The sequence below is a fragment of the Oryctolagus cuniculus genome, chromosome 18 (genome assembly GCF_051225735.1).
Source record: "Oryctolagus cuniculus isolate XC-2025 breed Fujian yellow rabbit chromosome 18, ASM5122573v1, whole genome shotgun sequence".
Classification (NCBI taxonomy): domain Eukaryota; kingdom Metazoa; phylum Chordata; class Mammalia; order Lagomorpha; family Leporidae; genus Oryctolagus; species Oryctolagus cuniculus.
This window is the reverse complement of record NC_142884.1, coordinates 18,938,059-19,079,676: the sequence shown is the minus strand read 5'-3', so window position 1 is coordinate 19,079,676 and position 141,618 is coordinate 18,938,059. Positions and strand designations below refer to the sequence as shown.

Here is a 141,618-nt window from a genome sequence, read left to right as displayed (position 1 = left end):
TCTGCCGTGTACGGAGTGGCCGCTACAGGGCTCCTGGAACCACGCCTGCCCTGCATCTGGGATTGTCTTCAGCAGTGACTTCAGATTTTCTACCAGGACAGTGTCCTGTGTGTATGGGGAGGTGTGCCCATGACCTGTGTCTCTAGGGACTGGACAGTTGCCCCTGGGCATCTGAGAGGCAGGCGGTGCCTGGCACAGGAATGGGCACTGCTCAAACCCCAATTCAGCTCTCAGTGTTCCCGAGGGGCCCTCATCGCCACGGTACCTTGTCACTGCCGCGGTATTTACTATGGTTCTTGATCATCTTTATCCACTTCTGGATCCTTCTTACCTCCTGTTTACACTGGAAAACGAGACAGGATGGCGTGAGCCCAGCTTGGGGCTCTGAGAGGGGCCCTCGGATGCAGCTCAGGAGCTCTGTGGGCGCTCAAATGGAAGGAGCCAGAAAAGGCACAGACCGTGAGCCCCAGATCTTCTGTCTGGGGGAGCATCGGTGGCCTGGCCTCTGACCCGAGCTGCCCCTTCGTCAAGGAGAGCCCCTGAGCTCCAGCCAGGTCACTCCCAACCATGCCAATGAGTCAGGGCGGCCGACAGCAGACACCCCTGAGCTGCGGCTCACTTCTGGGACAGGTGAGTGTGGTAAGATGTCAGCAGGTGCCGTATAAGTACCGCATCGTGGGACCTTATGGCGCTCCCACTCACCACTGCCGAGCCCCACGTGCCCCCTCTGCCCAGCTCTGCTTCCAGATGACTGGCCCATGGCCAAGGACTTGTCCTTACCTTTGCCCCCGGGGTGCTGTCTTGGGGCAGCTTCTGCTCACTGGAAAGCAAGGGAGGCGGAGAGGTGAGGACAGGACCACAACAGGCACCGCGACCTCCCTAGTGGGCCAGGGAAGGACCAGCTTCATCCTCTCAGCCCAGGGGACTGAGATGGGGAGGGAGGGGCTGGTGACCATGAGCACAGGGAGCCTAGGGCCAGGCAGGGGCCCTTGCTGCCAGTGGGGGGCTCCAGGCCTGTCAGAGGTCCACCTTCGTGGGTGTGTGGCAGCCCCCCACAGCGGTTGGGGGCTGGCTGTCCTGAGCAGGGCCAGACTGCCCAGGGCTGAGGCAGCTATATCCCCACATCAGCTCTGCCCAGGACGTCACCCTGGAACTGACCGAGTCCGAGTGACCTGCCTGAGAGATGCTCAGTGCTGTGAGTGTGCACCTGGGGCTCGAGGCACCTGGGACCCCTACACCCCTCAGGGTCCCCCACTGCCCACCCTCCCCCCTGTGCCCTGGCCTCCTGAGGTCATGTGCCCCACCTCACCCCTCCTCTGTCAGCCCGGACCCTGGCCATCTCTCCACCACTCTGCTCCTGCTTATTCTCCAGGTTCTGGCACAACATGGAGGCAGAAGCCCTTATCCCCGTGCTAAGGTGGGCTGCTGAGTCATGCCAGAGATGGCCCGAGATGGCTCCATCCCTCCAGGTTACCGGAGCCCACCCTCCAGCAACGGGGCCTCTCTCCCGACATCTGTGGGAACAGCCTCCATGTCCGACTCCTGCCCCCAAATGCTGACCAGTGCCTGCCTGTGACCACAGCTGGGCTCAAGGTCGGGACCCGGGGACAGGTGTGCCGCCTCATGTTGGGGTTTCTGACCCCAGTCCCGCCCTGGGGTGAGCTGGGGTGCGGAGGACTCACTGCAGGAACCCAAGCCTGTCTGGGACGAGGCAGCCGCCCTCATCGTCCTCTTCTTCGGGCACCAACAGTGCCGCTCCTCGGCATCCCTGCAGCCGAGAGGGACCCGGATGAGAAGTCACTGGGGGAGCTGTCCACCTGCCCCCTCCCCCGTGTCCCCAGGGAGGCTGGGTCTGGCTCTCACAGGCACAGTCCTTGAGGCAGGGCCCCACCTCCTCCCCCAGCACCCTGGCCGGTACCTGCTCATATTGTCTGATGAGCGCTGCTCGCTCCTGGGCCCTCCGGGACCTCAGGGCATTCATATCCAATCTGTAAGACACACACGCACATGAGAGCCAGCACCGGGGAGCCCACAGGAATGCTGCCCCGAGGGCTGTCCCCCTGGTCAGAGGGGGGACAGCCACACAGCCAGGCAGGCGGGCACCTGGTGGCCGGGTCCCTGGAGGATGACTTGTGCAGAGCTCAGGGACTAGGGACGGTTGGGGAAGGACAGCCCCCACCTTGCCTCCCCTGCCCTCGGAAAGGGCGCTCCTCCCCCAGCCTGGCATCCATGTGTCCTCCAGGGAGCCCAAGTCTACGGGGCTCCCTGGCCTGCTCCCAGCTCCCGCATCTCTGGGGCTCTCAGAGCCGGCCTCCCTGCCCACCTGATACCAGCTGACCCGACACCTAGTCTTGAACCCATGTCCAGACAGGGACTCACACCCAGGCCCATTCAACACTGGTGACCAGCAGAGCGGGAAGAATGAGAAAACTGTATACACGCTCTGCACACAGGGGCAGCACTCAGAGCTCCACCACATCACTCATGGAATCCGGTGTGGGAGACCAGGGCCACCCCCCTGGCAGGACCTTCCCCACACCACAGCTCATGCAGAGAGCAAGTGCCACTCACCTCCATCGCGAATCCATGTGATTCTCTGAAATGCGCCTGCTGCCTACACTACCAACTGGTCAGTTGGGCAGTAGACGCACTACTGGCCTCTGGTCGCCTCCCAGCCCAGAGTGCGCATCTCAGTGACTGTGACATCACAGAAGCCTGCCAGCCAATCCCTAGTGGCTCTGCTGTGGCAGGGCTCAGGGTCCTCAGGCCTGGCTTCATTAAAGGTCACCACAAGTGGGGCCTGTGTTCTCCCCAGGGCCCAGGTGAAGAGGGCAGGGCTCTGGCAGAACTGCCCCGGAACCAGGGGTGCCAGGGCCCTCTGCCACCTGCCGTAACAGTCTCAAGTCCCAGGCAACCGGCACCTCCCGCCAATCCTTTCTGCCTCTGCTATTGTATTACAGCCCAACTGTGAAGGCCTCTTTCTTTGAACACAAGGTCGCATAGGGAGCCCCACATAGACCTGTCCCCACACTCGGGGCTGCCCCTGCCATGACCTGAACTGAGACTCCCAGGGTGCAGCCTCCTGTCCTACCACAGGCCCCACCCCAGCACTGCCACCCTCTGCTGCCCCTCCTGCTCTGTTCCAGCCCTTCTTCCCTGGAGTTGTAGGAGGTGGACACAGGGGTCCTCTGGGATGGAGGCAGGGGAGCCTCCCGCTGAGCACCTCAAGCCAGCGTGGCCCAGCCTGTCCAGAGCGGGAACCAGGGCCCTGTCCTGGACACGGGCCAGGGCTTCAGGCACAGAGCACTGAGAACTCCTGGGCACCAGCACCTGAGCCGCATGCTGGTAACACCGGGCTGCTGCTGACCATCAGGACAGGGACAGCACGCGTCAGGCTGCAGGCAGGAGTCGCCACAGGCCCACGGCTCCCCGGGGTGCTGATCGCAAGGTTGCTCCCCCTGGGAAAGTGGCTCAGCCCTCCCCCAGCACCTCCTTGGTCCTGGGCCCCACACTGCACCTAAGCTGCCACCTTATGGCAACAGTCGGTTCTTTTCCCTTCAAGGGCACACTGCTCTGCCTCTCTGCCCACTTCCCTTGCCCTGGCATGGAGACCACAGGGTGCAGGGCCCTGGTCACCCACACACCTGCTGGCCTCCTCTGCGGAGTGTGAATGAGTGCACCGCTGTGTCGTGTCCAGAGATGCTGTCCAGCAACACTTGGGTTTTAACTGATTCTTATATTCCCCCCCCAACTCAGCTTCTCAGCTTTAAATTGCATTGTAAACTCTTTGGAAGACTCACAAAGTGCTGTAAAATAACACAGCGAGTGCTGAATGGGGACCACTCAGCTTCAGCAGTCAGATGTTCCTAATTGGGTGGAAGACGCCCATGCGTTTTCCTTTCTCTGCCTGAGTTCAAACTCCAGATGCCTAGGCTTAGTGTTCTCCACATTGCATTTTCCTTCACTCGGGGGGAGGTTTGTTTCCCAGAGTCCGTGTGCAGGGAGCATGGGTGCATGGGCCCCAACCCAGCTCCTGCATGGACGGGCGCTGGCCTCCTGGGGTGGCTTAGGGTGCACAGGGGTGAGTTCCTATCGTTGTTGCTACAAATGTTTCCTTATCATCAAGGTGTTGTTACATATGTTTAATTCGCGGATCTTGGGGTGTGGTTGCTTCCATCCACTGTTCCCCTCAGCATAGGCCTGCAGTGGCCAGTGGCTGAGGCCTTAAAATAAATAAATCTTTAAACAATAAAAATTAAAGTTCAAAATAAAAGCAAGTTCCTCTACTTCTCTCCCTCTTTCTCTCTACATCTTTGACTCTACCCGCCTCTCCCTGCACCCCCATGGGATGTTGGCCACCATGTTGGATGCAGCATGAAGGCCCTCCAGAGACGTGAGCCAATCAGCTCGTGTGGCTTGGACATCGCCCCAGTCTGTGGGATTCTGTCACAGCAGCAGAGAGCGGACCGAGACACCTGGTGTCGCCTGTGTCCTCACTGCACATAGATTTGCATCTGTCAGACGGAGTGTGGTGGGACACAGCCCCAGGGTCCCACAGGTGGGGTAATGAGGGGGTCTCTGCTCCCCAAGCCCTCCCGTCCCCTGGGCTCCCTTTCACTCCTGCAAAGGCAGGGGCCCCCATTGCTCCTCTGTGGAGAGAGCTCAGTGAGCACAAAGAGCAGGTCTCCCCTGGGGTAAGTGCTTTAGACAGAGTTTGTGGCACCAAGAGGGGTGTGGGACCTTTAAGAGGTGGGCAGAGTAGGAGGTTGCTAGGTGAGATGGGGTGGGGCCCTGGGAAGGCATGAGTGCTGGGCTCCCAGAATCAGGGCTGGGCCAGCCAAAGGCAGGAAATGCATCTGGGTCTCCCTCCCTCCTGGGTGATGGAACCCCAGTACTTGGACCACCACCTGCAGGTGCCACCTGAACCCCCGAGTGTGCATTAGCGGGGAGCTGGAATGGCAGCCAAGGAGCTGGGAGTAGAACCAGGCCCTCTGACTGGGGATGTGGGCGCCCCAATCCGGGACTTCACCGCTGCCTGGAGCGCCCACCCCGACCTCTTCTCTCTGTGAAGCCAGCCCAGGTACAAGTGTGGGAGAAACAGGAAAAGAATCAGCCCACCCTGCCCCCCTCCAGCATGCCACCGGTGACAGGAGTGGCCGCTGTCTGGGCCTCCCAGCAGCTCCTTGGTCACCAGGATGACACAGATGTTCCTCCCGAGACAGCCCTGTGCCGAGTGCCCTCAGTGAGTTGTGACAGAGCAGGGGGCAGGTGGCAGATCCAGGCCCAGAGGGCACAGACAGGAATGCGGGGGGCCTGAGACAGGCGGCAGCATCATGACCACAGGGCTGAGCCACCGCAGACACCCAGACCCTGGGCCCACTGTGCGGGAGACCCCACGCGGGGTGTGTTTGCGGGGTCACAGCTGTGTCCACAGTTGGGGGTTGGCACTGGGACCAGCTGAGGCACGAGAGAGGATTTCTGGATCATGGCCAGGGGCGTTCATGCCCCCTGACCTTTAGGTCCTTCTGTCTGGTCAGGGACCCCTTCCCACCCCTTATGTCCCTTGGGCCTGGAGGTGGGAGGTCTCATATCCATCTATAGGTGGGCACCACTGCCACCGTGCACGGCCTCACACTGAGCAGCCGAGCAGGTCTCTCTGCAGAGGGCGGGGCAGCAGAGTGGCAGCTGCTGTGCAGTGTTGGGCACGCGCCCCGGCTCTGAGCCGCAGTGTGCTCACGGTGACGCTGGGACTCTCACTGCCGCTCTGAAGGAGGCTAGCTGGCTATGCCTGGTCAGTGACGCGTGTGTCCTGCGGATCTCGGCCATGGCGATGGAGACCACACACCCCCCCGCCCCGCCCCACACTGCACCCCTGCAGGAACAACACGGACAGCCCTGGATCCAGCCGCCACTGGCAGTCACGGCAGCCGGCCCCGCTGCACCGCCCGCCTCCCACACCCATGCCCGGTGTCCGGTCCAGCACTGAGCAGACTCTGTGCAATGCGGGCTTTTATTGTTGCCTCCTCCTTTGAGAGGCCACCAGTGCATGGGGCTGCACCTGCTGAGAACGTAGGCCCAGGGTGGCCCTGGGTCTTCTGGCCGGGAGGGCTCCCTTAACAAAGAGGATCTGAGAAGATTTTACTCTGCAAAGAGAAGTCGGGACACCTGGTGAGGCTGGGGCCAAGAGACACCTGCAGGGCGCAGGCACAGGGCACTTCCTGGGGAGGAGCTGCAGCCTGGCACTGGATCTGGGCAGCTAAAGGCAGATCCTCTCCTGCACCCCGGGTGCCTGAGAAGCTCTCCTAAAAATCCCTCCCTTGATGAGGAATGAGGGGGAGGTTCTCTGTGGGGGGTGCAGGCGAGGCTGGGACAGGCAGGGGCTACACAGAAGGCCTGGCAAGGTGGCAGTGGCACCGGGGGCCTCCAGGAACACACAGACCCCAGTCCGCTGGCCCCTTCTGTCTCTGGCACACTTGCAGCCTAGCAGTGCCCTTCCCTGCCTGTGCTCCACCTGCAGTCAGGGTTTGGTCTGCTTTTTCCCCAGCTGTCGCCAGGCCCGGGAGGACAGGAAGGGCTGTTGGAGGTCTAATTCCAGGCTCCGGAGCCCCAGATGGCCGTTTGGGGTCCAGGGAGAAGGAAACATGAGGTCTGGGGGTGGAGGAGGGCACCTGAGGGGTCAGGGTGAGTTAGTGAGATTTGAAGGCAGACAGCACCCAGTGGTCACCGCTTGGAGAAGATTCGACTCGGGCGCTGGAGAGGCTGTGTCCAGGGAGGCCAGAGCTGAGATTTTACACAGAGGCAGGGCTGCCGTGGGGACAGCGGCCCTGGAGGGTCTTGGGCCTGCCTGGGGGAGCTGAACAGCCATGGAGCCCAGGGCTCCGGGTCCACACAGTCTCCCTCCCTGTCCTTTCCCGCACCGTGGGGGGGGGCGGCCCCCAACTCTGCATCCTCATCTGGAGGTTCTTCCCACAGAGTCCCAGGCTGGGCTGTGGTGGGCACGAGCAGTGCCCCTCCCCAGGGCCCCGGAAGGAGCCGGTGTTGGGCCAGGCCCAGCTGGACTCACCACAGCACTGATCGCGTGCCCCTTCTCCTCTGCTGTCAGTTTCCCATCTCCCACTGCTTCAGCGCAAGGGCGTTTTGCAGCACTAGCGGGTCACTTTGGTAATTTTGCACATAGGAAATATACTCATCGGAGGGTCCTGACAGAAATTCATAAACAGCTGTCTGCACAGCCGGCAGATGTCACAATCTGAAGAGAAATGGAAGGCATGGGTCATGGCAGGTGCGTCCCTTCACCCGCCCTGGGAGCCAGCACTGCCCTGGAAAGCTGGCCCCTGCCCCCAGAGCACCCCCAGCCCAGGCGTCCGTGGCTGGCACCCACTGGCAAGAGAGAACAGGAGCCAGGCAGCGCCGAGCAGCACCAGGCAAGCAGCAGGCTTCATGGTGCAGGGACAGCCGCTGCCATCGCGGGGCCCTTTATACCTGCTCCGTGTCCCCAGTGGGGCAGGAGGGGCCTGTCCTCCCGGGGGTGGGGCGCTCCATGCCCAACCCAAGCCACAGCTTGCATGACCTGCAGTTGCAGAGGGTACACGTGTGTGTGTGTTGATGTTGGCCGAGTCCGGCCCTGGGTTAACACAGGGCTTGGCTCCTTCTCCCTCTCTCTTTCCGGGGACCTGACCATGGGCCCATGCCTGGGTGCAGGGAAGGAGCAGAACCAGTGGAAACCCTGCCTGGGCAAGGGGAGAAAGCACCACACAGGGCCTCTGGAGCCCTGGGCCAGCTCAGCCTCTCGCACCTTGGCTGGGACCCTGACGACTGGCTGCTGTGACTATGGGAACTGCAGGACACCCAGTGCCAGTGTGGCGGGCAGGCTGGAGCACAGCTCCTCTGCTTCTCTCTTGCACTCACGGCCCTGAAGGCTAGGGGACACGGGGTAGACCCGTTGTCTCTAAAGACCTACTTGGCATTTGACCACATTCTGCTCTTTGGGGCTCGAGGACCCTGGCTGGGCTGGGAGAGACGCCCAGGTCCTTGTCTTCCCGTGGGGAGAACAGAACCGGGACACACAGAGAAGTGCAGCCTTGTCAAAAGGCAGGGGTCGTGCACGACTTCCCCATCTCTTCCCGCGCCTGTGCTCCCCGAAAGACGCCCCAGGGGAGCCCAGCTCCCTTCTGTCCCTGGCTTCCCCGCACACACCCTCTCCCACCCTGCTGCCTCTGCCAGCTCCTGCCCCAGTCTCCCTCCCTCCATGGCCTCCTTCCATTTTTTTTTTTTTAATTTATTTGAAAGCCACAGTTGCAGAGAAGCATTGACAGAGTCAGAGAGCAAGAGGTCTTCCACCCGCTGGTTCACTCCCCAGATGGCCACAACAGCCGGAGCTGCATCGATCCGAAGCCAGGAGCTTCTTCAGGGTCTCCCATGTGGGTGCAGGGGCCCAAGGACCTGGGCCATCTTCTACTGCTCTCCCAGGCCATAGCAGAGAGCTAGATCAGAAGAGGAATGCCTGGGACTGGAACCACCACCCATATGGTGAGGGAAGTCTTGCAGCTGCAAGTTCACCTCCCCCACACAGGGGCTGGCCGGAAGCTGGCCAGGAAGCAGCAGTGGGACAGGACTCTAGGCATTCTGACCTGTGATGCCCACATCCTAAGCAGCAGTGGAACCCGCTGTGCCCCAGCACCTGCCCTGCACGTGAGTTCTTGCTGTGGCAGGACTGGGCTGGTAGAGGGAAGCTTGTGCTAAGGCGAGTTCCGCTTCCTTGGCTTGCTCTGCTCTCGTCCACCTGCACACGCTTGCCTTCTGCTGTCCACTGTGGCCAGGAGCAGCAAGAGGGCCTGGTGGGGAGCGCTGATGTGCTTGGGGCTCCCCAGGGTGCAGCCCAGCAGGAGCTGGGAGCCCAGTAGGAGTGACAGCCAGGCTCAGCCCCAGTGCACACTCACCCCTGCGCGCTCGGGCTCGCCCTCCCCTGTCTTCAGTTCTCCGTGGTTTCCCTCCCTTGTGGAGGGACGGGAGCTCCAGGAACATGAGGGCTGTCAGAGGAGCTGAGGGCGTGGCCTGCTTCTCCGAAGTCTCTAAACAAGGACACGTTCACATGGGTAGGAGAGGACTTCAATAAGTTCATGGATATTAGCATTTAAAGTGCAAGGCCAGGGTGGTGCTAACTTGCAATGATGGCATCCCATAGTGGAGAGCTGGTTCGAGTCCCAGCTGCTCAGCTTCGGCTCCAGCTCTCTGCCAACAGGCCTGGGAAAGCAGTGGAAGACGGCCCCAATATGTGGGCCGCTGCTCCCGCATGGGAGTCACAGTTGGAATTCTGGTTCCTGACCTTCGCTTGGCATAGAACTGGACCTCAAGGACTTCTGGGGAATCAACCAGTAGATGAAGGATTTGTCTCTCTTTCACTGCCACTCTACATTTTGAATACATAATTCATTTTTTACATAATACATTTTTAAAATATTTATTTATTTATTTGAAAGTCAGAGTTACACAGAGAGAGGAGAGGCAAAGACAGAGAGAGAGGTCTTCCATCTGCTCGTTCACTCCCCAGATGGCCACAACCACCAGAGCTGTGCCGATCCAAAGCCAGGAGCCAGGAGTTTCTTCTGTGCCTGCAGGGTCCTGAGCGGGTCTCTGCCTGAGGATGGGGGCTGTGGAACCTCCCATCTCCCCAGGAACACGGGGAAGCTTGCTGCCGCTGGGCACCAGGGTCACAAACTGGAGCAAACTCCTTTCCATGGGACAATTTAATACAGGCTCAGCACCACCTGAGGGTGGCGGTGGGGGAGGGGGGCGGGGAGGAGAGTACAGTGGCTCCTGGCATGGCTGTTGTCTTCCAGTGTCAGGGTGTCCTGGCCCCAGGAAGAGCCTGGGCGGTGGGGGCTCAACCAAGTGCATAGGATGCCGTGAAGACACACGGAAGGCTGCTGCCCAGCCTGGGCAGGACAGATGCTGGACTCGGCCTCTCTTCTAGGAGGCACCCATCATCCAGGTGCCCCAAGGAATAAGAGGTAAGGAGGCCTCTGGCCAGGGAGGGCACGCGGGCCTGGTCTCCCAGCCCAGGGCTGGCTCTGGCCGGCTCCAGCCCGTGACTGTCCCCAGAGTGCGTGGGGCTGCCATGCCAGTAGGGGGAAGTCTTCAGCCGTGGCCCCCAGGCGGGGACAGCCTGCATGGGCCCTGGTTCCGGGGGCTCCGAGGCCCGTGGAGGAGCCCACATCCACAGGCCCTCCTGGCTGCCAGCGTCGGAGAAGTCGTCCTCCCTGTGCTCTGGCCCGCTCAGGTTAGGGAGACTGGCGCACTGGCACAGGCCTCCCCACCTCGAGTACTCTGGAGACTCCGTGGGGCTGGCAGAACCTGGAGACTGTGGTCCCCACAGGGGAGCCCAGGCCGAGGGGCTCTGGGCTGCCTTCCCAGCTCTCCTCCTCCTCCATGCCTTCCCTCTCGGCGATGCAGAGGCCAAAGCTTTCTGGAGGACGGATCATCACTGCACGGGTAGCGGGACCCCTGGTCTGCTCCCACACTGCCACTGTGTCCTGAATGGTGATTTTGGCCTTCGGAGCAGTGGGGGCAGGAACGTGCATCTGGGAGACGCGTGCCTGCCCCAGAGGCCTGCTGCACCGTTTTATAGCCTTGGCTGCAAGAAGAGACACGGTTTGTTTACCACAGCCCCCGTCTGGCCTGCAGGGTGCCTGCCCCGACCTCATCCTGGGGTCCCCATCACCACGTGTGACGCTGAGGACTCTTCCAGGCTGCTGGCCCCAGACGGGAGGGTGTGTGCAGCCTGGGCAAGGGGAGCCCTGGGACACCACCAGCTCCTCCTGCACAGCTCCACAGGGTGGATGGCCCTGAACTCCCCGCCTCACTCTCACCTCTGGGGACCCAGGCACCAACTCAGGACCCCATCACCTACCCCACCTGACCTGCTGCGCCCTAACAGTGCATTGGCTGAATTTCCCACATCTGAGTCCCTCCTACATGGCTGGAAAGGAACTGAGCCTAAGATGATGGGGGTGAGAGCTGGGGCTGTGGGGCAGACATGGAGTCCGGTTCAGGCCCTTGGGGACAGGGAATGCAGTTTCTAAAGAGGTGGCAGGGGTGCCCTGTGTCCTCTGCCCCTGGGCCACTGTCTCTTTCCTGGTGAGACTGGGCTGTCACCGCTACTGTCCCATGAGCACCCAAGGAGGCAGCACCTGGAGGCACAGTGGGGTCTCCCCAGAGCCTGGACAGCCTGCACCTGGGCCCTGACTTAGAGTCTCTAGAGCTGGGACAAGCCCATCTCTGCTCTGCATGGGGACCCAGGCGCTCAGGTCCTTGATGTCAGCAGCAGCAGGGGACAAGCACAGGGACCCCTCCCCACCAGAGCCCAGAGGCCAGCGATGCTCCGGGTCCTGCTGACTTCTGTTGGCCCGAGGCTAGAGCTGCAGAGCCCACACTCAGTTGCCCTTGAGTTCTGCCACGGGGGCCCCCAGCGCCTGCCTCTGTGCCCAGCCCTGCTCACAGGAGTGCACTCGGCCCCCACAACTGGGCTCAGGGCACCTGGGCCTTCCAGGGGTTCTCAGATGGCTGAAGGGGATTCTCTGCCGGACTGTTTCCCCCTCACTGCACAGGGTCTCCCACAGCCCCACCTCCCTCTAGCCCTGCCCACATCCAGGTGGGAACCCACCCACCTGTCCTAGGAGGGTCCTGTGTGCAGACAGTTGTGGTCATTGGGCCAGTATGTCTTGGGTGTAAAGCCAAGCACTGGAGGGACTGCTCAGGGGCCAATTGACAGTGGGATGACCCTAGCCACTTCTCCTTGTGGTCTGTGGGGGCCTGGGATTGGGGATGCAACAGGGGGATTCTCAGTGCCCTCCTGAAGGGAACCCAGGCCTCCCAAACTCCCTCATCCCTCCCTCAAGTCCTGATCACGAGGGACAGGCAGGGGGACCCCCAGCTCCTCCGTCCCAGCACCCGGGCCTCTGTGGGCCCTGAGGACTCACTGTGATGGATCTTGAGGGCCGTGTATGCCATGGCTGGGAGCACGTGCTCGCCCTCCAGGATGTAGATGTCCCGCATCCTCAGAGCCAGGGGGAACGGCACCTGGGGACAGAGGCATTGGAGGACCCGCCGTCAGGGCCTCAGCAGGGCCCACAGGGGTGGGTGTGCAGTGTCACTACAGGGGACAGGGGGAGACTGCAGTAGCAGTGACCCAGGATATTGAGGATCTCTGTCTCTCTGTCTTTCAAAGAAATAGCAAGATCAATAGGGGCCTGTGCTCTGTACAGTAGGCTAAGCCTCCACCTGCCACACCGCATCCTGTATGTGGCCAGTTTGCATCCAGCTGCTCCTCTTCCAAGCCAGCTCTCTGCTTATGGCCTTGGGAAGCAGTGGGAGATAGCCCAGGTGCTTGGGCCCCTGCACCCCTGTGAGAGAGCTGGAAGAAGCTCCTGGCTTCTGACTTCAGATCAGCTCAGCTCCTGCCACTGCAGCCATTTGGGGAGTGAACCAGCAGAGGAAGACCTTTCTCTATGTCTTTCTTTGTCTATAACTCTACCTCTCAAATAAATAAAATATTTTTATTGAAGGACAGGGTGGAGCCAAGATGGTGGAATAGTGAGGGCACGCACCGATAGTCCAGGAAAATTTAGTTTAATAAAAGTGGAGTTATGGTAGCCTCAGAAAAAGGATCAGCAAAAAACTGCAGAGGAAACTCTTCCGGATCTAGTGGCTGTGACTCGGAGGACCTACTGGGAGAACAAGGTCGCCCACCACGCAGAAGCCGAGCTGCGGGAGCTGCATGGTCTGCGCGCCAGTGCAGGAAGGGGAGTGGATGTCACACAGACACCAGCAGGGAGAGCAGGGACGCCCAGGGCTCCGAGTCCACACATCGGTGCTGGAAGGGGAGGTGAGCTCAGTAACCTGAGACACTGGCGGGGAAATGGTGGTCAGAATCTAGAGGGGAGCGGGAAAGTTCACCAGACTGACTACAGGAGAGAAGGAAAAAAGGTGGGGGGGTACTGGTACAGAGGAGTTTCTCTCTCTGCCAACCTTGCAAAGGCAAGCAAGAGACAAAGAGCAGGCCTTCACTCTGGATTTAGATAACAACTAGGGAGAGCTAAGGAACTGAGTCACTACAATTCAGTAGCCTAGGCAACCCAGTGGGAGTCCAGAGGAGAAACAGAGCCTGCACAGACTCTTTGGGTAGAAGCCAGAGATCGGAAGCTAAATACCATCAATTCTGCATAGCAGTGCGGTGCGGTATTACTTACCTCCTAAATAAATAAATAAATAAAAAGGAGAGATTTACCACGCATAACCTGAGGGTGTCACCTTTGCACACCCGTAACCCGGAATTACCAAGCAGAGCTCTCAGGCCACACCCATCTCAAGCCTCCAAGGCTCCTCCAACAGCAGGCAGTCCACTTAACACAGACATAGTATAAAAAAAAAAAAAAGCACAGTGACGAAAGAAGAATTAACTATGCCAAGCAACAAACACAGAAATCGAGGGAACAAGATCAATGATGACACTATGATGCCTCCAAATAAACAAAACACCCCAAGCCAAGATTATGAAGATGATGAGATAGAAGAAATGCAAGATATGGATTTCAAAAAATTTATGATAAGAACATTTAGAAGTTTTCACAACATATCAAAACTTATGGGATACAGCAAAAGCAGTATTGAGAGGCAAGTTAATAGCAATAGGTGCCTATATCAAGAAATTGGAAAGGTACCAAATAAATGAGCTTTCAGCGCGTCTCAAGGACCTAGAAAAACTGCAGCCAAACCAAACCCAAATCTAGTAGGAGAAGAGAAATAATTAAAAGCAGAGAAGAAATTAACAGGATTGAATCCAAAAAAAACATTACAAAAAATCAGCCAAGCGAAAAGCTGGTTTTTTGAAAAAAATAAACAAAATGGACACCCCATTGGCCCAACTAACTGAAAAAAGAAGAGAAAAGACCCAAATCAATAAAATCAGAGATGAAAAAGGAAACATAACAACAGACACCACAGAAATAAAAAGAATCATCAGAAATTACTACAAGGACTTGTATGCCAGCAAACAGGATAGATTCCTGGACACATTCAATCTACCAAAAGTGAACCATGAAGACACAGAAAACCTAAATAGACCCATAACTGAAACAGAAATCGAAACAGTAATAAAGGCCCTCCCAACAAAGAAAAGCCCAGGACCAGATGGATTCACTGCTGAATTCTACCAGACATTTAAAGAAGAACTAATCCCATTTCTTCTCAAACTATTCAAACAATTGAAAAAGATGGAATCCTCCCAAATTCTTTCTATGAAGCCAGCATCACCTTAATCCCTAAGCCAGAGAAAGATGCAGCACTGAAAGAAAATTACAGACCAATATCCCTGATGAACATAGACGCAAAAATCCTCAATAAATTTCACGCCAATAGAATACAACAACACATCAGAAAAATCATCCACCCAGACCAAGTGGGATTTATCCCTGGTATGCAGGGATGGTTCAACATTCGCAAATCAACCAATGTGATTCACCACATTAACAGACTGCAAAAGAAAAACCATATGATTATCTCAATTGATGCAGAGAAAGCATTCGATAAAATTCAACACCCTTTCATGATGAAAACTCTAAGCAAATTGGGTATAGAAGGAACATTCCTCAATATAATCAAAGCAATTCATGAAAAACCCATGGCCAGCATCCTATTGAATGGGGACAAGTTGGAAGCATTTCCACTGAGATCTGGCACCAGGCAGGGATGACCACTCTCACCACTGCTATTTAACATAGTTCTGGAAGTTTTAGCCAGAGCCATCAGACAAGAAAAAGAAATTAAAGGAATACAAATTGAGAAGGAAGAAGTCAAACTATCCCTCTTTGCAGACAATATGATTCTTTACTTAGGGGATCCAAAGAACTCTACTAAGAGACTATTGGAACTCATAGAGGAGTTTGGCAAAGTGGCAGGATATAAAATCAATGCACAAAAATCAACAGCCTTTGTATACACAAGCAATGCCATGGCTGAGAAAGAACTGCTAAGATCAATCCCATTCACAATAGCTACAAAAACAATCAAATACCTTGGAATAAACTTAACCAAGGACGTTAAAGATCTCTACGATGAGAATTACGAAGTCTTAAAGAAAGAAATAGAAGAGGATACCAAAAAATGGAAAAATCTTCCATGCTCATGGATTGGAAGAATCAACATCATCAAAATGTCCATACTTCCAAAAGCAATTTATAGATTCAATGTAATTCCAATCAGGATACCAAAGACATTCTTCTCAGATCTAGAAAAAATGATGCTGAAATTCATATGGAGGCAAAAGAGACCTTGAATAGCCAAAGCAATCTTGTACAACAAAAACAAAGCTGGAGGCATCACAACACCAGATTTCAGGACATACTACAGGGCAGTTGTAATCAAAACAGCATGGTACTGGTACAGAAACAGATGGATAGACCAGTGGAACAGAATTGAAACACCAGAAATCAACCCAAACATCTACAGCCAACTTATATTTGATCAAGGATCTAAAACCAATTCCTGGAGCAAGGACAGTCTGTTCACTAAATGGTGCTGGGAAAACTGGATTTCCACGTGCAGAAGCATGAAGCAAGACCCCTACCTTACACCTTACACAAAAATCCACTCAACATGGATTAAAGACCTAAATCTACGACCTGACACCATCAAGTTATTAGAGAACATTGGAGAAACCCTTCAAGATATTGGCACAAGCAAAGAGTTTCTGGAAAAGACCCGGGAGGCACAGGCAGTCAAAGCCAAAATCAACTACTGGGATTGCATCAAATTGAGAAGTTTCTGTACTGCAAAAGAAACAGTCAGGAGAGTGAAGAGACAACCGACAGAATGGGAAAAAATATTTGCAAACTATGCAACAGATAAAGGGTTAATAACCAGAATCTACAAAGAGATCAAGAAACTCCACAACAACAAAACCAACAACCCACTTAAGAGATGGGCCAAGGACCTCAATAGACATTTTTCAAAAGAGGAAATCCAAATGGCCAACAGGCACATGAAAAAATGTTCAAGGTCACTAGCAATCAGGGAAATGCAAATCAAAACCACAATGAGGTTTCACCTCACCCCAGTTAGAATGGCCCACATACAGAAATCTACCAACAACAGATGCTGGCGAGGATGTGGGGGAAAAGGGACACTAACCCACTGTTGGTGGGAATGCAAACTGGTCAAGCCACTATGGAAGTCAGTCTGGAGATTCCTCAGAAACCTGAAGATAACCCTACTGTTCGACCCAGCCATCCCACTCCTTGGAATTTACCCAAAGGAATTTAAATTGGCAAACACAAAAGCGGTCTGCACCCTAATGTTTATTGCAGCACAATTCACAATAGCCAAGACCTGGAACCAACCTAAATGCCCATCAACGGTAGACTGGATAAAGAAATTATGGGATATGTACTCTTTAGAATACTATACCGCAGTAAGAAACAATGAAATCCAGTCATTTGCAACAAAATGGAGGAATCTGGAACACATCATGCTGAGTGAAATAAGCCAGTCCCAAAGGGACAAATATCATATGTTCTCCCTGATCGGTGACAACTGACTGAACACCAAAAAGGAAACCTGTTGAAGTGAAATGGACACTATGAGAAATGGTGACTTGATCAGCATAGCCCCGACTGTTAACAACTTAATACATTATCCCCGTTAGTATTTTTTTTGTCTGTTCTACTTAATATGACTGGTTTAATTCTGTAATTAATACAGTTATTCTTAAGTGTTGAAATTTAACTGAAATGTGATCCCTGTTAAACATAAGAGTGGGAATAAGAGAGGGAAGAGATGTACAATTTGGGACATGCTCAAGCTGACTTGCCCCAAATGGTAGAGTTAGAAACATACCAGGGGACTCCAATTCAATCCCATCAAGGTGGCATGTACCAATGCCATCTCACCAGTCCAAGTGATCAATTTCAGTTCACAATTGATCATAATGAAAGGACTAAGAGTCAAAGGAAGCACATAAACAAGTCTAGTACCTGCTAATACGAACCGGTAGAATAAATAAAGGGGAGAGTGATCCAACATGGGAAGCGAGATACACAGCAGACTCATAGAATGGCAGATGTCCTAAACAGCACTCTGGCCTCAGAATCAGCCCTAAAGGCATTCGGATCTGGCTGAAAAGCCCACGAGAGTATTTCAGGCATGGAAAGCCAAGATACTCTGGCAGAAAAAAAAAAAAAAAAAAAACCTAAATGAAAGATTTCTGTGAGATCCCAGTGGAAAGAACAGGTCTGCAAAGAAGGAGGTACTTTTCTCTGAAGGGAGGAGAGAACCTCCACTTTGACTATGACCTTGTCTAAACAAGATAGGAGTTGGAGAACTCAAAAGGCTTCCATGGCCTTGGAAACTCATGACTGGAGCATAGGGAGATTACTGATGCCATAAACAGGAGTGTCAATTTGTAAAGTCAACAACAGGAGTCACTGTGCACTTACTCCTCATGTAGGATCTCTGTCCTTAATGTGCTGTACAGTGAGATTTAATGTTATAACGAGTACTCACACAGTATATTTCACTTTGTGTTTCTATGGGGGTGCAAACTGTTGAAAGCTTTACTTAATGTATACTAAACTGATCTTCTGAAAAAAAAAGAGAAATTATCAATTCCCAACTTGACTCTCACTGGGATGAAACATGACAATAGGTCTGATCTGATTTCATCATCATTTAAAAATCATCTATTATTTTTCACTTTATGTTTCTGTGTGGGAGCAAACTGTTGAAATCTTTACTTAATGTATGCTAAACTGATCTTCTGTACATAAAGAGAATCGAAAATGAATCTTGATGTGAATGGAAGGGGAGAGGGAGTGGGAAAGGGGAGGGTTCTGGGTGGGAGGGACGTTATGGGGGGAAGCCATTGTAATCCATAAGCTGTACTTTGCAAATTTATATTCATTAAAGAAAAGTTAAAAAAAATAAAATATTTTTTATTTATTTTTTTTGACAAGCAGAGTAGGACAGTGAGAGTGAGAGAGTGAGAGAGAGAGTGAGAGAGAGAGAGAGAGAAAGGTCTTCCTTTTTCCGTTGGTTCACCCCCCAAGGGGCTGCCACAGGCGGCGCGTTGAAGCCGGCGCACTGTTCCAATCCGAAGCCAGGAGCCAGGTGCCTCCTCCTGGTCTCCCATGCAGGTGCAGGGGCCAAGCACTCAGGCCATCCTCCACTGCACTCCCAGGCCACAGCAGAGAGCTGGCCTGGAAGAGGAGCAACTGGGACAGAATCCGGCGCCCTGACTGGGACTAGAACCCGGGGTGCCGCCGCTGCAGGCAGAGGATTAGCCTAGTGAGCCACGGGGCTGGCCAAGAAAATCTTTTTCAAAAAAGATAAATAAAGGACCAGTGCTGTGGTTCAACGGGTTAGGGCCTAGGCCTGTGGTGCCAGCATCCTGCATCCCATGTGGGTGCTAGTTCGGATCTTGTCTGCTCCACTTCCAATCCAGCTCTATGCAATGACCTGGGAAGGCACCAGAGGATGGCCTGGGTGCTTGGGCCCCTGTGCCCATGTGGGAGGCCCAGGGAAGGTTCCTGGCTCCTGGCTTCAGGTCAACTCAGCTCTGGCCATTGCAGCTGGTTGGGCAGGGAAGCAGTAGATGAAAGACTTCTCTCTCTCTCTGTCTCTCCTTCTCTCTGACTCTCAAATAGATAAATAAATCTTTTTAAAAAAGATAATTAAAGTTTTAAAACTGTAGAAGGAATGATGGAAAAAGTGAACCTCACCGTAGCAAATTAAGAATGCCTGCTAGGGCCTGGCACTGTGGTGTTGCAGGTAAAACTGCTGCCTGCAGTGCTGGCATGGCATACAGGTGCCAGTTCTAGTCCCAGCTGCCCCACTTCCGATCCAGCTCTCTGCTATGGCCTGGGAAAGCAGAAAATGGCCCAAGTCCCTGGGCTCCTGCACCTGTGTGTGAAACCCAGAGGAAGCTCCTGGCTCCTGCCTTTGGATCGGCGTAGCTCCAGCCATCACAGTCAGTTGGGGGGTGAACCAGTGGATGGCAGACCTCTCTCTCTCTCTGCCAACACACACAACCTCAGTCTGATCATGAGAACATCAGGCCAAGTCAAACTGAACGTTCCTCTGCAGCATAACTGACCAGGACTCTTCAGAAGCGTCCAGGCCGTGAAGGAAGACTGAAGAACTGTCCCAGACTCTGGGAGACTAACCAGACAGGACACTGGAGGCAAGCTGGAGGCCTGGCTCAGACCCTGGACCAGAAAAAGGAAACCAGTGGGAACACTGCAACACTCCAGTGAGGGCCAAGGACACTTTAGTTAGTACACTAACCTTGCTTTGTAAACCACACACAGGGCTCTTTCTGCATGACCAATCAAGCACACGATGCACACAACAGAGCACAGCTCTGGCCCTGCTCTGGGTGGGGATAAAGACCCCAGCTGCTTCCTGTGACACACCTCTCTCCACACTGCTGCTTGCACCAACACAAACTCACATCCCAGGAGCCCCAGTGAGGTGACCTGTGCTCACCACCTGGCACTGCCTGCTGCAACATCAGTTACCTGTGACAAATCAAAACACAAGCTCCCTGGGGCGGCGATTCTGAGATCACTGCATCTCCACAGGCTGGCACAGAGAGGGATCAGTACATGTCGGCTAAGCCAACAGTGTAGGGGCAGCTGTGGGGAAGCGGCTGCTATGGTCCTCACTCTGCCCACTAGAGCACCCATTCGCCACCTCCCATTTGATCTCTATCGACTTAACCTTTCTACATCTCGCCTATGCTTTGGAAAGAAAATCATAGGACAAGGTATAGGCAGTAGAAAATCAGGAGAAACCAGTATTTAGAAGGAATAAAAATAAAATAAAAAGTCAAGATCAGAATAATATATTTTACATTTCTCTTGTTTGGATCTATCACATATGCTACCACCATACTTCAAGAGTTATTTTAGTTTTTTAAATGTTTATTCATTTTTATTTATTTGAAAGGCAGAGCATCAGAGAGGGCAAGAGAGAGAGAGAAATCTTCTATCTACTGGTTCACTCTCCAAATGTCTCCAACAACTGGGCCTGGACCATGCCGAAACCAGGAGCCCGGAACTCCACTCAGGTCTCCCTCACAGGTGGCAGGTACTCAGGATTCGATCCACCATTTGCTGTCTCCTAGGGCATTAGCAGGAAGCTGTCCTGGAAGTGGGCAGCCAGGACTTACATCAGGTGCTCTAGTATGGAACCAAAGGTGCCCCAAGCAGTGGCTTACTCGGCTGTATCACAAGATCCATTCCTTCCAAGAGTTGTTTTAAAGATCAAATGGGGGGGGGGCAGTGCTGTTGTGCAGTGGGTTAAAGCCCAGCCTGCAGTGCTGGCATCCCATATGGGCACTGGTTCGTGTCCTGGCTGCTCCTCTTCTGATCCAGTTCTATGCTATGGCCTGGGAAAGCAGTAGAGGATGGCCCAAGTCCTTGGGTCTCTGCACCTGCGTGGAAGACCTGGAAGAAACTCTTGGCTCCTGGCTTTGTATCAGCTCAGCTCTGGCCACTGCGGATTTTTGGTGAGTGAACCAATGGAAGGAATGGATTCGCTCTCTCGCTGACTCTACTTCTAACTCTTACAAAAAAAAAAAAAAAAAAAAAAAAAAAACAAATGAGGAAGTATATAGAGAACATTTACCCCACAGCCTAGACATAATCAATGTTCAAAAGTAGTAGTTATTTTTATTTTTACTAAGAAAGGTAGTATCTACACTACATCTAGATAATTACAGGGGGCAGGTATTACGGGGTCCCAGGTGGAGCCACCATCTGTGAAGCCACCATCCCATTATGAGCACCGGTTCATTTCCAGGCTGCTCTACTTCCAATCCAGCTCCCTGCTGATGGCCTAGGAAAAGCAGCAGAACGTAGCCCAAGTGCTTGGGCCACTGCTACCAACATGGGAGACCCAGATGGAGCTCCCAGATTCCACCGGGCCCAGAACCAGCCATTGTGGCCATCTGGGGAGTAAGCCAGTAGATAGAAGATATTTCTCTCTCTCTCTCTCTCTCTCTCTCTAACTCTGACTTTCGAATAAAAAAATTACAAGGATAAAGTACAATATAGCAGTTCTAAAACTATTCACATAAAAATACTTAATGAGCTTTTCTTTTTTAACAAATATTAGATTTCTAATAAGATAAAGTCAAATAACTAAAGAGAAATATCAATCTAAAATAACAGGTAAATCAGTCTCTCTCCACACACACACAATAAACACTAAAGAGATACCCAACTTTGCAAGTGAAAAAATGCAAGTTAAAACAAGAGATCATGTTCACCCAGCAAACAAGCAGAAATTAAAAAGCCTATTAACAGGGCCGGTGCTGTGGTGCAGCAGGTAAAGCCACTGCCTGCAGTGCTGGCATCACATATGTGTGTCAGTTCAAGTCCCGGCTGCTACTACTTTTTATAAGTTGCTTTTTTAAGTCAAAAGGCACAGAGCTCAGGCCCGGGAGGGGGTGCCTGAGAATACTACGCACAGCCAGTTTGACCAGCACCAACTCACAGGCTGCCTCCTGCAGAACCCAGACCTTCAAAACCTGCTTACGGGTAACTGATGGCACATAAATAAATAATAAAGATACAATAAATAATGTGCATTCAGATACATACCTGTCCTTCTTCCAACACTGATGGTTTTATTTCTATATCTTTACACATGCTGTTATAGAAGCCATTCATGGCGCTATTTAGTTTTTGATAGTCAACTTCATGATCCAAAAAGGGACTACATCCTTTTATAATAACCCAGAAGCAATCTGGATCTTCAACCTGCAGAATTTTTAGAAGATTATAAAATCATGCATGATTTCTTTTAAAACCAAATAAACCTCAGAACCATGTAACTTTCTAATTTAAGTGATCTATCATTTTTGACAACTACCTTTATCTTAAATGGTCATACCAAAGAGCCAAAGATAAAATTTAAAACATGTAATCAATAATATGTAATTCTCAATTATGTAGTACAACTCAAAAAGCAATCAGTTCTATTTGGTCTCCTGTAGCTTAAAAATATAAATATTAAAAATATTCTTATTATTAAAATACCTATTAAAACATCCATATATATAAAAGGTTCAGAACATTTTTAGTATTCTTTTTGTGTAAGAAAAATAAGTATGAATATATATACAGCCTGCTCATATTTTTTAAATGACAGCAGATGAACCAAAACAAATACAGATTACCTCCTACAGGAGAAAAGAATGGAGTAGAAAGAATAAGGATGAAACTTAGACTGACTTCTCTGAATGGGTCTTATCTACTCTTGTTATTAGAAACCAAGATTTTTATTGTTAGGGAAAAGAATTATAAAATGGAAAATTAAATTTTTTAAAAGATTTTATTTATTTGAGAGGTAGAGTTGCAGAGAGAGGGAGAGACAGAGAAAAAGGTCTTTCATCCGCTAGTTCACTCCCCAAATGCCCACAATGGCCAGAGCTGGGCAGATCCGAGACCAGGAGCCAGGAACTTCTTCTGGGTCTCCCATGCAGGTGCAGGGGCCCAAATACTTGGACCATCTTTTACTGCTTTTCCAGGCCATACAATAGAGCTGGATAGAAGAGGAGTAGCTAAGACATGAACTGGCGCCCATAAGGGATGCCGGCACCACAGGCAAAGGCTTAGCCTACTATGCCACAGCACCAGCCCCCCAAAATTAAGTTTGATTGACAACATCACTAAGAACTCATGATTTGGGGCAGACGCTGTGGTGCAGTGGGTTAAAGCCCTGGCCTGAAGCGCCAGAATTCCATATGGGTGCTGGTTCGAGTCCCAGCTGCTCCACTTCCGATCCAGCTCTCTGCTGTGGCCTGGGAAAGCAGTAGAAGATGGCCCAAGTCCTTGGGCCCCTGCATCCACGTGGGAGACCTGGAGGAAGCTTTTGGGTTCGGATTGGCACAGCTCCGGCCGTTGTAGCCATCTGGGGAATGAACCAGCAGATGGAAGAACACTCTTTCTGTCTTTACCTCTCTCTGTAACTCTTTCAAATAAATAAAATTAAATTTTAAAAAAGAACTCATGATTTTTTTTTTTTTTTTTGGACAGGCAGAGTTAGACAGTGAGAGAGAGAGAGAGAGAAAGGTCTTCCTTCTGTTGGCTCACCCCCCACATGGCCGCTACAGCCAGCATGCTGCGCTGATCTGAAGCCAGGAGCCAGGTGCTTCCTCCTGGTCTCCCATGCAGGTGCAGGGCCCAAGGACATAGGCCATCCTCCACTGCCTTCCCGGGCCACAGCAGAGAGCTAGACTGGAAGAGGAGCAACTGGGACAGAATCCAGCGCCCCAACTGGGACTAGAACCTGGGGTGCCGGTGCCACAGGCGGAGGATTAGCTAAGTGGACCACGGCGCCGGCCAGAACTCACGATTGTTCAGAGGTTTTCCCTAACTCTGTCTACTGAAAAGGTATGGAAGCAGAAACACCCAGAGATATGGAGTCTAAGTTACCAGTGGCAGGAATAGAAGAGTTCACCTTAGTAATCGTATTATTTTTCTGAATGTTTGACTATTCTGATAATAAATAACTGGAAAAATGAACAGCAGTCATTCTGGCAAGGGCAAAATAGTGTATAAGTTACATACACAGCACAATTATGAACCCTGAAAAAACACAAAATAAATGAAGAGCTAGCAAAAGCAACAGACACTAGAGACCTGACCCTCGAATAAGGAACTTCACTGGGCACTATCCCAGAACACCTCCCAGTTGTACAGAGTGGCAACAACTCAACACAAAGTCACACTGTGGCTCGGGGAATCAGAGCTGTCGGTGCCAGTGAGGATTAGGGGGAGAAATTCTGAAACAGCCATAGAGGGAGCCCTGATGTCTGCACATCAACACCCCTCCCATCCTTGCCAAGTCCTGAACGGCAATGGGGGAGACAGCAAGGAGTACTGAGTACGTGAGCGGTGCAGGGCTCAGAGGAGCACGCAGTTACAGCTGCTGCCCCTAGAAACAGCACTCCGGGCATGTGGCTCCATTCAGTCCTTCGCACTCAGAGACAACCAGATTCCAGCTTCCAGCAGCACAAGGCCACAACCCTGGGATGACTGCAATTATTCATTAAAGTGCTCACTTGAGTGTTGAGCATGTGGCCTAACAGTCATGACACTCACTGAATCCCCCCGCCAGAGTGCTAAAGATTCAATATTCAGTTCCAGCTCCTGACTCCAGCTTCCTGCTAATGCAGAGCCTGGGAGGCAGCAGTGATGGCCCAACTGGGTTCCTGCTACCCATGCAGGAGACCTGGAATGGGTTCCCTACTGCCAGCTTTGGCTTCAGTCCAGTCCTGGCCATGGTAGGCGTTTGGGAAGTATATCGGTAGATAAGAGCTATTTCTCTCCCCTGCCCCCTGTCACTCTTAAATAAAATTGATAAATAAATAAGCAAGCCTGCCTGCCTGCCTGAATAAGCTCCACAATGCCAGAAGAACTGACTGTTCAGGCTATCATCTGAGGCAGGCCCCAACCTTCCGTTCTTAGAGACTTCACTCAAAAAAGCTTACAAATCTGGAAGTGTGTCCCTGCTCAGTAGCCACTCCTATGAGGCCAGGGCCGCCATGCCAGTTTCTGCAAGAAGACAGCGTGCTAACTTCCATAACTTCCAGCTAGCACACACAGCTGGGATCACCGCATTTACCCTGAATGACCTCTTCTCACTCTTCCCTTGAGCTGTGCCAACCCCAGCCCTCCCTTTAAAACACCCAGGCACCTCCGCACCACTGGTGATGGAGCTCAGCTCTCTTCAGGAGGTATTGAATAAAATCTGTTTTCACTGCTTTAACTAGTATCTGGCCTCAAAAAAAAAAAAAAAAAAAAAGCCCGGCACTCACCCCAAGGAAAGAGTGGAGCCCGCCAAGCAGAGGGCGGGAAGCAGCTCAGGGTTCAGTGCCGGAGCAGAGCCCTCCCTGCAGAACAAGAGCGTGTGCTCTCACCGCAACAGCCAAGCAGGGTGCAGGAACCGAGCCTCCCCAAGTGTGGCAGAGGCCTTTGTCTTTTACTTAAACTTGTTTCTAGCTGACACCATTGAAGTTGTGCTAGAGGCTTTCCCAAGGTCTAAAGAAGAAAGAGAAATCTGTCCTGGGAATGAAATGTGGCTGTCATCGGCTTACCTATGAAGGCTTCAACTGTAATCCCTATTGGCTTCTATGCAACCATTACAGGTTCTGCAATGATGCTAACCCTTGCCAGACAGCAGGTGACGAAATGAAAAATGGCCATTTAACAGATCTCAGGTTGATAAAACTGATTTCCAGTTTTATAAAAAATAAAATTCCATATAAATGTAGTTCTGACATTAATTCAGACAAAGTATGATACAATGCCAGTATCTTCAGTCATCTGTAAAGGGCTCATCGCCCCTTCCGCATTCCTTCTGCCCTCAGCCCACCCCCTCCCCATTTCCTCCCTTCCTTCTGACAACCAGTGCAACCTCCTCTGGTTGGGGAACCAGGTGCAACCTCCCCCAGACTCCTTGCAAAACAACTAATTAAATAGATGAGCTGCACAGGGCAGCTTTCTAATTAGATTTGAGGAAAGTTCCCAAGGCTTCCCAGAGCCCCCTAGTTCCACTTTCCACCAGCTGCAAAGTCTTCTCCCTCCCCCACAGCGACAGTGGCAAACTCCCTCCTTAACCAGGTAAAACCCCAGCCCCAAGTGCACTCCAGACCAGACTTTTCTAGAACAGGATGCTTTTCCCTCTTTGCCTTAATGAAGTGGCCTGTCTCCGTTGATGTCAGTTCTCTCATCCCGGGGCGGCAGGGGGGAGGGTACAAAAGGCCAGAACCCCAGCTACTCCAACCCTAACAATCTGTGTAGTTGCTAAATGTAAATTGGGTAAAGGTAAATGAGATACATGTGTCTACATGTAAACTTAGGTACTCTTAACACCTTACAGTCTATGAAAAACTCTGGATTTGTTGACAAATAGGTTTTCATAAGCTGTCTATAAATAAAAATAATTCAAGACTGCTCAGAAGTAACTAAGGTTGAAATTCGGGATATGCTTTTAAATTGCTTTTTTCAATGTAAATCAAGAAAATCAACAGATGGAAAAAAGGTTGCCAAGTCAAAACTGTGCTTCTTAGTGAAATAATAAAGAAAGGACATGGATTGTAAGATTGGAATGGAAAAGATAAAACGGTTTAGGTAAGCTGCAAAAGGTGTGTGGAAGTCTTAAATGCTTATAAAATTTTCTTGTTAGCTACAAAAGTTATCAATCTGTTTTTTTTTTTTTGATGTAAGGTTAAAATCTGATCCTCTGTAAAAGCAATGAGGTTGATGAAATACATAAGTGTTAATAGATATTTGGGAAAATAGTCTTTTTGTATCCTACTGAGATAATCTTTGTCTCATTAAATTCTACTTGTTTAAAAACAGCTGAGTTCTAAAAGTTTCAAAGTTTTAAAAGTCTGTTTAAATATGGACTTGTTTTACATGTCAAGCATAGAAAGCTAAGACACTGTGGCAAAAAATGTTCTACATGAAGGATGTCCGTGAGGCCCCAGTGGAAAGCAGCAGCCATCAAAAGAGGATGTACTTTTCTCTAAAGGGAGGAGAGAACTTCCACTTTGCTTCTGGCCTTGTCCAAATACTGAGAGTTGTGGACTCAAAAGGCTTCCTTAACCTATGCAGCTCATGTCAAGAGCCTCGGGTGGTTACTGACGTCATAGATAAAAAAAATTAACACTCTTAAGATTTCTTTATTTGAAAGTCAGAGTTAGAGAGAGAGGTCTTCCATCTGCTGGTTCACTCTCCAATTGGCCGCAATGGCCGGAGCTGTGCCAATCTGAAGCCAGGAGCCGGCGCCCATATGAGATGTCGGCGCTTCAGGCCAGGGCGTTAACCTGTTGCACCAGAGCCAGCCCCATTAATTTTTTTTTTTTGTCTTTTCTTTTCTTTTTTTTTCTTCCAACAGGCAGAGTGGACAGTGAGAGAGAGAGACAGAGAGAAAGGTCTTCCTTTTTGCCGTTGGTTCACCCTCCAATGGCCGCTGCAGCCGGCGCACCGCACTGACCCGATGGCAGGAGCCAGATACTTATGTGCAGATTGTGTGTCTATATAAAAATTATTAAAAACTGCTAAATTAACACAAATTACCTTTCTGGTGCACCTGACTTAAATAAATATGATAAATAGGCTGTTCTCAATTTGTTGGTACAGAAAAACTAAAAAAAAATTTTTTTTTAAGTTATTGACATGTTTGCATTTGGGTCTGCTGGTCAAACAAGTTGCACTTGTGTTAGATATTTGCAACCATAAAGGTATACTATTTATCTAAAAACAATATAGCCGGCGCCGTGGCTCACTAGGCTAATCCTCCGCCTAGCGGCGCCGGCACACCGGGTTCTAGTCCCGGTCGGGGCGCTGGATTCTGTCCCGGTTGCCCCTCTTCCAGGCCAGCTCTCTGCTGTGGCCAGGGAGTGCAGTGGAGGATGGCCCAGGTGCTTGGGCCCTGCACCCCATGGGAGACCAGGAAAAGCACCTGGCTCCTGGCTCCGGCCATCGGATCAGTGCGGTGCGCCGGCCGCGGCGGCCATTGGAGGGTGAACCAACGGCAAAGGAAGACCTTTCTCTCTGTCTCTCTCTCACTGTCCACTCTGCCTGTCAAAAAAAAAAAATATATATATATATATAAAAACAATATAGTTAGAGGTATAATATAGTGCTCATTGCTCCCTCTAAAGTCCAAGTTAAAGTTGTTCTTGGCAAATTAATAACAAAATTTATAGACAAATTAGTGAAACCATCTTCATGTTTTGATCTTACTTAAAGAACATAGCTCTCCTCATGGGCACTGCATTGTTTCAAAAAAAAAAAAAAAACTGTCAAAACATGCCTGTGACTACAGACTTCTAGCTCGGCCACCAAAGATTAAGGACAGAACTCAACAACCCCTTAACTGACATCTTAGAGGATGCCTCTGTGGTCTGCTTTAGCAGGAGGAATGTAAAGATAGGTGTCAAGCCAACTAATAGCTACTTTACACAGTGTTCTGCCATCAAAAAGACCCAGTGAGGCCAGTCCACCCCAAGTGGCATCAGGCTTCAATTTGGAAAGCCAGGAGATGGGGCAAACAGCCATCCTGAAAAAAGCCAGCCTCTACCAAATTCTGTCAAGAGCTGGGTGAATGGAATTGCCTTGGGGCTGAAGGGATCCCAGGTTAGAACCACAGATCCTACTGGCTCCAAGCTCAAAGAGCCCTTTACTCTGCCAGCTTCCAAGATAACTACTGCCATTGAGGGCAAGGCCTCGGGTCAGGACAGGCAGGACTGCAATCTTCCTTTCAGAAGTGCCGCCTGTTCTGTACTACCCTCCTGTTCAAGCCAGCTCTTCTCCCAGGCCGCCTAGGTAATGGAGTCAACAGGGCATCTTCCCTCAAGAGGTTCACACCTTTCTTATGATGTCTCTTCCACTATCCCATGTAAAGACAGAGAGAGGTTGGGCCTCATACGTACCTGGCCAGGCCTACATGCCTCTCTCTGTGAGAAAACCTGCTCCTGGTTTAGAGAACACATTTCCTAGGTACTCTAATAACGATTCAATCTTTTTGTTTTAGATCCTGTTGTATCTAATTTGCTTGTTAGACCTGCAAATTCCAGACTTAGAAAGCCACAAAGTGGGGGAAAGTCCTCTATTGTAAAAAAGCCTTCTCGGGGCTGGCGCTATGGTGCAGCGGGTTAACACCCTGGCCTGAAGTGCTGGCATCCCAGATGGGCGCTGGTTCGAGTCCCAGCTGCTCCACTTCCGATCCAGCTCTCTGCTATGGCCTGGGAAAGCAATAGAAGATGGCCCAAGCCCTTGGGCCCCTGCACCTGCGTGGGAGACCAGGAAGAAGCTCCTGGCTCCTGGCTTCGGATCAGCTTAGCTCTGGCCATTGTGGCAAATTAGGGAGTGAAACAACAGAAGGAATACCTTTCTCTCTGTCTCTCCCGCTCACTGCCTAACTGTACCTCTCAAATAAATAAAATCTTTAAATCAAATAAAAAAGCCTTCAACCAGATAAAACAAACCCTTAGAAATAAACAGACCCTTGTTCCATCCACCCCTACTACAGTCAAAGTCCACAAGATAGCTCCCTGGACCCACCACAACACAGACAGGCAGGTGGGCTGAAACTGGAGTGCAGCTCAAATCCAGCAATACCGTACAAGCTGAGCCTCTGACACAGGAGGGTCAGCCCTAAAGAGACCAGCAGGGCCGGTGGCTGCAGAGAAACTCCGGAAGAGGACTGACTTACCCAGGGCCAGAGCTTGAGGAAACAGCTGCCCAATAAAATAAATGCAGCGATCCTTTAGTTTTTGTCTCTTTAGATTGGTTTTAAAATTTTAAGCAACTTTTGTATACAAATAGGTGATGAGGACAAGATCATAAAAAAATTACTGATCAAATGAAAAAGGTCACCCTTGGGGCAGGGGTTGTCCATCCACCTCAGCGGAGGGCCCGACTGGACCCTCAGCACCATGGACTATGCGCCTTGAGGGGTGGCTGACAGTAATGGAGGCCGTTCATGCGATGCTGCGCAATGCTGGGGGTGGGATGCCCCCTAGCACCTGTGGGGGCCATAATTAAGAAACAGCTGTTTTCCCCTAAAGTGATCTAGAAATACAACACAATTCCAGCAGGTTTAATGATGGATTTTTGCAGGGAAGGGGTGGTTACAAATCAGCATGCTAATAATGAGATCCTCCTTGGAAAGACAAAGGAATTAGGGGCTGGCGCTGTGGCGCACCGGGTTAAAGCCACAGCCTGCAGCGCCGGCAAAAAATATAGGCGTCGGTTCAAGTCCTGGCTGCTCCACTTCCGATCCAGCTCTCTGCTATGGCCTGGGAAAGCAGCAGAAGATGGCCCAAGTCCTTGGGGCCCGGCACCTGCGTGGGAGACCTGGAAGAAGCTCCTGGCTTCAGATCAGATAAGCTCTAGGTGTTGCAGTCATTTGGGGAGTGAACCAGCAGAGGGAAGACCTCTCTCTCTGGTTCTACCTCTCTCTGTAACTCTCACTTTCAAATAAATAAAAATAAATCTTTTATTTAAAAAAAGACAAAGGAATTAGAACAGCCTAAATAATCATGAGAAAGAAGAACACAACTGGAGGACTCACTATCTGACCTCAAGTCCAAGTCTCAGCTGTGAGTCTACAGCCATCAGGTGAGGCTGGCGCTGGAGAAAGGGCGTGGGTTCCAGTCACAGCTGCTCTACTTCCAATCCACCTCCCTGTAATGTAATGTGCCTGGGACAGCAGTGGAGGATGGCCCAAGCGCTTGAGCCCCTGCACCCACAAAGGAGACCCAGATGGAGTCGGGGCTCCTGGCTTTGGCCTGGCCCAGCTCCCACCTTTGTGGCCAATTCAAGAGTGAACCAGCAGATGGAAGATCTCTAACTCTGTCAAAATCATCAATCTTTAAAAAACAAACAAAAAACCTTACAATACTAACTGTATATAGGGATGAAGAGCAAATAGAACTCAGAGTTAGTGAGAGAAACAGAGAGAAAGGTCTTCCTTTCGTTGGTTCACAACCCAGATGGCTGCTATGGCCGGCGCACTGCGCCGATCCGAAGCCAGGAGCCAGGTGCTTCCTCCTGGTCTACCATGCGAGTGCAGGGCCCAAGCACTTGGGCCATCCTCCACTGCCTTCCCGGGCCACAGCAGAGAGCTGGACTGCAAGAGGAGCAACCGGGACTAGAACCCAGAGCCCACATGGGATGCCGGCGCCGCAGGTGGAGGATTAACCAAGTGAGCCACGGTGCCCCCCCCCCTTTTATTAGACAGGCAAAGTCAGACAGTGAGAGAGAGAAAAAGGGAACTCAGACATTTTTGACAGGAATGCAAAAAGGCAGTTATGCTGGCACACAGTCCATCAGTTTCTCATAAAGTTAAAACACAAGCAATTCCATCCTAGTTATTCTCCCAAATGAAATGAACTCGAGTCCATACAACTACCTGTAGGCAAAGATTATAGCAGTGTTGTTCATCATCTCCCTAAACTGAAACAACTCAAGTGGCCTGTGAGTATAAACTGTTGTGTGTGCACACAACGGAATACTACTCTGCCACTGACCCTATGCAGCAACACAAAGCAGTATCCAATGTGTCGTCTTTGAAGAAGCCACAGTGACGGCCACTACTGCTCTGGGATTCTGCAGGCACCCATTTCTGTGACATTCTAGAAAAGAAAAACTAATAGCAGCAGAAAACAATCTTCTTTATAAAGCATTACAGGTAGAGAAAGATACAGCTACAAAGGAGCTTCATCATGGGAATATGGGGCAGTGAGGAAATGCTTCTGCATTTTGACTGTTGGGGTGATTTCACGATGCTATGCATTTTTCAAAATACAGAAGTCTACACAAAAAGGAATGAATTTTTCTGTAAATAAATTATACATCAATTAAAAAATAGGGGTGGGCTTTTGTCATAGCAGTGAATCCTCAGGCCGGGTCTGCAATCCACATGGGAGTGCTTAGGTTTCCGTCCACATTCTGATGCAGATTCCAACTTGCTGCCAATCAGTGCACACTCTAGGAGGCCTCTTGACCATGGCTTGAGTGACTGGGTCCCTGTCCTCAGTGTGGGGGACTCAGGTTGAGTTCCCAGCTCCAAGCTTTGGCCTGGCCCAGCCTTGGCTACTGTGGGCATCTGGGGTGCGAACAAAGGGATGGGAGAGTTCTGTCTCTCCTTGTGTCTCTACCTTTCAAATAAATAAGAGTTTGGTAGGTGTCCCAATATCGATACTATTTTCCAAACTTTTCTGCATCTCCAATGTATTTTCTAATAAAAAGTTAAAATTTTTAAATTAATCTGAATTTTTAAAAAAGATTTACTTATCTATTTCAAACGCAGAGTTAGAGAGGGAGGGAGGCAGTGAGGGAGACAGAGAGAGATCTTCTACCCACCAATTCACTCCCCAAATGGTTGCAATGACCAGGGCTGGACCAGGCTGAAGCCAAGAGCTTCATCTGGGTCTCCCACAAGGGTGGCAGAGGCCCAAGCACTTGTGTCATCTTCTGTTGCTTTCCCAGGCACATTAGCAGGGAGCTAGATCTTAAGTGGAGCAGATGAGATTTGAACAGGTGCCCATATGGGGTCCTGACATCACAGGTGGTAGCTTACCTTGCTATACCACAATGCTGGCCCCAGCATCAGTTTTCTTTAAAACATCTTGTCCTCTGACGTGGCATAACTTATGTAGCATTTTTACTAAAAATGTCTAACCTAAATATATTAATATAGTTATAATTATTGAGGAATACTTTGCAAAGTGACTGCCCTTATTCTTCAGAAATTTCAGTATCATCAAAGATAGACCAATGTACTGCCTGAATGAACTCTACAAGGCCATGACAATTAAATGCAGTGTGTAGTTCTGGGTTCTTTATCAGAAAAAACAAGCTACAGTAGACCTTATCAGGACAAAGGGAGTACAGACTGTGTATCAGGTAACAGTGTTGCACCAACATTAAATATCTCAAGTGTGATGATTACATTATAGTTCTATAAGAGGAAGTCTTTGTTCCTAGAAAAATCAGTTAAGTGCTGTGAGTTCTAGACTCATTCTCAAATGGCTCAACCAAAAAGGAAAAAGTAACTTTTACATACACATATTTCTGAAGTGCAAACACAGCAAAGCGTTACCAACCAGTTAGTGTGGGTATAGTACACACAGGCATTCATGATGCTGTTTTTGTGTTTAAAAATTTTCCAAAGAGTAATTTAGGAAAGACGTTTACAGAGCATTCTTAGGGGTGGGCGTTTGGGGCAGCAGTCAGCTCATGGCTTGGGACACTCAGAGTGCCTGGTTCACATCAAGGCCACACAACCACCAATCCAGCTTCCTGCCAACGTGCCTACTGGTCAGGCAGCAAATGATGGCTCGAGCACTGTGCCGCTGTCACCCACGTGGGAGACCAGGACTGAGCTCTAGGCTCCCAGCTTTGGCCTGGCCCAGCCCTGGCTGCTGTGGGCATTCTGGAGTAAACCAGCAGATGGAAGAACTCTGCTGACCTGTTTTCCCAATGAAAATACATAAATAATTTTTTTAATGTTAAATGCTGAGGCTGCTAGGATGTTTCATTAAAAAAAATCTGCTCCTAAAACCTGTAAAATGCAAGCCAGGCCCAGTTTTTCCAGACAGCAACACACATAGTTCTAGTTGCCAGTTCCTCCAGGAGCTTCCCAGGGAAGGCCGAGGACTACTGCTTTCTGCCACTCTCCAAGGCCACGTGCCCAGCCATCAGGGTGCTACGGCCTCCCAGATTTCAAACACAGAAGTGTGTGGCCCGGGCTGCTTTCCTCATATATGCTGTGTGTACTTACGTATTTGAAAAGCAGAGTGACAGAGAGAGATGGACAGCAAGAGCAAGGTGGGGGATGGGAGAGAGCTCTTCCATCTGCTGGTTCACTCCCCAAATGCCCACAACAGCCAAGTCTGGGAGGAGGGAAAGAACTCCACTCTGACCTCCTACACAGGGGCAGGGGTCAAAGTCCTTGGGCCATCATACGCTGCCTTCCCATGTGAGCACACGGGAAGCTGGACCAGAAGCTGAGCAGTCAGATCTGAACAGGCACCCTGAGGTGCGATGCAGACATCACACGCGGCACCTAACCAGCTGGGGCGTGCGAGCCCTCCTCACATTCCTGGCAGCCAACAGCTCTTCTCTGCCCTCCTTAGCCAGGAGAGGTCTCAGCCCCGCCAGATGTGGCAGAGTCTCCTGCAGGCCGGACTCTTCAGGAACAGCACAGCTGCCCTGCTACAGGGCTCCTGGTGATGCGGCTCTCCAGGTACAGCTCTCGCCTCTGTCTGCGTCACTCAGGGAGGCCGCTGTCTTCTGGGTCGCTGCTTCTCTTCTCTGCCGGGTTCCTGTCTCATGACCACCAAGAACCAGTTCGAGTCCCACCTGTTCCACTTCTGATCCAGCTCCCTGTGAATCTGCCTTGGGGTCCCCTGCCACCCACATGATAGGCCCGGATGGAGCTCCTGGTTCCTGGCTTCAGACTCCCCCAGATCTGGCTGTTGCGGCCATTTGAGGAATGAACCAGTGGATGGAAGACCTCCCTCTCTGTTGGTCTCTGTCATTCTGTTCTTCAAATAAGTAAATCTTTTGAAAAAGTCGTGGCAAACTCCAGATAAAATTCATCCTTTTGGGCAATTTTAAGTGTACAGTTCAGTAGCATTAAGTAGACCGGAACTGTTGTGCGACCGCGAGCACCAGCCATCTCCAGAATTCCTCACCTTGCAAAACTGAATCTCTGCCCTGTACGCACAAACCCAACCTCTGGCAGCTGCCATTCAACTCGCCCACAGAATCATACAGCACGTGGGCCTTTCTGCTTGGCTCACCTCACTTCATATGACATCCTCATGTGTAAGAGGACACCTCCAAACTAACTAATGTGAAAGCTAAATAATTTCCCATCCTACATGCACACCACCCTGAGGGTACCCCATCACCTGTTGATGGGCACAGGGTGGGAGGGGGCACCGTATCCATGGAAATGCCACATCAATCTGGATCAGGACAGCCGGAACCTGGACCTCACTGGGGCACATACTCCTATAAGGGACAGAAGATTTGCTCCAAGGGTAAGCCAGGTCGGAGTCACAAGTGGAGGCCGGGCAGAGCTGAGGGGAGACACAAGCAGGTTCCAGGGCCCAACACACAGACGGGCTCCCAAGCAGGAGGGCACGAGCCCAGCACTTCTTGCCCAAGTCCTGCAGCCACGGGCGTGCACGTGGCAGGATGGTGAGAGCCCTTTCACAGGAAGGAATTGGGACTGACATATTTAGGACTGATGGAGAACATTGACTAGTGCAGAGGAGCCTCCCAGGGAGACCTGAAATCCCTTCAAAGTCTGAGAGCCGAGGCCGACCCCATGGCTCACTTGGTTCATCCTCTGCCTGGGGCGCCAGCGAACCATATGGGCGCCGGGTTCTAGTCCCAGTTGCTCCTCTTCTAGTCCAGCCCTCTGCTGTGGCCCGGGAGGGCAGTGGAGGATGGCCCAAGTGCTTGGGCCCTGCACCCGCAGGGGAGACCAGGAGGAAGCGCCTGTCTCCTGGTTTCAATCAGCACAGCGCGACGACCATGGCGGCCACTTGGGGGTGGGGAGTGAACCAACGGAAGGAAGACCTTTCTGTCTGTCTGTCTGTGTCTCTCACTGTCTCTAACTCTGTCAAATAAATAAAACAAATTGAAAAGTCTGAGAGCCAGGCCTCCTTGCAAGGAGTCAGCGGCTTCGGGGGTGTGTGACGCTCTGGTCAGGTGAATCCACAGAACACAGACACCACCCACCCCCCTCCTTCGCGGCGCCCCTCCCCATCCCACACCCTGGCTCAGGTTTGTAAACTCCCTCCTCCAGCGCCTCCCCTCCGGCTTCCTCGGGAGCCCTCCCGGCACCTCAAGTCTCCAAGGTGGCGGCCCATGCCCGCCCCGGGGACCAGGACACCCGCGTGAGGAGAGGGCGGCGTGGGGGGGGGCGGGGGGGTCCCAGAAGCCGAGCCCTGAGGGCTGCGGGCGGCGGGGGAAGGGCGGGAGCCAGGTCCACGGCTCCCCGCGAGGGCCCTAACCTAGGGCGGACGTGGGCTGGGGTGTGCGGGGCACCGACACACCTGCCAACGTGCCCGAGTCAGGCACGCACACCTAGTGCGAGACAGCTCGCAGCAACCGCCCTCCGGGGTCGTCGGGAACAGCGCACGCGCCCCCTTCTGAAGCGACCCCCACCCGCACTCCAGCCTCCCGCCTGCACCGACCCGGGCCCGACCGTCCGTGCGCGGGCCGCTCGCTCACCTGGAGCACCAGGACCTGGAGCATCTTCGCCGCGCCTCTGGCCCGCTCGCCCTGGACGACGCGCCCGGCGGCGGGCGTGGCGGGCGTGGCGGGCGTGGCGAGCCGCGCGGCCCCTGCCGCCGCCCCGGGGGCGGCCCCTGCCATCGCGCCGGACGCCTCAGGCCTCTGCGGGGGCCGCACCCACCAGCTCCACGGGGACTCCAGCTTCCTGCCCTGGACGCGCCCCCGCCTGCAGGCCGGCCGCCACGCCCCCCAGTGCCGCGCCTCGTCTTCCCACCCGACGCCGCCGCCGCGGGCGCGCTCTGGGCTCCTCGTCGGCTCCACCCCGCGCCCCCGGCCTCTCGTAATGGCGCCCGCCCCCGCGCCGGCCTCGAGGCGTCCAGAAGCCACGTGGGCGCCCAACGGCCCCGGACAACGGCCGGCCTTGCGCAGCGCCGCCGTGCGGCGGGGAGGGGCGTGGGGTCCCGCGGTCCTGGCGCGCGGCTCGCTTCCTGGGCCGCGGGGCGCCCGGGGGCTTGGGGACCTGGGCTGGCCTCCCCGCCGGGAGCGCGCGGGGCCTGCTGGGCTGTCCACCCCCAGCGTCCAGCGGGCCGCGCTCCCCAGGTCTCTGTGCGGGGCTTGCTTGTCTTAGCGGAAGTGTGCACGACCCCGTCCTCTGAGTGGGCCGGGGTCTGCAGCTCCTGTGACTGAAGCAGTCACCAGAGTTCTCACTTGGAAGGCTCTGTCCCTGCACCCAGAAGAAGCTCCTGGCTTCTGATTGGCCCAGCTCTGGCCATCTGGGGAGTGAACCAGCTGATGGAAGACCTTTCTCTCTGTCTTTCCCTCTCTCTCTAACTAGCACTCAAATAAATAAATAATATTTTTTTTAAAAATGAAAGAAACCCCAAATCCTGGGCCAGGAAGCTTTTACAGCTGAATTCCTTAATATTTCAATGGGGGGTGGGGGTGGGCACAAGGTTTCTTAAGCTCTATGTGGAAATGTGTTAATTGATTGGGGCAACCAACAAAATAGTAGAAGACCAGATTAGAGAGAGCATGGGAATTGTTAGGTTCTGTACTGGGAGAGCAAGATGTTCAGGTAAGCCTCTAGTTTTAAAAAATAAGCTCGACTCTCTCGGTAACTGACTTTCAAGTAAACCTTTAAAAAAAATAAAAATTCAAGGAAAAAAAAAAAAAAGCTTGATTCTACAGGCCCCACAGGTGTGTGCTTGACGTCCCCCCAGGAGGACCTTGGGAAAGGACAGGTGTGTGCCTGCGAGTCAGGCAGGAAGCTGCTGATGGGGAGCGTGGTGTTCACCTGGTGCTGGAGGGGGGGGGGTGGCGAGGAAGCAGGCTACATACCTGGCAGGCCAGCACACCTGTCGACAGGTGAGACGTGGAAGGTCCCGAGCCTGAAAGGAGGTGGAGAACACGGGCAGGCGATGTGCCAGCGCGGTGGCTGGAGCCCCTGCGTGCGGTGTCCGTCTGCACTTGCATTCAGTTTCCTGCGATGTGCATGAGAAGCAGCAGGGGAAGGCCCAGGTGCTGGGTTCCTGCCACCCACGTGGGAGATGCAGCTGTATTTCCTGCTTTCAGCCCGACTCGGCCCTGCTACTGAGGGCACTTGGGGAATGAACCAGTGGATGAAAGATCTCTCTCCCTCCCTGCCTCCCTCCCTTCCTCCTTCCTGCTCTCTCTCTCTCTCTCATTTTGCATTTCAAATATATAAAATTTTTTTAATGAAGAGTGCAAGGGACAGCCTTTGTCTTTTTTCTTTGACTAACTCCCATGCTGCAAAAGGTGATCCTGAAACATTGTCACAAACCTGCTTCCAGAAAGTGGAACTATTTGTACATCACAGTGGCCTTACCAAGCCCAGGGTCTTTGGCTCAATTGCAGATAGAAATTGACAAGGGGCCAGTATGCAACCCAGAAGGGTTTATGGGGCGCTCATGCTCCAACACAGGCACAGCACAGCAGGGTGAGCTTCCGTCAACTTGCTGTCCTATGGGAGCCGAACAGGTGCTTTCATGGGAGTGGGAAGGCATGCAGGTTCCCCCAGTGCACACGGCACTTCAATCTGGCTCAAACCCCTGGGCACAGGACACCATGTTGCACCCAGCTAGGTGATCTGCACAGGCACCACTGATTTGGCTTTCACTGTTTTTGCACACGACACACCACAGCAATGGTGCTCAATACCATCACCCCGGAAAGTTCACATGAGGCCATTTTGGGCATGCTTGAACGTTCAGGAGTCCCTACCAGGGCAGCAGGGGTCACTGCCAGTTAGGAGCTGACACTCCTCGCTCCTGATTGGTTTGGAGCTAGAAATGGACACGTGTCCAGTTGTGAGGAGCTTGATATTTTTCTAAATGAGTCCTGTTTCTCTCCTGTTGCACTGGGATGGATACTCAAAATGAGGCTGCAGCCACCCAGTCTCTTAAGACTGCAGAGTTTCAGAATCTGTACCTGTAACCTGCTCCCCCCTCCCCCAACTCTGATGCTAATGGGAAGATTTTTTGTTTGTTTTTTAAAAGAAGTTGCACCATTGTTTTGGACATTTGGTGCAGCAGTTAAGACACAGCTTGGTATGCTGGTAGCCCAGATCAGAGTGCCTGGATTTGAGTCCTGGCTCCACTTTGAATTCCAGCTTCCTGCTCGCCTACATCATGGGAGGAAGTAAGTGACAGCCCAAATATTTGGATCCCTGTGACCCACACAGGAGACCCAAATTGAGTTTGGGGCTCCTGGCTTCAGCCTGGCACAGCCCTGGCTGTTGCAGATATTTGGGGAAAGGATCAGTGGCCAGGAAATCTCTGTCTCTCTGCCTTTCAAATAAATAAATGTCAATAAAAATTCTAAAACTTTACCACATAAAAAGGTAGAAAGAGAACAAGGTTGTGAAAAAAAGGAAGACAGAGTATGGTGCTGCCATATCGTCCCCATTGGGTGTCTGGGCCACTTTGGAGCAGAGTAGCTGGGGTTCAGGCTCTGTGGTCTGTAGGAACCTCCAGAAGAGCCCAGGGAAGAGTTGGCCACATTAAGTGGAAAAAGAAAGCAATGACTGATTACGATGACTTTGCATTTTGGGTCTGGACTTGCCACTCCTTTCCTGATGCGAAGACACCTAAAGCTTAAGAAACACACTGGGGGCAGGCCCTTGGTGCAGTGGTTAAGCCGCTGCAGCCACGTCCTATATTAGAATACCTGAGTCCAGGTTCCAGCTCCTCCTCCAATCCCAGCTTCCTGCTGATGCCCACCTAGGAGACAGCAGATGATGGCTCGAGTGGCTGGGCCCTGGCCGCTACATGGGAAACCTGAATTGAGTTCCCCGCTCCTGGTCCAGCCCCAGCTATTGCAGACTTTAGAGTAGTCAACAAGCAGATGGAAGATCTCTATGTGTCTGTCTCTGTCTCTCTGCCTTTCAAATAAAACATGAAATGTTTAAAAAATTTAATAAAAATTTAAAAAATGAGGATGCTTTCAGTCATCTACTCACTTGGGTCCCTGTGCCCACATGGGAAACTCAGGTGGAGTTCTGGGTTCCTGGTTTTGGCTTGGCTGTTGTGGGAATTTGCAGAAGTAAACCAAAGGATGAAAGATACACTTCTCTTTCTTTCTCTCCTTTTCTCTCACTCTGCCTTTCATACCACAAATCAGAAGGAAGGAGGGAAGGAGGGAGGAAGACAGGAAGGGAGGGAAAGAAGGAACAGAAATACTGCACAGGGGCAGGCATGTGTCCTACCTGCTGGGATGCTGCTTGGGATGCCCTGACCTCGTGTCAGAACACCCGGGCTCCAGTTCTTGTTCCACACCCAATCAGCCTCCTGCTGGTGCAGGCCCTGGGAGGCAGCAGGTGGCTGGGTCTCTGCCACCCACAGGAGAGACCACATTGAGTTTCCAGTTCCTGGCTCCAGCATGGCCTACCCAGGGCTGTTGTAGGTATTTTAGAAGTGAAACAAGAAGGCATGTGCTCTTTCTCGCACACTCTCTCTCTCGTCTCTCTCTGTCTCTCGTCTCTCTGCCTTTTAAATACATAAAAAGTGAAAAATAAAAGGAAACACTGAATAACAATGAATAAGCCTGTGAAATAAATTCCATTTACTACGTGACCAGAATTACCCCAACACTGCTGTCTATGAACAGATGTTTTAATAATTAGTATTTGCCAACTTTGCACAAAACAGCTGATGGACGGCGAGGTGACAAGTAAGGCAAGCAATAGACATGTCAACATATTTCCTCACCATCAAGCAGCTCTCTTCCCTGAAGCCCTACCCTTTGTCTTAGACAGGTTAGAGCTCTACTTAATCATTTGATTTTCTTGCCAAAAATAAACTCAAAACACCAAATACAAAAGGAAAAGCTCCCCAGAGGGCTAAACACAGTAAGTACTTAAAAAAAAAAAGATTTATTTATTTGAAAGAGTTGCACAGAGGGAGAGGGGGGAAGGGAGAGGGGGAGGGAGAGAGGGAGGGAGGGGGGAAGGAGAGGGCGAAGAATTGGTGGAGGGAGAGGGGGAGGGAGAGGGGGAGGAATTGGAGGAGGGAGAGGGGGAGGGAGAAGGAGAGGGGGAGGGAGAGGTCTTCCATCCACAGGTTCACTCTCCAATTGGTCACACTGGCTGGAGCTGTGCGGATCTACAGCCAGGAGCCAGGAACTTCTTCCAGGTCCTCCTGCACACGGGTGCAGGGGCCCAAGGACTCGGCTTTCCCAGGCCATAGCAGAGAGCTGGGTCAGAAGTGAAGCAGCCTGGGCTTTTTAACCGGCACCTATATGGGATGCCGGCACTGCAGTTGGTGACTGTACCGCTATGCCACAGCGCTGACCCCAAGTACTTTTATAACAATTATGGTCACAGAGGTGCAGAATCCCAAGCTGGGGAGGCACCTACTTTTCCCTTGAGTATCTGCAAATCCTCCATGTCTGATGAGCCCTTCTGCCACGAAACTCCTCTACGTGAGAGACACCTCTTACTGCACCGAAGGCTAGCTGGCTCTGCTCTTTTTGCACTGGAATAAGAGTCCTTGTGTTTGCCTATTAAATGGACATCCTCTTACTCTGGGACAAACCATGGGACAATTATCACTAAACACCAACAGTGACTTTTGCTAGCTTTTTCTTAACATTTAATTATTTGAGAGGTAAAGTTATAGACAGAGAGAGGGGAAGACAGAGAGGTTGGTCTTCCATTCTCTGGCTCACTCCCCAAATAGCTACATTGGTCAGAGCTGGGCCAATCGGAAGCCAGGGGCTTCTTTGGGTCTCCCACATGGGTGCAAGGGCCCAAGCACTTGGGTCATCTTCTGCTGTTCTCCAAGGCCATGAGTAGGGAGCTGGATTCAAAGTGGAGCAGCTGGGATCTGAACGGGTGCCCATATAGGATGCTGGCATGGCAGGTAGAGACTTAACCTACTATACCATAGCACCAGCCTCATGTGCTGGCATGTTCCCTCCCCCCTCCCCACCCAGAAACCATTTATTAAAACTTCATGCATTTTATCAATACAACTTTAGGAACACAGTGATGTGCTAATGTTTTCTAGCGAGCTGTGACATGCAGTCCCACAGTCAATGAAGGTTACAGTCAGGACGAGCCTGAACTGTCTCCGCACCCTACGTGATAGCCACACCTTTACTCTGTGACACAGAACAACCAGGAATATGCACTTGAGTATATAATCTGCTCTCTGCAACCTGAGGGTGGCCATCAATTTCCTCCTCTGTGGAGACACGGAGAGTTTCTCTCTACCTCCTGGTGGTGAGGCAAACCGCACTGAAGGACCCACCCCATCTCACGTGCAAACTAAGAGGACAGGCCAGAGAGCAGCTGGCACAGGGCACCCAGGAGACGAGAAGGGAACAGCCTGAACCTGCCCTGCCCCACCCTAGGCAGGCAAGTGGAGAAAGGCCACAGTCACTCTCTCTGTCCTCATTAGGACCATTTGCTCCTCTAGTCATGGATGCAGAATGGAAACCTGCAGTCTTCCTTCATTATTTATCTGAAAGTCAGAGACAGAGAGACAAACACAGATGCCTGTCCACTGGTTGATTCATTTCTCAAATGCGGCAACAGCCAGGCTGACACCAGGAATCCAGAACTCAGTCTCCCGTGTGGGTGGCAGGGGTCAACTTGAGCCCTCATGTGCTGCCTCCCGGGGTGCACTGGCAGAAAACCAGAGTGGAGAGTGGAGCTGAGATTCAAGTGCAGGCACTCTGGTGTGACGCACAGGCATCCGAGTCGTGACTTCATCACCGTGCCAAATGCCTGTCCCAAGTTTTCACTTCTTAAGGCACAAAAACGCTCAATGTCTTCTTTTCACAAAAGGTAATCCCCTTACTTTAAAAACTGACATTCTCCTTTAAAATTCATCATTATCTCCTTAAAGAGAGTAAGGCAAACAGACATAAAACCACACATACGTACTTTTTAGATTTTACTGGAATGTACCTGGCGAAGTCTACAAGGAAACACTCTGCCAGGTAATGGTCTGCTGAAGACATGACTGACTTAATGACGGCCCTGCACCAGCACCGGAGCTCCGGACAATACACCACACAGACCTGCAAAACAGAAGGCAGGCTTTATTACGTTCAGCAGTAAAACCTCTAGTCACGTGATGACAGCCCTAAAGGCTCCTCTCAACATCGTCTCAGCCTGTACCCAACTTACAGGAGATGACACAGGTGTAGGAGGCTGCCCAAACTGAGCACTGTCTCCCAGGAAAAGGCCCCCAAGAAGGCAGAGATCAGCTGAAAGGAAAGTGCTAAACGGGAAGAATTCCAGCTCACCAATACAGAAGGAATGGGAGAAATCACCATATTGAAAACAAATGGGCCTGCGCTGTGGCTCAATAGGCTAATCCTCCACCTTGTGGCACCAGCACACCGGGTTCTAGTCCCAGCAGTGGCGCCGGAGTCTGACCCGGTTGCCCCTCTTCCAGGCCAGCTCTCTGCTGTGGCCAGGGAGTGCAGTGGAGGATGGCCCAAGTGCTTGGGCCCTGCACCCCATGGGAGACCAGGATAAGTACCTGGCTCCTGCCATCAGATCAGTGCGGTGCGCAGGCCGCAGCGCTCCAGCTGTGGCGGCCATTGGAGGGTGAACTAATGGCAAAGGAAGACCTTTCTCTCTCTCTCTCTCTCACTGTCCACTCTGCCTGTCAAATAAAAAGAAAAAAAAAAAAAAGAGTGAACCAGCAGATGGAAGATCTCTAACTCTGCCTGTCAGAATCATCAATCTTTAAAAAACAAACAAACAAAAAACCTGACAATACTAATTATATATACGGATGAAGAGCAAATAGAACTCAGACTTTTTTTTTTTATTAGACAGAGTTAGACAGTGAGAGAGAGAGAGACAGAGAGAAAGGTCTTTCTTCCGTTGCTTCACCCCTAAATGGCTGCTATGGCCGGCACACTGGCGCCGATCCAAAGCCAGGAGCCAGGTGCTTCCTCCTGGTCTCCCATGCAGGTGCAGGGCCTAAGCACTTGGGCCATCCTCCACTGCCTTTCCAGGCCACAGCAGAGAGCTGGACTGGAAGAGGAACAACCGGGACTAGAACCCAGAGCCCACATGGGATGCCGGTCTGCAGGCGGAGGATTAACCAAGTGAGCCGCAGCACTGCCCCCCCCCTTTTATTAGACAGGTAAAGTCAGACAGTGAGAGAGAGAAAAAGGGAACTCAGACATTTTTGACAGGAATGCAAAAAGGCAGTTATGCTGGAACACAGTCCATCAGTTTCTCATAAAGTTAAAACACAAGCAATTCCCTCCTAGTTACTCTCCCAAATGAAATGAACTCGAGTCCATACAACTACCTGTATGCAAAGATTATAGCAATGTTGTTCATCATCTCCCTAAACTGAAACAACTCAAGTGGCCTGTGAGTATAAACTGCTGTGTGTGCACACAACGGAATACTACTCTGCCACTGACCCTATGCAGCAACACAAAGCAGTATCCAATGTGTCGTCTTTGAAGAAGCCACAGTGAAAGGCCACTACTGCTCTGGGATTCTGCAGGCACCCATTTCTGTGACATTCTAGAAAAGGAAAAACTAATAGTGTGGGGAGCAACTCGGACTAGACTAAGTTACTGGAATTAAGACTTATTCTATGCATCTGCTTTCCCACAATATGGCGCTGAGAAGGGAGAAACAGCTTCTGCTCAGCTGCCTCCAGTTCAACCAATAAACAGCAGGACCTGCTCCTGATTGGAGGAGAGCAGCGTACTCGGCGTGTGGGTAGCAGAGTTGGGATTGGTGGAAGAGGACTATAAAGGAGGAGAGAGACAACATGCACCAGGAACATCTATCTGAAGGAACACCTGTGCAGCCCCCGAGAGAGCCGGCCGGCGGTGTGCCGCTCCCCTGCGGAAGTGGGGAAAGTGGCCAGGGGGAACCGCCCTTCCACGGAGGTGGAAGGGACGGTAGCCAACCCGGGAAGAACCAGCAGCAAACCCGGGGAGGGCCGAGCAGACAAAAGAACAGCGCAGGGTCCTGTGCCGTTCCCCCACGAAGACGGGGAGTGACAAATAGCAGCAGAAAACAATCTTTTCTTTATAAAGCATTACAGGTAGAGAAAGATACAGCTACAAAGGAGCTTCATCATGGGAATATGGGGCAGTGAGGAAATGCTTCTGCATTTTGACTGTGGGGGTGATTACACGATGCTATGCATTTTTCAAAATACAGAAGTCTACACAAAAAGGAATGAATTTTTCTGTAAATAAATTATACATCAATTAAAAAATAGGGGTGGGCTTTTGTCATAGCAGTGAATCCTCAGGCAGGGTCTGCATTCCACATGGGAGTGCTTAGGTTTCCGTCCACGTTCTGATGCCGATTCCAGCTTGCTGCTAATCAGTGCACACTCTAGGAGGCCTCTTGACCATGGCTTGAGTGACTGGGTCCCTGTCCTCAGTGTGGGGGACTCAGGTTGAGTTCCCAGCTCCAAGCTTTGGCCTGGCCCCACCTTGGCTACTGTGGGCATCTGGGGTGTGAACAAAGGGATGGGAGAGTTCTGTCTCTTTGTGGGGAGCAACTGGGAGCAACTTGGACTAGACTAAGTTACTGGAATTAAGACTTATTCTATGCATCTGCTTTCCCACAATATGGCGCTGAGAAGGGAAACAGCTTCTACACAGCTGCCTCCAGTTCAACCAATAAACTGTGGGACCTGCTCCTGATTGGAGGAGAGCAGCGTACTCGGCGTGTGGGCAGCCGAGTTGGGATTGGCGGAGGAGGACTATAAAGGAGGAGAGAGACAACATGCACCAGGAACATCTAAGGGGAACACCTGTGCAGCCCCCGAGAGAGCCGGCCGGCGGTGTGCCACTCCCCTGCGGAAGTGGGGAATGTGGCAGGGGGAACCGCCCTTCCACGGAGGTGGAAGGGACAGTAGCCAACCCGGGAAGAACCAGCAGCAAACCCGGGGAGGGCCGAGCAGACGAAAGAACAGCGCAGGGTCCTGTGTCATTCCTCCACGAAGAGGGGGAGCGACATCTCTTCTTGTGTCTCTACCTTTCAAATAAATAAGAGTTTGGTGGGTGTCCCAATATTGATACTATTTTCCACACTTTTCTGCATCTCCAATGTATTTTCTAATAAAAAGTTAAAAATTTTAAATTAATCTGAAATTTTAAAAAACATTTACTTATTTATTTCAAACGCAGAGTTAGAGAGAGAGGGAGGCAGAGAGGGGGACAGAGAGAGATCTTCCACCCACCAATTCACTCCCCAAATGGTTGCAATGACCAGGGCTGGACCAGGCTGAAGCCAAGAGCTTCATCTGGGTCTCCCACATGGGTGGCAGAGGCCCAAGCACTTGTTTCATCTTCTGTTGCTTTCCCAGGCACATTAGCAGGGAGCTAGATCTTAAGTGGAGCAGACGAGATTTGAACAGGTGCCCATATGGGGTCCTGACATCACAGGTGGTAGCTTACCTTGCTATACCACAATGCTGGCCCCAGCATCAATTTTTTTTTAAAACATCTTGTCCCCTGACGTGGCATAACTTATGTAGCATTTTTACTAAAAATGTCTAACCTAAATATATTAATATAATTATAATTATTGAGGAATACTTTGCAAAGTGACTGCCCTTATTCTTCAGAAATTTCAGTATCATCAAAGATAGACCAATGTCTTGCCTGAATGAACTCTACAAGGCCATGACAATTAAATGCATGTGTAGTTCTGGGTTCTTTATCAGAAAAAACAAGCTACAGTAGACCTTATCAGGACAAAGGGAGTACAGACTGTGTATCAGGTAACAGTGTTGCACCAACATTAAATTTCTCAAGTGTGATGATTACATTATAGTTCTATAAGAGGAAGTCTTTGTTCCTAGAAAAATCACTTAAGTGCTCTGAGTTCTAGACTCATTCTCAAATGGCTCAACCAAAAAAGAAAAAGTAATTTTTACATACACATATTTCTGAAGTGCAAACGCAGCAAAGCGTTACCAACCAGTTAGTGTGGGTGTAGTACACACAGCCATTCATGATGCTGTTTTTGTGTTTGAAAATTTTCCAAAGAGTAATTTAGGAAAGACGTTTACAAAGCATTCTTAGGGGTGGGCGTTTGGGGCAGCAGTCAGGTCACGGCTTGGGACACTCAGAGTGCCTGGTTCACATCAAGGCCACACAACCACCAATCCAGCTTCCTGCCAACGTGCCTACTGGTCAGGCAGCAGATGATGGCTCCAGCACTGTGCCGCTGTCACCCATGTGGGAGACCAGGACTGAGCTCTAGGCTCCCAGCTTTGGCCTGGCCCAGCCCTGGCTGCTGTGGGCATTCTGGAGTAAACCAGCAGATGGAAGAACTCTGCTGACCTGTTTTCCCAATGAAAATACATAAATAATTTTTTTTAATGTTAAATGATGAGGCTGCTAGAATGTTTCATTAAAAAAAATCTGCTTCTAAAACCTGTAAAATGCAAGCCAGGCCCAGTTTTTGCAGACAGCAACACACACAGTTCTAGTTGCCAGTTCCTCCAGGAGCTTCCCAGGGAAGGCCGAGGACTACTGCTTTCTGCCACTGCTCCAAGGCCACGTGCCCAGCCATCAGGGTGCTACGGCCTCCCAGATTTCAAACACAGAAGTGTGTGGCCCGGGCTGCTTTCCTCATATATGCTGTGTGTACTTACGTATTTGAAAAGCAGAGTGACAGAGAGAGATGGACAGCAAGAGCAAGGTGGGGGATGGGAGAGAGCGCTTCCATCTGCTGGTTCACTCCCCAAATGCCCACAACAGCCAAGTCTGGGAGGAGGGAAGGAACTCCACTCTGACCTCCTACACAGGGGCAGGGTCAAAGTCCTTGGGCCATCATACGCTGTCTTCCCATGTGAGCACACAGGAAGCTGGACCAGAAGCTGAGCGGTCAGATCTGAACAGGCACCCTGAGGTGCGATGCAGACATCACACGCGGCACCTAACCAGCTGGGGCGTGCGAGCCCTCCTCACATTCCTGGCAGCCAACAGCTCTTCTCTGCCCTCCTTAGCCAGGAGAGGTCTCGGCCCCACAGATGTGGCAGAGTCTCCTGCAGGCCGGACTCTTCAGGAACAGCACAGCTGCCCTGCTACAGGGCTCCTGGTGATGCGGCTCTCCAGGTACAGCTCTCGCCTCTGTCTGCGTCACTCAGGGAGGCCGCTGTCTTCTGGGTCGCTGCTTCTCTTCTCTGCCGGGTTCCTGTCTCATGACCACCAAGAACCAGTTCGAGTCCCGCCTGTTCCACTTCTGATCCAGCTCCCTGGGAATGTGCCTCGGGGTCCCAGTGCTTGGTCCTCTGCCACCCACATGATAGGCCCGGATGGAGCTCCTGGTTCCTGGCTTCAGACTCTGCCAGATCTGGCTGTTGCGGCCATTTGAGGAATGAACCAGTGGATGGAAGACCTCCCTCTCTGTTGGTCTCTGTCATTCTGTTCTTCAAATAAGTAAATCTTTTGAAAAAGTCGTGGCAAACTCCAGATAAAATTCATCCTTTTGGGCAATTTTAAGTGTACAGTTCAGTAGCATTACGTAGACTGGCACTGTTGTGCAACCGCGAGCACCAGCCATCTCCAGAATTCCTCACCTTGCAAAACTGAATCTCTGCCCTGTACGCACAAACCCAACGTCTGGCAGCTGCCATTCAACTCGCTCACAGAATCATACAGCACGTGGGCCTTTCTGCTTGGGTCACCTCACTTCATATGACATCCTCATGTGTAAGAGGACACCTCCAAACTAACTAATGTGAAAGCTAAATAATTTCCCATCCTCCATGCACACCACCCTGAGGGTACCCCATCACCTGTTGATGGGCACAGGGTGGGAGGGGGCACCGTATCCATGGAAATGCCACATCAATCTGGATCAGGACAGCCGGAACCTGGACCTCACTGGGGCAAATACTCCTATAAGGGACAGAAGATTTGCTCCAAGGGTGAGCCAGGTCGGAGTCATAAGTGGAGGCCGGGCAGAGCTGAGGGCAGACACAAGCAGGTTCCAGGGCCCAACACACAGACGGGCTCCCAAGCAGGAGGGCACGAGCCCAGCACTTCTTGCCCAAGTCCTGCACCCACGGGCGTGCACGTGGCAGGATGGTGAGAGCCCTTTCACAGGAAGGAATTGGGACTGACATATTTAGGACTGATGGAGAACACTGACTGTGCAGAGGAGCCTCCCAGGGAGACCTGAAATCCCTTCAAAGTCTGAGAGCCGAGGCCGACCCCATGGCTCACTTGGTTCATCCTCTGCCTGGGGCGCCAGCGAACCATATGGGCGCCGGGTTCTAGTCCCAGTTGTCCTCTTCTAGTACAGCTCTCTGCTGTGGCCCGGGAGTACAGTGGAGGATGGCCCAAGTGCTTGGGCCCTGCACCCGCATGGGAGACCAGGAGGAAGCACCTGGCTCCTGGTTTCAGATCGGCGCAGCACACCGGCCGTGGCGGCCATTTGTGGGGTGAACAAAAGGAAGGAAGACCTTTCTGTCTGTCTGTGTCTCTCACTGTCTCTAACTCTGTCAAGTAAATAAAACAAATTGAAAAGTCTGAGAGCCAGGCCTCCTTGCAAGGAGTCAGCGGCTTCGGGGGTGTGTGACGCTCTGGTCAGGTGAATCCACAGAACACAGACACCACCCATCCCCCTCCTTCTCGGCGCCCTCCCCATCCCACACCCTGGCTCTGGTTTGTAAACTCCCTCCTCCAGCGCCTCCCCTCTGGCTTCCTCGGGAGCCCTCCTGGCACCTCAAGTCTCCCAGGTGGCGGCCCATGCCCGCCCCGGGGACCAGGACACCCGCGTGAGGAGAGGGCGGTGGCGGGGGGGGGGTCCCAGAAGCTGAGCCCCGAGGGCGGCGGGGGAAGGGCGGGAGCCAGGTCCACGGTTCCCCGCGAGGGCCCTAACCTAGGGCGGACGTGGGCTGGGGTGTGCGGGGCACCGACACACCTGCCTACGTGCTCGAGTCAGGAACGCACACCTAGTGCGAGACAGCTCGCAGCAACCGCCCTCCGGGGTCGTCCGGAACAGCGCACGCGCCCGCTTCTGAAGCGACCCCCACCCGCACTCCAGCCTCCCCGCCTGCACCGACCCGGGCCCGACCGTCCGTGCGCGGGCCGCTCGCTCACCTGGAGCACCAGGACCTGGAGCATCTTCGCCGCGCCTCTGGCCCGCTCGCCCTGGACGACGCGCCCGGCGGCGGGCGTGGCGGGCGTGGCGGGCGTGGCGGGCGTGGCGAGCCGCGCGGCCCCTGCCGCCGCCCCGGGGGCGGCCCCTGCCGTCGCGCCGGACGCCTCAGGCCTCTGTGGGGGCCGCGCCCACCAGCTCGACGGGGACTCCAGCTTCCTGCCCTGGACGCGCCCCCGCCTGCAGGCCGGCCGCCACGCCCCCCAGTGCCGCGCCACGTCTTCCCACCCGACGCCGCCGCCGCGGGCGCGCTCTGGGCTCCTCGTCGGCTCCACCCCGCGCCCCCGGCCTCTCGTAATGGCGCCCGCCCCCGCGCCGGCCTCGAGGCGTCCAGAAGCCACGTGGGCGCCCAACGGCCCCGGACAACGGCCGGCCTTGCGCAGCGCCGCCGTGCGGCGGGGAGGCGCGTGGGGGCCCCGCGGTGCTGGGCGCGCGGCTCGCTTCCTGGGCCGCAGGGCGCCCGGGGGCTTGGGGACCTGGGCTGGCCTCCCCGCCGGGAGCGCGCGGGGCCTGCTGGGCTGTCCACCCCCAGCGTCCAGCGGGCCGCGCTCCCCAGGTCTCTGTGCGGGGCTTGCTTGTCTTAGCGGAGTGTGCACGACCCGGTCCTCTGAGTGGGCCGGGGTCTGCAGCTCCTGTGACTGAAGCAGTCACCAGAGTTCTCACTTGGAAGGCTCTGTCCCTGCACCCAGAAGAAGCTCCTGGCTTCTGATTGGCCCAGCTCTGGCCATCTGGGGAGTGAACCAGCTGATGGAAGACCTTTCTCTCTGTCTTTCCCTCTCTCTCTAACTAGCACTCAAATAAATAAATAATATTTTTTTTAAAAATGAAAGAAACCCCAAATCCTGGGCCAGGAAGCTTTTACAGCTGAATTCCTTAATATTTCAATGGGGGGTGGGGGTGGGCACAAGGTTTCTTAAGCTCTATGTGGAAATGTGTTAATTGATTGGGGCAACCAACAAAATAGTAGAAGACCAGATTAGAGAGAGCATGGGAATTGTTAGGTTCTGTGCTTGGGGGAGCAAGATGTTCAGGTAAGCCTCTAGTTTTAAAAAATAAGCTCGACTCTCTCGGTAACTGACTTTCAAGTAAACCTTTAAAAAAAATAAAAATTCAAGGAAAAAAAAAAAAGCTTGATTCTACAGGCCCCACAGGTGTGTGCTTGACGTCCCCCAGGAGGACCTTGGGAAAGGACAGGTGTGTGCCTGCGAGTCAGGCAGGAAGCTGCTGATGGGGAGCGTGGTGTTCACCTGGTGCTGGGGGGGGGGGGTGGCGAGGAAGCAGGCTACATACCTGGCAGGCCAGCACACCTGTCGACAGGTGAGACGTGGAAGGTCCCGAGCCTGAAAGGAGGTGGAGAACACGGGCAGGCGATGTGCCAGCGCGGTGGCTGGAGCCCCTGCGTGCGGTGTCCGTCTGCACTTGCATTCAGTTTCCTGCGATGTGCATGAGAAGCAGCAGGGGAAGGCCCAGGTGCTGGGTTCCTGCCACCCACGTGGGAGATGCAGCTGTATTTCCTGCTTTCAGCCCGACTCGGCCCTGCTACTGAGGGCACTTGGGGAATGAACCAGTGGATGAAAGATCTCTCTCTCTCCCTCCCTGCCTCCCTCCCTTCCTCCTTCCTGCTCTCTCTCTCTCATTTTGCATTTCAAATATATAAAATTTTTTTAATGAAGAATGCAAGGGACAACCTTTGTCTTTTTTTCTTTGATTAACTCATGCTGCAAAAGGTGATCCTGAAACATTGTCACAAACCTGCTTCCAGAAAGTGGAACTATTTGTACATCACAGTGGCCTTACCAAGCCCAGGGTCTTTGGCTCACTTGCAGATAGAAATTGACAAGGGGCCAATATGCAACCCAGAAGGGTTTATGGGGCGCTCATGCTCCAACACACGGACAGCACAGCAGGGTGAGCTTCCATCAACTTGCTGTCCTATGGGAGCCGAACAGGTGCTTTCATGGGGGTGGGAAGGCATGCCCGTTCCCCCAGTACACACGGCACTTCAATCTGGCTCAAACCCCCGGGCACAGGACAGCATTTGGCACCCAGCTAGGTGATCTGCACAGGCACCGCTGATTTGGCTTTCACTGTTTTTGCACACGACACACCACAGCAATGGTGCTCAATACCATCACCCCGGAAAGTTCACATGAGGCCATTTTGGGCATGCTTGAACGTTCAGGAGTCCCTACCAGGGCAGCAGGGGTCACTGCCGGTTAGGAGCTGACACTCCTCGCTCCTGATTGGTTTGGAGCTAGAAATGGACACGTGTCCAGTTGTGAGGAGCTTGATATTTTTCTAAATGAGTCCTGTTTCTCTCCTGTTGCACTGGGATGGATACTCAAAATGAGGCTGCAGCCACCCAGTCTCTTAAGACTGCAGAGTTTCAGAATCTGTACCTGTAACCTGCTCCCCCCTCCCCCAACTCTGATGCTAATGGGAAGATTTTTTGTTTGTTTTTTAAAAGACCTTGCACCATTGTTTTGGACATTTGGTGCAGCAGTTAAGACACAGCTTGGTATGCTGGTAGCCCCTATCAGAGTGCCTGGATTTGAGGCCTGGCTCCACTTTGAATTCCAGCTTCCTGCTCGCCTACACCCTGGGAGGGAGTAAGTGATAGCCCAAATATTTGGATCCCTGTGACCCACACAGGAGACCCAAATTGAGTTTGGGGCTCCTGGCTTCAGCCTGGCCCAGCCCTGGCTGTTGCAGACATTTGGGGAATGGATCAGTGGCCAGGAGATCTCTGTCTCTCTGCCTTTCAAATAAACAAATGTAAATAAAAATTCTAAAACTTTACAACATAAACAGGTAGAAAGAGAACAAGGTTGTGGAAAAAAGGAAGACGTAGTATGGTGCTGCCATATCGTCCCCATTGGGTGTCTGGGCCACTTTGGAGCAGAGCAGCTGGGGTTCAGGCTCTGTGGTCTGTAGGAACCCCCAGAAGAGCCCAGGGAAGAGTTGGCCACGTTAAGTGGAAAAAGAAAGCAAGGACTGATTACGATGACTTTGCATTTTGGGTCTGGATTTGCCACTCCTTTCCTGATGCGAAGACACCTAAAGCTTAAGAAAAACATTGGGGGCAGGCCCTTGGTGCAGTGGTAAAGCTGCTGCAGCCAGGTCCTATTAAGAATACCTGAGTTGAGGCCGGCATCCTGGCTCACTAGGCTATTCCTCCGCCTTGCGGTGCCGGCACACTGGGTTCTAGTCCCTGTCGGGGCACCGGATTCTGTCCCGGTTGCCCCTCTGCCAGGCCAGCTCTCTGCTGTGGCCAGGGAGTGCAGTGGAGGATGGCCCAGGTGCTTGGGCCCTGCACCCCATGGGAGACCAGGACAATTACCTGGCTCCTGCCATCTGATCAGCGTGGTACGCCAGCCGCAGCAGTCACTGGAGGGTGAACCAACGGCAAAGGAAGATCTCTCTCTCTCTCTCTCTCTCTCTCCACTCTGCCTGTCAAAAAAAAAATTTTACTCTGAGATTCTTATAATAAATTTAACCCATTTTTTGTGGTTGTGGTTGGTGTGTTCTAATTTCAGTCACTCTCTTCTAAGGTTTTGGCTTACGTTTCATGGCTACTTTCAGTGCTCTCCCTTTTGCATGAGGAGTTACACTCTTGTTTCTGACTGATTTGTAACATCACACGCTGTCTTTAATTCTACCAGCTACTCTTGCGCTGAAAAGCACTTGAACAGATATTTCTCTATTATCTCAGGTATTTACTCTGTCCTCTCATGTTTTTTCCTATTCTTTCTAGCACTATCCCTATATGTGAGAATATAGTCTGGAATAATTGAACAAAAACCACGTTATTTTTATCTTTAAAAGGTTGTTTTTAACAAAACAGGTTAAATTTTAATTTTTAACATTTGCAATGTCTTGTTTAAAAAAGATTTATTTATTTATTTGAGAGTCGGAGTTACACAGAGAAGAAGCAGAGGCAGGGAGAGAGAGGTCTTCCATCTGCTGGTTCGCTCCCCAGTTGGCCGCAACAGCCAGAGCTGTGCCGATCTGAAGCCAGGAGCCAAGAGCTTCTTACCAGTCTCCTGTCGCTGCCCCTCTTTGTGGAGGAACGACACAGGACCCTGCGCTGTTCTTTTGTCTGCTCGGCCCTCCCCGGGTTTGCTGCTGGTTCTTCCCGGGTTGGCTACCATCCCTTCCACCTCTGTGGAAGGGCAGTTCCCCCTGCCACCTTCCCCACTTCCGCGGGGGAGCGGCACACCGCCGGCCGGCTCTCTCGGGGGCTGCACAGGTGTTCCTTCAGATAGATGTTCCTGGTGCATGTTGTCTCTCTCCTCCTTCATAGTCCTTTTCCGCCAATCCCAACTCTGCTACCCACACGCTGAGTACGCTGCTCTCCTCCAATCAGGAGCAGGTCCTACAGTTTATTGGTTGAACTGGAGGCAGCTGCGTAGAAGCTGTTTCTCCCTTCTCAGCGCCATATTGTGGGAGAGCAGATGCATAGAATAAGTCTTAATTCCAGTAACAGTCTAGTCCGAGTTGCTCCCCACAGTCTCCCATGCGGTGCAGTTTCTCAAGGGCTTGGGCCATCTTCTGCTTTCCCAGGCCACAGCAGAGGTGCTGGTTCCAGTCCCGGCTGCTCCACTGCCAATCCAGCTCTCTGCATGTTTCCATGTGGGAAACCCGGAGGAAGCTCCTATCTCCTGGCTTTGGATTGGAATAGCTCACTCTGTTGCGGCCAGTTGGGGAGTAAACCAGCAGATGGAAGACCTCTCTCTCTTTCTCTCTCTCTCTCTCCTTATCTTTCTATATAACTCTTTCAAATAAATAAATAAATCTTTAAAAAAAAAAAAAGAGAGGAGCTGGATTGGAACCAGTGCCCGTATGGGAGGCCGGCACTGCAGGCAGCGGGTTTACTCAATACGCCACAGTGCCAGCCCCTACAGTGTCTTTATCTAGAGCAATTATCCAGGCTGGCACCGCGGCTCACCAGGCTAATCCTCCACCTAGCGGTGCCGGCACACCGGGTTCTAGTCCCGGTCGGGGCACTGGATTCTGTCCCAGTTGCCCCTCTTCCAGGCCAGCTCTCTGCTGTGGCCCGGGAGTGCAGTGGAGGATGGCCCAAGTGCTTGGGCCCTGCACCCCACGGGAGACCAGGAGAAGCACCTGGCTCCTGCCATCGGATCAGCGTGGTGCGCCAGCCGCAGTGGCCATTGGAGAGTGAACCAACGGCAAAGGAAGACCTTTATCTCTCTCTCTCTCTTTCTCTCTCACTCTCACTGTCCACTCTGCCTGTCAAAGAAAAAAAAAAAAGAGTAATTTTGCAGACTCTCTCTCTCTCTCTTTTTCTTTCTATCTCTGCCTCTCTGTAACTACGCCTTTCAAATAAATAAATAAATAAATATTTAAAAAGGAAAACAAAAAAACCAATATGTGATAGTCACAGAAAGAATTCTCTGGATCATGGGCTCTGAAGATTCTCCTGCTCAAAATACTATAGATGAAAAAACAAACAAAAAAGAAATACTATAGGCTTCTAAAAATTAATCAGAATCAAATATTTTGAATGAGCAGTGCATGGTAGAAGTCCTGATAATAAGTGTCAAAGTCAATTAATTATAGGAAGTAAGTCTGGATAATTACTCTATTTTTTTTTCTTTGACAGGCAGAGTGGACAGTGAGAGAGAGAGAGAGAGAGGTCTTCCATCCACTGATTCACTCCCCAGATGGCCGCAACAGGCAGAGCTGAGCCGATCTGAAGCAAGGAACCAGGAGCTTCTTCTGTGCCTTCCACACGGGTGCAGGGGCCCAAGGACTTGGGCCATCTTCTACTGCTTTCCCAGGCCATAGCAGAGAGCTAGATCATAAGAGGAGCAGCTGGGACTAGAACCGGTGCCCATATGGGACACCGGTCCCTAAGGCCAGGGCGTTAACCCACTGGGCCACTGCGCTGGCCCCAATAATTCCTTTTTAAACACAGTAAGCTGGGGCTGGTGCTGTGGCTCTGGCGTAGTGAGTTAAAGCCTCCTCCTGCAGTGCTGGCATCCCATATGGGAGCCAGCTTGAGTCCCGGCTGCTCCACTTCCCATCCAGCTCTCTGCTATGGCCTGGGAAGGCAGTAGAAGATAGCCCAAGTCCTTGGGCCCCTGCACCTGCGTGGGAGACCAGGAAGAAGCTCTGGCTCCTGGCTTCGGATCGGCACACCTGTGGCTATGGGGGCCAGTTGAGGAGTGAACCAGCAGATCGAAGACCTCTGTCTCTCTTTCTCTCTCTGCCTCTCCTCTCTGTGTGTAATTCTGACTTTCAAATAAATAAACGAATCTTAAAAAAAAAAAAAAAACAGTAAGCTTATTTCAGTGCAAAAATTTCGAAAGTCACATGACTTTTTCATAAAATGCAGCTTCCACTACGTTTTTGAAGGTCTTTTGTGAATGTGTAGATATTGCCTCACATTAATTTTTTTAAAAAAAAGACTTATTTATTTGAAAGACAGAGTTAGAGAGATAGAGAAAGAGAGAGAGAGAAATGTCTTCCATCTGCTGATTCACTCCCCAAATGACCAAAATGGCCGGAGCTGTGCTGATTAGAAGCCAGAAGCCAAGAGCTTCTTCTGGGTCCCCCACGCAGGTGCAGAGGCCCAAGGACTTGGGCCATCTTCTACTGCTTTCCCAGGCCATGGCAGGGAGCTGGATTGGAAGCAGAACAGCCAGACTTGGCCAGCATCCATATGGGATGCCAACACCACAGGCCTGGGCTTTAAACCCACTGAGCCACAAGCCAGCCCCTCACATTCATTTTTAAAAGTGCAGGTTTTACATGTCACAATATGTCAAAATTAGGGTCCATGTTGTGGCTTAACCGGTAAAGCTGCTGCCTGCTGTGCCGGTATCCCATGTGGGCTCCAGTTCCAGTCCCGGCTGCTCCACTTCCCATCCAGCTCTCTGCTAATGGCCTGGGAAAGCAGTGGAAGATGACCCAAGTGCTTGGGCCCCTGCACCCAAATGGGAGACCCAGAGGAGGCCCAGCTGCCATTGCAGCCATTTGGGGAGTGAACCAACGGACTGAAATTCTTGCTCTCTCTCTCTCTCGCTCGCTCTCTCTCTCTCTGCCTCTCTGTGACTCTGCCTTCCAAGTGAATTCAAGATTAAGCACTTTTGTTTTGTTTTGGCTGGAGGCACTCTATCACCAACAATGACAGAATACGGTTTGCTGGGCATCAGAGCAGAAAAGACACACAATTATTTTGAGCCCAGGGAGAACCCTGTGCCAAACAGGATTCACATCCGGCAACTGCTTTAGGCAAAGAAGCACCCAGAGCTGAGTGCCAGCTGCCCGTTGTCCACCTGTCCTCGGGGCTGGGAGCTTTCTCAGCCTGTCCTGGGTTTTCTGACCTTGCCACTCTAGGGGAGGCCTGGCCAGGGATGACCCAATGTCCCCTACACTGTGCTCTTCTTGTAGTTTGGACTGGGGTTGGAGAGTTTGGAAAGAAAACCAAAGAAATCAGGTCGCTTCTTGTCACCTGGCTTCCAGGTGCATGACAGCTGTGGCTGACCACGGGTTATCACCAGAGGACTGTCCACATCTGCCAGGGAGGGGCAGTAGCTCCCCCTGCTGGAGCGGAGTCAGCCATTGACTACTTAGGGTCTCTCTCAGGAGTATTTGTCTCTTCTCCATCCGTCTGCTTATGCAGTTATCTGTTTGTATCAGGATGCACTCACATGTGGGGTTTTATTCATGGTTATAACCCGATATTAAGTTACTCGTCTTGCTGCTCACCGGGTTCCAGATAAGAGCACAAGCAGCTGTCTCGGGCTCGCTTCTGCTAGCGTTTCCATGGACACCCTCGTCTTGTTGGAGCCAACACACTGTGCTCCTGCATCGGAGGCTGGGGGAGCTCTCTGGAGGGTCTAGGCAGAGCAGCACCGCCCCTTGGTGACCCGGCGTGTGGGCCTGTAGGGCTGCAGCCTCAGGGGCTGGAAGGGCTCGGGACAACTCAGTCTGGGGAGATGCCTCTCTCCCGATACCACCTGCTGGTGCTGATGGAGGCACAGGGCCCTTTAAACTGCCCAGGGGGTTCAAGGCTCAAGTTCAGGAAAAAAACTCCATTGCTGTGCTTACGCTGGTTTGCAGGTCATACTTGCTGCTTGTTATGTGAGTTTCCCAAGGCAATGAAAAGGTCGATCATCTTATCTCCTGCAACTTGGCTGCCATCAGACACCTAGAACAAGCCCCTATTCTACACCAAAAACTTCATATGGCAGAAAGCAACACAAAATCACTTTTCCCGGAGCTAACAATGAGCCAATGCAAACACCTAGTGCACTCTTGCAAGAATTGTGCCCCCTCGCCCCGTCAAGCCCCACTGCTACTAGCAGGAGTGAACCCGCGAGGACTTGCTCCTAAGAAGCTCTGGCAAGTGGACTTCACCCACATGAACTCCTTGGGTCAACTTAAGTTTGTCCAAGTGGTGGGAGATACTTATTCAAAGGCTGTATTTGCAGCAGCCCAATCCGGAGAAAAGGCTAGAAATGTGATAAAGGTGGTTAAGTCAGCCCTGCTGGTCCTCGGTGTCCCCTGGACAATAAAGCCTGATAACGGGCCAGTGTATACACCACAGGAATTTAATTCCTTCCTGAGGTCCTGGAACATACAGTGTGACACAGGTATCCCATACCTGTGAGAGACATGTGGGGTCAAGCCAGGGATGCTGCAGCCACGGCCGCCCAGGTCTAGGGGAGAGCACAGAGGTGACACAGGCCCTCCAACCACGGCTGTTCCTATTGTGCTGATCTGTCCCAGAGGTCACGGGCACTCACAGCTGCTGCTCTCCCACCCTGACCCAGTTCCCACAGGGCACAGCTGAATCTCAGGCATTGCCTGCAGGGTCCTGAGTGGGTCTCTGCCTGGGGCTGGGGGCTGTGGAGCTGCCTACGCTCTCCAGGAACACGGGGAAGCTTGCTGCCGCTGGGCACCGGGGTCACAAACTGGAGCAAACTCGTTTCCATGGAACAATTTAATACAGACTCAGCACCACCTGAGGGTGGCGGTGGGGGAGGGGGCGGGGAGGAGAGTACAGTGGCTCCTGGCACGGCTGTTGTCTTCCAGTGTCAGGGTGTCCTGGCCCCAGGAAGAGCCTGGGGGGTGGGGGCTCAACCAAGTGCATAGGATGCCGTGAAGACACACGGAAGGCTGCTGCCCAGCCTGGGCAGGACAGATGCTGGACTCGGCCTCTCTTCTAGGAGGCACCCATCATCCAGGTGCCCCACAGAATAAGAGGTAAGGAGGCCTCTGGCCAGGGAGGGCACGCGGGCCTGGACTCTCATCCCAGGGCTGGCTCTGGCCGGCTCCAGCCCGTGACTGTCCCCAGAGTGCATGGGGCTGCCATGCCAGTAGGGGGGAGTCTTCAGCTGTGGCCCCCAGGCAGGGACAGCCTGCATGGGCCCTGGTTCTGGGGGCTCTGAGGCCTGTGGAGGAGCCCACATCCACAGGCCCTCCCGGCTGCCAGCGTCGGAGGAGTCGTCCTCCCTGTGCTCTGGCCCGCTCAGGTTAGGGAGACTGGCGCACTGGCACAGGCCTCCCCACCTCGAGCACTTTGGAGACTCCATGGGGCTGGCAGAACCTGGAGACTCTGCGGTCCCCACAGGGGAGCCCAGGCCGAGGGGCTCTGGGCTGCCTTCCCAGCACTCCTCCTCCTCCATGCCTTCCATCTTGGTGATGCGGAGGCCAAAGCTTCCTGGAGGACGGATCATCACTGCACGGGTAGCGGGACCCCTGGTCTGCTCCCACACTGCCACTGTGTCCTGAATGGTGATTTTGGCCTTCGGAGCAGTGGGGGCAGGAACGTGCATCTGGGGGACGCGTGCCTGCCCCAGGGGCCTGCTGCACTGTTCGATGGCCTTGGCTGGAAGAAGAAGAGACGCGGTTTGCTTCTCCACAGCCCCTGTCTGGCCTGCAGGGTGCCTGCCCCGACCTCATCCTGGGGTCCCCATCACCACGTGTGACGCTGAGGACTCTTCCAGGCTGCTGGCCCCAGACGGGAGGGTGTGTGCAGCCCGGGCAAGGGGAGCCCTGGGACACCACCGGCTCCTCCTGCACAGCCCCACAGGGTGGATGGCCCTGAACTCCTTGCCTCACTCTCATCTCTGGGGACTAAAGCACCAACTCAGGACCCCGTCACCTACCCCACCTGACCTGCTGCGCCCTAACAGTGCATTGTCTGATTTCCCGCATCTGAGTCCCTCCTACATGGCTGGAAAGGAACTGAGCCTAAGATGATGGGGGTGAGAGCTGGGGCTGTGGGGCAGACATGGAGTCCAGTTCAGGACTTGGGGACAGGGAATGCAGTTTCTAAAGAGGTGGCAGGGGTGCCCTGTGTCCTCTGCCCCTGGGCCACTGTCTCTTTCCTGGTGAGACTGGGCTGTCACCGCTACTGTCCCAGGAGCACCCAAGGAGGCAGCACCTGGAGGCACAGTGGGGCCTCCCCAGTGCCTGGACAGCCTGCACCTGGGCCCCCACTTAGAGCCTCTAGAGCTGGGACAAGCCCATCTCTGCTCTGCATGGGGACCCAGGCGCTCAGGTCCATGATGGCAGCAGCAGCAGGGGAGGAGCACGGGGACCCCTCCCCACTAGAGCCCAGAAGCCAGCGATGCTCCGGGTCCCGCTGCCTTCTGTTGGCCCGAGGCTAGGGCTGCAGAGCCCACACTCTTGTTTTCTGCCGTGGGGCCACCAGCCCTGCCTCTGTGCCCAGCCCTGCTCGCAGGAGTGCACTCGGCCCCCACAACTGGGCTCAGGGCACCTGGGCCTTCCAGGGGTTCTCAGATGGCTGAAGGGGATCCAGTGCCGGTAGCCTTTACATCACTGCACAGGGTCTCCCACAGCCCCACCTCCCTCTAGCCCTGCCCACATGCAGGTGGGAGCCCCGCCCACCCCTGTCCTAGGAGGGTCCTGTGTGCAGACAGCTGTGGTCATCGGGCCAGGAGCCTGTGTGGGGTCAGTTGGGGAGGGGCCCCCTGGGCAGGCAGGGCCACTTCTCATCTTGCTGGAGTGGGGGTCCAGCTGTGCTCCAGGCTCCTGGGGGCACTGAGCCAGGGCACCTGCTCGAGACCTGGGCAGGGTAGCTCAAGGCGGGGCCTCCAATCCACTCCAGAGTGGGGGTCAGCCGAGGAGCCAGAGCCACAAATGTCCTGAGGACAGCTCCACGGCCCGGCCCCAGAGTGGTGGGGGGAGAGCCGGCACCCACAGGAGGATTCTGGGAAGCTGCCCGAGGCCCTGCCAGGCCATGCTGACAGAGCTTCAGAAAGCAGAACTGCTGAGCCCGGGGAGGACAAGGAGGACCAGGAAGAGGTGAGGCCCTGGGCGGGGATGTCAGGGCCTGGCACTCCCACTACTGACTCCCCCAAGGGAGCATGGGATGGGGCCGTGTGCTGGACTCACCTTCGGGAGGCAGGAGGCACTGGAGCTTCCCCAGCTCACGCATGGAGGCCCGCAGCTGCCTGATGACCGCGTCCTCGCTCAGAGACCAGGCCTGCTTCAGGGTCACCTGCAGGAACTCCCGGAGGTGGTCCCGGGGCATCTTCAGCAGGCGCTCTAGACATGGGGGTGGGTGTCAGGCTGGGAGGTGCCCTAGGGATGGCGCAGCCACCATGGCTGCTCCAAGCCCTGTCCCAGCACCAGACATGGGCTGCAGACACCCTTGGACACCCTTGGGTGTCACGCCAAGCACTAGAGGGACTGCTCAGGGGCCAATTTCCAGTGCGATGACCCTGGCCACTTCTCCTTGTGGTCTGTGGGGGCCTGGGATTGGGGATGCAACAGGGGGATTCTCAGTGCCCTCCTGAAGGGAACCCAGGCCTCCCCAACCCCCTCATCCCTCCCTCAAGCCCTGCTCACGAGGGACAGGCAGGGGACCCCCAGCTCCTCCGTCCCCAGCACCCGGGCCTCTGTGGGCCCTGAGGACTCACTGTTATGGATCTTGAGGGCCGTGTATGCCATGGCCGGGAGCACGTGCTCGCCCTCCAGGATGTATATATCCCATATTCTCAGAGCCAGGGGGAACGGCACCTGGGGACAGAGGCATTGGAGGACCCGCCGTCAGGGCCTCAGCAGGGCCCACAGGGGTGGGTGTGCAGTGTCACTCCCCTAGGACAGAGGGAGACTCCAGGAGGCTGATCACACAAGAAGGCCAGAGCTCCTCCTGGGAGGGGAGGGGAGGCCATGCCTCATGGCCACATCCCTGCCCACTCAGCGAACCAGACCCACAGAGGATGACCATGTCCTGTCCTGGACCCTGGGGGTCTGCACACTTTGGAAGCCACACTGGAGATGCCAGACACCCCAGGGACCTGGGGAGGGCTCAGCCCTTGGGCTGTGCTGCCACCAGCCTCTGCCTCGGGGGGTCTATGGATCTCCTGCCTCTCACTGTAGGGCTCTGGCCTTTGCCAGGCTCTCAGGATGGGTCCTGGTGGGACCTGTCCCCTCCTTGCTGGCTCTGAGGCTCAGCCTCAGCTTGGACCACCCTTAGCAGGGCTGGACAGGGCCTGCCTGGTCTGCACAGCAGGCTCCCTCCTGTGTCTGCTGGGGCTGGGGGAGCTCAGAGTCACAGGCCACCAGCACCAGAGAACCAGGCACTGGGGCAGGAGCTTCCCTGGGCAAGGGGTCCCCGGGGCACTTACCCCATCCAGGAAGCACTGGATGTACCAGTGGGCGGTGGAGTCCTCCAGGCACACACCCTCCTTCTCCTAAGAAGAGGCAGAGGCAGAGGGGGCTCAGGGCCCAGGGCCCAGGGCCCAGGCCTGACTCCCTCTAATCTGAGCCCTGGGGCAGAGCCCCTGGGTGCAGGAAGCCCAGCAGCAGGGGCATCCCCCCTCCCAGCCATGCAGGTTCCTGAAGGGACACAGGTCCCTCCTTCCACTCTGCTCTGGGGACAGCATCTCCCTTCAATCTACGCCAACTCTGGGGGACCAAGTGCTGGACAACAAACCAACACCCAAGCTGCCGTGGACCCCCGTAACCAAGGAAAGTTTTGGTGAGGACGTGGCCTCCCCTGGCTCAGGAAGCAGTCCCATGAGCCCAGAGCCCCCAAGAGGAGAAAGGAGATGCTTAACTTACCAGGTGTTTCTCCAGGGAGGGGAGCACGCGATGCACAATGAGCCCCAGGTGTTGCTGGAATCGCTCCAGTTTGGGGGTGTTTGGTTTGTAGAAACCTGAGTAGAATCAGCCACACCCCCACGTGAGAGCCTCCTCCTAGGAAGGCTGGAGAGCCCCAGGCCTGGGTGGGGTGCTTCTGAGCACTGAGGGTCAGGGGAGGCTGGACCAGGGGCAGGTGGGGATGAACGTGGCCAGGGCAGAGGATCTGCTTGGGAGGTGGGTGCAGGTGGGTGACTGTGTGCAGCCCAGGCCTGGCTGCCCCCTGGAGCCCGCTGGGGTGGGTGCAAGTCAGACTGGGTGCCTCCTGACCATTCCAAGACTCAGGAGCGAGGAGGGGTGACCCTACAGGGGATGCTGCCTTCCACAAGTTCCCTGGGTGTGGCTCTGTGCTTGAGAGTTGTGTACAGACGTGTGAGGCAGAAGAGTCAGAATCGACCTGAGTCACTGGACAAGGACAGGACCCCTTGTTCTGAAGGTTCTCACACCCAGGATGGCCATGGCCAAGCTGCAGGGCCTTTGGGTGGTGGTAAAAGAAGGGGGCTGGCTCAGTCTGGGAGGCCTCTGCCAGCCCTGGCTTCCTGGGAGCTCCCCCCCCACACTGTGACACTGTCCTGCACATTCAGGAGCCAGTGAGGGCCGTGCACGGACTTGCATGCACTGGGCCCCACACGCCATCCACCTACCGTGCATCGCGTGCTTCCTGCTTTCCATGAGCTGCACCAGGGCCCAGAAAGCGTCCTCCTCGGGCATATACATGAGCAACAGTGCCACCACATGGCTCAGACCCTGGCTGTAGCCCACCTCCTGCAAGATCCCAGAATACCTTTAGGAGACCTCCCCTGGCAAGAATGATATCCTAGGATGGCCCACCTCTCAGGCAGATCAGGGTCACCCACTGAAGGGTCCAGGAAGATTTAGGCACAGGGAGCCCCTGTGCCTGAATCCTGCCACTTGGTGTCAGCTGCCCAAGAATTGGAGCCCAGAGAAGTTCTCCAAGTTCCTGGAGGGAATCCTGCAGGGCCTGAGCTTAGGCAGCACAGGGGGAGAGCTCAAGTATGGACACCTGTTACCCCCAAGATGTCAGCATGGGCCAGGTTGCTGTGGGAATCCAGATCCATGCCCATGGAAGCTTCTGGACCCCTGAGCTCTGCAGGTGAGCCGGTGGCCCTTTCTCACATGAGGAAGAAGTAAGCCAGGAAGTGCTACCAGGACCGGAACAGGAGGTGTGCCTCTGGCATGGGTGCAGGCCTGGGCTTCCTGAATGCCAGGCCCCCCTGGGAACCAGGGCACCAGGCAGGGTTGGCCAGTGGCAGGTCAGGGGGGTGGGGATGTCCAGGCCTTGCTGGGTCACCCATGGAGCCCTGCGCCTGCTCCACTCATGGGAAAGTCTGAGTGGGTGGTTGTGGCAGTGGCGCTGTACAGAGTGGGATTCAGGCCCATGGGTCCAACCACAGGGCTGGTGGGTGTAATGGCATCAGTGGGACCCAGAGCAAAGTCGTACACCTGATCTGCCCTGCCTTCGCCCCCCGCCCCACTGCGTGGAATGCTAGTCCTGGGAGGGGCATCCCAACATGGCCAAGCTCCTGGGGTCTGGAGACCAGCCCAGGAGAAGGCTGCCTTTCTCCTCCCAGAACTTGAGGTTGGGTCCAAGAGGCTCAGAGCCTGGCCTCCACTGCTCTTCCTCAGAGCTGTGGATGAGCGAGGCCCCCTCAACCCAGGCTGGGATCTCTGTGACCAGGGGTGCCCTGCAGGGACTGCCGGGATAGCACCTGCGCTATGATCCCAGAATACTCACGGGATTGTAGACGGAATAGGCCATCAGTATGTGGAATAAGGCCTGTTGGCTGGAAGAGAGAGGACAGAGGCCGTGTGTCTTGTGCTGCCGAGGCTCTCAGTGCAGCTCTGCCTAACAGAGCCTGACAGCCACACGCAGGGCCCGTGACACTCTGCTCATGTGCAGTGACGTCGTCAGGGCACCTGCGTGTTGTCCACCATGTGGGTGAGCGCCGCCTGCAGGGACACGCACACCTCCCAGGGCGCAGTCACGTGCACTTTCATTTCCCAGGTGGGTGTTCAGGGCACAGGTGAGCGTCCCACTGTGGGAGTGCAGTCCCGTGGGTCCAAGCTGTGGAGAGTCAGCCTCCCATGCACGTTCAGCCTTGTAGGGAGCAGCACCCGGCGTCCTCAGTGGTTCTATTTCCCCCATTCCCACAGCTGTGCGCTGGTGCCCCTTTGTGGTGTAGGGAATAAGCGTGTGTTCATGCGCTGAGGAGGTGAATTGTGTGTGCGTTCATGAAGGGTCCCCCCCGAGCCTGTGTTCCCGGGGTACTGGGGGGCTGCCCACTGCTTCCTTGTGACTGAGTTGAAGGGCTCCTTGAATATTCTGGAAACAACACCTTTATTAGATAGATTGCTACTATTGTCTCCCCTGGTGTTTCTTTTCATTTCAGTCTCTCCACAGTGTCTTGGGAAAGTTTGTGTACTATAGAAAAGGCAAGTTTGTTTTCTGTGCTCAATGAACTGTTTTAGGCTTGCACCCAATCTTCCCTAGGGACCCCATGTGCCCCAGGACCCTTGCTCCTCCCACCCGCGGGTCCTCCCCAGCCCAGAGGCCTCACTTCATTCCGTAACGTTCCCGGAACATGAGGTGGTTTCTGAAAGTCCATGCGATGGCGGAGTCGATGTGATGGAAGTGAGTGGCGCCCAGCCTGGCCAGCTCTTTCATCTCCTGCAGGGCAGGGACAAGGGGGGGGCAGCCTCAAGAACTGCACAAGCCCCATTGCCACACAAGGACCTCAAGTCCACGTCAGCTCTTCTGGCTGACAGGGAGTTCCCTGCAAGCGCTCATTCCTTTCTGGGTCCCACCTTGAGGGAGGGTCATGGGCTCCCTAACTTGCCTCAGTGCCCACGTAACCCTGACGGTCAGCAGCAGACAGGGGCTCTGAAAGGTCCCTGTGCACTCCCCCTGCCTGCCTCAGCTCTCAGCACGACGTGGTCTGCCCCCAGCCAGGCTTCTGAGCCTCCTCACTGGCATCTCATGCCCTGCCCTCCAGGAGTCAGCCACAGCCTGACCACTGCTCCATGCTGCCCCCTGCTGGAGGGGCCCATCTCCATCTCGACATTGCAAGCCGCCCTTGGCTTGGAGCTGAGCCTGGGCAATGACTGTCTCCAGGCCCAGCTCCCAGGGCCAGCCCCAGACTGCAGACTTGGGGGAGGCAGGGTGGGCCACACAGCTGGGCCCTGCTCCCTGATGGCAGCCAGGGGCCATGAGAGCCAGCTGCAGCTGACAGCCCTCTGCCCACACCAGTCCTCACTCCCTCCTTTCCCAGAAGCATTGAGAGCTGTGTGACCATTGGAGCGGCCTCTCCAGGCAAGGGCAATGCCAGGGGCTGCAAGTCCATGTGAAGGCAGGGCCAGCTGTGGGCAGGCCTAGGTGAGGGCCGGCCAGCTGCGGGCAGGCCATGTTAGCACAGAGCCTGTGGGGCTCCCTACCTCACACCATTGTGATCTCATCCTGGGAGACCCCCGCCCATCAGGGACCAGCAAGTCCTCTCTTCTGGCCGTATGCCAAGCTGCCCAGGTGAGCTCAGCAGAGAGCAGGTTAAAGCCTCTGGCACAAAACACACCTGTCCAGTCCCAGCTGGGTCTGAGGAGACGTGGAGGAGGCACTGACTAGGATCTAGGGAGAGGAAGGCAGGATGGGGAGGAGGCTCCTGAGGGCTCAGTGAGGGACGGTCCTCCACGGAGACTCAGGCTCCTGAGCAGGCCCGAGCAGGCCGGGCCCCCTTGGGCTGAGTGCAGAGCCGTACCGCGTATTTGCCCGGGTTCTGGGCCTTCCTCTTGTCCACCTCCAGCATCATGGCCCACACCTTCCCGCGCACCTGGGCAGGGATGCCTTTGTAGATTCTGCGCTGAAACTACAGGAGAGAGGAGGCTCTGGTGAGTGCTGAACGTGGCCACTCGTGGAGGCAGCGCAGGGTGAGACAGCAGAGGGAGAAGCCAGGGGCTCCCTGTGTATTGGCAGAGGGAGGATCTGCCCAGATGGGGGCCTTATGACCCACAGTGACTGGAGGGCCAAGGGCTCAGGGGCACCGGCTCTGCCGTGTACGGAGTGGCCGCTACAGGGCTCCTGGAACCACGCCTGCCCTGCATCTGGGATTGTCTTCAGCAGTGACTTCAGATTTTCTACCAGGACAGTGTCCTGTGTGTATGGGGAGGTGTGCCCATGACCTGTGTCTCTAGGGACTGGACAGTTGCCCCTGGGCATCTGAGAGGCAGGCGGTGCCTGGCACAGGAATGGGCACTGCTCAAACCCCAATTCAGCTCTCAGTGTTCCCGAGGGGCCCTCATCGCCACGGTACCTTGTCACTGCCGCGGTATTTACTATGGTTCTTGATCATCTTTATCCACTTCTGGATCCTTCTTACCTCCTGTTTACGCTGGAAAACGAGACAGGATGGCGTGAGCCCAGCTTGGGGCTCTGAGAGGGGCCCTCGGATGCAGCTCAGGAGCTCTGTGGGCGCTCAAATGGAAGGAGCCAGAAAAGGCACAGACCGTGAGCCCCAGATCTTCTGTCTGGGGGAGCATCGGTGGCCTGGCCTCTGACCCGAGCTGCCCCTTCGTCAAGGAGAGCCCCTGAGCTCCAGCCAGGTCACTCCCAACCATGCCAATGAGTCAGGGCGGCCGACAGCAGACACCCCTGAGCTGCGGCTCACTTCTGGGACAGGTGAGTGTGGTAAGATGTCAGCAGGTGCCGTATAAGTACCGCATCGCGGGACCTTATGGCGCTCCCACTCACCACTGCCGAGCCCCACGTGCCCCCTCTGCCCAGCTCTGCTTCCAGATGACTGGCCCATGGCCAAGGACTTGTCCTTACCTTTGCCCCCGGGGTGCTGTCTTGGGGCAGCTTCTGCTCACTGGAAAGCAAGGGAGGCGGAGAGGTGAGGACAGGACCACAACAGGCACCGCGACCTCCCTAGTGGGCCAGGGAAGGACCAGCTTCATCCTCTCAGCCCAGGGGACTGAGATGGGGAGGGAGGGGCTGGTGACCATGAGCACAGGGAGCCTAGGGCCAGGCAGGGGCCCTTGCTGCCAGTGGGGGGCTCCAGGCCTGTCAGAGGTCCACCTTCGTGGGTGTGTGGCAGCCCCCCACAGCGGTTGGGGGGTGGCTGTCCTGAGCAGGGCCAGACTGCCCAGGGCTGAGGCAGCTATATCCCCACATCAGCTCTGCCCAGGACGTCACCCTGGAACTGACCGAGTCCGAGTGACCTGCCTGAGAGATGCTCAGTGCTGTGAGTGTGCACCTGGGGCTCGAGGCACCTGGGACCCCTACACCCCTCAGGGTCCCCCACTGCCCACCCTCCCCCCTGTGCCCTGGCCTCCTGAGGTCATGTGCCCCACCTCACCCCTCCTCTGTCAGCCCGGACCCTGGCCATCTCTCCACCACTCTGCTCCTGCTTATTCTCCAGGTTCTGGCACAACATGGAGCAGAAGCCCTTATCCCCGTGCTAAGGTGGGCTGCTGAGTCATGCCAGAGATGGCCCGAGATGGCTCCATCCCTCCAGGTCACCGGAGCCCACCCTCCAGCAACGGGGCCTCTCTCCCCGACATCTGTGGGAACAGCCTCCACGTCCGACTCCTGCCCCCAAATGCTGACCAGTGCCTGCCTGTGACCACAGCTGGGCTCAAGGTCGGGGCCGGGGACAGGTGTGCCGCCTCATGTTGGGGTTTCTGACCCCAGTCCCGCCCTGGGGTGAGCTGGGGTGTGGAGGACTCACTGCAGGAACCCAAGCCTGTCTGGGACGAGGCAGCCGCCCTCATCGTCCTCTTCTTCGGGCACCAACAGTGCCGCTCCTCGGCGTCCCTGCAGCCGAGAGGGGACCCGGATGAGAAGTCACTGGGGAAATGTCCACCTGCCCCCTCCCCCGTGTCCCCAGGGAGGCTGGGTCTGGCTCTCACAGGCACAGTCCTTGAGGCAGGGCCCCACCTCCTCCCCCAGCACCCTGGCCAGTACCTGCTCATATTTATTGATGAGCTCTGCTCGCTCCTGGGCCCTCCGGGACCTCAGGGCGTTCATATCCAATCTGTAAGACACACACGCACATGGGAGCCAGTACTGGGGAGCCCACAGGAATGCTGCTTTGAGGGCTGTCCCCCTGGTCAGAGGTGGGGCAGCCACACAGCCAGGCAGGCGGGCACCTGGTGGCCGGGTCCTTGGATTATGACTTGTGCAGAGCTCATTGACTACGGACGGTTGGGGAAGGACAGCCCCCACCTTGCCTCCCCTGCCCTTGGAAAGGATGCTCCTCCCCCAGGCTGGCAGCCACGTGTCCTCCAGGGGGCCCAAGTCCCAAGTCTACGGGGCTCCCTGGCCTGCTCCCAGCTCCCGCATCTCTGGGGCTCTCAGAGCCGGCCTCCCTGCCCACCTGATACCAGCTGACCCGACACCTAGTCTTGAACCCGTGTCCAGACACAGACTCACACCCAGGCCCATTCAACACTGGTGACCAGCAGAGCGGGAGGAATGAGACGACTGTGTACACGCTCTGCACACAGGGGCAGCACTCAGAGCTCCACCACATCGCCCATGGAATCCGGTGTGGGAGACCAGGGCCGCCCCCCTGGCGGGACCTTCCCCACGCCACAGCTCATTAGAGCCAGTGCCACTCACCTCCATCGGGAATCCATGTGATTCTCTGAAATGCGCCTGCTGCCTACACTACCAACTGGTCAGTTGGGCAGTAGACGCACTACTGGCCTCTGGTCGCCTCCCAGCCCAGAGTGCGCATCTCAGTGACTGTGACATCACAGAAGCCTGCCAGCCAATCCCTAGTGGCTCTGCTGTGGCAGGGCTCAGGGTCCTCAGGCCTGGCTTCATTAAAGGTCACCACAAGTGGGGCCTGTGTTCTCCCCAGGGCCCAGGTGAAGAGGGCAGGGCTCTGGCAGAACTGCCCCGGAACCAGGGGTGCCAGGGCCCTCTGCCACCTGCCGTCACGGTCCCAAGTCTCAGGCAACCGGCACCTCCCGCCCCTCCTTTCTGCCTCTGCAATTGTATTACAGCCCAACTGTGAAGGCCTCTTTCTTAGAACAGAAGGTCGCATAGGGAGTCCCACATAGACCTGTCCCCACACTCCGGGGCTGCCCTGCCATGACCTGAACTGAGACTCCCGGGGGAGCAGCCTCCTGTCCTACCACAGGCCCCACCCCAGCACTGCCACCCTCTGCTGCCCCTCCTGCTCTGTTCCAGCCCTTCTTCCCTGGAGTTGTAGGAGGTGGACACAGGGGTCCTCTGGGATGGAGGCAGGGGAGCCTCCCGCTGAGCACCTCAAGCCAGTGTGGCCCAGCCTGTCCAGAGTGGGAACCAGGGCCCTGTCCTGGACACGGGCCAGGGCTTCAGGCACAGAGCACTGAGAACTCCTGGGCACCAGCACCTGAGCCGCATGCTGGTAACACCGGGCTGCTGCTGACCATCAAAACAGGGACAGCACGCGTCAGGCCGCAGGCAGGAGTAGCCACAAGCCCGCGGCTCCCCGGGGTGCTGATCGCAAGGTTGCTCCCCCTGGGAAAGTGGCTCAGCCCTCCCCCAGCACCTCCTTGGTCCTGGGCCCCACACTGCCCCTAGGCTGCCACCTTGGGGCCACAGTCGGTTCTTTTCCCTTCAAGGGCCCACTGCTCTGCCTCCCTGCCCACTTCCCCTGCCCTGGCATGGAGACCACAGGGTGCAGGGCCCTGGTCACCCACACACCTGCTGGCCTCCTCTGTGGAGTGTGAATGAGTGCACCGCTGTGTCGTGTCCAGAGATGCTGTCCAGCAACACTTGGGTTTTAACTGATTCTTTTATTCCCCCTCCCCACTCAGCTTCTCAGCTTTAAATTGCATTGTAAACTCTTTGGAAGACTCACAAAGTGCTGTAAAATAACACAGCGAGTGCTGAATGGGGACCACTCAGCTTCAGCAGTCAGATGTTCCTAACTGGGTGGAAGACGCCCATTCGTTTTCCTTTCTCTGCCTGAGTTCAAACTCCAGATGCCTAGGCTTAGTGTTCTCCACATTGCATTTTCCTTCACTGGGGGGGAGGTTTGTTTCCCAGAGTCCGTGTGCAGGGAGCATGGGTGCATGGGCCCCAACCCAGCTCCTGCATGGACTGATGCTGGCCTCCTGGGGTGGCTTAGGGTGCACAGGGGTGAGTTCCCATTGTTGTTGCTACAAATGTTTCCTTATCATCAAGGTGTTGTTACATATGTTTAATTCATGGATCTTGGGGGGTGGTTGCTTCCATCCACTGTTCCCCTCAGCATGGGCCTGCAGTGGCCAGTGGCTGAGGCCTTAAAATAAATAAATCTTTAAACAATAAAAATTAAAGTTCAAAATAAAAGCAAGTTCCTCTACTTCTCTCCCTCTTTCTCTCTACATCTTTGACTCTACCCGCCTCTCCCTGCACCCCCATGGGATGTTGGCCACCATGTTGGATGCAGCACGAAGGCCCTCCAGAGACGTGAGCCAATCAGCTCGTGTGGCTTGGACATCGCCCCAGTCTGTGGGATTCTGTCACAGCAGCAGAGAGCTGACCGAGACACCTGGTGTCGCCTGTGTCCTCACTGCACATAGATTTGCATCTGTCAGACGGAGTCTGGTGGGACACAGCCCCAGGGTCCCAGAGGTGGGGTAATGAGGGGGTCTCTGCTCCCCAAGCCCTCCCGTCCCCTGGGCTCCCTTTCACTCCTGCAGAGGCAGGGGTCCCCCATTGCTCCTCTGTGGAGAGAGCTCAGTGAGCACAAAGAGCAGGTCTCCCCTGGGGTAAGTGCTTTAGACAGAGTTTGTGGCACCAAGAGGGGTGTGGGACCTTTAAGAGGTGGGCAGAGTAGGAGGTTGCTAGGTGAGATGGGGTGGGGCCCTGGGAAGGCATGAGTGCTGGGCTCCCAGAATCAGGGCTGGGCCAGCCAAAGGCAGGAAATGCATCTGGGTCTCCCTCCCTCCTGGGTGATGGAACCCCAGTGCTTGGACCACCACCTGCAGGTGCCACCTGAACCCCCGAGTGTGCATTAGTGGGGAGCTGGAATGGCAGCCAAGGAGCTGGGAGTAGAACCAGGCCCTCTGACTGGGGATGTGGGCACCCCAATCCGGGACTTCACCGCTGCCTGGAGCGCCCACCCCGACCTCTTCTCTCTGTGAAGCCAGCCCAGGTACAAGTGTGGGAGAAACAGGAAAAGAATCAGCCCATCCTGCCCCCCTCCAGCAAGCCACCGGTGACAGGAGCGGCCGCTGTCTGGGCCTCCCAGCAGCTCCTTGGTCACCAGGATGACACAGATGTTTCTCCCGAGACAGCCCTGTGCCGAGTGCCCTCAGTGAGTTGTGACAGAGCAGGGGGCAGGTGGCAGATCCAGGCCCAGAGGGCACAGACAGGCGTGTGGGGGGCCTGAGACAGGCGGCAGCATCATGACCACAGGGCTGAGCCACCGCAGACACCCAGACCCTGGGCCCACTGTGCGGGAGACCCCACGCGGGGTGTGTTTGCGGGGTCACAGCTGCGTCCACAGTTGGGGGTTGGCACTGGGACCAGCTGAGGCACGAGAGAGGATTTCTGGATCATGGCCAGGGCCGTTCATGCCCCTGACCTTTAGGTCCTTCTGTCTGGTCAGGGACCCCTTCCCACCCCTTATGTCCCTTGGGCCTGGAGGTGGGAGGTCTCATATCCATCTATAGGTGGGCACCACTGCCACCGTGCACGGCCACAAAATGAGCAGCCGAGCGGGTCTCCCTGCAGAGGGCGGGACAGCAGAGTGGCAGCTGCTGTGCAGTTGGGCACGCGCCCCGGCTCTGAGCCGCAGTGTGCTCACGGTGACGCTGGGACTCTCACTGCCGCTCTGAAGCTGGCTAGCCGGCTACGCCTGGTCAGTGAAGCGTGTGTCCTGCGGATCTCGGCCATGCCGACGGAGACCACACCCCCCCCACCCCGCCCCACACTGCACCCCTGCAGGAACAACACGGACAGCCCTGGATCCAGCCGCCACTGGCAGTCACGGCAGCCGGCCCCGCTGCACCGCCCGCCTCCCACACCCACGCCCGGTGTCCGGTCCAGCACTGAGCAGACTCTGTGCAATGCGGGCTTTTATTGTTGCCTCCTCCTTTGAGAGGCCGCCAGTGCGCGGGGCTGCACCTGCTGAGAATGTAGGCCCAGGGTGGCCCTGGGTCTTCTGGCCAGGAGGGCTCCCTTAACAAAGAGGATCTGAGAAGATTTTACTCTGCAAAGAGAAGTCGGGACACCTGGTGAGGCCGGGGCCTAGAGACACCTGCAGGGCACAGGCACAGGGCACTTCCTGGGGAGGAGCTGCAGCCTGGCACTGGATCTGGGCAGCTGAAGTCAGATCCTCTCCTACACCCTGGGTGCCTGAGAAGCTCTCCTAAAAATCCCTCCCTTGATGAGGAATGAGGGGGAGGTTCTCTGTGGGGGGTGCAGGCGAGGCTGGGACAGGCAGGGGCTACACAGAAGGCCTGGCAAGGTGGCAGTGGCACCGGGGGCCTCCAGGAATGCACAGACCCCAGTCCGCTGGCCCCTTCTGTCTCTGGCACACTTGCAGCCTAGCAGTACCCGTCCCCAACTGTGCTCCACCTGCAGTCAGGGTTTGGTCTGCTTTTTCCCCAGCTGTCGCCAGGCCCGGGAGGACAGGAAGGGCTGTTGGAGGTCTAATTCCAGGCTCCAGAGCCCCAGATGGCCGTTTGGGGTCCAGGGAGAAGGAAACATGAGGTCTGGGGGTGGAGGAGGGCACCTGAGGGGTCAGGGTGAGTTAGTGAGATTTGAAGGCAGACAGCACCCAGTGGTCACCGCTTGGAGAAGATTCGACTCGGGCGCTGGAGAGGCTGTGGCCAGGGAGGCCAGAGCTGAGATTTTACACAGAGGCAGGGCTGCCGTGGGGACAGCGGCCCTGGAGGGTCTTGGGCCTGCCTGGGGGAGCTGAACAGCCATGGAGCCCAGGGCTCCGGGTCCACACAGTCTCCCTCCCTGTCCTTTCCCGCACCGTGGGGGGGGGCGGCCCCCAACTCTGCATCCTCATCTGGAGGTTCTTCCCACAGAGTCCCAGGCTGGGCTGTGGTGGGCACGAGCAGTGCCCCTCCCCAGGGCCCCGGAAGGAGCCGGTGTTGGGCCAGGCCCAGCTGGACTCACCACAGCACTGATCGCGTGCCCCTTCTCCTCTGCTGTCAGTTTCCCATCACGCACTGCTTCAGCGCCAGGGCGTTTTGCAGCACTAGCGGGTCACTTTGGTAATTTTGCACATAGGAAATATACTCATCGGAGGGTCCTGACAGAAATTCATAAACAGCTGTCTGCACAGCCGGCAGATGTCACAATCTGAAGAGAAATGGAAGGCATGGGTCATGGCAGGTGCGTCCCTTCACCCGCCCTGGGAGCCAGCACTGCCCTGGAAAGCTGGCCCCTGCCCCCAGAGCACCCCCAGCCCAGGCGTCCGTGGCTGGCACCCACTGGCAAGAGAGAACAGGAGCCAGGCAGCGCCGAGCAGCACCAGGCAAGCAGCAGGCTTCATGGTGCAGGGACAGCCGCTGCCATCGCGGGGCCCTTTATACCTGCTCTGTGTCCCCAGTGGGACAGGAGGGGCCTGTCCTCCCGGGGATGGGGGGCTCCACGCCCAACCCAGGCCACAGCTTGCATGACCTGCAGTTGCAGAGGGCGCACGTGTGTGTGTGTTGATACTGGCCAAGTCCAGCCCTGGATTAACACAGGGCTTAGCTCCTTCTCCCTCTCTCTTCCCAGGGACCTGACCATGGGCCCATGCCTGGGTGCAGGGAAGGCGCAGAACCAGTGGAAACCCTGCCTGGGCAAGGGGAGAAAGCACCACACAGGGCCTCTGGAGCCCTGGGCCAGCTCAGCCTCTCGCACCTTGGCTGGGACCCTGACGACTGGCTGCTGTGACTATGGGAACTGCAGGAGACCCAGTGCCAGTGTGGCGGGCAGGCCGGAGTACAGCTCCTCTGCTTCTCTCTTGCACTCATGGCCCTGAAGGCTAGGGGACACGGGGTAGACCAGTTGTCTCTAAACACCTACTTGGCATTTGACCACATTCTGTTCTTTGGGTGTCAAGGACCCTGACTGGGCTGGGAGAGACGCCCAGGTCCTTGTCTTCCCGTGGGGAGAACAGAACCAGGACACACAGAGAAGTGCAGCCTTGTCAAAAGGCAGGGGTCGTGCACGACTTCTCCATCTCTTCCCGCACCTGTGCTCCCCGAAAGACGCCCCAGGGGAGCCCAGCTCCCTTCTGTCCCTGGCTTCCCCGCACACACCCTCTCCCACCCTGCTGCCTCTGCCACCTCCTGCCCCAGTCTCCCTCCCTCCATGGCCTCCTTCCATTTTTTTTTTTTTTTAATTTATTTGAAAGCCACAGTTGCAGAGAAGCATTGACAGAGTCAGAGAACAAGAGGTCTTCCGCCCGCTGGTTCACTCCCCAGATGGCCACAACAGCCGGAGCTGCGTCGATCCGAAGCCAGGAGCTTCTTCAGGGTCTCGCATGTGGGTGCAGGGGCCCAAGGACCTGGGCCATCTTCTACTGCTCTCCCAGACCATAGCAGAGAGCTAGATCAGAAGAGGAATGCCTGGGACTGGAACCAGCACCCATATGGTGAGGGAAGTCTTGCAGCTGCAAGTTCACCTCCCCCACACAGGGGAGCACAGCTGGGGCTGGCCGGAAGCTGGCCAGGAAGCAGCAGTGGGACAGGACTCTAGGCGTTCTGACCTGTGATGCCCACATCCTAAGCAGCAGTGGAACCCGCTGTGCCCCAGCACCTGCCCTGCACGTGAGTTCTTGCTGTGGCAGGACTGGGCTGGTAGAGGGAAGCTTGTGCTAAGGCGAGTTCCGCTTCCTTGGCTTGCTCTGCTCTCGTCCACCTGCACACGCTTGCCTTCTGCTGTCCACTGTGGCCAGGAGCAGCAAGAGGGCCTGGTGGGGAGCGCTGATGTGCTTGGGGCTCCCCAGGGTGCAGCCCAGCAGGAGCTGGGAGGCCAGTAGGAGTGACAGCCAGGCTCAGCCCCAGTGCACACTCGCCCCTGCGCGCTTGGGCTCGCCCTCCCGTCTTCAGTTCTCCATGGTTTCCCTCCCTTGTGGAGGGACGGGAGCTCCAGGAACATGAGGGCTGTCAGAGGAGCTGAGGGCGTGGCCTGCTTCTCCGAAGTCTCTAAACAAGGACACGTTCACATGGGTAGGAGAGGACTTCAGTAAGTTCATGGATATTAGCATTTAAAGTGCACGGGCCAGGGTGGTGCTAACTTGCAATGATGGCATCCCATAGTGGAGAGCTGGTTCGAGTCCCAGCTGCTCAGCTTCGGCTCCAGCTCTCTGCCAACAGGCCTGGGAAAGCAGTGGAAGACGGCCCCAATATGTGGGCCGCTGCTCCCGCATGGGAGTCACAGTTGGAATTCTGGTTCCTGACCTTCGCTTGGCATAGAACTGGACCTCAAGGACTTCTGGGGAATCAACCAGTAGATGAAGGATTTGTCTCTCTTTCACTGCCACTCTACATTTTGAATACATAATTCATTTTTTACATAATACATTTTTAAAATATTTATTTATTTATTTGAAAGTCAGAGTTACACAGAGAGAGGAGAGGCAAAGACAGAGAGAGAGGTCTTCCATCTGCTCGTTCACTCCCCAGATGGCCACAACCACCAGAGCTGTGCCGATCCAAAGCCAGGAGCCAGGAGTTTCTTCTGTGCCTGCAGGGTCCTGAGCGGGTCTCTGCCTGAGGATGGGGGCTGTGGAACCACCCATCTCCCCAGGAACACGGGGAAGCTTGCTGCCGCTGGGCACCGGGGTCACAAACTGGAGCAAACTCCTTTCCATGGGACAATTTAATACAGGCTCAGCACCACCTGAGGGTGGCGGTGGGGGAGGGGGGCGGGGAGGAGAGTACAGTGGCTCCTGGCATGGCTGTTGTCTTCCAGTGTCAGGGTGTCCTGGCCCCAGGAAGAGCCTGGGCGGTGGGGGCTCAACCAAGTGCATAGGATGCCGTGAAGACACACGGAAGGCTGCTGCCCAGCCTGGGCAGGACAGATGCTGGACTCGGCCTCTCTTCTAGGAGGCACCCATCATCCAGGTGCCCTGTGGAATAGGAGGTAAGGAGGCCTCTGGCCAGGGAGGGCACGCGGGCCTGGTCTCCCAGCCCAGGGCTGGCTCTGGCCGGCTCCAGCCCGTGACTGTCCCCAGAGTGCGTGGGGCTGCCATGCCAGTAGGGGGAAGTCTTCAGCCGTGGCCCCCAGGCGGGGACAGCCTGCATGGGCCCTGGTTCTGGGGGCTCCGAGGCCCGTGGAGGAGCCCACATCCACAGGCCCTCCCGGCTGCCAGCGTCGGAGGAGTTGTCCTCCCTGTGCTCTGGCCCGCTCAGGTTAGGGAGACTGGCGCACTGGCACAGGCCTCCCCACCTCCTCGAGTACTCTGGAGACTCTGTGGGGCTGGCCGCAGCTGGAGACTCTGCGGTCCCCACAGGGGAGCCCAGGCCGAGGGGCTCTGGGCTGCCTTCCCAGCTCTCCTCCTCCTCCATGCCTTCCCTCTCGGCGATGCAGAGGCCAAAGCTTTCTGGAGGACGGATCATCACTGCACGAGTAGCGGGACCCCTGGTCTGCTCCCACACTGCCACTGTGTCCTGAATGGTGATTTTGGCCTTCGGAGCAGTGGGGGCAGGAACGTGCATCTGGGAGACGCGTGCCTGCCCCAGGGGCCTGCTGCACCGTTTTATAGCCTTGGCTGCAAGAAGAGACACGGTTTGTTTACCACAGCCCCGGTCTGGCCTGCTCGGTGCTTGCCCCGACAAAACCCTGGGGTCCCCATCACCACGTGTGACGCTGAGGACTCTTCCAGGCTGCTGGCCCCAGACGGGAGGGTGTGTGCAGCCCGGGCCAGGGGAGCCCTGGGACACCGCCGGCTCCTCCTGCACAGCCCCACAGGGTGGATGGCCCTGAACTCCCCACCTCACTCTCATCTCTGGGGACTGAGGCACCAACTCAGGACCCCGTCACCTACCCCACCTGAACTCCTGCGCCCTAACAGTGCATTCGCTGAGTTACCCACATCTGAGTCCCTCCTACATGGCTGGAAAGGAACTGAGCCTAAGATGATGGGGGTGAGAGCTGGGGCTGTGGGGCAGACATGGAGATTGGTTTAGGCCCTTGGGAACAGGGAATGCAGTTTCTAAAGAGGTGGCAGGGGTGCCCTGTGTCCTCTGCCCCTGGGCCACTGTCTCTTTCCTGGTGAGACTGGGCTGTCACTGCTACTGTCCTATGAGCACCCAGGGGAGGCAGCACCTGGAGGCACAGTGGGGCCTCCCCAGTGCCTGGACAGCCTGCACCTGGGCCCCCACTTAGAGCCTCAGAGCTGGGACAAACCCATCTCTGCTCTGCATGGGGACCCAGGCGCTCAGGTCCTTGATGGCAGCAGCAGCAGGGGAGGAGCACGGGGACCCCTCCCCACCGCAGCCCAGAGGCCAGCGATGCTCCGGGTCCCGCTGCCTTCTGTTGGCCCGAGGCTAGGGCTGCAGAGTCCACACTCAGTTGCACTTGTGTTCTGCCGCGGGGGCCCCCAGCGCCTGCCTCTGTGCCCAGCCCTGCTCACAGGAGTGCACTCGGCCCCCACAACTGGGCTCAGGGCACCTGGGCCTTCCAGGGGTTCTCAGATGGCTGAAGGGGATTCTCTGCCGGCCTGTTTCCCCCTCACTGCACAGGGTCTCCCACAGCCCCACCTCCCTCTAGCCCTGCCCACATGCAGGTGGCAACCCACCCACCTGTCCTAGGAGGGTCCTGTGTGCAGACAGTTGTGGTCATCGGGCCAGTATGTCTTGGGTGTCAAGCCAAGCACTGGAGGGACTGCTCAGGGGCCAATTGACAGTGGGATGACCCTGGCCACTTCTCCTTGTGGTCTGTGGGGGCCTGGGATTGGGGATGCAACAGGGGGATTCTCAGTGCCCTCCTGAAGGGAACCCAGGCCTCCCCAACCCCCTCATCCCTCCCTCAAGCCCTACTCACGAGGGACAGGCAGGGGGACCCCCAGCTCCTCCGTCCCCAGCACCCGGGCCTCTGTGGGCCCTGAGGACTCACTGTGATGGATCTTGACGGCCGTGTATGCCATGGCTGGGAGCATGTGCTCGCCCTCCAGGATGTAGATGTCCCGCATCCTCAGAGCCAGGGGGAACGGCACCTGGGGACAGAGGCATTGGAGGAGCCGCCGTCAGGGCCTCAGCAGGGCCCACAGGGGTGGGTGTGCAGTGTCACTACAGGGGACAGGGGGAGACTGCAGGAGCAGTGACCCAGGATATTGAGGATCTCTGTCTCTCTGCCTTTCAAAGAAATAGCAAGATCAATAGGGGCCTGTGCTCTGTACAGTAGGCTAAGCCTCCACCTGCCACACCGGCATCCTGTATGTGGCCAGTTTGCGTCCCAGCTGCTCCTCTTCCAAGCCAGCTCTCTGCTTATGGCCTTGGGAAGCAGTAGGAGATAGCCCAGGTGCTTGGGCCCCTGCACCCCTGTGAGAGAGCTGGAAGAAGCTCCTGGCTTCTGACTTCTGATCAGCTCAGCTCCTGCCACTGCAACCATTTGGGGAGTGAACCAGCAGAGGAAGACCTTTCTCTATGTCTTTCTCTGTCTATAACTCTACCTCTCAAATAAATAAAATATTTTTATTGAAGGACGGGGTGGAGCCAAGATGGCGGAACAGTGAGGGCGCACACCGATAGTGCGGGAAAATTTAGTTTAATAAAAGTGGAGTTATGGTAGCCTCAGAAAAAGGATCAGGAAAAAACTGCAGAGGAAACTCTTCCGGATCTAGTGGCTGTGACTCGGAGGACCTACTGGGAGAACAAGGTCACCCACCGCGCGGAAGCCGAGCTGCGGGAGCTGCATGGTCTGTGTGCCGGTGCAGGAAGGGGAGTGGATGTCACACAGACACCAGCAGGGAGAGCAGGGACGCCCAGGGCTCCGAGTCCACACATCGGTGCTGGAAGGGGAGGTGAGCTCAGTAACCTGAGACATTGGCGGGGAAATGGTGGTCAGAATCTAGAGGGGAGCGGGAAAGTTCACCAGACTGACTACGGGAGAGAAGGAAAAAAGGTGTGTGGGGGGGTACTGGTACAGAGGAGTTTCTCTCTCTGCCAACCTTGCAAAGGCAAGCAAGAGACAAAGAGCAGGCCTTCACTCTGGATTTAGATAACAACTAGGGAGAGCTAAGGAACTGAGTCACTACAATTCAGTAGCCTAGGCAACCCAGTGGGAGTCCAGAGGAGAAACAGAGCCTGCACAGACTCTTTGGGTAGAAGCCAGAGATCTGAAGCTAAATACCATCAATTCTGCACAGCAGTGCGGTGCGATATTACTTACCTCCTAAATAAATAAATAAATAAAAAGGAGAGATTTACCACGCATAACCTGAGGGTGTCACCTTTGCACACCCGTAACCCAGAAGAACCAAGCAGAGCTCTCAGGCCACACCCATCTCAAGCCTCCAAGGCTCCTCCAACAGCAGGCAGTCCACTTAACACAGACATAGTATAAAAAAAAAAAAAGCGCAGTGACGAAAGAAGAATTAACTATGCCAAGCAACAAACACAGAAATCGAGGGAACAAGATCAACGATGACACTATGATGCCTCCAAATAAACAAAACACCCCAAGCCAAGATTATGAAGATGATGAGATAGAAGAAATGCAAGATATGGATTTCAAAAAATTTATGATAAGAACATTTAGAAGTTTTCACAACACAACATATCAAAACTTATGGGATACAGCAAAAGCAGTATTGAGAGGCAAGTTAATAGCAATAGGTGCCTATATCAAGAAATTGGAAAGGTACCAAATAAATGAGCTTTCAGCACGTCTCAAGGACCTAGAAAAACTGCAGCCAAACCAAACCCAAATCTAGTAGAAGAGAAATAATTAAAAGCAGAGAAGAAATTAACAGGATTGAATCCAAAAAAAAATTACAAAAAATCAGCCGAGTGAGAAGCTGGGTTTTTGAAAAAATAAACAAAATGGACACCCCATTGGCCCAACTAACTAAAAAAAAGAAAAGACCCAAATCAATAAAATCAGAGATGAAAAAGGAAACATAACAACAGACACCATAAAAAAGAAATAAAAAGAATCATCAGAAATTACTACAAGGACTTGTATGCCAGCAAACAGGAAAATCTATCATAAATGGATAGATTCCTGGACACATGCAATCTACCAAAATTGAACCATGAAGACACAGAAAACCTAAATAGACCCATAACTGAAACAGAAATCGAAACAGTAATAAAGGCCCTCCCAACAAAGAAGAGCCCAGGACCAGATGGATTCACTGCTGAATTCTACCAGACATTTAAAGAAGAACTAATCCCATTTCTTCTCAAACTATTCAGAACAATTGAAAAAGAGGGAATCCTCCCAAATTCTTTCTATGAAGCCAGCATCACCTTAATCCCTAAGCCAGAGAAAGATGCAGCACTAAAAGAAAATTATAGACCAATATCCCTGATGAACATAGACGCAAAAATCCTCAATAAATTTCGCGCCAATAGAATACAACAACACATCAGAAAAATCATCCACCCAGACCAAGTGGGATTTATCCCTGGTATGCAGGGATGGTTCAACATTCGCAAATCAACCAATGTGATTCACCACATTAACAGACTGCAAAAGAAAAACCATATGATTATCTCAATTGATGCAGAGAAAGCATTCGATAAAATTCAACACCCTTTCATGATGAAAACTCTAAGCAAATTGGGTATAGAAGGAACATTCCTCAATATAATCAAAGCAATTCATGAAAAGCCCATGGCCAGCATCCTATTGAATGGGGACAAGTTGGAAGCATTTCCACTGAGATCTGGCACCAGGCAGGGATGACCACTCTCACCACTGCTATTTAACATAGTTCTGGGAGTTTTAGCCAGAGCCATCAGACAAGAAAAAGAAATTAAAGGAATACAAATTGAGAAGGAAGAAGTCAAACTATCCCTCTTTGCAGACAATATGATTCTTTACTTAGGGGATCCAAAGAACTCTACTAAGAGACTATTGGAACTCATAGAGGAGTTTGGCAAAGTGGCAGGATATAAAATCAATGCACAAAAATCAACAGCCTTTGTATACACAAGCAATGCCATGGCTGAGAAAGAACTGCTAAGATCAATCCCATTCACAATAGCTACAAAAACAATCAAATACCTTGGAATAAACTTAACCAAGGACGTTAAAGATCTCTACGATGAGAATTACAAAGTCTTAAAGAAAGAAATAGAAGAGGATACCAAAAAATGGAACAATCTTCCATGCTCATGGATTGCGAGAATCAACATCATCAAAATGTCCATTCTCCCAAAAGCAATTTATAGATTCAATGCAATTCCAATCAGGATACCAAAGACATTCTTCTCAGATCTAGAAAAAATGATGCTGAAATTCATATGGAGGCAAAAGAGACCTCGAATAGCTAAAGCAATCTTGTACAACAAAAACAAAGCTGGAGGCATCACAACACCAGATTTCAGGACACACTACAGGGCAGTTGTAATCAAAACAGCATGGTACTGGTACAGAAACAGATGGATAGACCAATGGAACAGAATTGAAACACCAGAAATCAACCCAAACATCTACAGCCAACTTATATTTGATCAAGGATCTAAAACCAATTCCTGGAGCAAGGACAGTCTATTCACTAAATGGTGCTGGGAAAACTGGATTTCCATGTGCAGAAGCATGAAGCAAGACCCCTACCTTACACCTTACACAAAAATCCACTCAACATGGATTAAAGACCGAAATCTACGACCTGACACCATCAAGTTATTAGAGAACATTGGAGAAACCCTTCAAGATATTGGCACAAGCAAAGAGTTTCTGGGAAAGACCCGGGAGGCACAGGCAGTCAAAGCCAAAATCAACTACTGGGATTGCATCAAATTGAGAAGTTTCTGTACTGCAAAAGAAACAGTCAGGAGAGTGAAGAGACAACCGACAGAATGGGAAAAAATATTTGCAAACTATGCAACAGATAAAGGGTTAATAACCAGAATCTACAAAGAGATCAAGAAACTCCACAAAAACAAAACCAACAACCCACTTAAGAGATGGGCCAAGGACCTCAATAGACATTTTTCAAAAGAGGAAATCCAAATGGCCAACAGGCACATGAAAAAATGTTCAAGATCATTAGGACTCAGGGAAATGCAAATCAAAACCACAATGAGGTTTCACCTCACCCCGGTTAGAATGGCTCACATACAGAAATCTACCAACAACAGATGCTGGCGGGGATGTGGGGAAAAAGGGACACTAACCCACTGTTGGTGGGAATGCAAACTGGTCAAGCCACTATGGAAGTCAGTCTGGAGATTCCTCAGAAACCTGAAGATAACCCTACTGTTCGACCCAGCCATCCCACTCCTTGGAATTTACCCAAAGGAATTTAAATTGGCAAACACAAAAGCGGTCTGCACCCTAATGTTTATTGCAGCACAATTCACAATAGCCAAGACCTGGAACCAACCTAAATGCCCATCAACGGTAGACTGGATAAAGAAATTATGGGATATGTACTCTTTAGAATACTATACCGCAGTAAGAAACAATGAAATCCAGTCATTTGCAACAAAATGGAGGAATCTGGAACACATCATGCTGAGTGAAATAAGCCAGTCCCAAAGGGACAAATATCATATGTTCTCCCTGATCAGTGACAACTGACTGAGCACCAAAATGGAAACCTGTTGAAGTGAAATGGACACTATGAGAAATGGTGACTTGATCAGCATAGCCCCGACTGTTAACAACTTAATACATTATCCCCGTTAGTATTTTTTTAATCTGTTCTACTTAATATGACTGGTTTAATTCTGTAATTAATACACAGTTATTCTTAAGTGTTGAAATTTAACTGAAATGTGATCCCTGTTAAACATAAGAGTGGGAATAAGAGAGGGAAGAGATGTACAATTTGGGACATGCTCAAGCTGACTTGCCCCAAATGGTAGAGTTAGAAACATACCAGGGGACTCCAATTCAATCCCATCAAGGTGGCATGTACCAATGCCATCTCACCAGTCCAAGTGATCAATTTCAGTTCACAATTGATCATAATGAAAGGACTAAGAGTCAAAGGAAGCACATAAACAAGTCTAGTACCTGCTAATACTAACCAATAGAATAAATAAAGGGGAGAGTGATCCAACATGGGAAGCGAGATACACAGCAGACTCATAGAATGGCAGATGTCCTAAACAGCACTCTGGCCTCAGAATCAGCCCTAAAGGCATTCGGATCTGGCTGAAAAGCCCACGAGAGTATTTCAGGCATGGAAAGCCAAGATACTCTGGCAGAAAAAAAAAAAAAAAAAAAAAACTAAATGAAAGATCTCTGTGAGTGAGATCCCAGTGGAAAGAACAGGTCTTCAAAGAAGGAGGTACTTTTCTCTGAAGGGAGGAGAGAACCTCCACTTTGACTATGACCTTGTCTAAACAAGATAGGAGTTGGAGAACTCAAAAGGCTTCCATAGCCTTGGAAACTCATGACTGGAGCATAGGGAGATTACTGATGCCATAAACAGGAGTGTCAATTTGTAAAGTCAACAACAGGAGTCACTGTGCACTTACTCCTCATGTAGGATCTCTGTCCTTAATGTGCTGTACAGTGAGATTTAATGTTATAACGAGTACTCACACAGTATATTTCACTTTGTGTTTCTATGGGGGTGCAAACTGTTGAAATCTTTACTTAATGTATACTAAACTGATCTTCTGTAAAAAAAAAAAAGAGAAATTATCAATTCCCAACTTGACTCTCACTGGGATGAAACATGACAATAGGTCTGATCTGATTTCATCATCATTTAAAAAATCATCTATTATTTTTCACTTTATGTTTCTGTGTGGGAGCAAACTGTTGAAATCTTTACTTAATGTATGCTAAACTGATCTTCTGTACATAAAGAGGATCGAAAATGAATCTTGATGTGAATGGAAGGGGAGAGGGAGTGGGAAAGGGGAGGGTTCTGGGTGGGAGGGACGTTATGGGGGGAAGCCATTGTAATCCATAAGCTGTACTTTGGAAATTTATATTCATTAAATAAAAGTTAAAAAAATAAAATACTTTTTATTTTATTTTTTTTTGACAAGCAGAGTAGGACAGTGAGAGTGAGAGTGAGAGTGAGAGTGAGAGCGAGAGAGTGAGAGAGTGAGAGTGTGAGAGAGAGAGAGAGAGAGAGAGAGAAAGGTCTTCCTTTTTCCATTGGTTCACCCCCCAAGGGGCTGCCACGGGCGGCGCGTTGAAGCCGGCGCACTGTTCCAATCCGAAGCCAGGAGCCAGGTGCCTCCTCCTGGTCTCCCATGCAGGTGCGGGGCCAAGCACTCAGGCCATCCTCCACTGTACTCCCAGGCCACAGCAGAGAGCTGGTCTGGAAGAGGAGCAACTGGGACAGAATCCGGCGCCCTGACTGGGACTAGAACCCGGGGTGCCGCCACTGCAGGCAGAGGATTAGCCTAGTGAGCCACGGGGCTGGCCAATAAAATCTTTTTCAAAAATGATAAATAAAGGACTAGTGCTGTGGTTCAACGGGTTAGGGCCTAGGCCTGTGGTGCCAGCATCCCGCATCCCATGTGGGTGCTAGTTCGGATCTTGGCTGCTCCACTTCCAATCCAGCCCCATGCTATGACCTGGCAAGGCACTGGAGGATGGCCTGGGTCCTTGGGCCCCTGTGCCCATGTGGGAGGCCCAGGGAAGGTTCCTGGCTCCTGGCTTCAGGTCAACTCAGCTCTGGCCATTGCAGCTGGTTGGGCAGGGAAGCAGTAGATGAAAGACCTCTCTCTGTCTCTCCTTCTCTCTCTGACTTTCAAATAGATAAATAAATCTTTTTTAAAAAGATAATTAAAGTTTTAAAACTGTAGAAGGAATGATGGAAAAAGTGAACCTCACCGTAGCAAATTCAGAATGCCTGATAGGGCCTGGCGCTGTGGTGTTGCAGGTAAAGCTGCTGCCTGCAGTGCTGGCATGGCATACAGGTGCCAGTTCTAGTCCCAGCTGCCCCACTTCCGATCCAGCTCTCTGCTATGGCCTGGGAAAGCAGAAAATGGCCCAAGTCCCTGGGCTCCTGCACCTGTGTGTGAAACCCAGAGGAAGCTCCTGGCTCCTGGCTTTGGATCGGCGTAGCTCCAGCCGTCGCAGCCAGTTGGGGAGTGAACCAGTGGATGGCAGACCTCTCTCTCTCTCTGCCAGCACGCACAACCTCAGTCTGATCATGAGAACATCAGGCCAAGTCAAACTGAACGTTCCTCTGCAGCATAACTGACCAGGACTCTTCAGAAGCGTCCAGGCCATGAAGGAAGACTGAAGAACTGTCCCCGACTCTGGGAGACTAACCAGACAGGACACTGGAGGCAAGCTGGAGGCCTGGCTCAGACCCTGGACCAGAAAAAGGAAACCAGTGGGAACACTGCAACACTCCGGTGAGGGCCAAGGACACTTTAGTTAGTACACTATCTTGCTTTGTAAACCACACACAGGGCTCTTTCTGCATGACCAATCAAGCACATGATGCACACAACAGAGCATAGCTCTGGCCCTGCTCTGGGTGGGGATAAAGACCCCAGCTACTTCCTGTGACACACCCCTCTCCACACTGCTGCTTGCACCAACACAAACTCACATCCCAGGGCCCCAGTGAGGTGACCTGTGCTCACCTGTCTGCTGCAACATCAGTTACCTGTGACAAATCAAAACACAAGCTCCCTGGGGCAGCGATTCTGAGATCTCTGCGTCTCCACAGGCTGGCACAGAGAGGGATCAGTACATGTCGGCTAAGCCAACAGTGTAGGGGCAGCTGTGGGGAAGCGGCTGCTATGGTCCTCACTCTGCCCACTAGAGCACCCATTCGCCACCTCCCATTTGATCTCTATCAACTTAACCTTTCTACATCTCGCCTATGCTTTGGAAAGAAAATCATAGGACAAGGTATAGGCAGTAGAAAATCAGGAGAAACCAGTATTTAGAAGGAATAAAAATAAAATAAAAAGTCAAGATCAGAATAAAATATTTTACATTTCTCTTGTTTGGATCTATCACATATGCTACCACCATACTTCAAGAGTTATTTTAGTTTTTTAAATGTTTATTCATTTTTATTTATTTGAAAGGCAGAGCATCAGAGAGGGCAAGAGAGAGAGAGAAATCTTCTATCTACTGGTTCACTCTCCAAATGTCTCCAACAACTGGGCCTGGACCATGCCGAAACCAGGAGCCAGAAACTCCACTCAGGTCTCCCTCACAGGTGGCAGGTATTCAGGATTCCATCCACCATTTGCTGTCTCCTAGGGCATTAGCAGGAAGCTGTCCTGGAAGTGGGCAGCCAGGACTTACATCAGGTACTCCAGTATGGAACCAAAGGTGCCCCAAGCAGTGGCTTAATCGGCTGTATCACAAGATCCATTCCTTCCAAGAGTTGGTAAAAGATCAAATGGGGGGGGGGGCGTGCTGTTGTGCAGTGGGTTAAAGCCCCAGCCTGCAGTGCTGGCATCCCATATGGGCACTGGTTCGTGTCCTGGCTGCTCCTCTTCTGATCCAGTTCTATGCTATGGCCTGGGAAAGCAGTAGAGGATGGCCCAAGTCCTTGGGTCTCTGCACCCACGTGGAAGACCTGGAAGAAACTCTTGTCTCCTGGCTTTGGATCAGCTCAGCTCTGCCACTGCGGATTTTTGGTGAGTGAACCAATGGAAGGAATGGATTCGCTCTCTCGCTGACTCTACTTCTAACTCTTACCAAAAAAAAAAAAAAAAAAAAGATCAAATGAGGAAGTATATAGAGAACATTTACCCCACAGCCTGGACATAATCAATGTTCAAAAGTAGTAGTTATTTTTATTTTTACTAAGGTAGTATCTACACTACATCTAGATAATTACAGGGGGCAGGTGTTACGGGGTACCAGGTGGAGCCACCATCTGTGAAGCCACCATCCCATTATGGGCACCGGTTCATTTCCAGGCTGCTCTACTTCCAATCCAGCTCCCTGTTGATGGCCTAGGAAAAGCAGCAGAACGTAGCCCAAGTGCTTGGGCCACTGCTACCAACATGGGAGACCCAGATGGAGCTCCCAGATTCCACCTGGCCCAGAACCAGCCATTGTGGCCATCTGGGGGTAAGCCAGTAGATAGAAGATATTTCTCTCTCTCTCTCTCTCTGTAACTCTGACTTTCAAATAAAAAACTTACAAGGATAAAGTACAATATAGCAGTTCTAAAACTATTCACATAAAAAATACTTAATGAGCTTTTCTTTTTTAACAAATATTAGATTTCTAATAAGATAAAGTCAAATAACTGAAGAGAAATATCAATCTAAAATAACAGGTAAATCAGTCTCTCTGCACACACACACAATAAACACTAAAGATACCCAACTTTGCAAGTGAAAAAATGCAAGTTAAAACAAGAGATCATGTTCACCAGGCAAACAAGCAGAAATTAAAAAGCCTAGTAACAGGGCCGGTGCTGTGGTGCAGCAGGTAAAGCCACTGCCTGCAGTGCTGGCATCACATATGTGTGTCAGTTCAAGTCCCGGCTGCTCCTCTTCCAATCCAGCTCTCTGCTATGGTCTGGGAAAGCAGTAGAAGATGGCCCAAGTCCTTGGGCCCCTGCACCCATGTGGGAAGACCTGGGGGAAGCTCCTGGCTCCTGGCTTCGGATCGGCACAGCTCTGGCCATTGCAGCCAACTGGGGAGTGAACCAGCGGGTGGAAGACCTCTTTCTCTCTGCCTCTCCTCTGTGTAACTCCTTCAAGTAGATAAATAAAATCTTTTTTTTTTTTAAAAAGACTATTAATGAGGTTGCATAGGAAAAGAAACCCCAATAATGATAGTATAAATTGCTATAATCTTTCTGGAAGGATATCTGACAAATCTGTCAAAAACTGTAATACACATTAAGAAAACTATTCTTAATAACATGTGAGTGCAAAGGCATCACCTGCCAAAGATGACAATGAAAACCCAGTAAGAAAAGTTCCTCTTGGGGCCGGCACCATGGCGTGGCTGGTTAAGCTGCTGCCTGCAACGCCAGCATCCCAAATGGGTGCCCGTTTAAGTCCTGGCTGCTCCACTTCCAATCCAGTTAATGCTCCTGGGAAAGCAGTGGAAGATGGACCAAATCCTTGGGCCCTGCCACCCGTTTGGGAAACTAGATGGAGGTCCAGGCTCCGGGCTTCAGCCTGGCTCAGTCTCAACCATCACAGCCATCTAAGGAGGAAACCAGCAAATGGAAGATCTCTCCCCCTTTCTTTTCAACTCTTCAAGAAAAATCCTTGGAAATTAAAAAAAAAAAACTTACTCTTAAGTCCTCCACCTACCCCAGGGGTATCCTGAGGGTGGAAAAGACCCCAGAGTCCTGGAAAGGGGGTCAGTAGGAAGGGGGTGAGAAGGACAGGAAACGGGTTGCCCCAGGGGTAGCTGGGTAGCACAAGCTGCTGCCCAAACCACACCTGGATGGCCTGCAGCTGGCTGCTCTGCGAGAGGAACAGCACAGGGGCTGCAGAGCAGGATGCCAGAGAGCAGCCGAGCAGGACACACGGACCCAAGCAGAGACAAGCTGGCTTACTGGAGCATACTACTCTGAGGCTGGTCCCAAGAGTGATGCACTCACCTCCCAAGGGAACTGTGGTGATGGGCATGGTGGGGCGTGGAGCACGAGGTCTCCAAAGGGGCCACAGAGCAGAGGTAACTTCCGAGTTCAGGGCGCACAGTGCACCAGTACCAGCTTATGCAAATAGAGACAGGACTGGGCTGCTCCCTATACAGCCTTTCTTCTGTTAACACCACAGTCTGGGAAGTGAGAGACAGAGGAGCTCCAGGTGAGAGTGGCTGCCCCACAGACTACAGAAACAGAAATCCAGCCCTCAGTAGTGCTCCTTAAAGAGCAGAGATCACAGGCACACCGTGCAGAATACAGCCTGGTGCAGGGGCCCACTCTAGGGAACCATCACACAGTAACCACACACCAGGAGGAAGGAGCCGTGACAGGGATGTAAGTTACGTGGATGTACCCACATTCTTATGGGAACACACAGCACAAAATGGCTTGAAAATCTAGCTGGCTGTCAAGAAGAAACTGGTTAAATCCAATAACCACATCAGTCATAGTCACCCATGAAAAAGACTCAAAGTGGTTAGGAGAGGGATATGGATTGGCAAAGAACCTCCACAGCTACTCCTAAGCTAATTCTGCAAACAAGACAGCCTGTTCTCTTCCTAAGAAAGTCCATGCCCAGAGAGGTGTCTAACCTCATGGACAGAGGGTAGGATCCAGGCTCAAGGGGGTGTAAGTGCAGACAGAGGGCGGATCCAGGCTCACAGGGGTGTGTAAGTGCACCGACAGAGGGCGGGATCCAGGCTCAAGGGGGTGTAAGTGCACTAACAGAGGGCAGGATCCAGGCGCACAGGGGTGTGTAAGTGCACTGACAGAGGGCGAGATCCAGGCGCACAGGGGTGTGTAAGTGCACTGACAGAGGGCAGGACCCACGATCACATGGGTATGTAAGTGCACCAATGGAGGGTGGGAAGGTCACAGCCCACAGAGGCCTCCAGGAGGAAAGACGTGGGACAGAGGCAGGCATGTGGTCAACTTTTTTTTAATGCTCCAGCAGTTTTATTTCAAGAAAGCTTTTCTTTAGAATTACTCTACTACTTTTTATAAGTTGTTTTTTTAAGTCAAAAGGCACAGAGCTCAGGCCCGGGAGGGGGTGCCTGAGAATTCTACTCACAGCCAGTTTGACCAGCACCAACTCAGAGGCTGCCTCCTGCAGAACCCAGACCTTCAAAACCTGCTCGCGGGTAACTGATGGCACATAAATGCAGACACGAACTGAAGGCGTTTACTCATGATTCCTGTGACTTCAGAACCTGTACTTACACAATCTCGGCGCTGTCTTCACAGAAGTCAATGTGCAATGTAACAGGCTTCATGCAGTACAACCGGAACTTTTTGCTCTGTAGGGAAGCTGCATAAATGATTCCACTGCAACTCGGATGCTGACAAATGAAGCAGAGAGAGTTCCATTATAAAACACACAACACAGAACAGACTCCTTTATAGCTCACCTAGGTCAGTAACATGCTTGCCGTAAAACAAAGTAAAGGACATCCCTTTCTGATTCTAACACAGCCTCCAACAGATGCTTGGAGACATCTGGCCAAGGGGACAAAACTGCTTCTTGGAGGGTGGAAAAAATCTTTCTGTAAAAGCAGAGAGATCCTACATAGTGATTCAGTGTATCTGTGGCATCAAAATTTCATGGCACAGGGGCAGGAATTCAGGGAGAGTGTATCTGGTGAGGCTCCTCAGGTTAAGACACACTGTGCAGCTGGCACTGTGGCGCAGGTGAAGGCGCCACCCACGGCGCCAGTGTCCATGCGAGTGCCAGCTTGGGCCCAGATCCACTGCCGATCCAGCTCCTTGCTAATGCGCCTGGGACATCAGTGAAGACAATTCAAGTACTTGGGTCCCTGTGCCCACATGGGAAACTCAGATAGAGTTCTGGGTTCCTGGTTTCGGCTTGGCTGTGGTGGGTATTTGCAGGAGTAAACCAAAGGATGAAAGATACACTTCTCTTTCTTTCTCTCCTTTTCTGTCACTCTGCCTTTCATACCACAAATCAGAAGGAAGGGAGGGAAGGAGGGAGGAAGGGAGGGAAGGAGGGAAAGAAGGAACAGAAATACTGCACAGGGGCAGGCATGTGGCCTACCTGCTGGGATGCTGCTTGGGATGCCCTGATCTCGTGTCAGAACACCTGGGCTCCAGTTCTTGTTCCACACCCAATCAGCCTCCTGCTGGTGCAGGCCCTGGGAGGCAGCAGGTGGCTGGGTCTCTGCCACCCACAGGAGAGACCACATTGAGTTTCCAGTTCCTGGCTCCAGCATGGCCTACCCAGGGCTGTTGTAGGTATTTTAGAAGTGAAACAAGAAGGCACGCACGTTCTCGTGCGCGCACGCTCTCTCGTCTCTCTGTCTCTGTCTCTCTCTCTCTCATCTCTCTGCCTTTCAAATACATAAAAAGTGAAAAATAAAAGGAAACACTGAATAACAATGAATAAGCCTGTGAAATAAATTCCACTTACTACGTGACCAGAATTACTCCAACAGTGCTGTCTATGAACAGATGTTTTAATAATTAGTATTTGCCAACTTTGCACAAAACAGCTGATGGACGGCGAGGTGACAAGTAAGGCAAGCAACAGACATGTCAACATATTTCCTCACCATCAAGCAGCTCTCTTCCCTGAAGCCCTACCCTTTGTCTTAGACAGGTTAGAGCTCTACTTAATCGTTTGATTTTCTTGCCAAAAATAAACTCAAAACACCAAATACAAAAGGAAAAGCTCCCCAGATGGCTAAACACAGTAAGTACTTTAAAAAAAAAAGATTTATTTATTTGAAAGAGTTGCACAGAGGGAGAGGGGGAGGGAGAGGGGGAGGGGGAGGGGGAGGAGGAGAGGGAGGGGGAGAGGGGGAGAGAGAGAGAGAGAGAGAGAGAGAAGGAGGGAGGAAGGGAGGGAGGGAGGGAGAGGTCTTCCATCCACAGGTTCACTCTCCAATTGGTCACACTGGCTGGAGCTGTGCGGATCTGCAGCCAGGAGCCAGGAACTTCTTCCAGGTCCTCCTGCACACGGGTGCAGGGGCCCAAGGACTCGGCTTTCCCAGGCCATAGCAGAGAGCTGGGTCAGAAGTGAAGCAGCCTGGGCTTTTTAACCGGCACCTATATGGGATGCCGGCACTGCAGTTGGTGACTGTACTGCTATGCCACAGCGCTGACCCCAAGTACTTTTATAACAATTATGGTCACAGAGGTGCAGAATCTCAAGCTGGGGAGGCACCTACTTTTCCCTTGAGTATCTGCAAATCCTCCATGTCTGATGAGCCCTTCTGCCACGAAACTCCTCTACGTGAGAGACACCTCTTACTGCACCGAAGGCTAGCTGGCTCTGCTCTTTTTGCACTGGAATAAGAGTCCTTGTGTTTGCCTATTAAATGGACATCCTTTTACTCTGGGACAAACCATGGGACAATTATCACTAAACACCAACAGTGACTTGTGCTAGCTTTTCCTTAACATTTATTTATTTGAGAGGTAAAGCTATAGACAGAGAGAGGGAAAGACAGAGAGCTTGGTCTTCCATTCTCTGGCTCACTCCCCAAATAGCTACAATGGCCAGAGCTGGGCCAATCCGAAGCCAGGGGCTTCTTTGGGTCTCCCACGTGGGTGCAAGGGCCCAAGCACTTGGGTCATCTTCTGCTGTTCTCCAAGGCCATGAGTAGGGAGCTGGATTCAAAGTGGAGCAGCTGGGATCTGAACGGGTGCCCATATAGGATGCTGGCACGGCAGGCAGAGACTTAACCTACTATACCACAGCACCAGCCTCGTGTGCTGGCATGTTCCCTCCCCCCTCCCCACCCAGAAACCATTTATTAAAACTTCATGCATTTTACCAATACAACTTTAGGAACACAGTGATGTGCTAATGTTTTCTAGTGAGCTGTGACATGCAGTCCCACAGTCAATGAAGGTTACTGTCAGGACGAGCCTGAACTGTCTCCGCACCCTACGTGATAGCCACACCTTTACTCTGTGACGCAGAACAACCAGGAATACGCACTTGAGTATATAATCTGCTCTCTGCAACCTGAGGGTGGCCATCAATTTCCTCCTCCATGGAGACACGGAGAGTTTCTCTCTACCTCCTGGTGGTGAGGCAAACCGCACTGAAGGACCCACCCCATCTCACGTGCAAACTAAGAGGACAGGCCAGAGAGCAGCTGGCACAGGGCACCCAGGAGACGAGAAGGGAACAGCCTGAACCTGCCCTGCCCCACCCTAGGCAGGCAAGTGGAGAAAGGCCACAGTCACTCTCTCTGTCCTCATTAGGACCATTTGCTCCTCTAGTCATGGATGCAGAATGGAAACCTGCAGTCTTCCTTCATCATTTATCTGAAAGTCAGAGACAGAGAGACAAACAAAGATGCCTGTCCACTGGTTGATTCATTTCTCAAATGCGGCAACAGCCAGGCTGACACCAGAAGTCCAGAACTCAGTCTCCCGTGTGGGTGGCAGGGGTCAACTTGAGCCCTCATGTGCTGCCTCCCGGGGGTGCACTGGCAGAAAACCAGAGTGGAGAGTGGAGCTGAGATTTAAGTGCAGGCACTCTGATGTGATGCACAGGCATCCAAGTCGTGACTTCATCACCGCGTCAAATGCCTGTCCCAAGTTTTCATTTCTTAAGGCACAAAAATGCTCAATGTCTTCTTTTCACAAAAGGTAATCCCCTTACTTTAAAAACTGACATTCTCCTTTAAAATTCATCATTATCTCCTTAAAGAGAGTAAGGCAAACAGACATAAAACCACACATACGTACTTTTTAGATTTTACTGGAATGTACCTGGCGAAGTCTACAAGGAAACACTCTGCCAGGTAATGGTCTGCTGAAGACATGACTGACTTAATGACGGCCCTGCACCAGCACCGTAGCTCCGGACAATACACCACACAGACCTGCAAAACAGAAGGCAGGCTTTATTACGTTCAGCAGTAAAACCTCTAGTCACGTGATGACAGCCCTAAAGGCTCCTCTCAACATCGTCTCAGCCTGTACCCAACTTACAGGAGATGACACAGGTGTAGGAGGCTGCCCAAACTGAGCACTGTCTCCCAGGAAAAGGCCCCCCAGGAAACAGGGATCAGCTGAAAGGAAAGTGCTAAACGGGAAGAATTCCAGCTCACCAATACAGAAGGAGTGGGAGAAATCACCATATTGACAACTAATGGGCTGGCGCCGCGGCTCACTAGGCTAATCCTCCGCCTTGCAGCACCAGCACACCGGGTTCTAGTCCCGGTCAGGGCGCCGGAGTCTGTCCCGATTGCCCCTCTTCCAGGCCAGCTCTCTGCTATGGCCCGGGAAGGCAGTGGAGGATGGCCCAAGTGCTTGGGCCCTGCACCCCATGGGAGACCAGGAGAAGCACCTGGCTCCTGGCTTCGGATCAGTGCGATGCGCCAGCCACAGCGCAGTGGGAGCAGCGGCCACTGGAGGGTGAACCAACGGCAAGGAAGACCTTTCTCTCTGTCTCTCTCTCTCACACTATCCACTCTGCCTGTCAAAAAATAAAAAAAAAAAAAAGAAAAAGAAAAGAAAACAAATGAGGGGCCCATGCTTTGGCATAGTAAAACCACTACCTGCAGTGCGGGCATCCTATATTGGTGCCGGTTCGAGCCCTGGCTGCTCCACTTCCAATCCAGCTCTCTGCTATGGCCTGGGAACACCGTAGAAGATCGGCCAAGTCCCTGGACCCCTGCACCTGGCGTGGGAGACCAGGAGGAAGCTCCTGGTTCCTGGCTTCGGATCGGCACAGCTCTGGTTGTCGCGGCCAACTGGGCAGTGTACCAGGGAGTAGAAGACCTCCTCTCTCTCTCTCTGCCTCTCCTCTCTGCGTAACTCTGACTTTCAAATAAATAAATCACTCTTTAAAAAAAAGAAAACAAATGAAAGTGGATTCGGGCAGTGACAGCCACTGAATGGAGAGAGCATGAAGTGAAACACTCACAGCAGTGCCACGAAGGAGGGGTCATCCTAGCATGGCTTGCAAGTGGCGCTCTCTCCCATGTTAAACCCACGTGAAGGTAACAGCACACCTGTTCTTCAAAACAAGTGACCCCGAATCTATTCACAGTGTCCTGTTTAACCACCTCTCCACAAAAGGACAGGGAGAAAGCGCTCACCTCCTGGGTAAATGCTCACTGTGAGGAGCCCATCATGCTTTCCCAAACAAGACTGCACTTAAAGGACCACTGACCCCGTTCCATCCCTCCAGTAAGTCACTGCTATGGAAAAATAACAAATTGGTCACTAAGGACATTTGTGGGCACGAGGGAAGGAATTCAGATGAGGTCTTGTCTCCCTCCTAACGAGTGTTCATGTCCTTCCCCTCCATGCTATTACCGAAGTTCACACTTGGAACATGGCTGACCCAAGAGAAAATCAGACCACAGCAATGGTGGCTGAGGCTGCACGAAAGCAAAGAAGCCCTGATGTGGAGCACAGAGCAGAAACAATCCCAAGTCAGTCAAATCCCAAGTCAGTCAAAGCCATGAGCAACCAAAGAGGGAGGCACTGGCCCAGAACCGAAAACCCCAGGTCCTCTTTGCCAAGGTCCGTATACCTGCCCTGGCTCCCACCGCCAGGAAGACGGCCCTAACACCTGGATCTGGATGGCATCTATCCCAAGGCCCCACTTGGACCTACACAAGCACCACCCCCTGCCACCATCAGCCTGAGTCTCATGCAACCCAAAAACCTAACACAAGGCAACAACCATGAACGTTAAAATACTCTAATCACATTCATCATTCTAAGCTCCTGAAATATTTTTAACAATTATCTGGTAGACAGAGCACTCCCACCCAATGATTCACTCCCCAAGGCCCACAACAGCTGGGGGGGAGAGGGTGAAGGCTATGAGCTAGGAACTCAATCCAGGTCTCTCAGGTGGGTAACAGGGACCTAATTACTGGAGCTATCTATCATCTGGTGCTTCCCAGGGTCTGTGTATTAGCAGGAAGCTAGAATCAGGAACCGAATGCAAACACTCTAACATGGTGGTGTTTCAACTACCTGGCCAAACACCCACCCCTACATCCTGATTAGTGTTTCAAGATAGGATAATTAAAGGCTGGTACTGGTTCCAGTTCCGGCTGCTCCACTTCCAGTCTGGTTCCCTGCTAATGAGCCTGCGAAAGCAAAGGAAGATGGTCTGAGTCCTTGGGTCCCTGCACCCATGTGGGAGATCCTGATGGAACTCCTGACTCCTGGCTTCGGCCTGGCCCAGTCCTGGTCATTAAGGCCATTTGGGGATTGACCTAGAGGATGGAAGATCTATCTGTCCCTCTAACTTTGCCTTTCAACTAAATAAATCATTAAATAATAATAAAGATACAATAAATAAAGTGCATTCAGATACATACCTGTCCTTCTTCCAACATTAATGGTTTTATTTCTGTATCTTTACACATGCTGTTATAGAAGTCATTCATGGCGCTATTTAGTTTTTGATAGTCGACTTCATGATCCAAAAAGGGACTACATCCTTTTATAATAACCCAGAAGCAATCTGGATCTTCAACCTGTAGAATTTTTAGAAGATTATAAAATAATGCATGATTTATTTTAAAACCAAATAAACCTTAGAACCATGTAACTTTCTAATTTAAGTGATCTATCATTTTTGACAACTACCTTTCTCTTAAATGGTCATACCAAAGAGCCAAAGATAAAATTTAAAACATGTAATCAATAATATGTAATTCTCAATTATGTAGTACAACTCAAAAAGCAATCAGTTCTATTTGCTCTCCTGTAGCTTAAAAATATAAGTATTAAACATATTCTTCTTATTAAAATACCTATTAAAACATCCATATATACAAAAGGTTCAGAACATTTTTAGTATTCTTTTTGTGTAAGAAAAATAAGTATGAATATATATACAGCCTGCTCATATTTTTTTAAATGACAGCAGATGAACCAAAACAAATACAGATTACCTCCTACAGGAGAAAAGAATGGAGTGGAAAGAATAAGGATGAAACTTAGACTTCTCTGAATGGGTCTTATCTACTATTGTTATTAGAAACCAAGATTTTTATTGTTAGGGGAAAGAATTATAAAATGGAAAATTAAATTTTTTAAAAGATTTTATTTGTTTGAGAGGTAGAGTTACAGAGAGAGGGAGAGACAGAGAAAAAGGTCTTTCATCCGCTAGTTCACTTCCAAACGGCCAGAGCTGGGCAGATCCAAGACCAGGAGCCAGGAGCTCCTTCTGGGACTCCCATGCAGGTGCAGGGGCCCAAATACTTGGGCCATGTTTTACTGCTTTTCCAGGCCATACAATAGAGCTGGATAGAAGAGGAGTAGCTAAGACATGAACTGGCGCCCATAAGGGATGCCGGCACCACAGGCAAAGGCTTAGCCTATTATTCCACAGCACCAGCCCCCCAAAATTAAGTTTGATTGACAACATCACTAAGAACTCATGATTTGGGGCCGATGCTGTGGTGCAGTGGGTTAAAGCCCTGGCCTGAAGCGCCAGCATTCCATATGGGTGCCGGTTCGAGTCCCGGCTGCTCCACTTCCGATCCAGCTCTCTGCTGTGGCCTGTCAAAAAAAAAAAATCGTGAGTTTTTTTTTTTTAATTTAATTTTATTTATTTGAAAGAGTTACAGAGAGAGGTAGCAGTAGAAGATGGCCCAAGTCCTTGGGCCCCTGCACCCACGTGGGAGACCTGGAGGAAGCTCCTGGCTTCGGATTGGCACAGCTCCGGCCGTTGCAGCCATCTGGGGAATGAACCAGCAGATGGAAGATCTCTCTTTCTGTCTCTACCTCTCTCTGTAACTCTTTCAAATAAATAAAATTAAATTTTAAAAAAGAACTCACGATTTTTTTCTTTTGACAGGCAGAGTTAGTGATAGAGAAAGGTCTTCCTTCTGTTGGCTCACCCCCCAAATGGCCGCTACAGCCAGCATGCTGCACCAATCTGAAGCCAGGAGCCAGGTGCTTCCTCCTGGTCTCCCATGCAGGTGCAGGGCCCAAGGACATAGGCCATCCTCCACTGCCTTCCCGGGCCACAGCAGAGAGCTAGACTGGAAGAGGAGCAACCGGGACAGAATCCAGCGCCCCAACTGGGACTAGAACCTGGGGTGCCGGCGCCACAGGCGGAGGATTAGCTAAGTGAACCATGGCACCGGCCAGAACTCATGATTTTTCAGAGGTTTTTCCTAACTCTGTCTACTGAAAAGGTATGGAAGCAGAAACACCCAGAGATATGGAGTCTAAGTTACCAGTGGCAGGAATAGAAGAGTTCACCTTAGTAATCGTATTATTTTTCTGAATGTTTGACTATTCTGATAATAAATAACTGGAAAATGAATAGCAGTCATTCTGGCAAGGGCAAAATAGTGTATAAGTTACACACACAGCACAATTATGAACCCTGAAAAAACACAAAATAAATGAAGAGCTAGCAAAAGCAACAGACACTGGAGAGCTGACCCTCGAAAGAAGGAACTTCACTGGGCACTTCCCAGAACACCTCCCAGTTGTACAGAGTGGCAACAACTCAACACAAAGTCACACTGTGGCTCGGGGAATCAGAGCTGTCGGTGCCAGTGAGGATTAGGGGGAGAAATTCTGAAATAGAGCCATAGAGGGAGCCCTGATGTCTGCACATCAACACCCCTCCCACCCTTGCCAAGTCCTGAACGGCAATGGGGGAGACAGCAAGGAGTACTGAGTAAGTGAGCAGTGCAGGGCTCAGAGGAGCACGCAGTTACAGCTGCTGCCCCTAGAAACAGCACTCCGGGCATGTGGCTCCATTCAGTCCTTCGCACTCAGAGACAACCAGATTCCAGCTTCCAGCAGCACAAGGCCACAACCCTGGGATGACTGCAATTATTCATTAAAGTGCTCACTTGAGTGGTGAGCATGTGGCCTAACAGTCATGACACTCACTGAATCCCCCCGCCAGAGTGCTAAAGATTCAATATTCAGTTCCAGCTCCTGACTCCAGCTTCCTGCTAATGCAGAGCCTGGGAGGCAGCAGTGATGGCCCAACTGGGTTCCTGCTACCCATGCAGGAGACCTGGAATGGGTTCCCTACTGCCAGCTTTGGCTTCAGTCCAGTCCTGGCCATGGCAGGCGTTTGGGAAGTATATCAGTAGATAAGAGCTATTTCTCTCCCCCACCCCCTGTTACTCTTAAATAAAATGGATAAATAAATAAGCAAGCCTGCCTGCCTGCCAGCCTGAGAAAGCTCCACAATGCCAGAAGAACTGACTGTTCAGGCTATCATCTGAGGCAGGCCCCAACCTTCCGTTCTTAGAGACTTCACTCAAAAAAGCTTACAAATCTGTAAGTGTGTCCCTGCTCAGTAGCCACTCCTATGAGGCCAGGGCCGCCATGCCAGTTTCTGCAAGATGACAGCGTGCTAACTTCCATAACTTCCAGCTAGCACACACAGCTGGGATCACCGCATTTACCCTGAATGACCTCTTCTCACTCTTCCCTTGAGCTGTGCCAACCCCAGCCCTCCCTTTAAAACACCCAGGCACCTCCGCACCACTGGTGATGGAGCTCAGCTCTCCTCAGGAGGTACTGAATAAAATCTGTTTTCACTGCTTTAACTAGTCTCTGGCCAAGTCAAAACTGTGCTTCTTAGTGAAATAATAAAGAAAGGACATGGATTGTAAGATTGGAATGGAAAAGATAAAACGGTTTAGGTAAGCTGCAAAAGGTGTGTGGAAGTCTTAAATGCTTATAAAATTTTCTTGTTAGCTACAAAAGTTATCAATCTGTTTTTTTTTTTTTTGACGTAAGATTAAAATCTGATCCTCTGTAAAAGCAATGAGGTTGATGAAATACATAAGTGTTAATAGATATTTGGGAAAATAGTCTTTTTGTATCCTACTGAGATAATCTTTGTCTCATTAAGTTCTACTTGTTTAAAAACAGCTGAGTTTTAAAAGTTTTAAAGTTTTAAAAGTCTGTTTAAATATGGACTTGTTTTACATGTCAAGCATAGAAAGCCAAGACACTGTGGCAAAAAATGTTTTACATGAAGGATCTCCGTGAGGCCCCAGTGAAAAGAAGCAGCCATCAAAAGAGGATGTACTTTTCTCTAAAGGGAGGAGAGAACTTCCACTTTGCTTATGGCCTTGTCCAAATACTGAGAGTTGTGGACTCAAAAGGCTTCCTTAGTCTAGGCAGCTCATGTCAAGAGCCTCGGGGGGTCACTGACATCATAGATTTAAAAAAATTAACACTCTTAAGATTTCTTTATTTGAAAGTCAGAGTTAGAGAGAGAGGTCTTCCATCTGCTGGTTCACTCTCCAATTGGCCGCAATGGCTGGAGCTGTGCCAATCTGAAGCCAGGAGCCAGCGCCCATATGAGATGTCCGCACTTCAGGCCAGGGCGTTAACCCTTTGCACCACAGCTAGCCCCATTAATTTTTTTTTCCTCTTTTCTTTTTTTTTTCTTCCGACAGGCAGAGTGGACAGTGAGAGAGAGAGAGAGAGAGAGAGAGAAAGGTCTTCCTTTTTGCTGTTGGTTCAACCTCCAATGGCTGCTGTGGCTGGCGCACCGTGCTGATCCGATGGCAGGAGCCAGGTACTTATGTGCAGATTGTATGTCTATATAAAAATTATTAAAAACGGTTTTGATTGCTTATGGATAAAAAACACTCATATAATGCCGGCGCCGCGGCTCACTAGGCTAATCCTCCGCCTAGCGGCGCTGGCACACCGGGTTCTAGTCCCGGTTGGGGTGCCGGATTCTGTCCCGGTTGCCCCTCTTCCAGGACAGCTCTCTGCTGTGGCCAGGGAGTGCAGTGGAGGATGGCCCAGGTGCTTGGGCCCTGCACCCCATGGGAGACCAGGAAAAGCACCTGGCTCCTGGCTCCTGCCATCGGATCAGCGCGGTGCGCCGGCCGCAGCGCGCCGACCGCGGCGGCCGTTGGAGGGTGAACCAACGGCAAAGGAAGACCTTTCTCTCTGTCTCTCTCTCTCACTGTCCACTCTGCCTGTCAAAAAAAAAAAAAAACACTCATATAATACTGCTAAATTAACACAAATTACCTTTCTGGTGCACCTGACTTAAATAAATATGATAAATAGGCTGTTCTCAATTTGTTGGTACAGAAAAACTAAAAAAAAATTTTTTTAAGTCATTGACATGTTTGCATTTGGGTCTGCTGGTCAAACAAGTTGCACTTGTGTTAGGTATTTGCAACCATAAAGGTATACTATTTATCTAAAAACAATATAGTTAGAGGTATAATACAGTGCTCATTGCTCCCTAAAGTCCAATTTAAAGTTGTTCTTTGGCAAATTAATAACAAAATTTATAGACAAATTAGGTAAATGATCTTCATGTTTTGATCGTACTTAAAGAACATAGCTCTCCTCATGGGCATTGCATTGTTTCAAAAAAAAAAAAAAAACTGTCAAAACATGCCTGTGACTACAGACTTCTAGCTCAGCCACCAAAGATTAAGGACAGAACTCAACAACCCCTTAACTGACATCCTAGAGGATGCCTCTGTGGTCTGCTTTAGCAGGAGGAATGTAAAGATAGGTGTCAAGCCAACTAATAGCTACTTTACATAGTGTTCTGCCATCAAAGAGACCCAGTGAGGCCAGTCCATCCCAAATGGCATCAGGCTTCAATTTGGAAAGCCAGGAGATGGGGCAAACAGCCATCCTGAAAAAAAGCCAGCCTCTACCAAATTCTGTCAAGAGCTGGGTGAATGGAATTGCCTTGGGGCTGAAGGGATCCCAGGTTAGAACCACAGATCCTACTGGCTCCAAGCTCAAAGAGCCCTTTACTCTGCCAGCTTCCAAGATAACTACTGCCATTGAGGGCAAGGCCTCGGGTCAGGACAGGCAGGACTGCAATCTTCCTTTCAGAAGTGCCGCCTGTTCTGTACTACCCTCCTGTTCAAGCCAGCTCTTCTCCCAGGCCGCCTAGGTAATGGAGTCAACAGGGCGTCTTCCCTCATGAGGTTCACACCTTTCTTATGATGTCTCTTCCACTATCCCATGTAAAGACAGAGAGAGGTTGGGCCTCATACGTACCTGGCCAGGCCTACATGCCTCTCTCTGTGAGAAAACCTGCTCCTGGTTTAGAGAACACATTTCCTAGGTACTCTAATAATGATTCAATCTTTTTGTTTTAGATCCTGTTGTATCTAATTTGCTTGTTAGACCTGCAAATTCCAGACTTAGAAAGCCACAAAGTGGGGAAAAAGTCCTCTATTTTAAAAAAGACTTCTCGGGGCTGGCGCTATGGTGCAGCGGGTTAACACCCTGGCCTGAAGTGCTGGCATCCCAGATGGGCGCTGGTTCGAGTCCCAGCTGCTCCACTTCCGATCCAGCTCTCTGCTATGGCCTGGGAAAGCAATAGAAGATGGCCCAAGCCCTTGGGCCCCTGTACCCACGTGGGAGACCAGGAAGAAGCTCCTGGCTCCTGGCTTCGGATCGGCGTAGCTTTGGCCATTGTGGCAAATTGGGGAGTGAAACAACGGAAGGAATACCTTTATCTCTGTCTTTCCCTCTCACTGTCTAACTCTACCTCTCAAATAAATAAAATCTTTAAATCAAATAAAAAAGCCTTCAAACAGATAAAACAAATTCTTAGAAATAAACAGACCCTTGTTCCATCCACCCCTACTACAGTCAAAGTCCTCAAGATAGCTCCCTGGACCCACCACAACACAGACAGGCAGGTGGCCTGAAACTGGAGTGCAGCTCAAATCCAGCAATACTGTACAAGCTGAGCCTCTGACACAGGAGGGTCAGCCCTAAAGAGACCAGCAGGGCCGGTGGCTGCAGAGAAACTCCGGAAGTGGACTGACTTACCCAGGGCCGAAGCTTGAGGGAACAGCTGCCCAATAAAATAAATGCAGCGATCCTTTAGTTTTTGTCTCTTTAGATTGGTTTTAAAATTTTAAGCAACTTTTGTATACAAATAGGTGATGAGGACAAGATCATAAAAACAATTACTGATCAAACGAAAAAGGTCACCCTTGGGGCAGGGGTTGCCCATCCACCTCAGCAGAGGGCCCAACTGGACCCTCAGCACCATGGGCTATGCGCCTTGAGGGGTGGCTGACAGTAATGGAGGCCGTTCATGCGATGCTGCGCAGTGCTGGGGGTGGGAACCCCCCTAGCACCTGTGGGGGCCGTAATTAAGAAACGGCTGTTTTCCCCTGAAGTGCTCTAGAAACACAACGCAATTCCAACAGGTTTTACTGGTTGATTTTTGCAGGGAAGGGGTGGTTACAAATCAGCATGCTAATAATGAGCTCCTCCTTGGAAAGACAAAGGAATTAGGGACTGGTGCTGTGGCACAGCGGGTTAAAGCCACAGCCTGCAGCAATGGCAAACCATATAGGCATCAGTTTGAGTCCTGGCTGCTCCACTTCCGATCCAGCTCTCTGCTATGGCCTGGGAAAGCAGCAGAAGATGGCCCAAGTCCTTGGGGCCCTGCACCTGCGTGGGAGACCTGGAAGAAGCTCCTGGCTTCAGATCAGATAAGCTCTAGGCATTGCAGTCATTTGGGGAGTGAACCAGCAGAGGGAAGACCTCTCTCTCTGGCTCTACCTCTCTCTGTAACTCTCACTTTCAAATAAATAAAAATAAATCTTTGGTTAAATAAAATCAAAGGAATTCAAACAGCCTAAATAATCATGAGAAAGAAGAACACAACTGGAGGACTCACTATCTGACCTCAAGTCCCAGTCTCAGCTGTGAGACTACAGCCATCAGGCGAGGGTGGCGCTGGAGAAAGCACAGGTGCTGAGCTCCATAGGACACACACACACAAAGGGACACACGCGAACATGGTCAGCTCCTGTTTGATAAAGGCACACAGGAAAGCAATGTACACAGTATACTCTTTTCAACAAATGGTCCTGCAGCAATTAAATACCCACATGCAAATAAAACAAAACCTCCATCCATTCCTGACCCCAAACAAAAAATTAAGTCAGATGGATCACATAGCTAAATGTGAAACTCCTAAAAGAATAGGAGGCAACCTTTGTGGCTAAATTAGACAAAGATAACATTACCAAAAGTATAATTCATAGAAGCAAAGACTGATAAATTAAAGTCCATCCAAATTAAAACCTTCTGCTCCTTGAAAAACATAAGAGAAAGGAAACTGGGAGGAAGTATTCACACATCATACATCTAACAAAGAACTTTGTAATATATAAAGAACGTTAAGGAGTTCATAATTATTAGAAGAATGTACAAATCTTAACATATACCTCACCAAAGATGGCAAACAAGCTGGTGACAAGGAAATGCAAATTAGTACCACAATGAGATACCATTGCCCACCTACTAGAATGGCTACAATTTGGCATTTTGACTGTTGGGGTGATTTCACGATGCTATGCATTTTTCAAAATACAGAAGTCTACACAAAAAGGAATGAATTTTTCTGTAAATAAATTATACATCAATTAAAAAATAGGGGTGGGCTTTTGTCATAGCAGTGAATCCTCAGGCAGGGTCTGCGTTCCACATGGGAGTGCTTAGGTTTCCGTGCACGTTCTGATGCCGATTCCAGCTTGCTGCTAATCAGTGCACACTCTAGGAGGCCTCTTGACCATGGCTTGAGTGACTGGGTCCCTGTCCTCAGTGTGGGGGACTCAGGTTGAGTTCCCAGCTCCAAGCTTTGGCCTGGCCCCGCCTTGGCTACTGTGGGCATCTGGGGTGTGAACAAAGGGATGGGAGAGCTCTGTCTCTCCTTGTGTCTCTACCTTTCAAATAAATAAGAGTTTGGTGGGTGTCCCAATATTGATACTATTTTCCACACTTTTCTGCATCTCCAATGCATTTTCTAATAAAAAGTTAAAATTTTTAAATTAATCTGAATTTTTAAAAAAGATTTACTTATTTATTTCAAACGCAGAGTTAGAGAGGGAGGGAGGCAGAGAGGGGGGCAGAGAGAGATCTTCCACCCACCAATTCACTCACTCCCCAAATGGTTGCAATGACCAGGGCTGGACCAGGCTGAAGCCAAGAGCTTCATCTGGGTCTCCCACATGGGTGGCAGAGGCCCAAGCACTTGTGTCATCTTCTGTTGCTTTCCCAGGCACATTAGCAGGGAGCTAGATCTTAAGTGGAGCAGACGAGATTTGAACAGGTGCCCATATGGGGTCCTGACATCACAGGTGGTAGCTTACCTTGCTATACCACAATGCTGGCCCCAGCATCAATTTTTTTTTTAAAACATCTTGTCCTCTGACGTGGCATAACTTATGTAGCATTTTTACTAAAAATGTCTAACCTAAATATATTAATATAATTATAATTATTGAGGAATACTTTGCAAAGTGACTGCCCTTAGTCTTCAGAAATTTCAGTATCATCAAAGATAGACCAATGTACTGCCTGCATGAACTCTACAAGGCCATGACAATTAAATGCATGTGTAGTTCTGGGTTCTTTATCAGAAAAAACAAGCTACAGTAGACCTTATGAGGACAAAGGGAGTACAGACTGTGTATCAGGTAACAGTGTTGCACCAACATTAAATTTCTCAAGTGTGATGATTACATTATAGTTCTATAAGAGGAAGTCTTTGTTCCTAGAAAAATCACTTAAGTGCTCTGAGTTCTAGACTCATTCTCAAATGGCTCAACCAAAAAAGAAAAAGTAATTTTTACATACACATATTTCTGAAGTGCAAACGCAGCAAAGCGTTACCAACCAGTTAGTGGGGGTGTAGTACACACAGGCATTCATGATGCTGTTTTGTGTTTGAAAATTTTCCAAAGAGTAATTTAGGAAAGACGTTTACAAAGCATTCTTAGGGGTGGGCGTTTGGGGCAGCAGTCAGGTCACGGCTTGGGATACTCAGAGTGCCTGGTTCACATCAAGGCCACACAACCACCAATCCAGCTTCCTGCCAACATGCCTACTGGTCAGGCAGCAGATGATGGCTCAAGCACTGTGGCGCTGTCACCCACGTGGGAGACCAGGACTGAGCTCTAGGCTCCTAGCTTTGGCCTGGCCCAGCCCTGGCTGCTGTGGGCATTCTGGAGTAAACCAGCAGATGGAAGAACTCTGCTGACCTGTCTTCCCAATGAAAATACATAAATAATTTTTTTTATTGTTAAATGTTGAGGCTGCTAGAATTTTTTTTTTTTTTAAATGAAATCTGCTCCTAAAACCTGTAAAATGCAAGCCAGGCCCAGTTTTTGCAGACAGCAACATACAGAGTTCTAGTTGCCAGTTCCTCCAGGAGCTTCCCAGGGAAGGCCGAGGACTACTGCTTTCTGCCACTCTCCAAGGCCACGTGCCCAGCCATCAGGGTGCTACGGCCTCCCAGATTTCAAACACAGAAGTGTGTGGCCCGGGCTGCTTTCCTCATATATGCTGTGTGTACTTATGTATTTGAAAAGCAGAGTGACAGAGAGAGACGGACAGCAAGAGCAAGGTGGGGGATGGGGAGAGAGCTCTTCCATCTGCTGGTTCACTCCCCAAATGCCCACAACAGCCAAGTCTGGGAGGAGGGAAGGAACTCCACTCTGACCTCCTACACAGGGGCAGGGGTCAAAGTCCTTGGGCCATCATACGCTGCCTTCCCATGTGAGCACACAGGAAGCTGGACCAGAAGCTGAGCGGTCAGATCTGAACAGGCACCCTGAGGTGCGATGCAGACATCACACGCGGCACCTAACCAGCTGGGGCGTGCGAGCCCTCCTCCCATTCCTGGCAGCCAACAGCTCTTCTCTGCCCTCCTTAGCCAGGAGAGGTCTCGGCCCCGCCAGATGTGGCAGAGTCTCCTGCAGGCCGGACTCTTCAGGAACAGCACAGCTGCCCTGCTACAGGGCTCCTGGTGATGCGGCTCTCCAGGTACAGCTCTCGCCTCTGTCTGCGTCACCCAGGGAGGCCGCTGTCTTCTGGGTCGCTGCTTCTCTTCTCTGCCGGGTTCCTGTCTCATGACCACCAAGAACCAGTTTGAGTCCCACCTGTTCCACTTCTGATCCAGCTCCCTGGGAATGTGCCTCGGGGTCCCAGTGCTTGGTCCCCTGCCACCCACATGATAGGCCCGGATGGAGCTCCTGGTTCCTGGCTTCAGACTCTGCCAGATCTGGCTGTTGCGGCCATTTGAGGAATGAACCAGTGGATGGAAGACCTCCCTCTCTGTTGGTCTCTGTCATTCTGTTCTTCAAATAAGTTAATCTTTTTAAAAAGTCGTGGCAAACTCCAGATAAAATTCATCCTTTTGGGCAATTTTAAGTGTACAGTTCAGTAGCATTACGTAGACTGGCACTGTTGTGCAACCATGAGCACCAGCCATCTCCAGAATTCCTCACCTTGCAAAACTGAATCTGCCCTGTACGCACAAACCCAACCTCTGGCAGCTGCCATTCAACTCGCCCACAGAATCATACAGCACGTGGGCCTTTCTGCTTGGCTCACCTCACTTCATATGACATCCTCATGTGTAAGAGGACACCTCAAAACTAAACAATGTGAAAGCTAAATAATTTCCCATCCTACATGCACACCACCCTGAGGGTACCCCATCACCTGTTGATGGGCACAGGGTGGGAGGGGGCACCGTATCCATGGAAATGCCACATCAATCTGGATCAGGACAGCCGGAACCTGGACCTCACTGGGGCACATACTCCTATAAGGGGCAGAAGATTTGCTCCAAGGGTGAGCCAGGTCGCAGTCATAAGTGGAGGCCGGGCAGAGCTGAGGGGGGACATAAGCTGGTTCCAGGGCCCAACACACACACGGGTTCCCAAGCAGGAGGGCACGAGTCCAGCACTTCTTGCCCAAGTCCTGCACCCACGGGCGTGCACGTGGCAGGATGGGTGAGAGCCCTTTCACAGGAAGGAATTGGGACTGACATATTTAGGACTGATGGAGAACATTGACTAGTGCAGAGGAGCCTCCCAGGGAGACCTGAAATCCCTTCAAAGTCTGAGAGCCGAGGCCGACGCCATGGCTCACTTGGTTCATCCTCTGCCTGGGGCGCCAGCGAACCATATGGGCGCCGGGTTCTAGTCCCAGTTGCTCCTCTTCTAGTCTAGCTCTCTGCTGTGGCCCGGGAGGGCAGTGGAGGATGGCCCAAGTGCTTGGGCCCTGCACCCGCATGGGAGACCAGGAGGAAGCACCTGGCTCCTGGTTTCTGATCGGCGCAGCACGCCGGCCGTGGCGGCCATTTGTGGGGGGGGGGGGGTAGTGAACCAACGGAAGGAAGACCTTTCTGTCTGTCTGTCTGTGTCTCTCACTGTCTCTAACTCTGTGAAATAAATAAAACAAATTGAAAAGTCTGAGCCAGGCCTCCTTGCAAGGAGTCAGCGGCTTCGGGGGTGTGTGACGCTCTGGTCGGGTGAACCCACAGAACACAGACACCACCCATCCCCCTCCTTCGCGGCGCCCCTCCCCATCCCACACCCTGGCTCCGGTTTGTAAACTCCCTCCTCCAGCGCCTCCCCTCCGGCTTCCTCGGGAGCCCTCCCGGCACCTCAAGTCTCCAAGGTGGCGGCCCATGCCCGCCCCGGGGACCAGGACACCCGCGTGAGGAGAGGGCGGCGTGGGGGGGGGCAGGGGGGTCCCGGAAGCCGAGCCCCGAGGGCGGCGGGGGAAGGGCGGGAGCCAGGTCCACGGTTCCCCGCGAGGGCCCTAACCTAGGGCGGACGTGGGCTGGGGTGTGCGGGGCACCGACACACCTGCCAACGTGCCCGAGTCAGGAACGCACACCTAGTGCGAGACAGCTCGCAGCAACCGCCCTCCGGGGTCGTCGGGAACAGCGCACGCGCCCCCTTCTGAAGCGACCCCCACCCGCACTCCAGCCTCCCGCCTGCACCGACCCGGGCCCGACCGTCCCTGCGCGGGCCGCTCGCTCACCTGGAGCACCAGGACCTCGAGCATCTTCGCCGCGCCTCTGGCCCGCTTGCCCTGGACGACGCGCCCGGCGGCGAGCATGGCGGGCGTGGCGAGCCGCGCGGCCACCGCCGCCGCCCCGGGGGCGGCCCCTGCCGTCGCGCCGGAAGCCTCAGGCCTCTGCGGGGGCCGTGCCCACCAGCTCGACGGGGACTCCAGCTTCCTGCCCTGGACGCGCCCCCGCCTGCAGGCCGGCCGCCACGCCCCCCAGTGCCGCGCCTCGTCTTCCCACCCGACGCCGCCGCCGCGGGCGCGCTCTGGGCTCCTCGTCGGCTCCACCCCGCGCCCCCCGGCCTCTCGTAATGGCGCCCGCCCCCGCGCCGGCCTCCAGGCGTCCAGAAGCCACGTGGGCGCCCAACGGCCCCGGACAACGGCCGGCCTTGCGCAGCGCCGCCGTGCGGTGGGGAGGGGCGTGGGGGCCCCGCGGTCCTGGGCGCGCGGCTCGCTTCCTGGGCCGCGGGGCGCCCGGGGGCTTGGGGACCTGGGCTGGCCTCCCCGCCGGGAGCGCGCGGGGCCTGCTGGGCTGTCCACCCCCAGCGTCCAGCGGGCCGCGCTCCCCAGGTCTCTGTGCGGGGCTTGCTTGTCTTAGCGGAAGTGTGCACGACCCCGTCCTCTGAGTGGGCCGGGGTCTGCAGCTCCTGTGACTGAAGCAGCCACCAGAGTTCTCACTTGGAAGGCTCTGTCCCCGCACCCAGAAGAAGCTCCTGGCTTCTGATTGGCCCAGCTCTGGCCATCTGCGGAGTGAACCAGCTGATGGAAGACCTTTCTCTCTGTCTTTCCCTCTCTCTCTAACTAGCACTCAAATAAATAAATAATATTTTTTTAAAAAATGAAAGAAACCTCGACACCCCCCCCCCCCAGGAAGCTTTTACAGCTGAATTCCTTAGTATTTCAATGGGGGGTGGGGGTGGGCGCAAGGTTTCTTAAGCTCTATGTGGAAATAACAAAATAGTGGAAGACCAGATTAGAGAGAGCATGGGAATTGTTAGGTTCTGTACTGGGAGAGCAAGATGTTCAGGTAAGCCTCCAGTTTTAAAAAAATAAGCTCGGCTCTCTCGGTAACTGACTTTCAAGTAAACCTTTAAAAAAAATAAAAATTCAAGGAAAAAAAAAAAGCTTGATTCTACAGGGCCCACAGGTGTGTGGTGTGCGCCTGCGAGTTAGGCAGGAAGCTGCTGATGGGGAGCGTGGTGTTCACCTGGTGCTGGGGGGGGGGCGAGGAAGCAGGCTACATACCTGGCAGGCCAGCACACCTGTCGACAGGTGAGACGTGGAAGGTCCCGAGCCTGAAAGGAGGTGGAGAACACGGGCAGGCGATGTGCCAGCGCGGTGGCTGGAGCCCCTGCGTGGGGTGTCCGTCTGCACTTGGGTTCAGTTTCCTGCGATGTGCATGAGAAGCAGCAGGGGAAGGCCCAGGTGCTGGGTTCCTGCCACCCACGTGGGAGATGCAGCTGTATTTCCTGCTTTCAGCCCAACTCGGCCCTGCTACTGAGGGCACTTGGGGAATGAACCAGTGGATGAAAGATCTCTCTCTCCCTCCCTGCCTCCCTCCCTCCCTCCTTCCTGCTCTCTCTCTCTCTCTCATTTTGCATTTCAAATATATAAAATTTTTTTAATGAAGAATGCAAAGGACAACCTTTGTCTTTTTTTCTTTGATTAACTCATGCTGCAAAAGGTGATCCTGAAACATTGTCACAAACCTGCTTCCAGAAAGTGGAACTATTTGTACATCACAGTGGCCTTACCAAGCCCAGGATCTTTGGCTCACTTGCAGATAGAAATTGACAAGGGGCCAATATGCAACCCAGAAGGGTTTATGGGGCGCTCATGCTCCAACACACGGACAGCACAGCAGGGTGAGCTTCCATCAACTTGCTGTCCTATGGGAGCCGAACAGGTGCTTTCATGGGGGTGGGAAGGCGTGCCTGTTCCCCCAGTGCACACGGCACTTCAATCTGGCTCAAACCCCTGGGCACAGGACACCATGTTGCACCCAGCTAGGTGATCTGCACAGGCACCGCTGATTTGGCTTTCACTGTTTTTGCACACGACACACCACAGCAATGGTGCTTGATACCATCACCCCGGAAAGTTCACATGAGGCCATTTTGGGCATGCTTGAACGTTCAGGAGTCCCTACCAGGGCAGCAGGGGTCACTGCCGGTTAGGATCTGACACTCCTCGCTCCTGATTGGTTTGGAGCTAGAAATGGACACGTGTCCAGTTGTGAGGAGCTTGATATTTTTCTAAATGAGTCCTGTTTCTCTCCTGTTGCACTGGGATGGATACTCAAAATGAGGCTGCAGCCACCCAGTCTCTTAAGACTGCAGAGTTTCAGAATCTGTACCTGTAACCTGCTCCCCCCTCCCCCAACTCTGATGCTAATGGGAAGATTTTTTGTTTTTTAAAAGACCTTGCACCATTGTTTTGGACATTTGGTGCAGCAGTGAAGACACAGCTTGGTATGCTGGTAGCCCCTATCAGAGTGCCTGGATCTGAGTCCTGGCTCCACTTTGAATTCCAGCTTCCTGCTCGCCTACACCCTGGGAGGAAGTAAGTGATAGCCCAAATATTTGGATCCCTGTCACCCACACAGGAGACCCAAATTGAGTTTGGGGCTCCTGGCTTCAGCCTGGCCCAGCCCTGGCTGTTGCAGACATTTGGGGAATGGATCAGTGGCCAGGAGATCTCTGTCTCTCTGCCTTTCAAATAAACAAATGTAAATAAAAATTCTAAAACTTTACAACATAAAAAGGTAGAAAGAGAACAAGGTTGTGGAAAAAAGGAAGACTTAGTATGGTGCTGCCATATCGTCCCCATTGGGTGTCTGGGCCACTTTGGAGCAGAGCAGCTGGGGTTCAGGCTCTGTGGTCTGTAGGAACCCCAGAAGAGCCCAGGGAAGAGTTGGCCACGTTAAGTGGAAAAAGAAAGCAATGACTGATTACAATGACTTTGCATTTTGGGTCTGGATTTGCCACTCCTTTCCTGATGCGAAGACACCTAAAGCTTAAGAAAAACATTGGGGGCAGGCCCTTGGTGCAGTGGTAAAGCCGCTGCAGCCACGTCCTATATTAGAATACCTGAGTTCAGGCCGGCATCCTGGCTCACTAGGCTATTCCTCCGCCTTGCAGTGCTGGCACACCGGGTTCTAGTCCCTGTCGGGGCACCGGATTCTGTCCCGGTTGCCCCTCTGCCAGGCCAGCTCTCTGCTGTGGCCAGGGAGTGCAGTGGAGGATGGCCCAGGTGCTTGGGCCCTGCACCCCATGGGAGACCAGGACAATTACCTGGCTCCTGCCATCTGATCAGCGTGGTACGCCAGCCGCAGCAGTCACTGGAGGGTGAACCAACGGCAAAGGAAGATCTCTCTCTCTCTCTCTCTCTCTCTCTCTCTCTCTCTCCACTCTGCCTGTCAAAAAAAAAATTTTACTCTGAGATTCTTATAATAAATTTAACCCATTTTTTGTGGTTGTGGTTGGTGTGTTCTAATTTCAGTCACTCTCTTCTAAGGTTTTGGCTTACGTTTCATGGCTACTTTCAGTGCTCTCCCTTTTGCATGAGGAGTTACACTCTTGTTTCTGACTGATTTGTAACATCACACGCTGTCTTTAATTCTACCAGCTACTCTTGCACTGAAAAGCACTTGAACAGATATTTCTCTATTATCTCAGGTATTTACTCTGTCCTCTCATGTTTTTTCCTATTCTTTCTAGCACTACCCCTATATGTGAGAATATAGTCTGGAATAATTGAACAAAAACCACGTTATTTTTATCTTTAAAAGGTTGTTTTTAACAAAACAGGTTAAATTTTAATTTTTAACATTTGCAATGTCTTGTTTAAAAAAGATTTATTTATTTATTTGAGAGTCGGAGTTACACAGAGAAGAAGCAGAGGCAGGGAGAGAGAGGTCTTCCATCTGCTGGTTCGCTCCCCAGTTGGCCGCAACAGCCAGAGCTGTGCCGATCTGAAGCCAGGAGCCAAGAGCTTCTTACCAGTCTCCTGTCGCTGCCCCTCTTTGTGGAGGAACGACACAGGACCCTGCGCTGTTCTTTTGTCTGCTCGGCCCTCCCCGGGTTTGCTGCTGGTTCTTCCCGGGTTGGCTACCGTCCCTTCCACCTCTGTGGAAGGGCAGTTCCCCCTGCCACCTTCCCCACTTCCGCGGGGGAGCGGCACACCGCCGGCCGGCTCTCTCGGGGGCTGCACAGGTGTTCCTTCAGATAGATGTTCCTGGTGCATGTTGTCTCTCTCCTCCTTCATAGTCCTTTTCCGCCAATCCCAACTCTGCTACCCACACGCCGAGTACGCTGCTCTCCTCCAATCAGGAGCAGGTCCTACAGTTTATTGGTTGAACTGGAGGCAGCTGCGTAGAAGCTGTTTCTCCCTTCTCAGCGCCATATTGTGGGAGAGCAGGTGCATAGAATAAGTCTTAATTCCAGTAACAGTCTAGTCCGAGTTGCTCCCCACAGTCTCCCATGCGGTGCAGTTTCTCAAGGGCTTGGGCCATCTTCTGCTTTCCCAGGCCACAGCAGAGGTGCTGGTTCCAGTCCCGGCTGCTCCACTGCCAATCCAGCTCTCTGCATGTTTCCATGTGGGAAACCCAGAGGAAGCTCCTATCTCCTGGCTTCGGATTGGAATAGCTCATTCTGTTGCGGCCAGTTGGGGAGTAAACCAGCAGATGGAAGACCTCTCTCTCTTTCTCTCTCTCTCTCTCCTTATCTTTCTATATAACTCTTTCAAATAAATAAATAAATCTTTAAAAAAAAAAAAAAAGAGAGGAGCTGGATTGGAACCAGTGCCCGTATGGGAGGCCGGCACTGCAGGCAGCGGGTTTACTCAATACGCCACAGTGCCAGCCCCTACAGTGTCTTTATCTAGAGCAATTATCCAGGCTGGCACCGCGGCTCACCAGGCTAATCCTCCACCTAGCGGTGCCGGCACACCGGGTTCTAGTCCCGGTTGGGGCACCGGATTCTGTCCCAGTTGCCCCTCTTCCAGGCCAGCTCTCTGCTGTGGCCCGGGAGTGCAGTGGAGGATGGCCCAAGTGCTTGGGCCCTGCACCCCACGGGAGACCAGGAGAAGCACCTGGCTCCTGCCATCGGATCAGCGTGGTGCGCCAGCCGCAGTGGCCATTGGAGAGTGAACCAACGGCAAAGGAAGACCTTTATCTCTCTCTCTCTCTTTCTCTCTCACTCTCACTGTCCACTCTGCCTGTCAAAGAAAAAAAAAAGAGTAATTTTGCAGACTCTCTCTCTCTCTCTCTTTCTCTTTCTATCTCTGCCTCTCTGTAACTACGCCTTTCAAATAAATAAATAAATAAATAAATAAATATTTAAAAAGGAAAACAAAAAAACCAATATGTGATAGTCACAGAAAGAATTCTCTGGATCATGGGCTCTGAAGATTCTCCTGCTCAAAATACTATAGATGAAAAAACAAACAAAAAAGAAATACTATAGGCTTCTAAAAATTAATCAGAATCAAATATTTTGAATGAGCAGTGCATGGTAGAAGTCCTGATAATAAGTGTCAAAGTCAATTAATTATAGGAAGTAAGTCTGGATAATTACTCTATTTTTTTTCTTTGACAGGCAGAGTGGACAGTGAGAGAGAGAGAGAGAGAGGTCTTCCATCCACTGATTCACTCCCCAGATGGCCGCAACAGGCAGAGCTGAGCCGATCTGAAGCAAGGAACCAGGAGCTTCTTCTGTGCCTTCCACACGGGTGCAGGGGCCCAAGGACTTGGGCCATCTTTTACTGCTTTCCCAGGCCATAGCAGAGAGCTAGATCATAAGAGGAGCAGCTGGGACTAGAACCGGTGCCCATATGGGACACCGGTCCCTAAGGCCAGGGCGTTAACCCACTGGGCCACTGCGCTGGCCCCAATAATTCCTTTTTAAACACAGTAAGCTGGGGCTGGTGCTGTGGCTCTGGCGTAGTGAGTTAAAGCCTCCTCCTGCAGTGCTGGCATCCCATATGGGAGCCAGCTTGAGTCCCAGCTGCTCCACTTCCCATCCAGCGCTCTGCTATGGCCTGGGAAGGCAGTAGAAGATAGCCCAAGTCCTTGGGCCCCTGCACCTGCGTGGGAGACCAGGAAGAAGCTCTGGCTCCTGGCTTCGGATCGGCACACCTGTGGCTATGGGGGCCAGTTGAGGAGTGAACCAGCAGATCGAAGACCTCTGTCTCTCTTTCTCTCTCTGCCTCTCCTCTCTGTGTGTAATTCTGACTTTCAAATAAATAAACGAATCTTAAAAAAAAAAAAAACAGTACGCTTATTTCAGTGCAAAAATTTCGAAAGTCACATGACTTTTTCATAAAATGCAGCTTCCACTACGTTTTTGAAGGTCTTTTGTGAATGTGTAGATATTGCCTCACATTAATTTTTTTAAAAAAAAGACTTATTTTATTTATTTGAAAGACAGAGTTAGAGAGATAGAGAAAGAGAGAGAGAGAAATGTCTTCCATCTGCTGATTCACTCCCCAAATGACCAAAATGGCCGGAGCTGTGCTGATTAGAAGCCAGAAGCCAAGAGCTTCTTCTGGGTCCCCCACGCAGGTGCAGAGGCCCAAGGACTTGGGCCATCTTCTACTGCTTTCCCAGGCCATGGCAGGGAGCTGGATTGGAAGCAGAACAGCCAGACTTGGCCAGCATCCATATGGGATGCCAACACCACAGGCCTGGGCTTTAAACCCACTGAGCCACAAGCCAGCCCCTCACATTTTTAAAAGTGCAGGTTTTACATGTCACAATATGTCAAAATTAGGGTCCATGTTGTGGCTTAATGGGTAAAGCTGCTGCCTGCTGTGCCGGTATCCCATGTGGGCTCCAGTTCCAGTCCCGGCTGCTCCACTTCCCATCCAGCTCTCTGCTAATGGCCTGGGAAAGCAGTGGAAGATGACCCAAGTGCTTGGGCCCCTGCACCCAAATGGGAGACCCAGAGGAGGCCCAGCTGCCATTGCAGCCATTTGGGGAGTGAACCAATGGACTGAAATTCTTGCTCTCTCTCTCTCTCGCTCGCTCTCTCTCTCTCTGCCTCTCTGTGACTCTGCCTTCCAAGTGAATTCAAGATTAAGCACTTTTGTTTTGTTTTGGCTGGAGGCACTCTATCACCAACAATGACAGAATACGGTTTGCTGGGCATCAGAGCAGAAAAGACACACAATTATTTCGAGCCCAGGGAGAACCCTGTGCCAAACAGGATTCACATCCGGCAACTGCTTTTGGCAAAGAAGCACCCAGAGCTGAGTGCCAGCTGCCCGTTGTCCACCTGTCCTCGGGGCTGGGAGCTTTCTCAGCCTGTCCTGGGTTTTCTGACCTTGCCACTCTAGGGGAGGCCTGGCCAGGGATGACCCAATGTCCCCTACACTGTGCTCTCTTTGGAGTTTGGACTAGGGTTGAGGAGTTTGGAAAGAAAACCAAAGAAATCAGGTCCCTTCTTGTCACCTGGCATCCAGGTGCATGACAGCTGTGGCTGACCACGGGTTATCACCAGAGGACTGTCCACATCTGTCAGGGAGGGGCAGTAGCTCCCCCTGCTGGAGCGGAGTCAGCCATTGACTACTTAGGGTCTCTCTCAGGAGTATTTGTCTCTTCTCCATCCGTCTGCTTATGCAGTCATCTGTTTGTATCAGGATGCACTCACATGTGGGGTTTTATTCATGGTTATAACCTGATATTAAGTTACTCGTCTTGCTGCTCACCGGGTTCCAGATAAGAGCACAAGCAGCTGTCTCGGGCTCGCTTCTGCTAGCGTTTCCATGGACACCCTCGTCTTGTTGGAGCCAACACACTGTGCTCCTGCATCGGAGGCTGGGGGAGCTCTCTGGAGGGTCTAGGCAGAGCAGCACCGCCCCTTGGTGACCCGGCGTGTGGGCCTGTAGGGCTGCAGCCTCAGGGGCTGGAAGGGCTCGGGACAACTCAGTCTGGGGAGATGCCTCTCTCCCGATACCACCTGCTGGTGCTGATGGAGGCACAGGGCCCTTTAAACCGCCCAGGGGGTTCAAGGCTCAAGTTCAGAAAAAAAACTCCATTGCTGTGCTTACGCTGGTTTGCAGGTCATACTTGCTGCTTGTTATGTGAGTTTCCCAAGGCAATGAAAAGGTCGATCATCTTATCTCCTGCAACTTGGCTGCCATCAGACACCTAGAACAAGCCCCTATTCTACACCAAAAACTTCACATGGCAGAAAGCAACACAAAATCACTTTTCCCGGAGCTAACAATGAGCCAATGCAAACACCTAGTGCACTCTTGCAAGAATTGTGCCCCCTCGCCCTGTCAGGCCCACTGCTACAAGCAGGAGTGAACCCGCGAGGACTTGCTCCTAAGAAGCTCTGGCAAGTGGACTTCACCCACATGAACTCCTTGGGTCAACTTAAGTTTGTCCAAGTGGTGGGAGATACTTATTCAAAGGCTGTATTTGCAGCAGCCCAATCCGGAGAAAAGGCTAGAAATGTGATAAAGGCGGTTAAGTCAGCCCTGCTGGTCCTCGGTGTCCCCTGGACAATAAAGCCTGATAACGGGCCAGCGTATACACACAGGAATTTAATTCCTTCCTGAGGTCCTGGAACATACAGTGTGACACAGGTATCCCATACCTGTGAGAGACATGCGGGGTCAAGCCAGGGATGCTGCAGCCACGGCCGCCCAGGTCTAGGGGAGAGCACAGAGGTGACACAGGCCCTCCAACCACGGCTGTTCCTATTGTGCTGATCTGTCCCAGAGGTCACGGGCACTCACAGCTGCTGCTCTCCCACCCTGACCCAGTTCCCACAGGGCACAGCTGAATCTCAGGCATTGCCTGCAGGGTCCTGAGTGGGTCTCTGCCTGGGGCTGGGGGCTGTGGAGCTGCCTACGCTCTCCAGGAACACAGGGAAGCTTGCTGCCGCTGGGCACCGGGGTCACAAACTGGAGCAAACTCGTTTCCATGGAACAATTTAATACAGACTCAGCACCACCTGAGGGTGGCGGTGGGGGAGGGGGCGGGGAGGAGAGTACAGTGGCTCCTGGCACGGCTGTTGTCTTCCAGTGTCAGGGTGTCCTGGCCCCAGGAAGAGCCTGGGCGGTGGGGGCTCAACCGAGTGCATAGGATGCCGTGAAGACACACGGAAGGCTGCTGCCCAGCCTGGGCAGGACAGATGCTGGACTCGGCCTCTCTTCTAGGAGGCACCCATCATCCAGGTGCCCCACAGAATAAGAGGTAAGGAGGCCTCTGGCCAGGGAGGGCACGCGGGCCTGGTCTCCCATCCCAGGGCTGGCTCTGGCCGGCTCCAGCCCGTGACTGTCCCCAGAGTGCATGGGGCTGCCATGCCAGTAGGGGGGAGTCTTCAGCTGTGGCCCCCAGGCGGGGACAGCCTGCATGGGCCCTGGTTCTGGGGGCTCCGAGGCCCGTGGAGGAGCCCACATCCACAGGCCCTCCCGGCTGCCAGCGTCGGAGGAGTCGTCCTCCCTGTGCTCTGGCCCGCTCAGGTTAGGGAGACTGGCGCACTGGCACAGGCCTCCCCACCTCGAGCACTTTGGAGACTCCGTGGGGCTGGCAGAACCTGGAGACTCTGCGGTCCCCACAGGGGAGCCCAGGCCGAGGGGCTCTGGGCTGCCTTCCCAGCTCTCCTCCTCCTCCATGCCTTCCCTCTTGGTGATGCGGAGGCCAAAGCTTCCTGGAGGACGGATCATCACTGCACGGGTAGCGGGACCCCTGGTCTGCTCCCACACTGCCACTGTGTCCTGAATGGTGATTTTGGCCTTCGGAGCAGTGGGGGCAGGAACGTGTATCTGGGGGATGCGTGCCTGCCCCAGGGGCCTGCTGCACTGTTCGATGGCCTTGGCTGGAAGAAGAAGAGACGCGGTTTGCTTCTCCACAGCCCCCGTCTGGCCTGCAGGGTGCCTGCCCCGACCTCATCCTGGGGTCCCCATCACCACGTGTGACGCTGAGGACTCTTCCAGGCTGCTGGCCCCAGAGGGGAGGGTGTGTGCAGCCCGGGCAAGGGGAGCCCTGGGACACCACCGGCTCCTCCTGCACAGCCCCACAGGGTGGATGGCCCTGAACTCCTTGCCTCACTCTCATCTCTGGGGACCCAGGCACCAACTCAGGACCCCATCACCTACCCCACCTGAACTCCTGCGCCCTAACAGTGCATTGGCTGATTTCCCGCATCTGAGTCCCTCCTACATGGCTGGAAAGGAACTGAGCCTAAGATGATGGGGGTGAGAGCTGGGGCTGTGGGGCAGACATGGAGTCCGGTTCAGGACTTGGGGACAGGGAATGCAGTTTCTAAAGAGGTGGCAGGGGTGCCCTGTGTCCTCTGCCCCTGGGCCACTGTCTCTTTCCTGGTGAGACTGGGCTGTCACCACTACTGTCCCATGAGCACCCAAGGAGGCAGCACCTGGAGGCACAGTGGGGCCTCCCCAGTGCCTGGACAGCCTGCACCTGGGCCCCCACTTAGAGCCTCTAGAGCTGGGACAAGCCCATCTCTGCTCTGCATGGGGACCCAGGCGCTCAGGTCCATGATGGCAGCAGCAGCAGGGGATGAGCACGGGGACCCCTCCCCACTAGAGCCCAGAAGCCAGCGATGCTCCGGGTCCCGCTGCCTTCTGTTGGCCCGAGGCTAGGGCTGCAGAGCCCACACTCTTGTTTTCTGCCGTGGGGCCCCCAGCCCTGCCTCTGTGCCCAGCCCTGCTCGCAGGAGTGCACTCGGCCCCCACAACTGGGCTCAGGGCACCTGGGCCTTCCAGGGGTTCTCAGATGGCTGAAGGGGATCCAGTGCCGGTAGCCTTTACATCACTGCACAGGGTCTCCCACAGCCCCACCTCCCTCTAGCCCTGCCCACATGCAGGTGGGAGCCCCGCCCACCCCTGTCCTAGGAGGGTCCTGTGTGCAGACAGCTGTGGTCATCGGGCCAGGAGCCTGTGTGGGGTCAGTTGGGGAGGGGCCCCCTGGGCAGGCAGGGCCACTTCTCATCTTGCTGGAGTGGGGGTCCAGCTGTGCTCCAGGCTCCTGGGGGCACTGAGCCAGGGCACCTGCTCGAGACCTGGGCAGGGTAGCTCAAGGCGGGGCCTCCAATCCACTCCAGAGTGGGGGTCAGCCGAGGAGCCAGAGCCACAAATGTCCTGAGGACAGCTCCACGGCCCGGCCCCAGAGTGGTGGGGGGAGAGCCGGCACCCACAGGAGGATTCTGGGAAGCTGCCCGAGGCCCTGCCAGGCCATGCTGACAGAGCTTCAGAAAGCAGAACTGCTGAGCCCAGGGAGGACAAGGAGGACCAGGAAGAGGTGAGGCCCTGGGCGGGGATGTCAGGGCCTGGCACTCCCACTACTGACTCCCCCAAGGGAGCATGGGATGGGGCCGTGTGCTGGACTCACCTTCGGGAGGCAGGAGGCACTGGAGCTTCCCCAGCTCACGCATGGAGGCCCGCAGCTGCCTGATGACCGCGTCCTCGCTCAGAGACCAGGCCTGCTTCAGGGTCACCTGCAGGAACTCCCGGAGGTGGTCCCGGGGCATCTTCAGCAGGCGCTCTAGACATGGGGGTGGGTGTCAGGCTGGGAGGGGCCCTAGGGATGGCGCAGCCACCATGGCTGCTCCAAGCCCTGTCCCAGCACCAGACATGGGCTGCAGACACCCTTGGACACCCTTGGGTGTCACGCCAAGCACTAGAGGGACTGCTCAGGGGCCAATTTCCAGTGCGATGACCCTGGCCACTTCTCCTTGTGGTCTGTGGGGGCCTGGGATTGGGGATGCAACAGGGGGATTCTCAGTGCCCTCCTGAAGGGAACCCAGGCCTCCCCAACCCCCTCATCCCTCCCTCAAGCCCTGCTCACGAGGGACAGGCAGGGGACCCCCAGCTCCTCCGTCCCCAGCACCCGGGCCTCTGTGGGCCCTGAGGACTCACTGTTATGGATCTTGAGGGCCGTGTATGCCATGGCCGGGAGCACGTGCTCGCCCTCCAGGATGTATATATCCCATATTCTCAGAGCCAGGGGGAATGGCACCTGGGGACAGAGGCATTGGAGGACCCGCCCATCAGGGCCTCAGCAGGGCCCACAGGGGTGGGTGTGCAGTGTCACTCCCCTAGGACAGAGGGAGACTCCAGGAGGCTGATCACACAAGAAGGCCAGAGCTCCTCCTGGGAGGGGAGGGGAGGCCATGCCTCATGGCCACATCCCTGCCCACTCAGCGAACCAGACCCACAGAGGATGACCATGTCCTGTCCTGGACCCTGGGGGTCTGCACACTTTGGAAGCCACACTGGAGATGCCAGACACCCCAGGGACCTGGGGAGGGCTCAGCCCTTGGGCTGTGCTGCCACCAGCCTCTGCCTCGGGGGGTCTATGGATCTCCTGCCTCTCACTGTAGGGCTCTGGCCTTTGCCAGGCTCTCAGGATGGGTCCTGGTGGGACCTGTCCCCTCCTTGCTGGCTCTGAGGCTCAGCCTCAGCTTGGACCACCCTTAGCAGGGCTGGACAGGGCCTGCCTGGTCTGCACAGCAGGCTCCCTCCTGTGTCTGCTGGGGCTGGGGGAGCTCAGAGTCACAGGCCACCAGCACCAGAGAACCAGGCACTGGGGCAGGAGCTTCCCTGGGCAAGGGGTCCCCGGGGCACTTACCCCATCCAGGAAGCACTGGATGTACCAGTGGGCGGTGGAGTCCTCCAGGCACACACCCTCCTTCTCCTAAGAAGAGGCAGAGGCAGAGGGGGCTCAGGGCCCAGGGCCCAGGGCCCAGGCCTGACTCCCTCTAATCTGAGCCCTGGGGCAGAGCCCCTGGGTGCAGGAAGCCCAGCAGCAGGGGCATCCCCCCTCCCAGCCATGCAGGTTCCTGAAGGGACACAGGTCCCTCCTTCCACTCTGCTCTGGGGACAGCATCTCCCTTCAATCTACGCCAACTCTGGGGGACCAAGTGCTGGACAACAAACCAACACCCAAGCTGCCGTGGACCCCCGTAACCAAGGAAAGTTTTGGTGAGGACGTGGCCTCCCCTGGCTCAGGAAGCAGTCCCATGAGCCCAGAGCCCCCAAGAGGAGAAAGGAGATGCTTAACTTACCAGGTGTTTCTCCAGGGAGGGGAGCACGCGATGCACAATGAGCCCCAGGTGTTGCTGGAATCGCTCCAGTTTGGGGGTGTTTGGTTTGTAGAAACCTGAGTAGAATCAGCCACACCCCCACGTGAGAGCCTCCTCCTAGGAAGGCTGGAGAGCCCCAGGCCTGGGTGGGGTGCTTCTGAGCACTGAGGGTCAGGGGAGGCTGGACCAGGGGCAGGTGGGGATGAACATGGCCAGGGCAGAGGATCTGCTTGGGAGGTGGGTGCAGGTGGGTGACTGTGTGCAGCCCAGGCCTGGCTGCCCCCTGGAGCCCGCTGGGGTGGGTGCAAGTCAGACTGGGTGCCTCCTGACCATTCCAAGACTCAGGAGTGAGGAGGGGTGACCCTACAGGGGATGCTGCCTTCCACAAGTTCCCTGGGTGTGGCTCTGTGCTTGAGAGTTGTGTACAGACGTGTGAGGCAGAAGAGTCAGAATCGACCTGAGTCACTGGACAAGGACAGGACCCCTTGTTCTGAAGGTTCTCACACCATGGCCAAGCTGCAGGGCCTTTGGGTGGTGGTAAAAGAAGGGGGCTGGCTCAGTCTGGGAGGCCTCTGCCAGCCCTGGCTTCCTGGGAGCCCCCCCCACACTGTGACACTGTCCTGCACATTCAGGAGCCAGTGAGGGCCGTGCACGGACTTGCATGCACTGGGCCCCACACGCCATCCACCTACCGTGCATCGCGTGCTTCCTGCTTTCCATGAGCTGCACCAGGGCCCAGAAAGCGTCCTCCTCGGGCATATACATGAGCAACAGTGCCACCACATGGCTCAGACCCTGGCTGTAGCCCACCTCCTGCAAGATCCCAGAATACCTTTAGGAGACCTCCCCTGGCAAGAATGATATCCTAGGATGGCCCACCTCTCAGGCAGATCAGGGTCACCCACTGAAGGGTCCAGGAAGATTTAGGCACAGGGAGCCCCTGTGCCTGAATCCTGCCACTTGGTGTCAGCTGCCCAAGAATTGGAGCCCAGAGAAGTTCTCCAAGTTCCTGGAGGGAATCCTGCAGGGCCTGAGCTTAGGCAGCACAGGGGGAGAGCTCAAGTATGGACACCTGTTACCCCCAAGATGTCAGCATGGGCCAGGTTGCTGTGGGAATCCAGATCCATGCCCATGGAAGCTTCTGGACCCCTGAGCTCTGCAGGTGAGCCGGTGGCCCTTTCTCACATGAGGAAGAAGTAAGCCAGGAAGTGCTACCAGGACCGGAACAGGAGGTGTGCCTCTGGCATGGGTGCAGGCCTGGGCTTCCTGAATGCCAGGCCCCCCTGGGAACCAGGGCACCAGGCAGGGTTGGCCAGTGGCAGGTCAGGGGGGTGGGGATGTCCAGGCCTTGCTGGGTCACCCATGGAGCCCTGCGCCTGCTCCACTCATGGGAAAGTCTGAGTGGGTGGTTGTGGCAGTGGCGCTGTACAGAGTGGGATTCAGGCCCATGGGTCCAACCACAGGGCTGGTGGGTGTAATGGCATCAGTGGGACCCAGAGCAAAGTCGTACACCTGATCTGCCCTGCCTTCGCCCCCCGCCCCACTGCGTGGAATGCTAGTCCTGGGAGGGGCATCCCAACATGGCCAAGCTCCTGGGGTCTGGAGACCAGCCCAGGAGAAGGCTGCCTTTCTCCTCCCAGAACTTGAGGTTGGGTCCAAGAGGCTCAGAGCCTGGCCTCCACTGCTCTTCCTCAGAGCTGTGGATGAGCGAGGCCCCCTCAACCCAGGCTGGGATCTCTGTGACCAGGGGTGCCCTGCAGGGACTGCCGGGATAGCACCTGCGCTATGATCCCAGAATACTCACGGGATTGTAGACGGAATAGGCCATCAGTATGTGGAATAAGGCCTGTTGGCTGGAAGAGAGAGGACAGAGGCCGTGTGTCTTGTGCTGCCGAGGCTCTCAGTGCAGCTCTGCCTAACAGAGCCTGACAGCCACACGCAGGGCCCGTGACACTCTGCTCATGTGCAGTGACGTCGTCAGGGCACCTGCGTGTTGTCCACCATGTGGGTGAGCGCCGCCTGCAGGGACACGCACACCTCCCAGGGCGCAGTCACGTGCACTTTCATTTCCCAGGTGGGTGTTCAGGGCACAGGTGAGCGTCCCACTGTGGGAGTGCAGTCCCGTGGGTCCAAGCTGTGGAGAGTCAGCCTCCCATGCACGTTCAGCCTTGTAGGGAGCAGCACCCGGCGTCCTCAGTGGTTCTATTTCCCCCATTCCCACAGCTGTGCGCTGGTGCCCCTTTGTGGTGTAGGGAATAAGCGTGTGTTCATGCGCTGAGGAGGTGAATTGTGTGTGCGTTCATGAAGGGTCCCCCCCGAGCCTGTGTTCCCGGGGTACTGGGGGGCTGCCCACTGCTTCCTTGTGACTGAGTTGAAGGGCTCCTTGAATATTCTGGAAACAACACCTTTATTAGATAGATTGCTACTATTGTCTCCCCTGGTGTTTCTTTTCATTTCAGTCTCTCCACAGTGTCTTGGGAAAGTTTGTGTACTATAGAAAAGGCAAGTTTGTTTTCTGTGCTCAATGAACTGTTTTAGGCTTGCACCCAATCTTCCCTAGGGACCCCATGTGCCCCAGGACCCTTGCTCCTCCCACCCGCGGGTCCTCCCCAGCCCAGAGGCCTCACTTCATTCCGTAACGTTCCCGGAACATGAGGTGGTTTCTGAAAGTCCATGCGATGGCGGAGTCGATGTGATGGAAGTGAGTGGCGCCCAGCCTGGCCAGCTCTTTCATCTCCTGCAGGGCAGGGACAAGGGGGGGGCAGCCTCAAGAACTGCACAAGCCCCATTGCCACACAAGGACCTCAAGTCCACGTCAGCTCTTCTGGCTGACAGGGAGTTCCCTGCAAGCGCTCATTCCTTTCTGGGTCCCACCTTGAGGGAGGGTCATGGGCTCCCTAACTTGCCTCAGTGCCCACGTAACCCTGACGGTCAGCAGCAGACAGGGGCTCTGAAAGGTCCCTGTGCACTCCCCCTGCCTGCCTCAGCTCTCAGCACGACGTGGTCTGCCCCCAGCCAGGCTTCTGAGCCTCCTCACTGGCATCTCATGCCCTGCCCTCCAGGAGTCAGCCACAGCCTGACCACTGCTCCATGCTGCCCCCTGCTGGAGGGGCCCATCTCCATCTCGACATTGCAAGCCGCCCTTGGCTTGGAGCTGAGCCTGGGCAATGACTGTCTCCAGGCCCAGCTCCCAGGGCCAGCCCCAGACTGCAGACTTGGGGGAGGCAGGGTGGGCCACACAGCTGGGCCCTGCTCCCTGATGGCAGCCAGGGGCCATGAGAGCCAGCTGCAGCTGACAGCCCTCTGCCCACACCAGTCCTCACTCCCTCCTTTCCCAGAAGCATTGAGAGCTGTGTGACCATTGGAGCGGCCTCTCCAGGCAAGGGCAATGCCAGGGGCTGCAAGTCCATGTGAAGGCAGGGCCAGCTGTGGGCAGGCCTAGGTGAGGGCCGGCCAGCTGCGGGCAGGCCATGTTAGCACAGAGCCTGTGGGGCTCCCTACCTCACACCATTGTGATCTCATCCTGGGAGACCCCCGCCCATCAGGGACCAGCAAGTCCTCTCTTCTGGCCGTATGCCAAGCTGCCCAGGTGAGCTCAGCAGAGAGCAGGTTAAAGCCTCTGGCACAAAACACACCTGTCCAGTCCCAGCTGGGTCTGAGGAGACGTGGAGGAGGCACTGACTAGGATCTAGGGAGAGGAAGGCAGGATGGGGAGGAGGCTCCTGAGGGCTCAGTGAGGGACGGTCCTCCACGGAGACTCAGGCTCCTGAGCAGGCCCGAGCAGGCCGGGCCCCCTTGGGCTGAGTGCAGAGCCGTACCGCGTATTTGCCCGGGTTCTGGGCCTTCCTCTTGTCCACCTCCAGCATCATGGCCCACACCTTCCCGCGCACCTGGGCAGGGATGCCTTTGTAGATTCTGCGCTGAAACTACAGGAGAGAGGAGGCTCTGGTGAGTGCTGAACGTGGCCACTCGTGGAGGCAGCGCAGGGTGAGACAGCAGAGGGAGAAGCCAGGGGCTCCCTGTGTATTGGCAGAGGGAGGATCTGCCCAGATGGGGGCCTTATGACCCACAGTGACTGGAGGGCCAAGGGCTCAGGGGCACCGGCTCTGCCGTGTACGGAGTGGCCGCTACAGGGCTCCTGGAACCACGCCTGCCCTGCATCTGGGATTGTCTTCAGCAGTGACTTCAGATTTTCTACCAGGACAGTGTCCTGTGTGTATGGGGAGGTGTGCCCATGACCTGTGTCTCTAGGGACTGGACAGTTGCCCCTGGGCATCTGAGAGGCAGGCGGTGCCTGGCACAGGAATGGGCACTGCTCAAACCCCAATTCAGCTCTCAGTGTTCCCGAGGGGCCCTCATCGCCACGGTACCTTGTCACTGCCGCGGTATTTACTATGGTTCTTGATCATCTTTATCCACTTCTGGATCCTTCTTACCTCCTGTTTACGCTGGAAAACGAGACAGGATGGCGTGAGCCCAGCTTGGGGCTCTGAGAGGGGCCCTCGGATGCAGCTCAGGAGCTCTGTGGGCGCTCAAATGGAAGGAGCCAGAAAAGGCACAGACCGTGAGCCCCAGATCTTCTGTCTGGGGGAGCATCGGTGGCCTGGCCTCTGACCCGAGCTGCCCCTTCGTCAAGGAGAGCCCCTGAGCTCCAGCCAGGTCACTCCCAACCATGCCAATGAGTCAGGGCGGCCGACAGCAGACACCCCTGAGCTGCGGCTCACTTCTGGGACAGGTGAGTGTGGTAAGATGTCAGCAGGTGCCGTATAAGTACCGCATCGCGGGACCTTATGGCGCTCCCACTCACCACTGCCGAGCCCCACGTGCCCCCTCTGCCCAGCTCTGCTTCCAGATGACTGGCCCATGGCCAAGGACTTGTCCTTACCTTTGCCCCCGGGGTGCTGTCTTGGGGCAGCTTCTGCTCACTGGAAAGCAAGGGAGGCGGAGAGGTGAGGACAGGACCACAACAGGCACCGCGACCTCCCTAGTGGGCCAGGGAAGGACCAGCTTCATCCTCTCAGCCCAGGGGACTGAGATGGGGAGGGAGGGGCTGGTGACCATGAGCACAGGGAGCCTAGGGCCAGGCAGGGGCCCTTGCTGCCAGTGGGGGGCTCCAGGCCTGTCAGAGGTCCACCTTCGTGGGTGTGTGGCAGCCCCCCACAGCGGTTGGGGGGTGGCTGTCCTGAGCAGGGCCAGACTGCCCAGGGCTGAGGCAGCTATATCCCCACATCAGCTCTGCCCAGGACGTCACCCTGGAACTGACCGAGTCCGAGTGACCTGCCTGAGAGATGCTCAGTGCTGTGAGTGTGCACCTGGGGCTCGAGGCACCTGGGACCCCTACACCCCTCAGGGTCCCCCACTGCCCACCCTCCCCCCTGTGCCCTGGCCTCCTGAGGTCATGTGCCCCACCTCACCCCTCCTCTGTCAGCCCGGACCCTGGCCATCTCTCCACCACTCTGCTCCTGCTTATTCTCCAGGTTCTGGCACAACATGGAGGCAGAAGCCCTTATCCCCGTGCTAAGGTGGGCTGCTGAGTCATGCCAGAGATGGCCCGAGATGGCTCCATCCCTCCAGGTCACCGGAGCCCACCCTCCAGCAACGGGGCCTCTCTCCCCGACATCTGTGGGAACAGCCTCCACGTCCGACTCCTGCCCCCAAATGCTGACCAGTGCCTGCCTGTGACCACAGCTGGGCTCAAGGTCGGGGCCGGGGACAGGTGTGCCGCCTCATGTTGGGGTTTCTGACCCCAGTCCCGCCCTGGGGTGAGCTGGGGTGTGGAGGACTCACTGCAGGAACCCAAGCCTGTCTGGGACGAGGCAGCCGCCCTCATCGTCCTCTTCTTCGGGCACCAACAGTGCCGCTCCTCGGCGTCCCTGCAGCCGAGAGGGGACCCGGATGAGAAGTCACTGGGGAAATGTCCACCTGCCCCCTCCCCCGTGTCCCCAGGGAGGCTGGGTCTGGCTCTCACAGGCACAGTCCTTGAGGCAGGGCCCCACCTCCTCCCCCAGCACCCTGGCCAGTACCTGCTCATATTTATTGATGAGCTCTGCTCGCTCCTGGGCCCTCCGGGACCTCAGGGCGTTCATATCCAATCTGTAAGACACACACGCACATGGGAGCCAGTACTGGGGAGCCCACAGGAATGCTGCTTTGAGGGCTGTCCCCCTGGTCAGAGGTGGGGCAGCCACACAGCCAGGCAGGCGGGCACCTGGTGGCCGGGTCCTTGGATTATGACTTGTGCAGAGCTCATTGACTACGGACGGTTGGGGAAGGACAGCCCCCACCTTGCCTCCCCTGCCCTTGGAAAGGATGCTCCTCCCCCAGGCTGGCAGCCACGTGTCCTCCAGGGGGCCCAAGTCCCAAGTCTACGGGGCTCCCTGGCCTGCTCCCAGCTCCCGCATCTCTGGGGCTCTCAGAGCCGGCCTCCCTGCCCACCTGATACCAGCTGACCCGACACCTAGTCTTGAACCCGTGTCCAGACACAGACTCACACCCAGGCCCATTCAACACTGGTGACCAGCAGAGCGGGAGGAATGAGACGACTGTGTACACGCTCTGCACACAGGGGCAGCACTCAGAGCTCCACCACATCGCCCATGGAATCCGGTGTGGGAGACCAGGGCCGCCCCCCTGGCGGGACCTTCCCCACGCCACAGCTCATTAGAGCCAGTGCCACTCACCTCCATCGGGAATCCATGTGATTCTCTGAAATGCGCCTGCTGCCTACACTACCAACTGGTCAGTTGGGCAGTAGACGCACTACTGGCCTCTGGTCGCCTCCCAGCCCAGAGTGCGCATCTCAGTGACTGTGACATCACAGAAGCCTGCCAGCCAATCCCTAGTGGCTCTGCTGTGGCAGGGCTCAGGGTCCTCAGGCCTGGCTTCATTAAAGGTCACCACAAGTGGGGCCTGTGTTCTCCCCAGGGCCCAGGTGAAGAGGGCAGGGCTCTGGCAGAACTGCCCCGGAACCAGGGGTGCCAGGGCCCTCTGCCACCTGCCGTCACGGTCCCAAGTCTCAGGCAACCGGCACCTCCCGCCCCTCCTTTCTGCCTCTGCAATTGTATTACAGCCCAACTGTGAAGGCCTCTTTCTTAGAACAGAAGGTCGCATAGGGAGTCCCACATAGACCTGTCCCCACACTCCGGGGCTGCCCTGCCATGACCTGAACTGAGACTCCCGGGGGAGCAGCCTCCTGTCCTACCACAGGCCCCACCCCAGCACTGCCACCCTCTGCTGCCCCTCCTGCTCTGTTCCAGCCCTTCTTCCCTGGAGTTGTAGGAGGTGGACACAGGGGTCCTCTGGGATGGAGGCAGGGGAGCCTCCCGCTGAGCACCTCAAGCCAGTGTGGCCCAGCCTGTCCAGAGTGGGAACCAGGGCCCTGTCCTGGACACGGGCCAGGGCTTCAGGCACAGAGCACTGAGAACTCCTGGGCACCAGCACCTGAGCCGCATGCTGGTAACACCGGGCTGCTGCTGACCATCAAAACAGGGACAGCACGCGTCAGGCCGCAGGCAGGAGTAGCCACAAGCCCGCGGCTCCCCGGGGTGCTGATCGCAAGGTTGCTCCCCCTGGGAAAGTGGCTCAGCCCTCCCCCAGCACCTCCTTGGTCCTGGGCCCCACACTGCCCCTAGGCTGCCACCTTGGGGCCACAGTCGGTTCTTTTCCCTTCAAGGGCCCACTGCTCTGCCTCCCTGCCCACTTCCCCTGCCCTGGCATGGAGACCACAGGGTGCAGGGCCCTGGTCACCCACACACCTGCTGGCCTCCTCTGTGGAGTGTGAATGAGTGCACCGCTGTGTCGTGTCCAGAGATGCTGTCCAGCAACACTTGGGTTTTAACTGATTCTTTTATTCCCCCTCCCCACTCAGCTTCTCAGCTTTAAATTGCATTGTAAACTCTTTGGAAGACTCACAAAGTGCTGTAAAATAACACAGCGAGTGCTGAATGGGGACCACTCAGCTTCAGCAGTCAGATGTTCCTAATTGGGTGGAAGACGCCCATGCGTTTTCCTTTCTCTGCCTGAGTTCAAACTCCAGATGCCTAGGCTTAGTGTTCTCCACATTGCATTTTCCTTCACTGGGGGGGAGGTTTGTTTCCCAGAGTCCGTGTGCAGGGAGCATGGGTGCATGGGCCCCAACCCAGCTCCTGCATGGACTGATGCTGGCCTCCTGGGGTGGCTTAGGGTGCACAGGGGTGAGTTCCCATTGTTGTTGCTACAAATGTTTCCTTATCATCAAGGTGTTGTTACATATGTTTAATTCATGGATCTTGGGGGGTGGTTGCTTCCATCCACTGTTCCCCTCAGCATGGGCCTGCAGTGGCCAGTGGCTGAGGCCTTAAAATAAATAAATCTTTAAACAATAAAAATTAAAGTTCAAAATAAAAGCAAGTTCCTCTACTTCTCTCCCTCTTTCTCTCTACATCTTTGACTCTACCCGCCTCTCCCTGCACCCCCATGGGATGTTGGCCACCATGTTGGATGCAGCACGAAGGCCCTCCAGAGCCGTGAGCCAATCAGCTCGTGTGGCTTGGACATCGCCCCAGTCTGTGGGATTCTGTCACAGCAGCAGAGAGCTGACCGAGACACCTGGTGTCGCCTGTGTCCTCACTGCACATAGATTTGCATCTGTCAGACGGAGTCTGGTGGGACACAGCCCCAGGGTCCCAGAGGTGGGGTAATGAGGGGGTCTCTGCTCCCCAAGCCCTCCCGTCCCCTGGGCTCCCTTTCACTCCTGCAGAGGCAGGGGTCCCCCATTGCTCCTCTGTGGAGAGAGCTCAGTGAGCACAAAGAGCAGGTCTCCCCTGGGGTAAGTGCTTTAGACAGAGTTTGTGGCACCAAGAGGGGTGTGGGACCTTTAAGAGGTGGGCAGAGTAGGAGGTTGCTAGGTGAGATGGGGTGGGGCCCTGGGAAGGCATGAGTGCTGGGCTCCCAGAATCAGGGCTGGGCCAGCCAAAGGCAGGAAATGCATCTGGGTCTCCCTCCCTCCTGGGTGATGGAACCCCAGTGCTTGGACCACCACCTGCAGGTGCCACCTGAACCCCCGAGTGTGCATTAGTGGGGAGCTGGAATGGCAGCCAAGGAGCTGGGAGTAGAACCAGGCCCTCTGACTGGGGATGTGGGCACCCCAATCCGGGACTTCACCGCTGCCTGGAGCGCCCACCCCGACCTCTTCTCTCTGTGAAGCCAGCCCAGGTACAAGTGTGGGAGAAACAGGAAAAGAATCAGCCCATCCTGCCCCCCTCCAGCAAGCCACCGGTGACAGGAGCGGCCGCTGTCTGGGCCTCCCAGCAGCTCCTTGGTCACCAGGATGACACAGATGTTTCTCCCGAGACAGCCCTGTGCCGAGTGCCCTCAGTGAGTTGTGACAGAGCAGGGGGCAGGTGGCAGATCCAGGCCCAGAGGGCACAGACAGGCGTGTGGGGGGCCTGAGACAGGCGGCAGCATCATGACCACAGGGCTGAGCCACCGCAGACACCCAGACCCTGGGCCCACTGTGCGGGAGACCCCACGCGGGGTGTGTTTGCGGGGTCACAGCTGCGTCCACAGTTGGGGGTTGGCACTGGGACCAGCTGAGGCACGAGAGAGGATTTCTGGATCATGGCCAGGGCCGTTCATGCCCCTGACCTTTAGGTCCTTCTGTCTGGTCAGGGACCCCTTCCCACCCCTTATGTCCCTTGGGCCTGGAGGTGGGAGGTCTCATATCCATCTATAGGTGGGCACCACTGCCACCGTGCACGGCCACAAAATGAGCAGCCGAGCGGGTCTCCCTGCAGAGGGCGGGACAGCAGAGTGGCAGCTGCTGTGCAGTTGGGCACGCGCCCCGGCTCTGAGCCGCAGTGTGCTCACGGTGACGCTGGGACTCTCACTGCCGCTCTGAAGCTGGCTAGCCGGCTACGCCTGGTCAGTGAAGCGTGTGTCCTGCGGATCTCGGCCATGCCGACGGAGACCACACCCCCCCCACCCCGCCCCACACTGCACCCCTGCAGGAACAACACGGACAGCCCTGGATCCAGCCGCCACTGGCAGTCACGGCAGCCGGCCCCGCTGCACCGCCCGCCTCCCACACCCACGCCCGGTGTCCGGTCCAGCACTGAGCAGACTCTGTGCAATGCGGGCTTTTATTGTTGCCTCCTCCTTTGAGAGGCCGCCAGTGCGCGGGGCTGCACCTGCTGAGAATGTAGGCCCAGGGTGGCCCTGGGTCTTCTGGCCAGGAGGGCTCCCTTAACAAAGAGGATCTGAGAAGATTTTACTCTGCAAAGAGAAGTCGGGACACCTGGTGAGGCCGGGGCCTAGAGACACCTGCAGGGCACAGGCACAGGGCACTTCCTGGGGAGGAGCTGCAGCCTGGCACTGGATCTGGGCAGCTGAAGTCAGATCCTCTCCTACACCCTGGGTGCCTGAGAAGCTCTCCTAAAAATCCCTCCCTTGATGAGGAATGAGGGGGAGGTTCTCTGTGGGGGGTGCAGGCGAGGCTGGGACAGGCAGGGGCTACACAGAAGGCCTGGCAAGGTGGCAGTGGCACCGGGGGCCTCCAGGAATGCACAGACCCCAGTCCGCTGGCCCCTTCTGTCTCTGGCACACTTGCAGCCTAGCAGTACCCGTCCCCAACTGTGCTCCACCTGCAGTCAGGGTTTGGTCTGCTTTTTCCCCAGCTGTCGCCAGGCCCGGGAGGACAGGAAGGGCTGTTGGAGGTCTAATTCCAGGCTCCAGAGCCCCAGATGGCCGTTTGGGGTCCAGGGAGAAGGAAACATGAGGTCTGGGGGTGGAGGAGGGCACCTGAGGGGTCAGGGTGAGTTAGTGAGATTTGAAGGCAGACAGCACCCAGTGGTCACCGCTTGGAGAAGATTCGACTCGGGCGCTGGAGAGGCTGTGGCCAGGGAGGCCAGAGCTGAGATTTTACAGAGGCAGGGCTGCCGTGGGGACAGCGGCCCTGGAGGGTCTTGGGCCTGCCTGGGGGAGCTGAACAGCCATGGAGCCCAGGGCTCCGGGTCCACACAGTCTCCCTCCCTGTCCTTGCCCGCACCGTGGGGGAGGGGGCGGCCCCCAACTCTGCATCCTCATCTGGAGGTTCTTCCCACAGAGTCCCAGGCTGGGCTGTGGTGGGCACGAGCAGTGCCCCTCCCCAGGGCCCTGGAAGGAGCCGGTGTTGGGCCAGGCCCAGCTGGACTCACCACAGCACTGATCGCGTGCCCCTTCTCCTCTGCTGTCAGTTTCCCATCACGCACTGCTTCAGCGCCAGGGCGTTTTGCAGCACTAGCGGGTCACTTTGGTAATTTTGCACATAGGAAATATACTCATCGGAGGGTCCTGACAGAAATTCATAAACAGCTGTCTGCACAGCCGGCAGATGTCACAATCTGAAGAGAAATGGAAGGCATGGGTCATGGCAGGTGCGTCCCTTCACCCGCCCTGGGAGCCAGCACTGCCCTGGAAAGCTGGCCCCTGCCCCCAGAGCACCCCCAGCCCAGGCGTCCGTGGCTGGCACCCACTGGCAAGAGAGAACAGGAGCCAGGCAGCGCCGAGCAGCACCAGGCAAGCAGCAGGCTTCATGGTGCAGGGACAGCCGCTGCCATCGCGGGGCCCTTTATACCTGCTCTGTGTCCCCAGTGGGACAGGAGGGGCCTGTCCTCCCGGGGATGGGGGGCTCCACGCCCAACCCAGGCCACAGCTTGCATGACCTGCAGTTGCAGAGGGCGCACGTGTGTGTGTGTTGATACTGGCCAAGTCCAGCCCTGGATTAACACAGGGCTTAGCTCCTTCTCCCTCTCTCTTCCCAGGGACCTGACCATGGGCCCATGCCTGGGTGCAGGGAAGGCGCAGAACCAGTGGAAACCCTGCCTGGGCAAGGGGAGAAAGCACCACACAGGGCCTCTGGAGCCCTGGGCCAGCTCAGCCTCTCGCACCTTGGCTGGGACCCTGACGACTGGCTGCTGTGACTATGGGAACTGCAGGAGACCCAGTGCCAGTGTGGCGGGCAGGCCGGAGTACAGCTCCTCTGCTTCTCTCTTGCACTCATGGCCCTGAAGGCTAGGGGACACGGGGTAGACCAGTTGTCTCTAAACACCTACTTGGCATTTGACCACATTCTGTTCTTTGGGTGTCAAGGACCCTGACTGGGCTGGGAGAGACGCCCAGGTCCTTGTCTTCCCGTGGGGAGAACAGAACCAGGACACACAGAGAAGTGCAGCCTTGTCAAAAGGCAGGGGTCGTGCACGACTTCTCCATCTCTTCCCGCACCTGTGCTCCCCGAAAGACGCCCCAGGGGAGCCCAGCTCCCTTCTGTCCCTGGCTTCCCCGCACACACCCTCTCCCACCCTGCTGCCTCTGCCACCTCCTGCCCCAGTCTCCCTCCCTCCATGGCCTCCTTCCATTTTTTTTTTTTTTTAATTTATTTGAAAGCCACAGTTGCAGAGAAGCATTGACAGAGTCAGAGAACAAGAGGTCTTCCGCCCGCTGGTTCACTCCCCAGATGGCCACAACAGCCGGAGCTGCGTCGATCCGAAGCCAGGAGCTTCTTCAGGGTCTCGCATGTGGGTGCAGGGGCCCAAGGACCTGGGCCATCTTCTACTGCTCTCCCAGACCATAGCAGAGAGCTAGATCAGAAGAGGAATGCCTGGGACTGGAACCAGCACCCATATGGTGAGGGAAGTCTTGCAGCTGCAAGTTCACCTCCCCCACACAGGGGAGCACAGCTGGGGCTGGCCGGAAGCTGGCCAGGAAGCAGCAGTGGGACAGGACTCTAGGCGTTCTGACCTGTGATGCCCACATCCTAAGCAGCAGTGGAACCCGCTGTGCCCCAGCACCTGCCCTGCACGTGAGTTCTTGCTGTGGCAGGACTGGGCTGGTAGAGGGAAGCTTGTGCTAAGGCGAGTTCCGCTTCCTTGGCTTGCTCTGCTCTCGTCCACCTGCACACGCTTGCCTTCTGCTGTCCACTGTGGCCAGGAGCAGCAAGAGGGCCTGGTGGGGAGCGCTGATGTGCTTGGGGCTCCCCAGGGTGCAGCCCAGCAGGAGCTGGGAGGCCAGTAGGAGTGACAGCCAGGCTCAGCCCCAGTGCACACTCGCCCCTGCGCGCTTGGGCTCGCCCTCCCGTCTTCAGTTCTCCATGGTTTCCCTCCCTTGTGGAGGGACGGGAGCTCCAGGAACATGAGGGCTGTCAGAGGAGCTGAGGGCGTGGCCTGCTTCTCCGAAGTCTCTAAACAAGGACACGTTCACATGGGTAGGAGAGGACTTCAGTAAGTTCATGGATATTAGCATTTAAAGTGCACGGGCCAGGGTGGTGCTAACTTGCAATGATGGCATCCCATAGTGGAGAGCTGGTTCGAGTCCCAGCTGCTCAGCTTCGGATCCAGCTCTCTGCCAACAGGCCTGGGAAAGCAGTGGAAGACGGCCCCAATATGTGGGCCGCTGCTCCCGCATGGGAGTCACAGTTGGAATTCTGGTTCCTGACCTTCGCTTGGCATAGAACTGGACCTCAAGGACTTCTGGGGAATCAACCAGTAGATGAAGGATTTGTCTCTCTTTCACTGCCACTCTACATTTTGAATACATAATTCATTTTTTACATAATACATTTTTAAAATATTTATTTATTTATTTGAAAGTCAGAGTTACACAGAGAGAGGAGAGGCAAAGACAGAGAGAGAGGTCTTCCATCTGCTCGTTCACTCCCCAGATGGCCACAACCACCAGAGCTGTGCCGATCCAAAGCCAGGAGCCAGGAGTTTCTTCTGTGCCTGCAGGGTCCTGAGCGGGTCTCTGCCTGAGGATGGGGGCTGTGGAACCACCCATCTCCCCAGGAACACGGGGAAGCTTGCTGCCGCTGGGCACCGGGGTCACAAACTGGAGCAAACTCCTTTCCATGGGACAATTTAATACAGGCTCAGCACCACCTGAGGGTGGCGGTGGGGGAGGGGGGCGGGGAGGAGAGTACAGTGGCTCCTGGCATGGCTGTTGTCTTCCAGTGTCAGGGTGTCCTGGCCCCAGGAAGAGCCTGGGCGGTGGGGGCTCAACCAAGTGCATAGGATGCCGTGAAGACACACGGAAGGCTGCTGCCCAGCCTGGGCAGGACAGATGCTGGACTCGGCCTCTCTTCTAGGAGGCACCCATCATCCAGGTGCCCTGTGGAATAGGAGGTAAGGAGGCCTCTGGCCAGGGAGGGCACGCGGGCCTGGTCTCCCAGCCCAGGGCTGGCTCTGGCCGGCTCCAGCCCGTGACTGTCCCCAGAGTGCGTGGGGCTGCCATGCCAGTAGGGGGAAGTCTTCAGCCGTGGCCCCCAGGCGGGGACAGCCTGCATGGGCCCTGGTTCTGGGGGCTCCGAGGCCCGTGGAGGAGCCCACATCCACAGGCCCTCCCGGCTGCCAGCGTCGGAGGAGTTGTCCTCCCTGTGCTCTGGCCCGCTCAGGTTAGGGAGACTGGCGCACTGGCACAGGCCTCCCCACCTCCTCGAGTACTCTGGAGACTCTGTGGGGCTGGCCGCAGCTGGAGACTCTGCGGTCCCCACAGGGGAGCCCAGGCCGAGGGGCTCTGGGCTGCCTTCCCAGCTCTCCTCCTCCTCCATGCCTTCCCTCTCGGCGATGCAGAGGCCAAAGCTTTCTGGAGGACGGATCATCACTGCACGAGTAGCGGGACCCCTGGTCTGCTCCCACACTGCCACTGTGTCCTGAATGGTGATTTTGGCCTTCGGAGCAGTGGGGGCAGGAACGTGCATCTGGGGGACGCGTGCCTGCCCCAGGGGCCTGCTGCACCGTTTTATAGCCTTGGCTGCAAGAAGAGACACGGTTTGTTTACCACAGCCCCGGTCTGGCCTGCTCGGTGCTTGCCCCGACAAAACCCTGGGGTCCCCATCACCACGTGTGACGCTGAGGACTCTTCCAGGCTGCTGGCCCCAGACGGGAGGGTGTGTGCAGCCCGGGCCAGGGGAGCCCTGGGACACCGCCGGCTCCTCCTGCACAGCCCCACAGGGTGGATGGCCCTGAACTCCCCACCTCACTCTCATCTCTGGGGACTGAGGCACCAACTCAGGACCCCGTCACCTACCCCACCTGAACTCCTGCGCCCTAACAGTGCATTCGCTGAGTTACCCACATCTGAGTCCCTCCTACATGGCTGGAAAGGAACTGAGCCTAAGATGATGGGGGTGAGAGCTGGGGCTGTGGGGCAGACATGGAGATTGGTTTAGGCCCTTGGGAACAGGGAATGCAGTTTCTAAAGAGGTGGCAGCGGTGCCCTGTGTCCTCTGCCCCTGGGCCACTGTCTCTTTCCTGGTGAGACTGGGCTGTCACTGCTACTGTCCTACGAGCACCCAGGGGAGGCAGCACCTGGAGGCACAGTGGGGCCTCCCCAGTGCCTGGACAGCCTGCACCTGGGCCCCCACTTAGAGCCTCAGAGCTGGGACAAACCCATCTCTGCTCTGCATGGGGACCCAGGCGCTCAGGTCCTTGATGGCAGCAGCAGCAGGGGAGGAGCACGGGGACCCCTCCCCACCGCAGCCCAGAGGCCAGCGATGCTCCGGGTCCCGCTGCCTTCTGTTGGCCCGAGGCTAGGGCTGCAGAGTCCACACTCAGTTGCACTTGTGTTCTGCCGCGGGGGCCCCCAGCGCCTGCCTCTGTGCCCAGCCCTGCTCACAGGAGTGCACTCGGCCCCCACAACTGGGCTCAGGGCACCTGGGCCTTCCAGGGGTTCTCAGATGGCTGAAGGGGATTCTCTGCCGGCCTGTTTCCCCCTCACTGCACAGGGTCTCCCACAGCCCCACCTCCCTCTAGCCCTGCCCACATGCAGGTGGCAACCCACCCACCTGTCCTAGGAGGGTCCTGTGTGCAGACAGTTGTGGTCATCGGGCCAGTATGTCTTGGGTGTCAAGCCAAGCACTGGAGGGACTGCTCAGGGGCCAATTGACAGTGGGATGACCCTGGCCACTTCTCCTTGTGGTCTGTGGGGGCCTGGGATTGGGGATGCAACAGGGGGATTCTCAGTGCCCTCCTGAAGGGAACCCAGGCCTCCCCAACCCCCTCATCCCTCCCTCAAGCCCTACTCACGAGGGACAGGCAGGGGGACCCCCAGCTCCTCCGTCCCCAGCACCCGGGCCTCTGTGGGCCCTGAGGACTCACTGTGATGGATCTTGACGGCCGTGTATGCCATGGCTGGGAGCATGTGCTCGCCCTCCAGGATGTAGATGTCCCGCATCCTCAGAGCCAGGGGGAACGGCACCTGGGGACAGAGGCATTGGAGGAGCCGCCGTCAGGGCCTCAGCAGGGCCCACAGGGGTGGGTGTGCAGTGTCACTACAGGGGACAGGGGGAGACTGCAGGAGCAGTGACCCAGGATATTGAGGATCTCTGTCTCTCTGCCTTTCAAAGAAATAGCAAGATCAATAGGGGCCTGTGCTGTGTACAGTAGGCTAAGCCTCCACCTGCCACACCGGCATCCTGTATGTGGCCAGTTTGCGTCCCAGCTGCTCCTCTTCCAAGCCAGCTCTCTGCTTATGGCCTTGGGAAGCAGTAGGAGATAGCCCAGGTGCTTGGGCCCCTGCACCCCTGTGAGAGAGCTGGAAGAAGCTCCTGGCTTCTGACTTCTGATCAGCTCAGCTCCTGCCACTGCAACCATTTGGGGAGTGAACCAGCAGAGGAAGACCTTTCTCTATGTCTTTCTCTGTCTATAACTCTACCTCTCAAATAAATAAAATATTTTTATTGAAGGACGGGGTGGAGCCAAGATGGCGGAACAGTGAGGGCGCACACCGATAGTGCGGGAAAATTTAGTTTAATAAAAGTGGAGTTATGGTAGCCTCAGAAAAAGGATCAGGAAAAAACTGCAGAGGAAACTCTTCCGGATCTAGTGGCTGTGACTCGGAGGACCTACTGGGAGAACAAGGTCACCCACCGCGCGGAAGCCGAGCTGCGGGAGCTGCATGGTCTGTGTGCCGGTGCAGGAAGGGGAGTGGATGTCACACAGACACCAGCAGGGAGAGCAGGGACGCCCAGGGCTCTGAGTCCACACATCGGTGTTGGAAGGGGAGGTGAGCTCAGTAACCTGAGACATTGGCGGGGAAATGGTGGTCAGAATCTAGAGGGGAGCGGGAAAGTTCACCAGACTGACTACGGGAGAGAAGGAAAAAAGGTGTGTGGGGGGGTACTGGTACAGAGGAGTTTCTCTCTCTGCCAACCTTGCAAAGGCAAGCAAGAGACAAAGAGCAGGCCTTCACTCTGGATTTAGATAACAACTAGGGAGAGCTAAGGAACTGAGTCACTACAATTCAGTAGCCTAGGCAACCCAGTGGGAGTCCAGAGGAGAAACAGAGCCTGCACAGACTCTTTGGGTAGAAGCCAGAGATCTGAAGCTAAATACCATCAATTCTGCACAGCAGTGCGGTGCGATATTACTTACCTCCTAAATAAATAAATAAATAAAAAGGAGAGATTTACCACGCATAACCTGAGGGTGTCACCTTTGCACACCCGTAACCCAGAAGAACCAAGCAGAGCTCTCAGGCCACACCCATCTCAAGCCTCCAAGGCTCCTCCAACAGCAGGCAGTCCACTTAACACAGACATAGTATAAAAAAAAAAAAAGCGCAGTGACGAAAGAAGAATTAACTATGCCAAGCAACAAACACAGAAATCGAGGGAACAAGATCAACGATGACACTATGATGCCTCCAAATAAACAAAACACCCCAAGCCAAGATTATGAAGATGATGAGATAGAAGAAATGCAAGATATGGATTTCAAAAAATTTATGATAAGAACATTTAGAAGTTTTCACAACACAACATATCAAAACTTATGGGATACAGCAAAAGCAGTATTGAGAGGCAAGTTAATAGCAATAGGTGCCTATATCAAGAAATTGGAAAGGTACCAAATAAATGAGCTTTCAGCACGTCTCAAGGACCTAGAAAAACTGCAGCCAAACCAAACCCAAATCTAGTAGAAGAGAAATAATTAAAAGCAGAGAAGAAATTAACAGGATTGAATCCAAAAAAAAATTACAAAAAATCAGCCGAGTGAGAAGCTGGGTTTTTGAAAAAATAAACAAAATGGACACCCCATTGGCCCAACTAACTAAAAAAAAGAAAAGACCCAAATCAATAAAATCAGAGATGAAAAAGGAAACATAACAACAGACACCATAAAAAAGAAATAAAAAGAATCATCAGAAATTACTACAAGGACTTGTATGCCAGCAAACAGGAAAATCTATCATAAATGGATAGATTCCTGGACACATGCAATCTACCAAAATTGAACCATGAAGACACAGAAAACCTAAATAGACCCATAACTGAAACAGAAATCGAAACAGTAATAAAGGCCCTCCCAACAAAGAAGAGCCCAGGACCAGATGGATTCACTGCTGAATTCTACCAGACATTTAAAGAAGAACTAATCCCATTTCTTCTCAAACTATTCAGAACAATTGAAAAAGAGGGAATCCTCCCAAATTCTTTCTATGAAGCCAGCATCACCTTAATCCCTAAGCCAGAGAAAGATGCAGCACTAAAAGAAAATTATAGACCAATATCCCTGATGAACATAGACGCAAAAATCCTCAATAAATTTCGCGCCAATAGAATACAACAACACATCAGAAAAATCATCCACCCAGACCAAGTGGGATTTATCCCTGGTATGCAGGGATGGTTCAACATTCGCAAATCAACCAATGTGATTCACCACATTAACAGACTGCAAAAGAAAAACCATATGATTATCTCAATTGATGCAGAGAAAGCATTCGATAAAATTCAACACCCTTTCATGATGAAAACTCTAAGCAAATTGGGTATAGAAGGAACATTCCTCAATATAATCAAAGCAATTCATGAAAAGCCCATGGCCAGCATCCTATTAAATGGGGACAAGTTGGAAGCATTTCCACTGAGATCTGGCACCAGGCAGGGATGACCACTCTCACCACTGCTATTTAACATAGTTCTGGAAGTTTTAGCCAGAGCCATCAGACAAGAAAAAGAAATTAAAGGAATACAAATTGAGAAGGAAGAAGTCAAACTATCCCTCTTTGCAGACAATATGATTCTTTACTTAGGGGATCCAAAGAACTCTACTAAGAGACTATTGGAACTCATAGAGGAGTTTGGCAAAGTGGCAGGATATAAAATCAATGCACAAAAATCAACAGCCTTTGTATACACAAGCAATGCCATGGCTGAGAAAGAACTGCTAAGATCAATCCCATTCACAATAGCTACAAAAACAATCAAATACCTTGGAATAAACTTAACCAAGGACGTTAAAGATCTCTACGATGAGAATTACAAAGTCTTAAAGAAAGAAATAGAAGAGGATACCAAAAAATGGAACAATCTTCCATGCTCATGGATTGCGAGAATCAACATCATCAAAATGTCCATTCTCCCAAAAGCAATTTATAGATTCAATGCAATTCCAATCAGGATACCAAAGACATTCTTCTCAGATCTAGAAAAAATGATGCTGAAA

General features: G+C 53.7%; 2 protein-coding genes across 2 annotated transcripts; both read right to left on the bottom strand.

Annotated features, from left to right (window-relative positions):
* Window positions 1–42,037: 42,037 nt before the first annotated feature.
* On the bottom strand, window positions 42,038–89,271 carry LOC103347332 (uncharacterized). The gene is made up of 5 exons (XM_089319072.1): window positions 89,244–89,271; window positions 88,951–89,129; window positions 50,758–50,807; window positions 49,410–49,911; window positions 42,038–42,371 (listed from the first exon to the last, which is right to left on the bottom strand). The coding sequence occupies exons 1-5, from the start codon at window positions 89,269–89,271 to the stop codon at window positions 42,183–42,185; spliced, it is 948 nt and encodes a 315-aa protein (XP_089175198.1). The 3' UTR covers window positions 42,038–42,182.
* Window positions 77,215–109,426, bottom strand: LOC149120807 (putative ATP-dependent RNA helicase TDRD12). The gene is made up of 7 exons (XM_089319322.1): window positions 109,080–109,426; window positions 96,608–96,766; window positions 94,008–94,144; window positions 90,510–90,628; window positions 78,668–78,767; window positions 78,355–78,499; window positions 77,215–77,321 (listed from the first exon to the last, which is right to left on the bottom strand). Exons 1-4 carry the CDS (start codon window positions 109,155–109,157, stop codon window positions 90,559–90,561), a joined length of 444 nt encoding a protein of 147 aa, XP_089175448.1. The 5' UTR covers window positions 109,158–109,426; the 3' UTR covers window positions 77,215–77,321; window positions 78,355–78,499; window positions 78,668–78,767; window positions 90,510–90,558.
* Between the last annotated feature and the right edge of the window lie 32,192 nt (window positions 109,427–141,618).

Excerpts from the sequence above, each read along its gene's own strand:
- LOC103347332 (XM_089319072.1), bottom strand. The coding sequence starts at position 89,271 with ATGCCCATCACCACAGTTCCCTTGGGAG. Across the intron at positions 89,130-89,243 it reads CACCACAGTTCCCTTGGGAG|CCCCTGTGCTGTTCCTCTCG; the intron begins GTGAGTGCATCA and ends CCTGCTCTGCAG. Across the intron at positions 49,912-50,757 it reads CAGGTGTGCTGGCCTGCCAG|GAAGCGAGCCGCGCGCCCAG; the intron begins GTATGTAGCCTG and ends CCTGCGGCCCAG.
- LOC149120807 (XM_089319322.1), bottom strand. The coding sequence starts at position 109,157 with ATGCTCGCCGCCGGGCGCGTCGTCCAGGGCAAGCGGGCCAGAGGCGCG. Across the intron at positions 94,145-96,607 it reads TAATGTTGGAAGAAGGACAG|GTCTGTGTGGTGTATTGTCC; the intron begins GTATGTATCTGA and ends TCTGTTTTGCAG. Across the intron at positions 90,629-94,007 it reads ATTCCAGTAAAATCTAAAAA|CATCCGAGTTGCAGTGGAAT; the intron begins GTACGTATGTGT and ends TTCATTTGTCAG.